General features: G+C 49.3%; 2 protein-coding genes across 2 annotated transcripts; both read left to right on the plus strand.

Annotated features, from left to right (window-relative positions):
* Positions 1-6,197: 6,197 nt before the first annotated feature.
* NPM1 (nucleophosmin 1) lies at positions 6,198-17,763 on the plus strand. The gene is made up of 11 exons (XM_058815186.1): positions 6,198-6,319; positions 6,994-7,073; positions 9,829-9,948; positions 10,685-10,778; positions 11,294-11,394; positions 11,859-11,920; positions 12,368-12,422; positions 13,406-13,495; positions 14,376-14,477; positions 16,367-16,441; positions 17,414-17,763. The coding sequence occupies exons 1-11, from the start codon at positions 6,256-6,258 to the stop codon at positions 17,450-17,452; spliced, it is 882 nt and encodes a 293-aa protein (XP_058671169.1). The 5' UTR covers positions 6,198-6,255; the 3' UTR covers positions 17,453-17,763.
* A 10,128-nt stretch (positions 17,764-27,891) lies between these two features.
* Positions 27,892-92,011, plus strand: FGF18 (fibroblast growth factor 18). Its single transcript, XM_058815368.1, has 5 exons — positions 27,892-28,084; positions 28,357-28,393; positions 50,038-50,218; positions 75,934-76,040; positions 91,117-92,011. The coding sequence occupies exons 1-5, from the start codon at positions 28,053-28,055 to the stop codon at positions 91,381-91,383; spliced, it is 624 nt and encodes a 207-aa protein (XP_058671351.1). The 5' UTR covers positions 27,892-28,052; the 3' UTR covers positions 91,384-92,011.
* Positions 92,012-141,483: the final 49,472 nt, after the last annotated feature.

Consider the following 141,483-nt stretch of genomic DNA (forward strand, 5'->3'; position numbering starts at 1 on the left):
GTTTCATTTTATGTCCTCTATTCTTGTATTAGGGGAGACATCAGGCACTTGTTTCTTGCTCTCCATGCTTCTTGTTATTGAATAGCCCTTTATTTTGTCTCTTTTTTTCCCAACATGCCTATTGCTACCTACAGTTGTCAAGATGTGGTTGTACCCCACACTCATACACTGACCTAATGATATTTGTTGTTTATCTCCCAGAGATTCCTACTATTCATTTTGATTTTTGATATTTGCAGTGCTTCACACAGATCATACAGCTACATATTACATATCTAAACTCACTTGTGATCAGAGATCCAACCAGAGCTCATTATTTCATCTGTAAGATTTTCAAAACTGTAGCTTGAAAATGTGGTAAATGTTCATTTGTTCAGTAAATATCTTTGCCCAAAAGCCTGCTGAAGCTTATAAGCACATATATATACATATTGATATACATACAATCATATCAAATGATCTGCAGGTGTTTTCTGTGCAGGAGCCAGTAACCCACCCTGGAATGCTGCTGTGATGATAAAACCCCATCCTGCTGCCCCAGCTGGACACACTCAACCTAGCCTGCAGAGCAGTTTCATACTGTTGCTCACATTAGATAAACTCAGGGAAGTCCAGGAAATAAATTGATTCACATGTATGGCTTTAAACATACATCATGTTCCGCATGGCTTTGGAATGGTTTTGAAAGAACTTTGCCAGGTTTGTCTTTGCAAATGTGAGAGCTGTGATCCACATCTGTGTGTATAACCACATGGCTTCAGATTCCTGGTTTCCAAGAGTGTCCTCTAGTACAAACTGGGAACGTGGAACCGTTGTAGCCTAACAATCAAGTAGAAACACAAGAGCTTGCCACATGAATCCCACATAGTATGGTTTTCCTGGCACAGCTTCACTGATGGAGGAGGTGCTTGATGGATCAAAATTCCCTAGCAAGAGCAGTCAGAAATTTGGTGTCCTTCTGTTTCCTTCTGTCCTTCTTCTTCTCAGGGCACCTTGAGCCTCCAAGATGCCCTGATGAAGTGCCAAGGAATTGAGAGAAGGCAATTTGCACATTGTCCCAGCTAGGAAGAGTAGAGGCACAATATGATACTGCCATCAACATGATACCCTTCTACCTTTTTATCCACCACAGGGGCCCCAGAGACTCTTGTGGAGAGGGTGAAATGCAGCAGTGCAGGAGCAGGATGATAACAACACAGAAACCTCTCCAGGTTTGTCTATGGATCCAGCAGATTTTTTTTTTTTGTAGGGTATTTTGCAGGGGGTGTAATGGGAAAAGAACAGAAGGGCCCACTGCACTTTGGAGGTGTGGAGCTGCCTGTCTGCCTGTGCTCTAAGCTGAGAGATCAGAAATAATGTTGGCCAAGCTTTTGACTGTCCTGACATCTGTGCTATGAACTGTCCATGCCAGTGGGAACCTGGAGGCAAAATGCCACCTTTGACTGGTGTGCTTGAGGTCCTTACACATCATGGTGACTGAGGTGAAATGTAGCAGAGACCCAAGGGAAGAATGAGAGGGATTATTTTCTTTCCCTGGGCAGATTTATTTTAAATGTGGAATCTGCCCAGGAGGGCAGGAAAGATTCTCACTGAGCCAGATGGGGTCTGGAACACAGCTCTGCCATGTTTTCTGGCCTGGGATTTAGTTTGGATCCTGCCATCCCATCTCTGAGGTCTGTGACTTTGGCCAAGGGCAATCAGCCTCCCCATGCAAGACCTTCCAGCAAACAACCCTCTGGCAGGAAGGATGCAGTAGTCAGGCATAGACAGGCAAAGCCCACCTGGGACACCTGGGGCATGGATGAAACCTGAGAGAAGGCAGGCAGCCATGTAGGAAGCTGATCAGGGATCACTAGATGGTGCTGTCGACCTTGAAATGGGAACTGACAGTGCTGAGATGAGGGAACACCTTTCCTGAACTTAGAGCCAGAGCATCCTCACGCAGTTATAGTTGACTAACAGCATCCTGCGTTTTACTCAAACACCAAATGGACCTGCCCCTCGGGCCCTGGCAGTGAAGCTGTGGAAATGGAGCATAACAAACACAGGAAAATCAGGAACTGGACACGACTCTGCTGTGCCCCACTCAGTGGCGTTATATCTGCCCTTCTAGACCCTGCAGGAACCATGGGGCACAGGGACAATATTTCAAAGCTTGTGCTGCTGTAGGAGTAGATGTGAAAAGGGACCACCAGAACAGGCTGCTTTGATGTGGAGTACCAGGTGTTGTCTCCCAACTCCACGGTCCTGGCTGCCTGTGGGTGGTCAGCAGAACTCATGTACCCTGGCAGTGATGCAGAACATATTTTTGGGATTGAGCTCATGGGGTGTAACAAGCAGAGCAGTGCCATGGGCTGGCAGCAGGTATGTATCAGTACACAGCAGCAAATGAAATTGCAGGGGCAGCTCATGGGACAAGGGCATCTGGCAGGGCTGGGGAGAGGACGTTAGGTGCACTCTGCCTCACCAGCCTTACACACACAGGGCTGATGGAGCTCTTTGCTGCCACTCCCGTCCTGACCTGTGTCAGCCCCACCCACTCCAAACTCTTACTGCTTCTACTGGGAGGTGGCCTCACCTTTGCAACCTGCAGGACACAGAAAGTTTTAAAGTATCCTGACTTTTCACCCAGTTTCAGTCAGGACAGGGTTAAGTTTTGCAGTAGCCAGGAAGGGTCATGGCCAGATGGCCAAGACCCAGAGGCTATTTTGTACTGAATATTTAAAGAAAAGGGATAAAAACAAACAAACAAACAAACAACAGAGAGAGAGAAATTTCAGGCTATCTCAATTTTACTGCTGTGGACACTGGGACACTGACACCTGTAATCTATCTGTGTAACCTTACCTCTTTTCATCACTGCAATACCTGAGTGCCTCCCCTGTGGACATCCTGGCTCACCTGTCATTCCTCCCTTTTACAGTTGTATGTCTGAAATTGGGCCCTAATAGGAGAAGGATCCCCTGAAAGGTCTATGCAAAACTATAGAAGAGATGGAGCAGCACCAGCTTGTGCTGCTATAAGCAGAAGCCGGGTCACCAGTCTCCCTCAGCTCCCCTTAAGCAGCATTCTTTGGTGCTGAAGGACTTTCTGGTGCAGCTCTTTATGCTGCTCTGCATGAAATATGCTACAGGCAAAGCTGGGGATGGAACAGGCACCACAGAAAGAGGGAAGATGAAGAAAACTTCCAGTGCCACTTACAGCAGGGTCAGCAGCAAAAAGCAGACTGTGGGTAAGAAAGAAGACAACCAGGTAAGGATGGTCCCTCCATCACAGCTCCCTGTCCTGAGCTGGCTGCAAACCAGCCTGGAGGGGAAGGGTAATTACAAACACAAGGCCAAATCCTCTCAAAGCAGCCCCAGGAGATGCAGCTCTCACCTGTGCTCAGGGTGTTCCCCTGGCACCCAGCAGGGTGCTCTGTCTGTGCTGCCAGCGCAGTGCCCAGCCAGCACTTTGCTCCTGCAGGTACCCCCAGCTCATGGGGGTGAGCACAGCTAACACCTGCCTCTTGCTGCCCTATCTGGGGATGGCAATGTGCAGTTATTTCAAGCTAAAGTGAAATATTCGGATTTGCTGGCGTGCAAGTGATCTTTTTTTGAGATCGAGAAGAGTGTTTTGATGCCAGTTAAGATTTTGGCCCTTCGTTCACTGGGACAGAACCTGTTGGCTGGTGAAGGGAGGAGGAGCCCGGTGGAGAGGTTATGTGACAGCCATGGGACAGCGCAGCTGAAGATTATTTCGTTATGTCAGCATGTAAATTAAGATTGCATAGGAAATCTCTACTGTCTCTATAGCTTCTGATTGTTTGACTACAACTGTGCTGTGGTTTTAACCATGCTTAAAATACAATTTCCCAAGTTTTGTAAAAGCTCACTAAAAAGAGAATTCCATTAAGGGAAGCTCTGATTTTCCCCTAGTTGTCCCTGTACAGCTGTTTCTAAATCACTTGTAAGCCTTTTCTGCCATGCTGAGTATTACACAGCACAGAGCCGAGCAAAGTAAAATGATCGATATTGTAATGGACTTCTCATCCTAGTACCATGGCAGAAATAATAAATGTCATGATATATGACAGCCCTTCTAAAGCCCTATGGAGCCAAATGAGACACAGTAAGCATATATCTCCTGCTTCCTACCCCTGTTTTGCTTCTCTGTGTCTGTCCTTTGTTTCCTCCCACATTTATTTCCTCCATAATGGAAGACTGTAATTGTATTAAAAGTGACTCTGCACACAGGACATGCTGTGGTTGCACTGTTCCCTTCAGCAGGATCCAATCCAGCAGGGTGTGTTCTGGAGCTGCAGTTTGTGAGCTGCTCAGTGCCCTGGGGGCAGGGCTTTGGGTGGGTTTGACCAGCAGCCATGTCCTCCTGTTGGCATTACAGGTAAACGTCATTCACTCCCTTCCACTATTGCTGTGTAGGATTCGCCTTCCAGCTCCTGGCTGACATCTGGGTCACACCATAACTTCATTTGAAATTTTGAAACTAGTTCCCATTTTCAATCCAACCCAAACAAATGCCTCATTTGCATTTTTGCAGCTCTTAAGGCTGAGGTGTCTGATCAGTTAATGATGCCTCTCTCTGCCAGGGACACCAGCAGCTGCACTTGGTGGGATTTCTGCCTCTGCTGCTCCACAGATCCCTGGGTGTATCTTCCCATAGTTGCCACTCTTCCTACCCTAAGGGCCACCCTCAGCAGAAATTACTTTGTAAAGATAATAAGAAATTAACCAAACCAAATGTTAGAAAATGAAATAAACACTGATTGTTCTCTGGTTCCTTGTGAGACTTTAAGGGGAGTAAATCACAGAATCACAGAATATCTGTCTTCACTCACATGCTAAGCTGTGCTTCAATTTATTTCTGTACCTTGTTTTCACACAGAATTTAACTATTATTGAATTTTAGTCAGCCTGTGGCATCCCACCTGAAACACCTCAGTGGACAACCTGCTCTAAAGTTAAGAGGACAGTAGGGGATCATATCCTGATGAAACCATGTGTATCCTGTGGAACTGCATTTGCTGTTTGCAAATGGGCCAGCCTCATGGAAGAGTGAGGAAGGGGAATCTTTCACAGGGTAAGTTTCATTTTCCCATTGTGACAATTATTCTTCACTTCAGTTTGTCTCATTTTCAGCAACACCATTTAATGTTGTTCCTCTGTGAATGTAAATGAAGGTAACACGACTACAAGTTACACATTACAAATCAGTGGAGAGATAAGAGTACCCAGAGCCTATACGCTTTTATTTTTGCAGAGTAAGTGTTCAGGTAAGTGCGAGATTAGCACACAAGGGACCTGACTGTTGCAGATCAGCCCCGGGACACGATGGCCTGGAATGTGTGGATGGTGAGCCCAGCCCAGGGCCACTGATGGGCTCCCACCGCTGAGGCAAACAAGTCTTTCCAGGACTGGTATCCTGGAAAGATAGAACATATGGAATAACCCCGTGACTTTAAGGTTTGTTGTGCCAGATTTCCCCGTGCGCCAATTCACATTAAAAAGTGGTTTGCTCCCATCACATCAGCTGAAAAGGAGGTTCCCACAGTGTTGTTGTCTGTGGCCTTCAGAGCCAGCAGCACAGGGAGCACTAGCTCGGGGTGGGTGCTCATCCTAACGGGTAATGCACAGAAAGGGACCTGCTTTCGTTCATTTATTATTTTAGTCAAAGATGACATCAACAACCAGCTCCCGTCACAGAGCGAGGAGGGCACGTTCCACTGCAGCACGGCTCTCCGGCTGCCAGCCCTGAGCCAGGCCCGGGGCTGTGGCCGCGCCCCCCATGCTGTCCCCGCGTGCAGCGCGGCCGCGGGGCGGAACGCTGCGATCCCCACCCATGGCTCTGCCCCGCGTGTGATGCGGCCCTGGAGCGGAACGCTGCGATCCCCGCGGCGCCGGGGCAGCCACGGCTCCATCGCGGCAGTCCCAGGCCGGGCGGGCCCCGGCCCCCTCACACGGCCCCGGCCCCCTCACACGGCCCCGGCCCCCTCACACGGCCCCGGCCCCCTCACACGGCCCCGGCCCCCTCACACGGCCCCGGCCCCCCATCGCCCCCTGGCGGCCCGCCCGGCCCCGCGCGCGACCACCGTCAGCGCGCGCGCGTGCGCAGGAGCGGCGCGGGGGACCGAGGGACGGGCGCGCGGCTCTCGCGAGAGCACGAGGCTATATCAGCGAGTGGGCGGGCACGGGGCTTTCTTTAGTGCGCGTCCGCCCGCAGCGCAGCAGCCTCGCTCAGTCGTGCCTCAGCCCCGCGATGGAGGACAGCGCCATGGACATGGAGAGCATGGGCCCACTGCGTCCGCAGACTTTCCTCTTCGGTAACGCTCGCCGCGCCGCGCTCTCCCGGGGCCCGCTGGCCCCGTCGCCCCCGCAGGCCCCGGGGCCGAGCGCCGTGCGGGTGCCGTGCAGGGCCGCGGCCTGGGCCGGCCGAGCGCCGCCCCTCCGCGCGCGGGGAAGGGCCGGGGGGGGCTCAGTCGGGCCGGGGGCGCGCAGCGGCCGTTCCCGCGCGCTCGCACGTGGCGGGGCCCGTCCCGCTTGGTCCCGCGCTTTGTTCCCGGTGCCTCCCGCCGTTCCTAAGGACGCGGCGCCCGGCAGCGCCCGCCGAGCACATGGCAGCGCGGCCGGGGGCGGAGCACGTGGAGCGCCGCGGCCGCGCGCCTCGCTGCCCGTAGCCCCGGGCAGGCCCGGCCGCCCACGGCGGGCGGAGCGCAGCTGCCGTGGCCCCGGGCACCGCGGCGGGCACCGGGCGGGGATGGTTTGATTGAAAGTGCTGGGCTCGAGCGGGCCGCGCGGGGAGCTGCGTGCTCCGCTGCAGGCCGCGCTCGCTGGGGTTTTCCTCTCCCCACGTGTTCCGCTCCGTGCGTGCCTGGAGTGTGCCGCTAGTTCCCTGCAAGAACGAGGCCTGCAAGCAGCGAGCTGCCAAGTTACTGGTTAGCAAATACTTATGTCTTAAGTGAAACAGAAGGCTTATAATTAAATTGTTTTCTTACAGGCTGCGAGCTTAAAGCGGATAAAGAGTTTCAGTTTAAAGTAGATGATGAAGAAAATGAACATCAGTTATCTCTGAGAACGGCAAGTAGTGTTTAGCTTTTCCGTTTTAAAAGTAGTGGTGTGCTGTGATGTTGGTTTTTTTACGTGTTATTTACTTCTCCAGTTATAATACCGGTGATCATTGTTACATAAATATTTAAAATAACTATCTAATACTGGCAGTGGAGCACATTCTGTAATTTCAGATATTTTCTGTATTGAAAACGTTTCTCCACTGATGTTTCATTGTAGACAGCAAGTAAATGCAAGGCTGGAAAAGGTTAAAAATCAACTTACAGTGGGTTAATAAGTATAGGCTAAATGGAATTAAATGCTAAACTATACACTGAGGCATCCCTAAGGCAAACAGTGCTGATGCTACAGGAGCAGAGGGGGAAGGATCGACTTGTGAGAGTCATACATAGGCACACTCTTGTGGATTACTAGGAACTTGAATCTTAAAAATCATTTCAGTGTGTTCACAAACATAGCTGGGATTCTTTTTCTTTCCTAGAATCAGATAATAAGTAAATATGTAGAAGAGAGCAGAAACTTTATGTTTTGATTTATTGTCCTTGGTTTGCCCTCTTCAAGGATGTAACTGGGAAACCTCATCTTTCATTCAGATAATCCATCTGACAGACTCCCAGGGAATTCCTGGATGGGTCCTTAGGTCTTTCTGGAGCCACACAAGTCAGATGCAATATTTCAAGGCTTTGGTTCTTGACTGAGTATGGGTTTTTTGAATAGCAAAACAATAATGTTCCCCATCCTAACAGGCAAGAAATTGAAGACTTGTAGCATCTTTGTGGCGTGTTGCTGTATTTAAATGCAAGGAAATGCTTTTATACCTGGAAACAAGAGAGTCTTTAAATTGTGGACTAATTCCTACAGAAGAATTGCTACCTGGAGGTCACTTGCATAACAAGTATCTCCAAACATTTCATGCTGTTACTTAAAACACTTCTGTCTTGGCTATGTGAATCATGTGCTTTTCATCCTTGTATATTATGAAAACTACAGCCTGGACTTGACAATTAGTAATTTGTTTTTAATTAAAATTCCTTTTGATAGAAGAGTATAGCAATGTTTAGGGCAAGTCCACATGCAGATTTCTTCTGTCTGAATGTTCGTTATGCAGTTAAAATTAGTGATACTTAAATTGTATTGTTTTAAGTTCTTTTTCTAATTATATTTTCAAAATTACCTGTAGCATGTCTTCTGATGTTGTACTCTAAGGGATGAAGTAAAAATCCACACCACTGCTTTGTTGTTAGGCTTGTGGGGGGAATGAAGTCCTATGTCAGTAACCACTTCTAGAATTAAAAGGGGTGATGCACAGGAGAAATAGGATTAACATACCAAAGCACAAACTAGAAAATATTTAAGAGACTTTTAGATCTCAAAGGTGTGGGACATGGTTAAACCAAAAAAGACCTTATTGAGTAGAGGAAGGATTTAAAGAAAAGGTGTAAATGCAGCAAATACCTGAGGGCTGCAAGTGTGGTGGGGGACTTGGGCTTGAGCAAGATGGGGAGAAAAGGGAGTAAAGAGGAAAGGAGGAGGATAGATGCAGGAGGTAAAAGTGCCATGAATTTCTGTAAATGTCTTACTATGGCAGCTAAGAACGGGGATGGTCACTCCTTCATGACCTGTTCGGTGTGCATTCCTTCAGTGTAGAAATTAAAGCACGTGCATGGATGCTTGACAAACACAGGAGAAATAAATAAAAAGTGCTATAGTATTGAACTGGGGCAAATGACAAGACATGGTCTAAAATTTGTGTCCCACTAGCTGAGCAATTGAGTGTTGTTGACAACACATTTGAGAGGTGAGATCAGAGATGCAGTTTCACCTCTGAATTGCTAATAACAAAATTTGCCAGAAGTAGTGAATCCGATGTTCTATTTTCCAGCCTTCAGTCTGATACATCTAAAGTGTGGACCATTGCAGCCTCATTAAAGCTCTTCAGCTCTTGAAGAGTAGAAACTTCTGTGTCTCTGCCTGAAGTGTTCACACCCACATCTCCCGTGGGGGTTGGAAAGCTTTCTTTGTTTGGGGTTTAGGGAAGGAAGCACAAAGCCTTGTGCACTGCTGTTGGGAAGAGTTGCAGTGCAAAGTATTTGTGGATTCCACATCTCCCATGTACCCCTGTTAGAGGGGCCCAAGGTTCAGTGAACTGGAGTCTCAGGCCTGACCACTGTCTGTCACTCATTGTTTCCTTGCAGAGTTTTGACTCTTCAGAAAGTGCCAGACTCAGAGTAAGGGATCCAGGTACTTCAGTTTAGAAATGCCTTGGGGCAGCAGTTCCTAGTCTGTGGTGAATTACAGCAAAAGGCATGTGCATAAATCACACTATTCAGCTAAGCTGCTGTTAAAATCCTCAGTGAATGTCAAGTAAGCAGAAGTGCACAGTGTGGTAAAGGGAAGCAATTGGCAGATAAAATGTGGCAGGAGGGGGAAAGCTTTAGGTGTGATTCTGTAGAGGAGATAATGTGTTTATACTTCTCTCCTTGGACCAGCTGTAGAGCTGACTGAACTTGCCACTGCCTCTTTTTGGTGCAGTGATCCAGCAGCAAGTGACCTGATTTCACTGTCATCAGAACACGCCTGGAGGTGCCCCTTGAAAGTTTCAGTGTGTGGAGAAAGGGTGTCAGCTTAGGATGGAGTCTGATGGAATAATTTGTAGTCAGAAATGCAAATTTCAGTATTTCATGATGCAGAACAGTGAATGGAGTTTAGAAGATTGAAAATATTTGGGGTGCTCAGACTGTGTCCTGTTCTTGACTTTTCACAGGTTACTTTAGGTGCTGGAGCCAAAGATGAATTACACATTGTAGAAGCAGAAGCACTGGACTATGAAGGCAACCCTACAAAAGTAGTACTGGCATCTCTGAAAATGTCAGTGCAGCCTACAGTAAGTGCAGAAACTTAGAAACCTACTGTAAATTTGGTCTCTAGTGAGAAAAAAGTTCAAAATGGCTTGGGTCAGCTGAATTTTAGTGAAACTGAACAGTGTGTTCAGAGAAGTGGCTGCATGTAGTAAATACATCTTTTTTGTGCCTGGTATTGTACTCGAGTCATGTGGAGATAACAGATGTGTTCAAATTACACATTTTTTAAGCAACAGGAATTATTCATGCCATCTATAGACAGACAAGTCCAGACATATGCAAGCAGATGCATCTTTAGGTTGTGTTGCTTTCTTTAAACCTGGGATGGGAACAATTAATTTTTTCTGCAGGTCCCAAACTCTAATGCCACTCTGAAGATGATTGCTCCTCTCTGATTGAAGGGCACCTTGTTGTCATTTCTGCTATCTGGAATGTAGTTTGACTCAGCTGCTGATAGTGTACAACTACACAGTGCTGGGGCAGGTGGGATGGATGATGTTCAAATTGACATTGCTGCTGAGTAAAAACAAATGAATGTGCTTTAACTGGGATAAGCAAGGAGTGTAGTAAACCCCCTCTGTGTGTTTATTGACACTGAGCTGACCTTTTAACACTGGCAGAGTACTCCTTTGAAAGGGAACTTGGAGTAACTTAGCCATGGAGTCTCCAGCTGTTGATGCTGTTTCCACTGGGGTGGAATGTCTGTTAAATACACTTTGCCTGGAATCTGTGACTGAATAGCAATGCTTTGTCCCCCAGGTTTCATTGGGTGGCTTCGAGATCACACCCCCAGTGGTGCTGAGGTTGAAATGTGGCTCAGGGCCTGTGTACGTCAGTGGCCAGCACCTCGTAGGTACGTATGGCTGCTCACTGCTGTGTCCTGGGCAGCACCTGCAGAACTTACAGGGTTTGCAGCTGGTGCTGCAAGCAGTGCCTGGGCTGGTACTGAGAAGACTGTCCATGAATTAGTTCTGGTTTTTACCTAAACTAACCCAGGGCTAGTCCTCTCCTTTCAGAAATTGTCTTTGACGTTGCTCTACTAGTTTTCAAAAATGTCTCCTTAGGATTGGAGAAAACATTATTTTTGACTTTGTGTTGTCTGTTGTACGTGGAAAAGGGTTCTGACCAGTGTGAGGGGTGGTAGTTCACCTGGTTGGGATTTCCCTGTAGTAGTACCTGCTTCAGTCAGGTGGAAAACCTCCTAGTCAGAGGTTAGGTCACTAGTGGGAAGCTTCCTGATACCAATTCAGCACCTCAGCCAGGCCAAACCTACTCAGTTATGGGTAATGCTCTTGGTTTCTTACTAGCAGTCTTGCTTTATGTTGTTAAGTGAGGTGAGGTTTTTACACTTTGCCTTTGCTTTATCAGCATTAGAAGAAGAACCAGAATCAGATGAGGAGGAAGATGATGCAAAAATTGTTAATGCTTCAACAAAGAGACCAGCAAGTGGAGGAGCTAAACCACCACAGGTATATGGACTTGCAGTCACTTTGTTCACAGCATTTTCTTCTAGTTTGGTATTAGTGCTGCCTCTAGGATGAAGTAGTTAAATGTCTTGCTGTTATGAGTGGGACAGGGTTATTTTGTACTAAATTACAGAAGGTCCCAAAATTTTGTTAAAGGGGTAGATAGAATGGCTGCTTTTGTGGAAATTCTGTCTCCTGTAGTAACTGCACGTTCTGGTAAAAACATCAGTGTACTGCAAGAGTTGATGCTGATTAAAGCACTGGACTTTCCTAACAAGGAAGGGTTCCTAGGCTCAGAGCAATGCAGTGAACTAGTCAGTAGCTTTGGACTTGGCAGCTGTAAGTTCCTGGGTTTAGCTAAATTGATGAAAAGTAGCCTTGTACTTGTGCCATAGTTATTTTGTATGCCAGTTGCTCTTTATTACCGGAAAATGGTATCGACACTTAACAGACTTTCTTTCTTAAAGAAAAAAATAAAATTAGCAGAAGATGATGAGGATGATGATGAAGATGAGGATGACGATGATGAGTATGTATTCCTGTTTTGATAATGTGTTTTAAAATACTGGGCTAACTTTCAGAACATGAATTGTGTGACACAACTGAATGCTAAGTGAAAAAGCTCCTGTATCTTGACTGGGGAAAAGGCATCCTTGTCTTACTTATCTCTACAATGCTATGTAAATTGATGTTCTCCAGATATGTTATACTGGGCTTCCTGTTACTCATTAACTTCTAAAAGTAGTAGTGGATGTCCCTAGGATGTATCCCTTCAGTATTAAAGGGAGGGGAGGGCATTTAACTGCTTCAAAGGTAGTGCTTGCCCTAGCACTTAGCCATGTGTTAAGGTATAAAGTAAACTTCAAAAGATTGCTTGCTTCCTTCATGAATAAAACATTTTATTGGGAGGGAGGGGGAAGATCAATTCTTAACATGGATCTTGAGTTATGGTGAGTGACTTCCTTTTTAATTGTAGTGATGAGGATGACTTAGAGGATGATGAGGAAGAAATTAAAGCACCAGTAAAGAAAGTAAGTGGCTAATCCTGTGATACGATAGTAATCCAGCAGGTAGTCCCTTAAATCAATGAGCTTTATCACAGCTCTTTGGAATCTGTGAATGGGGGATGCACTAGGTTTAGCTCAGCCTGTGTGAAGAAATTGTAATAGGGTGTGAAAACACTTCAGTGTGAATGTGCACCCATCCAGTCCATGTTCTATTTCCTTGGCTGCAAAGGGGTGACTGGGTCTTACCAGCACAGGGATGCAGCGGTCAGACTGGTGTGGGCCTGGATGGCTGTTAAACAGCAAATGAAATCCTGCTCGAAGGGGGTTGAGCTTGGCAGTTCAGTCCTGCCTGCTGTGGAAAGGAGCTTTCAGCGACTTCAGCCGCAAGGGCTGTGAATGTGTGAGCCTCTGGCCGGGCCCGCTGCGGCACGGACGGGCCGGGAGTGCTGTACCCTCAGCCCTCGAGGGCCATCTGGCGGCGCTGTGAGCGCACTGCAGGGCAGCTGTGCCGCGAGGAGGGGCAGGCATTTGCTTGTTCTCACACTTGTGTACTTCAGCTTGAACTTTTATGTTCATACCTACTGTTAAAAACCAGATATTTATAGTTTTACTTCCCCATGTGCTGTTCGCTCCCTACTGAATTGCCATAAGTGACAGTGCACAGTGGCCTGGTAGTGAGTCTGAAATGCAGATTCCAGCCATGTGAGGTGATCTGGGGTGACTGAACAAAACTGTCCTGATTGATACAGGAATTGTAGACTCTGTGTCTTAGATATGCATGTGGTGTCATGTCCCATGCACATCCCAGACAGTATTTCTGGATGAAATGCCAAATGAGATAATGGTTGTGTTACAGAAAAAAGACAGCCCTGAATGATGTAACAGAACTTGTTCCTGGGTGTGTTACTGTTCTGCAGGAGGAGGTTTTTCTTTGGGTTCCTGTAACATGCTATCTTGAGTTTACTTTGCAGTCATTTGACACATGAACTTGTGTGCTTGCCTTTCAGCCTGCTCGTGAGGTTGCAGGGAAAAACATGCAGAAAGCAAAGCAGAATGGAAAAGACTCTAAGCCATCCACACCAGCATCTAAATCAAAAGTGAGTGAAAACAACTGAGTAAAACAAAGCTTTATTCTACTGAGGAAGCTAGGTTTTTGCCTAATGGTAACTTCAAACAACATACTAACATTCAAATTAGATTTTTAGATCTTGATATGAAGCATGGGGAAGGTACTGTTCACTGCTTCATGTTTTCTGTGAAATTCTTCAGTGATGAGTATGTGCCTACAACAGTCTGAATCTGAAATCAGACATGCTGTCCCTTGGGAATACTGGTAATTCTTTGGTTTGAAACACTAAATCTATTGGTTTTGTGCAGCACCTAGTACAAGAGGGTGACTGCCAAGTGTGTTTCCACTGGAGAACACTGGAGGCTGTTTTCCAGTGGAAACACAGGAAAAGGGGGCTCCCATGACAATCACCCACTGCAGGACTGGCAGTTTCCTTCCTTGCTAATGCTGTGTGATTGTGTCCTGATGCCTTGTGCAGCTTCTCCTTGCTGCAGGTACTCTGACATGATGCCAGGAGGGTTCACACAGACATGAGCATGGGATGCATGGCAGGACAACATGTGAGAAGCACTGCAGGTGTGCCTTTTAAAGCATGACCTAATCTGGCTGCAGATGTGGAGTAAAATGTGAATCACTAAAAATTTTGGCTATTTATGGTTTCATTTCTCTTCAAAGAGCTGTGGAGGCACCTGCCCAGAAGCATGAGACACCAGCTGTGCTAACTCTAATAATTCCAGATTTGAAAACCATGATTTTTCATGCTTCTAAGGAATGTGAGGGAAGCATAAATTTAGGTTTTGTGACTGTCTAAAACCTGTATGGACTATCAGTGTGATAGCTAGTTTTATAAAATTTATCTTATATTCTCTGTAACTTTATGTGCAAGTTACTAATGAAATAATTTTCAGACTCCAGATTCCAAGAAGGATAAAACTCTAACTCCAAAAACACCAAAAGTCCCTCTGTCATTAGAGGAGATCAAAGCAAAAATGCAAGCATCTATAGATAAGGTGAGTGTTTGGGAATGAAGTTTCTCAGCCTTTCTTTTACACTTCCACAGATGAGAAGAATTGGATGTTTCAGTAAATGGTTATGATGTTGCTGATTCCTGTGCTGTTGCTATGAGTGGGTGTTGATGTTGAAGCTCAGAGAAATGAAAACACATTTGCGGGGAAAAGCTTCTACTCAAGAGAAACAAAACCACTTTGTTTGTATTTTTCCAGTAGTGCTGATTAGTTTGGTATTTCTTGGTGAACTGTCTCTGTTCAAATTGTAAAAAACCCTTAGGCTATACTTACTGTTAAGATGACTTAAATAGTGCATATGCAGTTTGGGTTGCTAAAGTAAAGTGGAGTGAGTTCTTCACGTGGTTGGAATGCTTTGGTCTTGAAGCAGTATCCTGATGCTTGTAAGGCTCAGTAACTTCCAGAAGAGGGAGATAGGTGCTTGTGGTGTGAGTTAAAGCACTGCTGCAGACCTGAAAGCTTTTGCTTTCTGGAGGGATCCGGGCCTGAGTCTCCCTTCAGTGGATGCTTCACCCCTCTAAGGTGTCAGGCCAGTCACTTGCTCTGGTTGTTACCAGGTGTCAGTAGTGTTATTAGCAGCTATTTAAGTACAAAATAGACAATCCAGTTGCAGGCTGGTTGGGTGTAGCAGGTGATTCTTTACCTCCTGAGCCAGGGTTGAAGTGTGTGTGCCAGCAAGGGCTGTGTTCTGAGTATCCCTGAGCTTGGAGCAGATGGGAGTGAGGGCCTGCCTCTTGGCTAGCTCACAAGTGCTGATGTGAGTGCTAGGAAGCATTGCTGGTTTGCTGATGGGGTTTTTTAATTCAAGATTTCTTGAACCCATAATATGGATAACAAAGGTCACCTAAAGAATTAGGATCATCTTCTGCTTAGATCCATTAGTGTTTTGGGGCTGCTTTTTTCCAGGAATGCAAAATAAGACCAGAAGTGTTTAAATACAGGGTGGATGCAGAATGAGCAGTGGCTGTGATGAGGTGTGGTGTCAGGAATGACTCAGGAGCCATGATGAGTGGTGCTTGTGCAGGGTGAGCACAAGTGCCTGAGCTGCTCACAGTAGACACATGCAGAGCAGATAACTGGCAAAAAGAGCTTTAAAATTAATTACCTGGTGCTGGAGAGTGCTTCTACAGAGAATGCTGTCTAGCAGGGAGCAGCTAAGTGTGCTGTCCTAATTGACATGCAATATTTCAATTGATTCACCTGAGAAATTGGGAAGTATTTATTTTGGGACATGGAAAAGAAATCAGTGTCTCCTAAAGTAGCATGCTGTGTTATTTTCCCTGGAGATACTAGGAGACAAGATGATAAACTTGTATGTATGATTTAGTTACTGAATCTGCATGGTACAGTTGAGCATGTGCAAACACAGTTCCAGGGATTACAAGGAAGTGTTTCCAGAACAGTTATTTAATTTAATACAAGTCACATATCAATGAGTAGTGTATTAGTGAGTTTTAAAAGATAGGTGGAAGGTCAGTTCGTGTTTTGCTGAAGAGAGCTGAAGTTAAGAATCTGCCTGTGAAGGGTGGTCTGAGGTTGTGTGTTGCAGTAAGAGTCTGTAAATTAAGAATTTATTGTAATTTATCTGAGTAGAATGCGACTGTTTACTACAAACAGTGATTTTAAGTGGTGAACACTGTTATGCTCTTCAGCATCAACAAAGAATCTTGGACAGCAATTCAGTTTGTAGCCACTTCTGTCAGAAATAGCTGGGCATGGTAGAAGAACAAACTTCCTAAAATGGTTTAAAGCAGACTAGTGTGGGAAGTTGCCAGGTGAGTTCCAACTCCATGTATTGCAAAGGGTTTTCAGCATCAAATGTTGATAGCATTAAGTGACCTGCAGACCCTAAAGCTTGTTTTTCTTTCAAATAGGGTACTACCCTTCCTAAGCTGGAGCCCAAATTTGCCAACTACGTTAAGAATTGCTTCAGGACGGAGGACCAGAAGGTAACAGGATTCATCACAGCTTGATAAAGTCCAAAAACTTTTATAACCTTGGGGATTCTTTTCCACTTTTTAATCTTTACAAGCATTGGACTGTTTTAAAGGGTTGCAAACCACAAACAATACTTCAGGTTAAATATATGGGAATGGTTTTAAGGGTTTTAGTTGGCCAAGATGGGAAAGCTAATATTTTATTACATTTTTCCAGCTTTTATATGGTTGGTAAATTATCTCTTGCTTACTAAACCCACAGAATTTTCCTTTTGGCACTATATTGGCTAAGGAAATGAGCTGTGGTTTCCCTTGCTGCTGAATTTGGCCACCTCAGCCAGTCTGGTGTTCAGCCCTTTGTTGGGAGGGTGTCTGGGACAGCAGAGCTGTTTTGTGATGGAGATTATGGCATTCTTGCCACATTCTCTCCCAGAATCAACAGAGTTCTTGAAGAGAGCACAAGCCAAATTGTGATATCAGGAAGCAAGTTTCTGAATTTAGTTATTACTTAACACAGACTAAGCTGAAAATGTGTCTTAGATTTCCCTTACAAAATTCCACCAAGTCAGTTTTGCAGTGACAGAATTGCTTATGCTTTCCTGCTTCCCTCAGTGGTTTGGTGTAAACTTGTCTGATGGACAAATTGATATGTTCCTGAAGGAATGTTGAAAAGCATCAGCCTCAGCTACTGGACCTGCTGTGGCATTAGCCAGGGTGGGCAGAGTTCAGCCAGGATTTGCTTCACTGATCCTCACCCATCCTCCCAGTCAACCTGCACTGAATTCTTACTATTGTGACCTAGTGTGAATAATAATCTTCTAGCAGAAAGATCCAATGTCATGCTTTCAACTTGATTTTTTCTGAAAGGAATGTACTTTTCTTGCAATTTCTTGTCAATATTTTATGAAATAAGTGGTGATAGTAAGCTAAGAATAATTTTTTTTAAATGGATTTCAATTTCTAACTTTCTGTGTACACTTCCAGGTCATTCAAGCTCTCTGGCAGTGGAGACAGACTCTGTAAGAAAAGAAAACAGTTTAAACAGTTCGTTAAAATCTGCAGTCTTACTTCTGTAACCATTATTCGGCTGTTCTTTTTACAAATACTGAAAGAGCTTTCCCTCCTGTGTCTGATAAATGTCATCCAGATTACCTTGCCAAGAATGTGTTGTCCAAAATGCCTGTTTAGTTTTTAAAGACAGGACTCCACCCTCAGCTTCATTTTTAAGTATGTATGGAATGTTTTGATAAGGCATGGTGGTGGTCAGACAAATGGAAATGGTGGGGAGACTAAATGTATGTGAAAAAAATAAAATTTAGTATTTTGATACAGTACTATTGTTTCTTTTTTTATGGGTGAGGGCGATCTGCATACTGAACCCAGAGATAATTTGGCTTGAAAGTTCTCTGAGGAACTACCTTTGAGTATTTTAGCTGCTTCCCTTTAGCAAGCACACATAAACTGTCCTGTGTTGTCAGCTTCAAAAGCAACTCCAGTTCCATGAGCTTTGGAGCTATGGAGCAATGATTGGGAAGAAGACTGAAGTGGCAAGGGGGGCTTTATTCTTGTCTGAAAGTGACCACTAATTATATAATTGCCTAAAACAGCCCTTCCTGCATCTCAGTTTCTGACCTGCTTCACTGCACTTTGGTTTATGGTTTCTCTCTAACTACTGGGTTTATAGGGCCTGGAACTCCACTTGTAAAATGCAATACTTTTGATCTGGGATTTGCTGGCTGTGCTGTTCCTCTGAGGAGCTGCAGAGTCTGAGGCTGCCTCCCATAATGACTCCTGTGAGGATTTTGTGGAGAGAAGAATTAGCTTGAATGCTGTAGGGGTGTGCCTAGAGAGCTCACTGAGTGAGTTCAGAGCCTGTGGATAAATTCCTGGGAATGCTGAGACTGATCTCCAACAAATCCAAAAGCTTAGATGGGCAGGAAGTCCTCTCTGGTCCTCTGGCCTTCACATGATGCTCAGAGCCAGAGTTCAAATTTTGGGCCATTGTTAAATGAAGTAAAACCATCAATGTTTGTAAGGGCTTTCAGGTGAAGGGAAGCGGGGATGTCTGTGCCTTGAGGATGAGACTCATAACTCCTGTCTGCTGTCACTTCAGTGCATGACTGTTCCACCTTGTGTCCAGTAACTGCAGTCATGGAGACTGGAGGAATACTCATAAAACATTCAAACACTTAAATGGTAACTATCAAACTGCTTTAATCCTTGCTGTGTTTGGGAATTAACACAACTGACTTGTGTTCTCATGGCAGAAAACCCATTAACTTGAGTAAAACAGGTTGAGTTTTCCCCACTTGAAGGACTTGGGACACTTGGGTCCTGCAGCAAGTGGCTTTGCAAGACATGTGAACACACTAGGTTGTGCTGATTAGGCATGGGGTCTGTCCTACTGAGCATTCTTTCCAAGTTGTTTAGGTAGCATAGACAATTTGGTTTGCCACTGAATTTATTTTTTGATGTTTGCTGTTATAAAACCCTTAGTTCCTATAGTTGAGATGCTGGGTGCAATGGAAAGCAGTGCAAGTCTCCAGAAGCAAAATAGTTCTTTTGGGGAAAATAAAGCCAAGGGAAGTGCATGGTAGACAAGCAAAACTGCAAGTCTTGTGTCAAAGATTCGTTTAAGCTTGAGTATAATTGCAGCATGTGAAATGGCAGAGTATAAGGGTTTGAAATGCCTGTTTTGGTGGGGTTATGTCAATAGATGATGTCATATTCACAAGTGAGAGCAGATTTCCCTGGTGAAACAGCTAATGGCACAGACAGGCTTATTTAAGCAAAATTGCCCTCAATTTTGGCTGAAAGGAGTGAAAATTGTACAGTAATTTCAGCAAGAAATTGCTAGCCAGTAAAATACTCTGATTGCTAAAGTTTTAAGAGAAGCCAGGGTGTTGTCTGTCTGTAGGTGACTGACCAAAGCAGGTCTGGGGTGCAGCCTTGCTCTGCAGAAGCATTGTGGGGGAAAGGCAGAGCCTGTATGGGCAGCTCTGAGGGGAATCACTGCTGTGCTGGTGCTGAGGTATAATGTAGCTGAAGTCCTTGTCAGCTGCTGTTGAACCTCATGAGGCATCTTTGAGGCACCCTGGTGGCAGAACAATAATTTCACTTGGCCCTGGTTAGGTCCCACACTCTTCTCTGCCAGTTCATGGAGTAGTGAGGGGTGGTCACTGCCCCACTTCTGGCTGTGGGGCCTTTTCCCTACCTCTGTTGTGCTGCTCACATCTCCCAACCCTGGCTCCTTTTGGGACTGGCTATGGTGACTCTGGATGCAGCTGTATCCTCTTGGATGTTCATGTGCAGCTGCCAGTTCTTTCACTTTGAACAGAGCCTCAAAATTTGATTTTAAAATAAGCTCAGATATGAAAATACCTATTGAAGAGAAAAGACAAATAACAGATGTGGGTTTTTCAAGTACTGCTTTTGACTTTCTGCAGAGTTGAAACATGTTCTTGCCATGGTAATGATGGCAACAAAGCTGTAGTGTTTTGATAGCTGTGTTGGGGTTCTGAGCCTGGTCCTGTGTGATCCTGGTCCTTGAGGATGGCTTATTTGAGAGCATGGAGCTCTGCAGCCAGATGCATTGCTATTTCCTAACCCTGTGATGGGAAAACAACTTCACAGGATGATGAAATGCCTCTCCAGGTAGTGGTGCCTTCACCTTTCCTTTGTACATGAATTGCCATTCCTGTTGCAGATCCTGTCTGTTCCAGCTTTTTTCATATTTCATTTCCTTCTGCAAGTGTTTAATTCCCTACAGTGAACAGGTAGCTGGTGTCCCCCTGTGTGGGACAAAGGGGAGGCCACCCAGCTGAGTGGGGGTGTGTGCTGCAGATAGAGCTGCTCCATTCAGATCTCTCTTGGCATCTCTCTCCAGAAGGGGTGATAACAGAAGGGCACCATCCTGTTAGGAGCTCCCAGTCTGTGCCTAATTCCTAAGGGTGTTCAAGCGAAATGTTTGTGGCAGCCTTGGGTCTCTCCTGGGGTTCTCTTTGCTCCTGTGATCCAGCAGACCTGCCAGAATGGCTTTTCAGAGTCCAGGGGCTGTGATGAGTGCAAGGCTCTTTGCCTGTGCTCAGCAATGGTTGCAGCCTTTGGAAAGAAGCAATTCAGGCATGGCTGGCAGCAGGGTGGGCGTGTGTGTGGGCTGAGGTAATGGCAAACAGGGCAGGATGGGTGGCGGTTTTGGGCTCCTTGCCACCCAGACGGTCCCTCAGGGGCTGAGTTCGTGCTCCTACCCAGGTACCCCAAGCCATGTCCTGTCTCTTTTGCATGTGCATTACTGACTAGCAGCCAAACTCTCAACTTTTCCTTCCTTCTCTGTGCAACCAGCACGTAGATCCTTATTCTCCTCACTGTTTTCCCAAAAGGGCGTTAAAGACTGGATCCTACTTAGAAATGTCAGATAAAGCTACAAAAGAATGGGGTGGTTTGGAGCTCAGTGTTGGATGGAGCACAGTGCCTTTATTCCTGCCCTTGGCTAGTGGGCAGTAGTTTCTGGCAAGCAACAGCAAATGCAATTGATTGTGCTGAGTGAGGTTTGGAGGTTTTGTGATCTGGTATTTATTAAGGATTGCCCTGTCTGAGCCTGGTTCTCAATGTGAACACAGAGAGCTGAGTGTGTGTGATGAGGTGCAGGAAAAGTGATGCTGGATTTGCAGGTGTGCCTCAAGGGCCTGCCTTGTCCTCAGTTTGCAGGTAGCACAGGGAACACCCTCCTGGCTGCTCACTGGGTTACCTGCATGGACACTGTTGGGAACAATTCTGTGTTGTGGATCAGCTCTTCAGTGACTGGCCTTTGGATTGTCTTACATAAATGAATTTTAAGCGGTGCCTAATTGGGACCAAGTAAATCAATCAAATATATCAAATGTTAATTAAGATGTGTGCTGTGGGAACCACATGTATGGCCTGCATCCAGTTGTATGAAGATGACTTTTGCTCTTCTCCTTTCTTCAAAAACTTCTTTCTTCCACCACTTCTGTCACCTCTCCCTGACCAAGCCATAAGAGCCTCTATGGGAAAAGGATCCTGGGAGAAAACAAGCAAGAAAGGGCAATGAATAAAACAAGGGGGGAAAAGGTGGCCAAGCGTCAAAAGTGAGAATGGGAAAAGTGAAGGCCCTGTGAGGGATGCTCAGCAGGGCACCTCTGACAGTGCCCACCCTCACTGAGCTGGCCATGCCAATCCCCTGTGCTGCTGCCTGGAGCCTTGTCCAGGACAAGGGCATGGCCACCACCACCCTGCTTTACTGCAAATGGCAAAGAGAAGGAGCAGAGCTGGGCTCTCAGAGCTGATGTGCCTGATTCACCTCAAGTGATTACACTGGTGCTAGAAACAGCCTTTGAGGGCAATTGAAGGCAATTTAGTTAGAAGGGTCCTGGAGTCTTACTCAACCAATTTCTGGGGGCCTGAAGCCTGCTGAGCCCCATCCAATTCTGTTGACTTACTGTTTCTCTTTCTACAATTTTAGAGAAAACAGTTTTTCTTTCCTGTTTTCAAATTAGGCCTCAGGTTTTACATTGGTTATGGTTTTTCTTAATGAGTGATAATGGCAGGGAGAGTTAAAGATGTATTGTAGCTGTTGAGGTATTTGGCATTTCACCACTGCAGCCAACTTTATCTGTGCCTGTTCATGAAACTTTTCCCACCGTTCCTTACATTTGTCCCAAAGCTTGTAATTGTGCTATTTTCCCAGGAATGTCCTTGATGAAAGGCTCCTAGCAGCCCTTATCGTGCTATTTTGAGGCAGTGAATGTTATCTGGGCACTGCTTCGAGTGGTGGAAAGCTGTTCCCTGGGTGTAAATGTGTGTGAGGACACCAACAACAGTGCACAGCTACAGCTAATAAGTAAAGCTTCCAATTTAATAATAAGGCCACCTCTGGTGTTCAGGCCATTCTTCCCCATTTCCTAAATATTTTTCCCATACTTTCAAGCCTTTCCTTCCAATTTTCTACATGGAAAATAGATTTTAATTCAATAATTGTAGCTCAGGGCAGTGCAGGGCCCTCAGCCAGTCCTTGTGATCTCCAGAGAGCACAGGACAGGGAGATTGGGGGATCTTGGCTTCATTTCTAGGGTCTTGAATTAGGAGAGATGCTTCTACTTGTTCCCTCTGGCTTCATGGTTCTAAATAGTCTTTTCCAACTCCTTCCTTGTTCTACATCTTGCCGGAACCTTCTTGCTTAGTCCTTCACTGCTCTTCAGACTTTTCAGTCTTCTGATCGTTTTCAGTTCCTCCTCCAGTCTGTTGGAGCAGCATGGCCTTTCCCTGATCTCTGGGAAAAGCTTGGGAACCATGGCAAACATGGTGCTCCTGCATGAATCTGTGCCCTGTCTGGGTTGCTTGTCAGTGTCCCTGAGAGCCCAGCTGTGGCTGGTGCCCTCATTGAGGCCATGGTGGAGAATGCTGATAAGAGCCCTGCTGTTGTACCTCCTCTGCTTGCAGGAGATGTTTGTGCATGCCCCAGGAGAATGGGGCTTCCAGAGATGTCTCTTTACTGATCTGTGACATTGCAGAAAAATGGCATTTTCCAATATTTTTTTGTGTAAATCCACCCATATGACATTTTCTAAATCCATGCTCTGATGCAAAGTGTGGCTGCAATTCCTCTTCAGAAAGGTCAGTAGTAACACAGGTTTTCCAGCGATGTTTGCAGAACCTGAGCTGTCCCACAGCCCACCCTGAGTTCCTCCAGGGTCACTCATTCACTCGTGTCACCAGTGGGGCCAGTGACACAGGGCATTGAGAGGTCTGTGGTGTCACCAGGCAGTGCCTGCATCAGCCCTGAGCTGTCCCTGCAGTGTCCCTGCCAGCTGTGGGGACAGGGGTGCTCATGCACGCTGTGTGAGGTCCTGCCCTGGGGCAGAGGGCAGGAGCCCAGGGTGGTGCTGTGGGGAGGGATGGGTCATCCCACAGACAGGGCTTGAGCTGGGCACTTGCTGGAGACAGCCTGATTCAGAAGACTTCAGTCAAAGAGGTTTATGTTTAAGAGCTGTTGAGCTGAAAAGCTCTAAGTTAAGGAAATATTAAGTTTTGAAGCTTAACAGCTTGTGATTTTTTTAATTTTTTTTTTTTTTTTAGGGAAAAGTGAAACCATAGAGGAATATAAATACAAGGAGCCAAGCCCTCAGATTTAGTGCAGTGCAAAGGCTGAAAAGTGGAATTTCCCACTGGTTTGTGTAGGGTTGTCTGCAGGGGTTGGCCTGTTCTTGCCTCCCTTCAAAAGCAGCTGTCTGATGCTTTCAGAGGGGAGCTGCCATGCTCCTGGGCACTGGGGCCGAGGCAGGCCCGTGTCTGTGTGCACCCTGGGCCAGACACTGGCTCCAGCTGAGGGGCCCTGGGCACTGGAGAGGGGCTGATACCCAGCAGAGCAGGGTGTTGAAGCAACCCACTGGTCTGCCCCTTAGCTTGAGATGTCCATCATTGTCAGGGATTACCCTCATTGCTCTGCTGATAAAACACTGGGATTTGTTTATGAGTACGCTGGAGCTTTTAGAGGAATCTGAGGTTTAAGTCCCCAAATCCCATTGAAAATCCAAGGGGTGTAAAACCTTTATAAGCTCTGAAACCCTGCCTGCTGGATAATGCCTGCCTCTCTAGGGTTTCTTTTCTCTTAGAAAGTAATGATACACATCAGAACAAGGGCTGTAGCATGCTGGGTTCTCCCTCTGCAAGGGGCCACGAGACATCCCTGTGGCTGAGAGCTGGAAGGGATGCTGCAGTTGCCTCTGTTCCCAAGAAGTCCAAGCTGTGATGGCTGAATCCATCTCCTGACTGTTCTTCACCATGTTCCTTCTGCAAGACTGTCCCTGAATGTGGTGAGGCTGAAGTCCTGTCCTCCTGGACAGCTCAGGGTCATTTTGAGGTGGCTCTTCTGTCAAATGGCAGTAACTGCACAGCATCCCCTCCTTCCCTGAGTGTCCACACTGTGTGGCAGAAGCATTCCTTACCTTGGGATGAAGTTGTCTTTCTGTGTGTAAACTGGATATAGGCAGAACATGCACCCTAGTCAGTCTGCAAGTTGTCTTTCCTTTTACCAAGGCTTTCAGATTCAGAAAACCTCTTCAGCTGGATTCTCTGTAAGGAAAAGTTGGCTTATAGAACAACACAAGGCTGGAGATGCAGATAACAGGAGCAAACCACACACGGATTTGCTCACTGGCAGCAGGGCTGGGATGTAGAGCTGAACTTGGTATTTGCACAACATCAGCCCAGGTTTTTGAGTTTAATTTAAATCTTGGTGTGCCAGATGCAGCAGGGCCAGTTCCTGGCCATTCCTGCTGGCTTCTCTTTCACATTCCAAAGGGGTATCTGGGGTAGGAAGGCTTCCCATTCAAGCATGCTCTTAAGTCCTTGGCCCCATTGAATGGGCTCCATGCTCTGTGAAACGCCTGCTCCTCGTGGGATATGGACCAGTGGAGCAATGAGGGAAGCTCATTTCACTGGGGGCACCTTCACTGCCCTGCAAGGGAAAGGTCAGGCTGCTCAGACTTTGATTTGAGCTGCTGAAGGGCGCCCACTAATCCAATAAGCCACCGAGGGACTGCAGGACACAGCCTCAATTCAGGCATTTGCAAGGGTGAGTGGAAGGCAGTAACCCCAGGAGCTCCCAGGGCGTCCTGCAGTGCACGCTCCTACCTGGTCCTGTCTTGTTTTATAAAGTGCTGTGAACGTCAGGCTCTCAGGAGCTGCTGTGCCAGCCTTCACACCCTGAGCGTGCTGTAAGAAAAATAAACACCCTTAAAGGTTTTCCAGTGGGCAGCAGCTTCTCTGGCTAGATTTGTGCTGGGAATCTGATCACACAGGAGCCTTCAGCAGTGGAGCAACAGGTTTGGGTGTGGAGCTTTTAATATTATATATATATATACACACACACACACACACACACACACACATGCTCGTATATATTCATAACAGCATGCCGCTAAATGATATTTCTATTTTTTCAGAGACATGTATGAGCTGCCTCTTCTCTATTCTGTGCCCCCTCTGTGTTGTTCAAGACTGGTAATTGGCTGAAATTCACCCAATATTGGTATTATTCTCCAGGTAACTATTTGGATATTGAAAATTTAGGGGTTTTGTCAGACTACTGAGCACAAAAGATTTTTGTGATTACAAAAAAGAATTTTTGTGATTACAAATACAGTAATTGAAAGAAGAAAACCCTCATGTGCCATCTTTAAAACAACCCCTTGTGTTGCCCTGGCAGTTTTTGCTGTTTGACATGTCCAGGTCCTTCTGGCTTGTGTGAATCCAAGTCCTTGGGGTCATGGCTGTGGGGACAGCTGTGCTACCAGCACATGGCTCTTCAGCATGCTCTGGGCCAGCATCACCTGGGATGAGTTTTTCCATGCATAGCTCACAGCTCTGTTGTAGCTGCTGTAATTTTACGTGCTGTTGGGGCAATTAAAATGATAAATGTTAGCAGCAGCTTTACAAATTCCTTTTTGAGCTGTTCTTCCAGCCAGGTGCAGCAGCCCTGGGCCACCTTGGGTATTGGGCAGAGCCATCAGTGGCCATCTGTGGAGCTTTTTCTTGGAGGCAAGTGATGGAAAAGCCTGAGGAGCAGTCAAAGCTCATGCTGACAGGTAACTGTGAGGCTTTTGGAGGAGTCACTGCCCCTGGCTTTGCAGAACTCCTGTGTGTGTTGGGCAGCACATACTGGAGTTAGCAAGGTGAGGGGCTGTGGTGGCCATGACCCTGTACCTTTCCTGGGGGCTGAGCAGCACCTACTAGCATAAGATGGCACAGGCTGGGCTTCTGCCACCCAAACTGCTTCCAAGAAATGAGGTACTGGTGATGATTAGGGATACATGGAATATTTTCACATCTAAGTTAAATACTGTGATCTTGTGAGTCCCCAAATTCTGAATTGTTTCAGTGTAGGCATCTCGGTGAGCTCAACTTGTAGGGCTCAGGATGGTGGCTCTGATATTCTTGGCCACGTGTGAAAACAGCTTTCAGCTGTGGCAAGGTGCCATGGGACTGCCAGGACAGGGATGCATGGGGCCTCTGATGTTGGTGACATCAGCAATTGACAGCAGTTTGGGTTTTTGGTTTTTTTTTTAACTTGCAGATCCATAAGACCAGAAGTGTGAAGTCTGTTAGATACATCACAGACATGTGTTAGTGCTGGAAATTTTATAAGGACTTGCTTTGATCACTGTTTTAAAACTTAATGTTTTCTGTGCCTCTTGAGCCTGAAACTATGGGCCGAAAAACCCTGTGACTTGATACCTGAAGGCTCCCCAGTGATGAACTCCAGGGATTAAAGATGTTGCTTATTCGTGGCTGAGAGTGCCGGGGGAGCGAGCACCTCAGTCCCTGCAGGGGTGGGAGCAGCTGGGCCCGACACGCTGCGCTGATGCACGCTGTTATTTGAGTGGAGAATTTGGAAAGCTCGGAGTTCTGAGCTAGGGTTATGTTCTCACTTAATAAGGTGTTAACTGACGCTGGGTGCTCTTTGGAGAGTTCGGCTATGTGCGGAGGTTAACGGTTCCTGGCATCTTGTCTGCTATGAACGAGCTTCCAGACAAGAGGAAAGAGTTACCACACGCTATCAGCGTGTGATTTTTTTTTTTTTTCCCTAAAAAAGCAAACCCCCAAACAAACAAAAACCCCTCCCCGAAGCTGAGGCGGAGGAAGCCTCTGGGCTTTCCCCGGGGCCGCGGGCGGTGCGGGGCGGCGGCGCGGCCGCTGGAGGGCAGGCGAGCCGTGCGGAGCGGCGGCGGCAGCGCCGCGCTGACCCCGCCGTCCGCGTCCCGCCGGGGAGCGGAGCCGGGCCCACGGAGCGGGCGGCCGCGGCTGTCCCGGCCCGCGAGGCGCCGCTCCGGGGCTGCCGGGCCCCGCTGCCGCCCGCCCGGGGCTCGAGGGCACGGGGCGCGCTCCTGCCCCGTCGGAGGTGAGGGCGCGGCGGCCCCCGGTGAGCCGCGGCCCCCGCGCCGGTGAGCGGGGCAGCGGCCGCTGTGCCGGGCGTTCCGAGCCCCTCGCGTCCCGGGCGAGCGGCGGCGCCGCCCGCTCTGTCGGGCCGGGCAGGGCTCGGGGCAGCCCGACCCCCTCCCTCGCTTTCTCTGTGGAAAACGCTTCCCCGGCCGGCGCTGCCCGCGGCCGGGCGGTGCCCCCTCCGCGCAGGCGGTGCCAGCCCCGCTCCGCCCGGGCGGGTCCCGCCTCCCGCTCCGCGCCCCGCGCATCGCTATGCCGCCCGCCCGGAGCGCGCAGCGCGGGGCGCCCAGCGGAGCCCGGAGCGGGGCGCGGCGGCGGCCGAGAGGCTCCATCCGCCCGGCGGGGCTGGCCCGGCCCGGGGGGACGCGGGGGGGCACTTGCTGATGATCGGAAGTTACTGACAATAAGCACCTTCATCCCCCCAAAGGCGGAGAGAGGGAGAGGAGGAGGAGGAGAGACAGGGGGAGAGGAGAGCTGATGCCTGACGAGTCACTCGGCGGAGGCAGAGCGGGCGGTACCACAACTTCCCGGCGGCGCGGAGCGGCGCGGAGCAGCGCGGCGGGGATCGGAGCTCGCCGGCCGGATCGCTCCCATGTCAGCGCGGCGGCGGGGGACTGCGCTCCGCTAGCGACCAGCCGCCGGCCAGCCCCCTCCGCGCCCAGCGATGTATTCACTGCTCTCAGCCTGCACTTGCCTGTAAGGATTACGGCATATTTCTTTTTTTTTTTTTTTATGTTTAAAAATATTTTAATTGTTTTTTTAAACTTTCATTCTGGAGGCTCCGGTTGCATTTTCCTTGCAGCCAGGTGGTAATGGGGACCTGAGCCTTTTTATAAGCAGAGCATCGCTCTGAACCCTTTAAAAATTGCAAACAAAAACAAAGAAAAAACCAAACCAAACAAAAATCAACTTTAATCATTCTACCGCATCATTTGATCTTTTGTTGTTTTTTTTTTTCTCCTCTCCAGATGTTTACATTTCCTGCTGCTGTGCTTTCAGGTACAGGTACGTGTCCTTTCTGTCCTCTCTCGCTTTTGGTTGTAAAATAGAAACAAAGGCGGCGTGCTGACCTCGAGTGCCAGGCAGGTTTGGCTGGGGCTTTCACTTGTTTCCCTCTAGTTTTTATAGCTGTATGAAACCGAGCCCCGCACCAGATGCTGGAGTGTCACTTGCCCTGGACCGGGGCTTCCCCTGTGCTCAGCTCCCGTGCCGTGCCCCGCTGTGCTCTGCCGCCGGTGCGGGCAGGGGTGCAGCCGGTGCGCCGGTAGCCTGCCGTAGCAGCATCCTCTGGAGTGCATTAGCCTGGCTAATGATGTGAGAGGGAGTGCTGGACTCTCCTTGCACAATGTTGATTGATGCACTTGCCTTGGAAGAGCAGGCGCTCTCCTGCTCGCCCTTTTTTCCCATTTCTTTTTTTTTTTTTTTTTCGCCCCTCTCTTTTTTAAAATTTTCTTTTTCCTTTCTTTTTCTTTCTTTTTTTTTTTTTTCCTCTCCCCCTCTTCGGTAACTCACTCCCAAAAACCGATGCTTTGAAAAACACAAGTTTTCCTAGCCAAGAGAAGGAGGCTGCGTGCTCCCTCCCCATTATTCAGTAGAACGCCGTCCAAGTCAGCTCCAGCCTTTGATCCTGTCTCGGCAGGAACGAGGCCGTTGCAGGAACACCCTGAGCGCGGCTCCGCGGCCCAGGTGCCCCGGCTGGGGATGGATGGCGGCTGCCCCGCTGCCCCGGGGGTTTGAGCAGAGCAGGTGCCACTTGGGTGGCTCTGGCCCCTTCCCGCCGGAGCTGGGGGACACTTGTGACACCCTCGGCCCTGAGCTGTGCCTTGGCCGGGATTGCACCTGCTCAGCCTCTCCGGATCCCCAGCGGCAGCAGGGCACGGTCCTGGATGAGCACAGCCTTGGAGGGGGCTCCATCCCTCTGGCAGAGCTAAAACCCGAACCGGCTCCATCCCCGGCTCTCCCACCCATCCAAAAAATGCCCGATCACATTTTTTTCCTCATCCCCTCCAAAAAGTGCAGCTCGAACCCGACACCGGCAGAGCCTCCGCTGGTGGAGCAGCCTCCCCGGCAGGCGAGGATCCGCAGCTGGAATGACCCTGCCGCTGGAAGGTGTTTGCTCTCTCTCTCCGCTGCGGGATTTTTCAGCCCGAAGAATCACAGGCTGCGCAGGGCTCGCAGCGCCGGAACCCTTTGCAGCGGGGAGAGGTTTTTTTGCGCTTGTGCGGTAACTGAAGTTAATCAGCCCTCCAGCCCCCTTCCTCTCCCCCTCCCTTCGGTGCTTTTAGTGAATCAGAAAAAGTTTGGCCGGCTGCCTGGAAAGCACTTGCTAAAATCTGATCTCTTACTTCAGCAGCCTTAAAACAAAGTTATTGGCATTTATACAGTTGGAGCTTGCAGGCTTCCAAAGCAATAAAATAATAAAAAAAAAAAAAGGAAAAAAGAAGAAAGCTCTGTGCTCTGGTGCTATTAGAACCATACTTGCTACCTTTTGTGCTGATTTTGCAGCGTTTGGGGGCTGTGGGGTGGGATGGGCCCTGCGGAGGTGTCCTGGCCGGGCTGGAGAGGCGGCGGAGCCGGAGCTCGCTGGTGACACACGCACACCGAGCTCCTCCGGCGATTGGTGTGGGGAGCCAAAACATTAGATTAGTCATACTCGAGGGCCTTCGAGTGAGTGTTTACAGTATTAATGGTAGATGAAAAGATGTGAATGCTGTAAGTTTTTATTGCCCGTTTTGTTACACTTTCTTTCTGGATTTATTCATGGGATTACATGTTTTGAGCCTGAATGGGACCAAGGGATTATAGGATTTCTTTAATAATGATCAGTTTGGGTAGGAGTTAGCCTTTGGTGAACTGGAGTAAATTAATGCATCACTTAGGTTTAATATTTATTTAGTCTAAAGGAAGTTGTTTAGTTTTGCTTAAAGGGCTCTGTGTTGTATTGGGGAGATTTAAGAGTTCCTGAAGGGGATTATATTCTAAGGCTGCCTCTTGCCCTGCGCTCAAGCCATGATCTGTGGCTCGTCCTGTGTGCTGGTCTTAGAATTACTGTGCTATGCTGCTGCCTGGTACCTGTGGCTCTGTGTGCAGAGGCAGCAATCACCCCAGTGTGTGTGGGGCTGGAGGGATTCTGAGACAAAACACCATGGTTTGGGTATGCTCTGTGTGTTCTGTGGATCCTTGTGTACAGGGCTGTGCTGCATTGACGAGTGAGCTGCTGCAGTTCTGTGCTGGGGGCTCAGCTCTGGCCAGAAGCTTTCTCAGAGACCCCAAGGCCGCACTGCAGCCGCCAGGGGTGATGGGGCAGGTGTAGGATCTCCTGATGGGGCGGGTGTAGGATCTCCTGTGGGCAGGTTATGGCAGCCCTGGGAAGTGCTGCCCAGCCCTGGCCACAGGGAGGTCGGAGGGTCGGCAGTTTCCAGGAGCAGGATTTAGAGCCCTGGGTGAGTCGGGCCCCTCCAGGGCTTTGCCATCGTGTGACATTTGCACCAAGAAGCACAGGGATGGACACATGGTGGGACAGAGGGGAGCACTGCTGGAGCGTGGGTGCAGCACAGCCCTGGGAGCAGCCCTGGACTCACAGGGCTGCCTGGAGGAGAGGTCACGCACCTTCCCCTGTGACAGCAATGCCCCTGTCTTGTTTTCTTCTCTTGCCTCTTAGGAAGTCACTCTGATGCTTGGAGTTGCTACAGTTCCAAAGCAGGGACACTGGATACCCCTGCAGACCCTGGAGACAATAATTTATTTATGCAGGTTGTTCTTAGGAATGCTCTTTCGCTGATGGTTACTGAACTCTCCCTCTATCACATCTTTAGCATTTTTCAGTTTATTCTCCTACCTTTTCACACTTCCAGGAGCAATTTCTCTTCCATGTGCTTTTTTGTTCTTTATGCCCGGAGTGGTTTTGGGTTTCACTTTGGCTTTGGAGTCAATCTCTGCTCTACAAGCAGGTGAGAAAGCCCAGAAGCACCTTGCAGGGTTGAGGGGATTGCCCCACGCTGTGCTGGCTCTAGCAGCACCAGTGACCGTGAGGATAACAAATGTGAGAAAATGAGATCTCAGAGGGCCCCTTTGCCAGGGCAGGTGGGGGCTGGAGGCAGCTTCAGTGTAAGTTGAGCAGTAGGATCCGAGGTTCTGAGTGCTGTCCTCGTTTGCAAGAGCTTCCAGCTCTTCTGTCCCTCAAGTGCCACGTCAGGTGCATGGGCAGGCAGAGCACGGGGCAGTGCCAGCGTGGGCTGCCCTGGCTGTGCTGCAGAGCAGAGGGTGGTCCTGCCCCAGCCCCTTCCCTGCCTGATCAACCTCGCTGTGTTCTCCTACACGGAGTGCATCTGTCTTAGATTATGAAGAGGTCCCTGATAGGGCCAAATCCTTCGCTTTTATGGCTCTTGTAGGTTAAGATCCAGCTTTGGAATCTGATCCAGAAGCAAACAGGAGGTCAGAGGAATGCACAAGGCAGCACTAGGCTATTTTCACATCTGCTGGTGTTGTGTAAGAGGAAGGCTGCTGTGTGCCATGCCAATAGCAACTTGTGTTTCTCCTAAGCTCCTGTGCAGCGACAGACAGTTATTGTTTGGGACATTGTAAAGTGAGACACGGAGAAGTGTTGCTTCCACACGTTCAGTGAGCCAGATCCTGCGGTCTGGCCAAGCCACACGCAGCACATGTCAGAGGCGTGAGCAGCTCCCTCCCCTCTCCCTGCCTGCTGATCCAGGGCTGTCCTCCCCGGGACAGGCAGGATGGGTGGTGAGTGCCACCAGGTAGCTCTGGGGACTGAAGCCAAAGCAGTTCCTGGTCACAACCCGGCCAGCTTGCCTTGGCTGGCCACTCTTTCTGCAGGTGTGCAGCAGTGCCAGGGCCACAGCTCCCTGCCTGCCCTGTCCTTGCCCTGCTGGTGACAGCACCAAAGGCGGGGAGCTGCACTGCACATCACCAACGAGGTTATTCTCATGTCTCCCATCCCTGCAGATGGGCACCTACCTGCCCTTGTCCTCTCTGGGTGGCACAGTGCCTGTCCTGAGGTGGTGCCAAGGCTGCATGTGCTGCCAGGGATGGTGCTTGGGCATCCCTACATTGCTCCTGAAGCACTGTGGGATGGGGCAGGTGGTGCCTCCGTGAGCTGCTCCTTCCTTGTGGTCAGGCCCTGCATGCCAAGAGTCCTTGGGGCCCAGAGCCCCCCAGGCTGGGTGATCCCGTGCCTGCCCTTTCTGCTCAGCCTGGATTGGCAACACCACGTCCTCGGCACAGCATCCCTGTGCCAGTACCTGCCTCCTGCTCCATGAGGGTGGAGAAGTCATCATGAAAAGGACAGAATATGGCAAATGTGGTCTGTGCAAGCCTGGGCAGCTCTCTGTTGATTTTTCGGATTGCACCTGCCTTGATTACTAGGCACTGAGAAGACCAGAGAAACTGTGTAAGCAAAGCCTGAGTCAATGAGCAGAGGAGCTCAGCCATGTGGAAGCGCTTGGCCCCATCATGGGCTGGAGCTGATGGCATGGGCCCTGGCTTTGGCTCTGTGCTGTGCTGGACTCCCAGTGGTGGATGCACTTCCTGATGGTGATGGTATGGCTCTGCTGGCCTGCAGAGGCTGGGTCCTGTTGTACATGAGAGCGTTTGTTCCAGTTGCAGATGCCCTTGCTCTCCAGGAAATAACCATGTGGTTTTCCACAAGGGATTTTTATTCCCTGCTGCTGACTCATTGCACCAGAATACGAAGTGTTGTGTCCTGAAGCTGCCCCGTGTATCCTGCTTCTGCCTCCTGAACTTTGGAGAGCTTGGGCTTGTGGAGGAAGAGGAGACACATTGGAGCAGGGAAGGTGAGTGGCAGTGGGCTGGTGCTTGGGCTGCTGTGTGCTGGGCTTCCCCGTGGGCTCAGCCTAGCTCAGGTGAGCGTAGCTGTGGGTCTTGCTCCTCACAGATGGGGATGTGCGGCCTGTGCCCCACCAGCTGCCTGCCCTGGGCACACCACGCCTTTGCCTCTCACTGAAGGTCCCCAGCCCTATAGGTTCTCTGCCACAAAGACCCCTCAAAGACATTTAGCAGGAAGATGTGCAAAGCTGTTTCCAGATTCTCACCCCAGCGAGGCTGACGCAAACGTGAGCTGCTTCAGCATTTGGGGGCTTGGCTTTGCTGTGGCAATGGGCAGCAGAGCAGAGCTCCTCGGGGACTCTGCTCTGCACCCCTGCATGAATGCAGTTTGCTTTGCCAAAGCTCCAGAGATGTGTGAGGTGCTTCAGAGGAACAGAGATGGCCATGGGCGTTGTTGAGGAGAGTGTCTAGAAGGACACTATGAAGTTCAGCTTTTAATTGGATGCGGTGTGATGGTTGTGTTATATTTTGCTTTTGCTTTCCTTGTTGCACCTGACAAGTACAAGACTGGATGGGGGCGAGGGGCGTGGGGTTTGGAGCAGTGCAGGGTTTGGAGTGGTGTGAGGTTCAGTGCAGTGTGGGACTCTGAGAGCTGCTGGGTTTGGAGCAGTGCTGGGTTTGGAGCGGAGTGGGATTCACGGGAGGAATTCCTGCTCAAACTCAGAATTAGTTTTTCTTATAGAGTAGCTTGGCTGTAGCACACCAAGGTGGAAGAGAAAAGAGCAGAATGGGCAAAGGGTGACACTGCCCGAGCCCTGTTGCTGTGGCTGGCATGTGGGATGCAGCTGGTGCTGTGAGTGACTGCTGAGGGTTGCAGGAGGCTCAGGGAGGATGAGCAGCACTGGGGGCTTGGGCAGCCACACTGAATACTTGATTTTGCTGTAAGCTGATAGCACCGAGCTGGTCAGCCAGCCCTCTCTGCTGTGTGAGACTGAGCTCACGAGAGAGACTCATCTGGGACTGAAAATCATTATTGTAGATATATAAGCTGCTCCCCAGTTCCTTGAGAGTATTTTTATGTATCTCTTCCTTTCCTTAGGACTCTGTTTTGCTCTTTCCTCTTCTCCCTTGCTGAGCTTCTTTTGCTTTGTTTTTCCACAGATTTAGATACTTTATTACGATAAGTGCAGGTGAAAAAATGTGTTCATGGGACATGATTTAAAAAGGCAAAAGAGGAATGGCTGCTGTTGGTGCCTGGACAGGGATGGGGATACCTCGTGCCAGGGTCCCTGCCTGGGGTGGGCTGTGCTGGGGGTGCTGGGAGCCCTGGGCCCAGGGAGGCACCCAATGCCCTCCTGCCTGTGAGATGCTCTGCTGCAGGGCACGGCCTTCCTACGCTCTGATGCTGAAACCAGGAGGCTTCCACCTGGGTACTTGTGGCCTGGAAGGTCCAGACATGATTGTTTTTCTTTCCTTCCCTGGGTTTTTGTGTTTTGGTCACCTGCTGTGCCATAACAGCAGGTACAAGCAGAAATTATGCAGAGCTGTGCAATGTGCTGCCTACCTAGCATGTCGCCTCTGTGTCCTGATGCCTCTCCAGATGTCCATGGAGGATTAGGCATCCTGCAAAGCAGCTGGAAGGAAAGTAAGAAAAAAAACCCCCAAAATATAAAAGACCGTCTGGCTCCGCAAAAGTATTTTGCTGTTGCCATTCAGCAGCCTCGCCATAGCATGAAGAGAAAGAAAGGGGAACAGAGAGGAAGGAGGAGGCTTAGCCTGTCATGGTCTGTGTGTTTCCCTTTGTGCTACCTCCTCACAGCCCCAGGGGCTGCGGCGGGTGGGAGCTGGCTGCCAATCTTCCCCTCCAGGGCCGGGCACTGCTCGGCCCCGCTGCTTCCATGTGGGGCTGGTTCCGGGCAGCGCTGCCCCAGCCTTGCTGCTTCCATGTGGGGCTGGTTCTGGGCACTGCTCAGCCCTGGTGCTTCCATGTGGGGCTGGTTCTGGGCACTGCTCAGCCCTGGTGCTTCCATGTGGGGCTGGTTCCGTGGGCTCTGCTCGGCCCTGGTGCTTCCATGTGGGGCTGGTTCCGGGCAGCGCTGCCCCAGCCCCTGCCGGCTCTGCCCGCACAAACAGCTGCAGCTCAGGCTGAACCACACGGCAGGGACAGCTCATCCTCCCCTGGGCCAGGCTCTCACACCCTGCTCCCTGTGCCTGTTCATGGAGTTACTGCCTTGGTTCTGCTGCAGCCAGGAGAGCCAGAGCACATTTAACCTCTGGAGCCCAGGGTGCAGAACAGCTCTGATGATGTCCTGCACATGGCTCCTTGCCTGGGCTGCTGCTCTGGCTGCGGGGCTGGAGCTGGGCTGGTGCTGCTGAGTTTGCTGCTGCTGCTGCTGCTGGAGGTCAACATTGCTTTGGAGGCTGCAGGAGAAGACGGGAAGATTTGAGGCTATGGCATTGGGGTAAAAGGCCTCAAGTTGTGCCAGGGAAGGTTTAGATGGGATATTAGGAAAAAATTTCTTCAACAAAAGTGTTGTCAAGCACTGGAAGAGTGGAGCCACCATCCCTGGAAGTGTTCAGAGGATGTGTGGGCGTGGCACTCAAGCACTTGGTTTAGCCATGGGCCTGGCAGTGCCGGGTTAACAGGTGGATTGGTGATCTTAGAGCATTTTCCAACCAAAATGATTCTGTGATAAGAAGTGGGCAGTGGGGAATGGCCCAGCACATCCTGCTCACTGTTGTTGGTGATGGACAGGAGATGGGGCAGAGCCCAGCCCTTGGGCTCACCCATGTGGGGATGGCAGCGGGGGCAGGCTGGGGATGCTGGCACCTGGCCCAGACAGACCCAGAACCCCATGGTGCCAGGCTAAGGGGCTGGATCTGGAAACAAGGAGGAGCTGGCATTGAGGGAAAGCAGGGTGTAGAGGGGCTGAGTGTGCCCTGTGATTCCTCTGCTCGTCTTTTAAAATCCAAATGGATGGGTGCTAAATCTTGGTGAAGGTCCCAGAGAAGTGCATACTGTGTGGATAGAAATGTTAGGATGCAGCAATTAATAACTGATTGCTTTTCCTACAAGATATTCCTAGCACTCTTTAGTCCTCACGGTTCCTTTTTCCCTTTTTCTCCTGCATTTCAAATCCCTTTTTTCCTGCTAGAGTACTATCTTTGGCATAATTTTTAAGGACAGCTTGTTAAAAAGCTTTTGTATTTTTTGGAATACCCCGAGCTGCTCTTGCACAGAAATCCAGAATTAACAGAAAAAGGCAGGGAGCAGCGGTGAGCCTGGTCAATGACTGTGAGCAGTGTGTGTGCTGGGTGTCTGCAGGCAGGGCTGCTGGCATGGGAAGGCCTGGGAAGATAAATTAGAAAGTGGGTGAAGGACATTTTTGATAGAAGGGCATTTTGCTGCTTCTCTGATGGTTTTTTATCCATTTGAGGAGAGGGGTGGTCTGAAAGCTGGCAGTGATGTGACCACCAGGACAGGGGTCACTTCCCTCCTGTCAAACCCGGGGCGATCTCACAGCGCGGCTCCATCGCTTCTCCCACTGGAGTATGGGGTACAATCCTGGTCAGATAACTGGATTTGCCTTCCCACAGGTGGAATTGGACTGCATTGTAGGAACGAGCAGGGAATGGAGTCTGTGCTGTTTCCAGCCGTGTTGTCCAGCTCTAACACGAAGCTGCTTCTGGCCCCCTTACTCTCCCAGGCTGGAGGGTTACGACCCTGCATGAGCAGCCTCAGTGCCTGGTGTGAGGCTGCACTGTAGGACTGCACAGGGCAGGGCAGTATTGATTAGCTGTACAATAAATTGTGATGTATGTAGGTGCAGGTTTCTGACCCCGTGGTCACGACCTTGCGGTGATTGGGAGCGTCCGGCCAGCTGAGATCAGAGCAGGGCCACCAATCGATGGGGACAGCACTGCTGCTGCTGCAGGACAGGGACAGCACTGCTGCTGCTGCAGGACTGCTGCTGCTGCAGGGACAGCACTGCTGCTGCTGCAGGACAGCAGCTCTGCTGCAGGCACTGGCACCTTTGTCTCAGGGAGCAGGCAGTGCTTCAAGCTTCCCCTGCAATTCCACCTGGAGCTCCGTGCTGAGAGCTGGGCTGTGCCAGCCTCACCCAGGCTGTGGGCATGGGAGGGACTCTGTGTGTGTTTCCATTGGGATTCTCAAAGCTGGAACATTTCAGGCTGGAAGGGAGGAGTGAGGGCAGCTCTGGCCAGCATGGAGAGCGTGCCCTGCTCATCAGAGAACCAAATTGGTTTGAGCTGGGAGGGACCTTAAAGCCCACCCAGTGCCACCCCTGCCATGGCAGGGACACCTCCCACTGCCCCAGGCTGCTCCAGCCCCAGTGTCAGCCTGGCCTTGGGCACTGCCAGGGATGAACCCCCCCGAGGCTCCAGAGCTCCAGGGGTGTTTGGACAGCACAGGGTGGGACTGTTGGGGTGTCTGTGCAGGGCCAGAGGTTGGACTGGATGATCCTAATGAGTTTCTTCCAATTCAGAATATTCTGTGATTCTCTGGGCAATCTGTGCCAGTGTGTGACCGCCTTCCTAACATCTTACCTATACATCTCTTCTTTTACTTTAAACCCATTCCCCCTTGTCCTGTAATAAATGGGAGCAGTCTGCCAGCAAGGCAGACGCTTGCTTTGTGCTGTTTATGTCGAAGGAGTAGGTAATAGGAATTAAATTGCTATTTAAATGTAGCAAACAAGAAAATGGAATTGATTTGCTCAGCTTTCATTTCTGGGAGCCTGATTTCCCCAGTGTGCACCATCACCGTGTGAGCCCAGACACCGAGCCCCATCAGGGTCAGTTGTGGGGTTTCACTTCCCAAGGAGATTGTGCAAAGTCTGATGTGAGGTCAGCAAGGCTGAGCTGGCAGAGCTGCCCTGTGCTGGGTGGTGGCACACCCTGGGGGTGGCACCTGAGCGTGTCCCCAGAGCAGGCAGGGACCGGGGGGTGTCTGGACGAGGCACAGGGCCTTACACCCCCCAGTGCTCAAGGAAAGGCTCCTGGGGATCCCCAGCTTCAGGCCCAGGGTCTCATGGCTCTGTCTGCCCTTGTCTGGCCTGAATTTTCCCCCAGCAGCATTTTCCCACTGCTGGTGACTGGTGATGGACGGATCAAAACGTGTGGGGCTCTCCCTGGTACCCCCAAGGTGGGCAGGGATGCAGCACCCAAACCTCAGTGATTTTAACACCACTTTATTTTTTCCCTTATTTAAAATATTTAAAAAACAGATTTATTTTCCAAAACTGTTGAGAATTGTTCCCTGAAAATGGGAAACTTGCAATCTAAATTAATTAAAACCAAATGAGACTTTTCCCTAACTCAACAAAGCTGAAAGATAAGAAATCCTATTTGCCTGGTGTTTGCAGTGTAAATATTTCCAGGCAGAAGTGTGGCTAATAGAGATCAGAACAAATCTTCTATTAGAAAACAAACTCTGCTTTTCTTTTCTGGCTCTAGGCTCATATTTGTTATATGGGATCCTGAAGGCAGATTGACAATTTGGTTTGGATTAAAGTCAATACATGGTTTATGCCATATTTTTGATAAGGCTCAGCAGTAATCTGATTTTTTTTCCAGGCTGTCTTTAGTACATAAGTAGTAGACTTGTCCATTCCTGGGAATATTTTTGCAGTGAAGATATTGAAGAATTTATTTCTGGAGGGAAGATGAAATTTCTTGTTTCAAAAACTCTTAAAATCCCAAGTCAAGTTGAAATCCATTAACTGCAAGCTGTAAGCTTGATGTGAGCTGGGCAAACTTCAGGCTATTTTATTAACTGATGTAGACAGTGTTTTCTTTAAATGCCTTTGGAAGGGCAGAGAGGAGGAGACTGGTTTATGCAGGGGGAGCAGAGCAGGTCCCTGTGCTTTACCACCAGCACCCAGTTCCCACCAGCAGGTAGAAAACTGCCACCATTTGCCCCTGTATGTGCTTGTGAGCTCAGGGTTCTTCCTGGGAATGACAGGCATTGCCACATGCTGCTGGTTCCCTGCTTGGTGATCCCCAGAATGGCCTTTGGTTACCCTTGGGTACAAACAGCATTTTGTGTATTTGTATGGCTTGGATTTATCCTGTTTATAAATAAGCTTCACACTCCAAAGTGAGTGTCTCTTTGTCATCACTGTGTTTCCTAGAAAGAAGGTGGGGGAAAAAAAGTAGAAAAATTGGGACTGGGGAGGACCCAAGGAGGAACTGGGAATTGCTCACTGCCTTTGAACTCTGTGCCTGGAAACCCATCTGCAAAGCTGGGCCTGTCCTCACTGGAGGATCCACAGAGCTGTTGTGGCTCAATCTGTGGCCACCTCCATCTCTGATGCCAGTGTGGAAACTTCCAAATGGGATTGTTTGATCAGGATTAAATGGGCCCCAGAGTTGTCTTTGGCGCTTGAGGGTAACTGGTGCTGGCAGGACCCACTGGGTGATTGTTCAGTGCTAGAACTGGACACTGGGAAAGCTCTGACTCGATGGTGATGCTGAAAGCAAGTGAGATACCTGTGCCAGCTGTACATGAACTCCCTTGAAAGTGGAATTAGTGGAGCTGAATGTTGCCTGCATCTGCACATTCACTTTGGCTGCCTGCAGCAGCAGGGTGTGCCCAGCCAGGGGCTCAGTGAGCTGTGCCCTGAGTGGCCCTGCTGGGACATGGCAGGGCTCAGTCCCTGTCCCTCAGCCCATGGAGGGGTTCCTGCATCCCAAGGGCTCCAGCCTGCCATGGAAATGTGTTTGCACAATTAGCGTGGCCCCCTCCTTCCCTGGGAGCAGAATGGTTTATTGATTTCTGTGGCCCACTCACCCCCACCTATTCAGCAATAATGACCCTTCCACCCCAACTCTAAATCATCCCAGCATGCCTCGCCCCTAAGCCCTCTAATCTTTTTGGGTTGTTGTTGGTATTTATGCTCGTGGAGGTTTATGATCTGTCGGTGCTGGCTGCTGAAATGCTTTATTTATCCATAGGCTGGGCCACACAGGGAGCGTCCTTATTCTGGTATCATGTTCAGGATGCTGTAGTTAAGGGTTGTGTCAGCACTTCCATGCACAAATCTTGTTATTCAGGGGTTTTGCAATTCCGTGGAAAAGCAAACCAGCGACCTGGCATGGCAAGGGGAGGCTCGAAGGCAAACATGAAAGCCCAAAAACCCACTGCTCATTTAGGGATTATTAGATGGGCAACCTTTTTCCTTGAGGAAAGGAGCCAGAAACATCCTCCTCCCTCGGCTTGATTTTGTGCAAAGAAAACCCTCTTTTGTGTGCTTGTGTTGGGGTCAGATGGGGAGAGCACAGTGAGGCAGGACACGGGCTGGGATCCTCTTGGATGCTTGGGAACAAACCTGTGGCTGGTGCAGAGCAGAGCTGCCTTGTCCTCAGAACGTGTGACTGTGGAGCCACAGCCCTGGAACAGCAGGTGATGGGTTTTATAAATGTGATTTATGGCCCTGTTAGTGCAGGAGCTTGTGGGCTTATAAATTATTTGGAGATTTCTCAATGATAGAGGGAGTGTGGTATAAACAGGAGAGATAACAGGGCTTGAGAATGTATTTCAAAGGGCTTTTGGGGAGGGAGAAGTTCCATGACTGCTGGCAGGGATGGGGTGGTCCTGGCTGTGCTGGAGGAAGAGCCTTTACAGACCAACCCAGCCAGTATATTTTTTATTTCTCCCTGTTAATGCTGATGGGTTTTGTGGGCACTGCATGGACAGCCTGGAGCAGAGTTCATAACTTGGAGCAAAAATGCTCCAAGCATGGCCTGGGACAACAGACGGGGGCTGGCATTGAGGGTTCTGTGCAAGCAGAATTGATCAGTGCTCAGGCAGGAGCAGGCAGTGGTGAGGCAGTGAGGGAGCTGGCAGAAAAGATGGAGAGACAATTTACAAGGTGATACAGTGCCAGGACACAGGGAATGGCTTCCCACTGCCAGAGGGCAGGGATGGATGGGATATTGGGAAAAGTGCTTCCCTGTGAGGGTGGGCAGGCCCTGGCACAGGGTGCCCAGAGCAGCTGTGGCTGCCCCTGGATCCCTGGCAGTGCCCAAGGCCAGGCTGGACACTGGGGCTGGGAGCAGCCTGGTATGGTGGAAGGTGTCCCTGCCATGGCAGCATTGGAACCAGGTGATCTTTAAGGTCCCTTCCAACCCAGGTCATTCTATGACCCATCCTGTGGTTCCTCAGGAAGGGGACTCTGTCACAGAGGGAAATTAGGATGCCAGGCTGCTGCTGGATCCCTTTGTTAGCAGCTCCGGGGCTGGTGTGAATGGCAGGGACTCCTGAGGAGGTCCCTTCCCCTTGGCACCATTCCCACAGAGGGTCACTGGGTGTTACCTTGTCAGAACGAGCAGCAGTGGAACTGACTGGAGCTTAGTAAAAGATTTCCAGAGAGGACACTTGACAGAGGAAGGTGATGCTGGGATAATTCAGTCAGGTCCCCTGGTGTCTCTGCTGAATCAGCTTTTAGAGAAGCCATCTCTCACCTGAGGTCAGGACTTGGGAGCTGCTGTGGGGACAGTTGGTGGCCAGGTCTCTGTTTTCTTTGCAAATGCAATACAAAAAGGTATTTTGTGAGTTCTGCCCTGTGTGCACTGCTCGGTAGTTGCTGTGTTTTACCCTAGAGGGAGTTGCTTTTCTGCAGTGGGAGCAGGGATCTGTGTTCCTTGGAGGATGTCAGGGGACCAGATGAGAGGAGCTCCCAGGAAGAGCACGGCATCACCGCTGAGGTGCTGCCCCTGTAAATGTTTATTCTCTTATGGGGAGGCTGGTCTTGGATGATCTTCCATCTCCTTCTGATGGCAGGGTTTTCCTGAGTAACCCTCAGGTTTCCTGAGTAACCCTCAGGTTTTCTGTAGCTTGTGCCTTTGCTCCTGTTTTTGTGGCGGTCTCAGCTGGGCCGGCATCAAGCAGAAGAGCAGAGATGTCACCTTGAACCTGGCAGGCCCATGCTTCAAACTGACATTTTAAGTCCTTGTGGTGAATAACTCTGCCTTTTTCCAGGGTTTAGGAAATGCCTGACCAGTTTCAGGGTAGTGGGCTTGGGGTTTGTGCTCTGCCCTGCTGCTGTGGCCAAAGGGGTTTGCAGCAGGAGCATCTCCCCTGGGGAAAGGGGAGAAGAGGTCAGGGGTGCTTTGAACCTGGCAGCTTTCTCAGTAGTTGGACTCTGGTCCAATTGAAGAGGTGAACAAATTGCTGGTAAGTATTTTTAGTGGGGTGCTGCAGCTTTTGTGCCAGGAACACCCCACTGGGAGCTCTGCAGCCCCACTGCTGTGGCCAGCCAGGCTCCTGCAGCCCTGGGGACAGCAGCACCCTCGGGTGGGGCAGGCAGCCCCTCAGCCCTGTGCTCACCTGTGCAGAGCCACCTCTGCTAGGCAAGGGCTTAATTCCTGCTTACCAGGACAGGTTATGGATGTGCTTTCTCCATCAAGAAAATTTGGTTTTTTGTTAAGGTAGGGGAGGCAGTTGTAGCATGCTGAGCTCCCCGGTCCATGGTTTCACAGGGGTTGGTCGGGGCTGTTTTGCAAAGCCTGTTGCAGATTTCTTTGCAGCAAAACCAATGCTGTGAGGAGGGACAGGGACATGAAATGACTTCTGAGAAACAAACCTGTGTGTCCTGGAGTGAGCAGTGAGGACAGCAGCACGGAGCCTCTCAGGGATGTGGGGCCCAGCGTGGCCCACGTGAAGGGTGGAGGACGTTGCCACTGGTCAGCAGAGAGCAGGGGACATGGATGAGCACAGACACTTCCTCTGGAGCCCCATGCAGAGATGAGGGGCCAAGGCTGGAGTGGTCACACCTGTGTGGTGTCAGCCCAGACCTCCCTGGCAAGCCCTGGGCAGCGGCTCGGGGCGGCAGCGCTTGGCCAGGCGCCGGGGAAGGCAGAGGGACCACCCAGTTCTGATAAGGGCAATTTAGAAAGGAAGGGGAAGATTGTGAAAAGAGGGGCAAAGGGGCACAAAGGGAAGAAAAAACCCACCCCACTGCCGAACAAAACTGAAGATCAAGACTGCTGTTAAACACACTGCCTGTGAGGGAGGTCTCACCGTGCCTTTTCTAATCTAGAGCCAGCCAGGATTGTATTAACAGCTTCAACGCAATGGAACAAATTAATCCCTGATGTAATTGAAATCGGTGAGGTCTCACAATAGGTGAGTTTGACCCAGTGGGATAGAAATAGAACAAGTATTGGAATGAAGGAGTGAAACGAAGTCACACTGTTCAGCCATTGGTATTTCATTCCTAGAAACAAAGGCCAGACAAATGCAGAGAATACATGGCTCTGCTGGGCATGGTTGAAAGCTGCTCAATAATATCAAGCTTTGAAGGGATATTTCTGTGTGGAGAGGAAGTATATAGCAGAGATATAACAAGCATTAAAAAAGACAAAGAAAGAAAGGAAGAAAGAAAAAGCCCTGCTTGCTCCTTGCCTGATGGACAGCATGGTAAAATAATACCAGCTGTTAACTAATAATCATCACCATCATTATCATCAAGATATATCAGAATTGGAGAAAAATAAGAAAAAGAGTTAAGGTCTAAACTGTATTTCTGGAGACTGGAACTGTCAAGAGCCCATGGCAAGCTCAGCTGAGGTGCATGAGGTTGGTTTGGCCCCTTTGGTGCTGCAGCCCCAGGGCACAGCTCAGGGGCATGGGGGGCACCAGGGCTGCCCAGTGCAGGCAGCTGAGCTGCTGCTGCTCATGGTGACACTGTCAGTAAGGTGACCTGGGAGCTGCTGGCAGTGACCTGTTCTAAGCCAGTGAGGGCAGACAGGTGCAGGGGGAGATGAGAGGCAATGAGCCCCAGCTGGGCTCCTAAAAGCCATTCATCAAGGCTGAAACCCTGCTCTTCCCCAGGATTAACCATTTCCCAGGGTGCAACAAGTTTAGAATCTCAGCATATCACACGTGGTGCATTTTCACAGTTCTGGCTACGGCTCATTCCACCATCAAAAGGAGAAACTTCGTTTTCTTGAAGGTGGCATCATCTTTCTCTTCTCAAATACTGATTGATGGGCCATAAAACATTCATTTCCTCAAACTCTCAGGTTCCAGTTGTTTGGCACTCCCTCCAGCCTCCCTCCTGGTTTCCTACCAGGCTCAGTAACACTGTGCCTGCCATTCCAAGGCCGACAGATGCGTTGCTTTTGCAGTGGTGCATGGCTTGGACAGCCAGCGGCGTCTTGGAGCTGCTGGAAGTGTGGCTGGCTGAGTGATGGCTGAATTTCTCAGAGGCTGTGTGTTTCAGAGGGAACAGAGGTCTGGCACTGCCCAAGGAGATTCAATCTGCCTTTCTGAGTGTACAAGGCAGCTCTCTGGAGGAAAGGAGGCTTCGCTTGCAGAGCAGCTTTTGGATCCAAGTATGTGTCACTTCATGGAGCTGTGTCCCCTTTACAAGCCCTGGAAATGTGTTCTCCTTGGGTCTTATTTAACATTTCTGAAATCCAAAGGGATGGGCAGGCTTGACCCCCGCATCACCCCATTTCCTTCTCCTTTTCCAGCTTTCTCACCAAAAAGAAATACCAAAAAGCATTTCAATGTAAATGCCATTGGTAAAGTTTTTTGTGGAATCTCATATCTGATCACTTTGAACAGCCACTTCCACAGTGCTCCATGCTCTTTGTCACAGACTATCCCAAAAGGTGCACAGTCACCATCCATGGTGACATCTCCCACAGTTTAAGAGTGCAGCTTAAATTTTTGGAAATTTATTTTTCAAGACAAAAATATTTTTCCATGGGTATTGGGAAGAAACAAACACCAAAGCAAAGCTCTAAGTTCTGTTATTTGGAAAGGCTTAGCTCCATTTGTGGAATCCTGGCACTGTTGCACCATGGCCTGTCTCCCATTGGATGTACAGAGCTTCACTGTGAAGTACCTTCTCTGCATATCTGAGCATGGAGCTGCTTTTCCAAAGCCAATGCTCCTAAAGCCACAGAAGGGACCACACCAAGCACTGCTCATCCTCTCCTGTCTAGCTGTGGGAGGCTCTGTGACACGATGGTAACAACATCCTGGTGGTGGGTTGACTTTGCAGTGAAATGGAGGGAAAAGGAGTGCATTGTGTTTCAGTGTGTGCTGAGGGTGGCTGTTGTGGGGAGCTAGCAAATCCTGCTGTGATTTTTGTACAGGAATTTTGCCAAAGTCATGGAAGCAAAGTGGTTTGTTACTTGCCTTTGAGGGCTTGAGAGAGATCTGTCTTGGATTTCCTCTTGTTGACCTTATTGAGTTAACTTTCATGTGTTTAGAAGGTCATGGAGAAAATCATTAATATTAGGTTGATTTGATGGCTGAAAGGTAATAAGTATTTCCTGCTTATCAGATGGGGTTTGAGAGGACTTTGAATTGCCTGATTTGTTTATCTTTTGCAATCGGTATGGCCCTTAGCTAGAGGGATTTTGTATTCCTGGTTCAGCTGGGGGAATGACATATGGTTGAGTGACATAGGGAGCTCTCTATTGAGTGCTCTGTAGCATAAATAGCAAAACACCAGGAAATTCTCAAGTCCAGCTCCCAGCTAACTTGGGTATGCTGTGGGCCTTGGACATCTCATGCTGTAACGCTTTATGACACGAACAACAACAGATTAACATCCCCCATTACTGGAAAGCTTGAAATAGAAAAATCCAAAGTGCTGGAGGTTGGTTGGGTGGAAAGCCAAATCCTGCAGACGTGGCTTGGCACGGCCAGGCTTCCATGGACCTTGGCGGGGCTGGGATTGCTCCGTGCACAGGAGGCATCTGAGAGTGCAGAGATGGGGCACGAGCCGTGCAGGGCTGACATCACAGAGCTGCTCTTGGAGCTTTTCTTGGATTAATGCACACTGAAACCTTAGGCTGCATCAGCAAAATGGTCCTTCCCTCACCCTCCTTCTGGGATTTAACAAAGAGGGCAGTCGTTCTTTAAGCTGAAGGATCATTGTAAAGCCATTTAAAATGAAATCCACTCTTATTTGAGACTCATTTAGCAAAAAAGCACATGAAAATCTCCCATTGTGGACTTGCTGGAAGACAGATGTAATTTCTGGTTCCTTTGGCTGTTGGGAAAGGAGGTTGAACTGAATGCTCCACCTTGAATGATTGGGCAAGGACAACAGACAAGGGAGAGCAGCTTCCTTTCATGAGTGAGGCATTTCTGTTGCTTCTGGGGCTGGAGGTGATGGTTATTTTTAAAGTAAATGCTGTTTATTCCCTTGTATAAACTTTGGATAGCCACTTGTATTTGTAGCTGGGTATTATCACTGAAAGGTGATAAATAGTGACAAATAAATTAAAAATGGATAAGAAAGTGGTGGAAAAGGAAAAGAGAGGCAGAGTGAAAATGAAATGAAATTCAATGCTCTGATTTAACAGCTGGAATTTTGCAGGTTATAAATTGTTGCCAAGGAATGAGATGGAGTTACACAAAACCACTATCTTGAGATGCTGAAATCCACATGCACAGACAGCAGCCCATAGCAGCTGGACAGACGCCAGACAGGACAGAGCCCTGTCTCCTGTGTCCCACAGTGCTGCTCAGGGGCTGGAAGGTGCACGCAGCCCTTCTCTTCAGGGACCTGTTGTGTGAGCTCTGGACCCAGGGTCTGTTTTGCTGCCTGTATGGAGGTGCGGGTGATCAGACTGAAAGGAAAAAAAGGGCCTCATTTTGTGTATGGTGTGTTATGTGCAATAATATCATTTCAATAGTCAAGACAAAAAAGGAAAACTTGCTTTGGTGAACAGGAGTGAAAGCCCTTCAGTTTAAGGGACTTAAAGACATTTCTGCATTCAAGTGTATTTGAGGGTGAGTGTACTTGGTTTCAGGTGACCTCCCTGACTGAGTGTTGGCCATCAGTTGCCAAAGGAGACATATGTTACTAATTTTTATGAGATTTATAGAAGAGTCTCTCTTTTGGTATATATACATGGACTTCCTTATCTCAGAGAAGTTTGCTGCTTGAGGGAGTGTACCCTGTAGGGAAGGGGTCCTGTGAGAGTGGATTTTAGCAATGATCAAACAAGTTTTATCTCATAAAATCAACACTGCATGAAACTTTTTTTTGGGTATTGATATTCTGTGCTGCAGGCCAGATGCAGCCCAGGCTGGCATGGGTAATTCCCTTTGGCCACCCTCCAGCTGAGCATCCTGTTTCCACAGGGTGGTTAAGTGTGAGCTTATCTTTAAGCAGGTGGCTAAATCCGGGTGGTTTCACTGCTGCTCTTGCCACAGCTTCTGGCCAGGAGACAGCTCAGCTGCAAGGGGAGCCTGCAGCCTGTTCCAGGATTTCTGCCCTGGCTCAGAGCTGGGCACTTCTAGGGAAGTGCTGGAGTGATACAGGCTGGGCTGGCTGTGTTTCAGGGTCAGCATCACCTGCTGATTCCTGCATCAGCTAGCTCAGCTCTTGGCTGAGGGTGGGGCCAGACGGCTCCTTGGACAGGGGAAGAGGAGATGGCACCCCTGTGCTGCTGGTGCCCTTCTTGCAAAGGGAAGGGCTGCTTAATTAGCTGATCTCAGGCAGGACAGTGGTGACAAAGGGGTGTTGGTGACGTGTTGGAGCTGAGCACTGTGCAGGATGCTCATGGGTGCTCCTGGGCCCACCGAGGCACTGCAGCTACAGCCTCTGCACTGTGAGTGCTCCAGAGACAATTAGAGGATAATTAAAACATGTTTTGGAAAACAGATTGCATTTTCTGTTGGGAGTTTCCAAAAAAGCAAAGCAACCTGCCCTTCCCCCCACTTCAAATCCCACCTGTTTTGGTTTTTTCCTAGAAAAATGTGACATTCATTAACATGTGGTGAAAGCAATGTAACGACGTCATCTTGATTTAAAATCTGTTTTAAATCTTAAAATAATGGAGCCAGAATTTTAGCTGCAAGTAGCCTTGCTTTGTGGGCACAAGGCAGACTGTCAGCATGACTGGAACCTTTCTGGGTTTGGTAGTTCAGCATCTTTTGCAACAATGGGATTTGAAAAGAAAGGAAGAAAAGACATAGCAAGGAGAAAAATAAATTAATATGATTTGTGTCAAAAGTCAAGTGCTGTGTGCTTCGCTCAGGTGTAGCTGTGGTGCCTGAGGAGGGCAGGCAAGCAGAGCCCTGCTCTCTGCTGGCCAGAGCCCTGTCAGCATCCTAATGTGGCACCCTGCCATGCCCTCTGGCTAGGGCTGCTCCTCCTCCCACTGCCCAGCTCTGGGCCACAGCTCCTGGCCCCCCTGTTTTCTGAGTGGGAAATATTGTGAGCCCTGTCTGTCACCTCTGACATCGCTGTGAATGTCCCAGCATTGCCCTGAGCCTCCTTTGCCCAGCCTCTGCCTGTGCCTTCAGCTCCCTATGGGCTTCTGACAGCCAAATCAGAGATAAATCACTTTCTCCTCAAAACATCAATACCAGAATCCCAGATTTTACTAAGAGCACTGAAGGCAATCCCACAGCATCACTGGGGATTGCTGCTGCTGTGCTGAGCTTGGGCTTTGGCCCACGGTGCTTTCTGAAGGTCTGGTGCTCAGCAGCACTGCCTGCCTGAGTGAGCTTTTCTTCCTGCTGCAGGCCTGGGTGTTCCCAGGATAACTGGAAATGCTGCAAAGCTCTATTGAGGTTTTGACTTTCAGGCTTCGCTGTATTTGCTGGTATGAGATGATGTGCAGGAGGCTGAAGTGGGGCTCTTTGGTGTTGTGGCCACTTTCTTTGTGTTTTAGTCTGGAGTGGATCTGAACAAGGATTTATTGACCTTTTCCATTTTCATTGCCAGTTCCCTCCCCACACTGATACATCAGAACACTTTTGCTTGCAGGCCATGTTCCATGTCATTTGTTGTCCTGTAAAGTCTGCCACCAAAATGTTGCCCATCTGTGAGTTTGGATGTTGTGGTGCAAATGCTCCACAGATCATAGATGGACAGTTCATGGAGCAATTTTGGGGCCTTCCTGTTGTTTGGGTGTGAAGAGCTTTTTGGGTGCATGCTGCCCAGTCTCCCCTTTGGGAAGGCATCTTGAGAGCAGTGGTGTTATTGGGTCCTCTGACCTTGGGCCAGTCAGGATGACTCTTTGGAAGGAAAAGTGGGACTCCTGTTTTGATATTTCTTGGGGATACTTAAAATAGGAAACAAAATGAAAAGTTTATGGTAATAATTAAGGCTGTAGTGAACTAAGGTTAATTTATTCCCTTGGCAGACAAACAGATGAGGTGGCTGAGGTTGTCAGACCCCTGCTGATCACAGCCACTGGTGGAAAAGCTGGTTTGATTCTCACCACTTCTCCTGTGGCCCTTTTGAGGTGGACAGAAACACATCCATGGCTGATGATCATGGATGTGTTCACCATGTGTTCTTCACTGCAGAGCAGAGTTGTCAAACAATTAAGCTGTAGAGTGTACAAGTGTCACTTCTGTTGTAGTGGACTTTATGCCAGTCTGGAATTCAAGTCCAGACTGCTAAGGGCAACACAAAGAGTTTTTTCCCTTGATGTTTTCCTGCAGTTATCTCAGAGAATCAGTGCAGCTGCTGAAGGTGATGCACCAAATCTCTGAGAAGGGTTCAGCTGTCTCCACTCTCCAGTTTGGGCCTGTGTAACCTGGTAGAGGCTGTGCATATGCAGTGGGGAGCCTAATTTATGGTCAGCATGGTCGACGAGGATTTAATCAAAGCAAGGATGAGCAGAAGTTTTTATTTGAAAACTCTCAGTTTGATTGCAATGGCCCAGGTTTGGTTTGCTGTGGAGAATCAGCTCTGGGTGGCTGCTGACACTGCTGCCAAATGAAAGGCAGCCAAACCTGAGCCCCCCTTGGCAGGCCAGTGTGCAGTCCCTCTGCCCCAGAGCCTGTTGTGCTCATGCTCTGTTCTGCTCTCTCTCCCCACTCCCCACCATCCCAGATGTTTGCTGCTGAGGAGAATGTGGATTTTCGGATACACGTGGAGAACCAGACGCGAGCGAGGGACGATGTGAGCAGGAAGCAGCTCCGGCTCTATCAGCTCTACAGCAGGACAAGTGGGAAGCACATCCAAGTGCTCGGCAGGAGGATCAGTGCCAAAGGAGAAGATGGAGATAAATATGGTAAGAATATTTACTGGGATCCCCCAGACTTCAGGTCAAAGGCTTTAATCCAGGGTGTTGTGCTAAGAACCTCTTGGGAGAAAAGTAATAGGAGCAATAAAAAACAAAATAAAAGGAAAAATAACATTTCCAGGTTAAGAACATTAGATTTATTTTGCTGGTGCTGCCTCCCAGCTGCAGGCAGTTCCCACAATACTGCCATGCCCCAATTTATTAGTATATGGTTGAAGAAAAGAATGTCTTTCTCCCCGGGCCATGAGCTCACAGTGTGCTTACTGCAATTCATAAATGATACCTAAATTGGTGGTTGGGGAAGTCCTTTCCCCATGAACTCTTGGGCTCGTGTTTGGGTGAATCCAGTGTTTGAAAGAAGCACTTTCTTCTTTTCGGGTGGTGGGATATTTGGTTTAAACTGAACGTAGACCTTGAGAGCTTTGAGAGTACCCCAGAGCTCAAGCTGAATCTCTTGAGTGTGTGGATCTTGCAGGAAAAACAGCACTCACCCTGTGCTGATAGCACATTCAGCTATTCTTGTTGTGATTTGCACACAAGCAACATGCTGGAAACGCCGCTAGAGCCTGGGCTATGAAAAATGCTGTAATTCTGGTTCATTCTGAGATGGTTTCTGCTGAGATGCTTTTACTCTAGTTGGCTGTTGGGAGGAGTTTAGGGCTGTTGAGAGCACTGGTCCTGTCTGTGTTTGGGATGTGCAGTTGAGAGCCTGGTCCTGTCCGTGTTTGGGATGTGCAGCCTGTGCGTTCCCGTGCTGTTGCAGAGGTTTGTGTGAGAGTTTGCTGGCTCAGCCACTCGCATGGGATTGTCTGGTGCAGCACTGGTGAGGTGGAGCCGAGCTTCGAGGAGGGCAGGTCAAAATCTGGGAGCGGTTGTTCCCTCGGGAGGCCTCAGGAGGGATGAGGCACACGCTGGGCACTGAGGGCAGCCGCTGCCACTGCAGGTGCGGGAGCTGTGCCGCGGGAAGCGACAGCCAGAGAGCGCCGGGCAGGGAGGGAGTGACCCCCAAAGCACTTGTGCGGGGTCAACCCCTCTCTCAGAGAAAGCCCCGCCCTCACGTCTCGTCAGCCTTGCCCTTTGTCATTCCCAAATTTTTTTCCCAGATATTACAGGAGTGAAAAGTGCCACTTGGCTGCTAATTATTGTGTCATTTTGTGGCATTCATCCTCCTGAGCTCTGATGTGTAAACGAGGCGCTGGGCGCTGCCGCGGCCGCCCGGTGCGGCTGCTGCCCGCGGTGCCTGTCAGGTGCCGTGATGGAGTTTTCCTCTCGCTGAAAGAAGGCGGCATTTACAGTGGGTGCAGCAGGGAAGTGTTCCCGGGAGCAGCTGACAAGTGCTAATTTATGTGTCAAAGCCCATCTTGTCCCCTTCATACATATGCAATCGTGTCTGAACAACAAACCCCGCGTGCGGGAGCGCGCTCGTGGCCGAGGGCGCTGCTGCCATGACAGAGCCCGAGATTCCCGGCCGGGAGCTCCAGCATCCCTGCCTGTCACCAAACCGTGTTCCCCATCCCTGCCTGCCTCCTAACCCCGCTCCCCATCCCTGCCTGCATCCAAACCCCGCTCCTGCATCCCTGCCTGCCTCCTGACCCTGTTCCCCATCCCTGCCTGCCTCCTAACCCCGCTCCCCATCCCTGCCTGCATCCAAACCCTGTTCCCCATCCCTGCCTGCTCCAAACCCCGCTCCTGCATCCCTGCCTGCTCCAAACCCCGCTCCTGCATCCCTGCCTGCCTCCTGACCCTGTTCTCCATCCCTGCCTGCCTCCAAACCCTGTTCCCCATCCCTGCCTGCCTCCAAACCCCCTCCCCATCCCTGCCTGCATCCAAACCCCCTCCCCATCCCTGCCTGCCCCCCCAGACCCCGTCCAGCTCCCTCCCCAGAGCCTCTCAGCAAACGCGCCGAGGCTGCAGAGCCTCCTCGCCCCCAGAGCTGTGAAAGGTTATGGAAATCTGCTCTTGGTGCTGCTTGGCACGGAGCACTCAGAGCATGACAATCGGGGAGACAGTGAGGTGGGACACGGCGGGCCGGGATGGAACCACGCAAAGCTCCTGTCTGGGATAATGGAGGGGGGAGAGATGTCGGAGTTACTGGAGTGAGAACCATCTGTGTTACAGCCCAACCTGGACACAAAAGCAATGACACAGGGTTCATTATGTGCCAGGAACCCCGCCCCCTGAGGCATTATTATGGAGTAACCTTTGATCAAGACCAGAGAGAGGCTTAAACCGGGTCTGGGGATCTCAACAGTTGTAAACTTTTGATCCACATCTCCGTCCTGCCGGTCAGGTCTGCGTCTGGAGGAGGACACCTCTCCTCCCACGCAGCAGATGGCTGAGGGTCCCCCTGCCCTTTCCCTGCCCGTGACAGAGCCGGGCTGTGCCACCCTCGCAGATGGCACCGGCTCCTGCCCCGGCCCTGCTGAGGAGCGCACGGTGAGGGCTGTGAGGGCTGGTGGACTAAGGACTGCAGCTTGGGGAAGGTTTTGGGAGGAGAAACACGTCTGAGAAATGTCTGAGAAAAGGCAAGAGACGTGGGCAAAGTGCCCGTGAGCTGCTCCAGCCGTGCATCCTCTCAACAGCCGGGTCCAGTCAGGAGAAGGTGACATCGGGCAGGGCCACGCGGGCTCAGGGTTCACCTGGGAAGCTCTGTCAGGGCGAAGGTCCCTGGTGCTCATCACCAGCCCTTTAGCACCAGCCCGTTTTAAGGATAGCGGAATAAATAATGTTTTAACACCTCTTTCCCGTCTTCCCTTATATTCACAACAGTGTCCAAATGTTTCTTTTTTCCTTTTTTTTTTTTTTTTTCCCCACATATCCAGCTTCCAAATGGGAGGGTTGTCCTGCCTTTGAAAGGAGGTTACTTTTATTGCAAGGCTTATTGACTTCTGTAAAACTTCTCACCTCTTGGTTGCAGAGAATGCCCAGAACAGAGGGGAGGTGGCCGATCTCAGGCAGGGAACTTCTGCTTTCCAAGCAGCCACCCCAAGTAGAGTAAAATGAGCAGCCAGCCCTGGTCAGGGAGGAATGCTGCTGCAGGGCGGGGGGACCCAGCCAGAGGAATCCCCTTGAATGTTTTATCCAGGTGTGTAAATGCCATGTGCAAGGCAAAATGCATGCTCTGCAATGCATAATTCTGCTGCCATAATAATTCCAGTGTGTAATTTTTGGTTTATGCATTCTTTGGGGCCAAGATCTGGTCCTGTGTGTCAGATTATTAAATGTCAAATTAAGTCAGTTAATAGAATTAATTGAGTCGATGTAATCCATTTAATCAGATGGATTTGATCCCTTCTCAGATGAATTACAATCCATTAACAGATAAGTCAATTATTGGACTAAATTAAATCTAATAATAATGCCTGCTGCTCACAGCAACACTAATTAATCTAAATACACTTACCTATCTCCCAAGGTTGTTTTTTTTAAAGGCTTAATTGATGTTCCTAAGGTGCTCTGAGATCTTTAGATAATAGATGATCTGTGTGAGCAAAATATTATCTCTTAACAGACTATAAACTAATTAAAGGACTGATGTATATACAAATTGCATTTTTACTTTAATCCCTTGAACCTATTCAGAAAGAATTTGCACTGGCCCAGAAAAACAGTATTTCTATTATAAGCTTATTATTGCTTTACATGTTCCTAAGTGGTCCTTTCATTCAGAAAATGAAAGGATGAAAAACAACCATTAAATTGCTGACAAAAAAAAAAAGGACCTGGAACCTTTATAATCTACCTCCGATAAATGGTACAGATAGGAAAGAGAGGGATCAGTGACCTGAAACCTTAGATCCTTTCATTTATTTTCATTTCACAAAAGGCAGAAGACATTCTATCCTGTTTGTTCACGATCTGTGTATCCGGCGCAGTTGGGCAGGCAGAGCTCTCTTGGTTGGGTGAAGGCATTTTTTGCCTCATTTGTATTTCAGAGGTTTTTGGTTTAATTTGTTCGCAGTGCTGCTGTCCTGCGGGGCACGGAGCAGCGATAGCCATCAGTGCGGAGGTGTGAGAGCCCTGTGCTCCCCTCGGTGGAGGCAACTTTAATGTGCGGAGTGTGGGGGTGTCCCGGGGCTGGGCTCGGCACAGGGGCACATCCCTGATCGGCACCTCCAGGCGCTGTGTGCTCCGTGCATCCATCCAGGTGCTGTGTGCTCCGTGCATCCATCCAGGTGCTGTGTGCTCCGTGCATCCATCCAGGCGCTGTGTGCTCCGTGCATCCATCCAGGTGCTGTGTGCTCAGTGCATCCATCCAGGTGCTGTGTGCTCAGTGCATCCATCCCAGGTGCTGTGTGCTCCGTGCATCCATCCAGGTGCTGTGTGCTCAGTGCATCCATCCCAGGTGCTGTGTGCTCCGTGCATCCATCCAGGCGCTGTGTGCTCCGTGCGTCCATTCCATCACAGCTTCAAAACACTCCCAGGTCCCTCAGGAGGTTACAAACTCTGTGCTTTATAAACCTGCCTACCGATAAGCTCTCTCGTCTACAGCGGGGAGGCTTTTTTGGGGCAGGGCACAGGTGGGACATCAGCCCTGGGCACTGAGGCCGTGCCAGCCCCTGGAGGCTCCCCCGGCTCAGCGGGTTCGGCTCAGAAACCCGAGGGACGGGTTTGGGTCTTTGGGTTTGTCAGGGGGGTCAGGAGGGGACGGGGAAGGGAAGGGGAAGGGCGTTCTGGGCACAGACATCACGCCCTACACAGATGTGCTGCTTTGGGTGGTACAGGGACAGCAAGGCGCTGAGGCAAACGGGTGTCACTGCCCGGGGCCGCCCCAGTCCTGCAGCCTCCACCTCCTGTTCGGGCTGGAGCTGCCCTGAGATGCCAGCGGACCTGCCCACGGAGAGCACATTACTGCTGTCTAGACATCAGCCACACTCCATCCTGCCAGAGATTTCATTTGTGGTAGAAGTGGGCTCTGTTCCATGAGGAGGTGTAATATGTGTGGAAAATATTATAGCAAAATAGCCTCCTTTAATTGACTCTAAATTTTGCAGGATTCCTTCCTAGGTTTGGGTAATCTGGTGCTCTCCAGAATTAATGGCTGACATAGCACTTCTTCGGGCTTGGCAGCCTGACAGCTAATTTAGAACTCCCTAAACTCATTTCACTAATGACTCCCATTTGTTCTATCTGAAAGCCTGGAAACAAATGCAAAATACCAGTGCCATTGTCCCATCTTTAGCAAGTCATTCTTTCCCTCAGTATTTCTGGCACCTTAACAGCAAGCTGCCTTGGGAAATCTGATTAACCCTTTCCCTTCCTGGAATAGTTTGAATCAATTTTGATCCATCTCCTGGAAAGAGCAGGAGTAAAAAAACTAAACTCATTGTGGCTGGAAGGCTCAGAATTTCTGTGCAAGAAAGATAAGAGATGAGTCCGAACATCAATTTGGATTTGTGAAATATCGCTGTATTTCCGCAGTTTTTCCACATGTATTTCCAAGCTGCTTTTCTTGCCAGGAACAGGTGCGTGCAAGGTTTTGTCTGTCAGTGCAGCTCAGCCCCAAATCCCACATGAGCTGGGATCTGCCTTGTAATTTATTGTGCTGACCCATCAGAATGGCTGTTTCCCATTTTACCGACGTATCGCTGCCTCCAGTCTCTTCCCATTACAGTTTTGACATCACAACAAGACAAATAATTTTTTTAAAAGACCTTTTATCTTCTAAACCATTTATTTTCACTTACTTAGCCCGGGGGCAGAGCTGACCTCAGCGCAGGGGATGATCATTCACCATGGCAGCTGTACAGTCAGATGGGTCCTGGGGACAGGCCTGAGCAGCCTTTGCCCTCCAGCTGCTGTGCTGTGGCTCTGGGCTTCTCCCTGCTTGCCCAGCAATCCCTGAGAGCTGTATTATATTTTGTCCCTTAAAACGTCTCCCCTTTTCATCTGCAGTGGGGCAGTGGTGAAACTGTTCCTTTAAAGCAGATAAGCTGAAGCTTGAGGCAGCTCAGGGTTTTGCTGAGCCAGGAGGAGCTTCTGTGTGAGGCAGAAACCTGAGCTGGGGCTTCCAGCTTGCTCTGGGCAGCGAGGGCTCCTGGTTGCCCTCACCTTCCTGGTGGCTCTGAAAAGTTCTATTTGAAACACACTGTTAGCATCTTATACAAACCATCTGTATATTGAAGACATTTTCTGTTTTTATTCTGCCATATTCTGTGCTCGTACCAGGGTGGGGAAAAGCCTTGCTTAGGCAGGATGAGAAGTTTGAGAAAAATCCTAGCCTTTTTGATTAATGGCAAACCTGTTTTGAAAAATTAATTTGTTGCCAATTTCCTTTACTTTTGATTTTGATAGCTGCTCTCCTGAGCTCCTGCTGCAACCAGCATCACACCTGAAGCCCAGTCTCTCTGCACCAGTCCTTGTTTTGTACCTGCATAACAGCAAAGCCTTACATTTATTTTCCCTCTGACACTGCACTGATTTTAGATTTCCCTACTCCTGGACCTTGAGATAGCTTAAAGAACCTTGACTTTCCTTTTAACTGTGTGTCTGTACTTCACAAGTCTCCACAAGCACTGGTCAGGGTTTGGAAAGCATAGGCCTGTCTGTCAGCAAATATTAGAGACTCAGAAATAACGAGGAGAGGTAATTTAGGGATCTGCTGATAATTTGTCATTTTTAATTCTTGTGTGGAGTGGAAAGTGAGCTACAAAGTGAAAAAATTTTATTTGCATGTGAGTCATAAAAGGGTTTTTGTTAACAGTTTGTGTGTGTGTGTATAATTCCGCACTGTGATTTAAGTGTTCCCATTAGAAATGCAGAATAGGAAATAGGATCCCATCTGTGAGCAATTTAAGAGGAAGTGAGACAATGGAGTCGATTGCTGCTTCAGTTTAGATAATCAATACAAATATTATTAGTATAGTGATTTATCTTCTTAGACACTTTATGAAAATGTGAATGCCAGCCCCTGAAGACAGGTCAATATGATGTTATCTGCTCCTGCCTTGCTGTGTTTATGGTGCTTTCCCATGAAGGTCAAGCATCTGCTTTGTTAAATGTTCTTCCCTGGCTCTGATGAAATAACACAGAAACAAACTTAGGGCTTCCCTTTCTCCTCCATGGCTCCGGAAATGCTCTGTGCTTCTCAGTATAGTGATTACTTCTGTCTGAAATCTGTACTGGGGACTGCTGGGGGGACACTGGGAGGTGATCTTCAGGGTCTTTCCAACCCAAATTCATTCTGCGATGAAGTTCTGGAAGAAGTTTGCATAATTTTAAGTATATTTCTAGGCCAGGAGTGATTCTGTGCACAAATGCTGAGAGCTCCATTGGGTTCACTGCAGTTGTTTTGTGTTGGTGCCTATTACCAAACCTTGTTTTGTGCTCTCTGAGGTTTTCCCATGTCTAAGCATTTGGCCAGTCATTGATTAATTCAAGTCAGTTCTTGGGGCACAAGTAAAAGTACCCTACAAATAGTCTGCATTTCCAAAAGGGTTTTTAATTGCTTTTACTTTGAAGAAGAAGGAAGGAAAACATCATCAACAAATGCTCTTGTACATTTTGCTTTGTGTACATTCCCATACATGATGTCAAGGGGCCAAAGAATTTTTTTTCCTTCACAAGAAACATTTGGAAAGAAAGAGAAATGTCAATAACCCTGTTAAAAACTGCCTAACTAAAGACAGGATGGGGAATACAAAACTTGATGCGAAGATTACACTTCTCCTTGAAGTTATCATGGAACCTCACTCGCCTGTTGCTTGAGATTCCTGAAGTCAGACTCCTGGAGACTCATGGTGGTGTTGGCATTGGCCACACACTCACCTGGAGCATCTCCTACTCCAGGAAGGGTGATCTGGGGTGCTGGGACGCTGGGGCTGGACCCTCCAGACACTGGACACAGAAGGAACTTTGTTCCTCATGTATAGTGAAGTAGCATGAATTTCATCATCTCAGTGTCCTCATGTGTCCCTCCCCAGCCCAGAACTCCCTGAGCCCACGGTGTGCCAGCAGGATGAAAGCTTTGCAGAAGGAGAGATGCTGAGGAGACAGTGCTAACGGAAACCACACTGGTAGCCTGGGTGGAAGTAATTATTTCGTGCTTTGAGATGCTGTGAGACTGTTCCTGTTTTCAGGCTGGGGTTTCCTCAAGAAAGGTGTTAAATTTATAAAAAACAAGGCACTTTAGTCACTCGGATTTCACCTCAGCTCTTTGAAAAAACAGATAGTCAGGAATTTCCGCAGCTGCAAGGTGGAGCACAGAAAACATTAACAAGGCCAGTAGCAATGCCTGGCTGTCTGCAGGAACAGGGAAGAGCCCAGGCCCTGCAGAACTGCACCGGTGTTCGGCAGAAAGGTGAAAAATAACAAAGCTGTGAAGAGGAGAAACTGCTGATGCATGATGCTTGGAAAGCTGGAAGAGTCCAGAAAGGGAGCTGAAAATACCCCCCAAAAATGACTATCTGTGGCTTGAATGAAATAGTTTCCGATCAGCATTCAGAAACCGCTGAATGCAGGCCGTTCCAATACTGGCATTTTCCAGACTGCTTGCCAGTCGGATGCAGAGGAGAACACGTGTGGAGCGTCTGCGGTCGCAGTGCTCTCAAGAAGTGGAAGGTGAGCTGGATGTAAAGGCAGTGAGAAGTCCCAGTAAAAAATAAGAAACACCTACTTTTCTTCCAGTGAGGAAATGTGGAGCTATTGGGGTTCAAGGGAGCTGCACTCAGCAAGCATCCCTTTTAATGAGCTGTGTCAGCAATAAATAGTGCCCATTTTGGTCCCTGAAGAGCTTTCAGTACTTTTGAATGCCCATAATAGACAGTTCATGCTTTCATGGTGAACACAGGGGCTGAGACCTTCTCAATATATCCTGAGCTTTGTGTCCCTGAGTTGTGCTGTAGCTGCCTTGGGGATGTGTCTGTCCTTTGCTGATGCTGCCTGGAGTGGTGGAGCTTGGAACGTGACTGGGTAGTGCTCAGATATTTTTGCCCTTGTCTCTGTGAGCTGAAACGTGTGTCTGGAGGCCTTCTCCTCTTCTACCTTTGCAGCTGCCAAAAAAGGTGCCTTTCTTCCCAGAGCAATACGAACAAAACCCCACCATCCACTGTGGCCCTGCCTCTTTCAGCTGTGATGAGCTTTGGGTGTTCTCCAGCAGCGACAGCAGCTGTGCTGGCTGGAGGGGTCTGGCCGCAGGTATTACTGTGGAGAGGAGTCCTTGTTCTCCTGAGCTGCTCAGCTGCTCTGGGCTTCTCTGGTGGGGCAGAGAAGGAGCAGACATTGCTCCTGAGCAGCTCGATGGTGATGTGAGCCTTTGGTGTTTGACCCACATGGTGGGTGACATGCTTGGGATCCTGGCTTCGATTTGGTGTGCTTTGGTTTATATCTGATGTACTCAAGGTTTTGGAAGGACAAGCAGGAGAGGAAATGGCTGTTGGAATGTGAGAGGGGAGCTCTGAGGTACTTTGTGAGAGGGATGTCACCCCCAGCCTCTGGAGGCTGTGAGGACCTTAGAGTAGAGAAGCAGCAGGGAAGGGCTAGGAATAGGATGGCATGTAAGCACCAGATAAATCTAAAAAATATTGTCCAGGTGTCCCCAGTGCTTGGCCAGGGACAGCTGCAGGGGTGAGTGCTGAAGCAGACTGGGGGAAGCTTCAGGCTCCTGATTTCAAATCACATACTTGGTTAGTGAGAGGGCGAACACTGCAGCTCCCAAAAGCTGGTCTTGTCCTCTTGGCATCAGTGATGTAGGCCCAGGTTCCAGTGCCAAAGGAACTCGCCTAAAGGTAACTTCAGCACAAATCCCTAATAAGGTTTCTGCTGGTTGCATGGAGGGATCACAGGGCTGGATCTCTGTTACAGCCAAGGCTTGATTATCCTTTTTCCTACACTCCCGAAACTCCACCGACTTCAACAGAGCCATTCCTGGAGCTCCTGTGTGAGACTGAAAGGAGATTAAGTGCCCAGCAGTGCCTCCCATTCCTCCTGTGTCTTGCACCTTTGTTCAGACCTTGCATTTCAAACCATTTTAGCCGGTGGGAGGCAAATCAAAGCTGTTAGGTTTGAGCCGGTGACAATGGCCTGGTGCTGTGTGGTGTGCCCAGCCCCTTGCCTTTGTGCAACGTTTGTGATTCTTGCCTTTATTTCATTTGCTTCGGCATCTGCATTTGTAACCGTTTTTTTCAAGTGAAGTTTCTGACTGGTGACTCATTAGGAGTAAATAGGCAAAAGGATATTGACTTTACACCTACTAATTTGGGGGTGCTAACAAGCACATGTAAGAGCTTTATAGTCACCGGGTAAATTGTCCCACCTGGGGGGGCTGGAGGAGGGGAGATAAAAAAGCATTACAAAGCAGCAGCGCTTTTGTTTCTAGCTCCTAGCCTTGGCTGTTCCTGCTGCTATTGGAGCTGGGCTGGACGTTTGATGGTCACCATTGCTGGAGCCTGTTCTGAGCTTCCCCGGGATTTCCCAGCACCATTAGACCCGTGTGGGCACGGGACTAAGATCCTAACGATAGGATGCTAAATGTGTCCGCTCGGAAATGAGGCGGCCCTCACATCGCCCGAGGGAACAAACCCTCGTTCCCGTGGTGTGAATGCAGGCCGGCCGTGAGGCAGGTGTCCTGGGCCTGAAGGGCGGCTGCAGACACAGCGTGGCCTGAGCACAGCCCGGCAGTGAGGGATGGGTGTCTGTGCCTGAGCACAGCCCAGCAGTGAGGGATGGGTGTCTGTGCCTGAGCACAGCCCAGCAGTGAGGGATGGGTGTCTGTGCCTGAGCACAGCCCAGCAGTGAGGGATGGGTGTCTGTGCCTGAGCACGGCCCAGCAGTGAGGGATGGGTGCCTGTGGCCTGAGCACGGCCCAGCAGTGAGGGATGGGTGTCTGTGCCTGAGCACGGCCCAGCAGTGAGGGATGGGTGTCTGTGCCTGAGCACGGCCCAGCAGTGAGGGATGGGTGTCTGTGCCTGAGCACGGCCCAGCAGTGAGGGATGGGTGTCTGTGCCTGAGCACGGCCCAGCAGTGAGGGATGGGTGTCTGTGCCTGAGCACGGCCCAGCAGTGAGGGATGGGTGTCTGTGCCTGAGCACGGCCCAGCAGTGAGGGATGGGTGTCTGTGCCTGAGCACGGCCCAGCAGTGTGGGATGGGTGTCTGTGTCTGAGCATGGCCCAGCAGTGAGGGATGGGTGCCTGTGGCCTGAGCACGGCCTGTGGAGGCTCTGCCAGCACAGCCCAGCCGTGTGGGATGGGTGTCTCCTGACAAACGTGACTCCCTGTGCCTGTGAGGGCACCAGGGTCTCATGGTCATGGCCAGGGGCAGCTCACTCTGCTGGGTTAGTGCTCTGCCCTGCTGGTGGTGCTGGGACCCCTGCCAGCTGCAGATGTGTCTGTCCCTCTCCAGCCATGCCTGTGACATACTAATGCCACCCTTAGGTGTGCTTAGGTCAGGATGTCACTTGCTCAGAGTGACCTGTTGCGGGGTAGCTGGAGCACAGCTGAGAAGTGAAGGTCCCCAGCCCTGGTGGTCCTGCTCGAAGCAGAGGGTTGAGCTGGGTCACCTCTTGAGAGCCTTCTCAGCCTGAATGAGTGTCTTGCAACACTGATTGTCAGAATAGAACTGGCAGGTAAAGCCATTGGTGATCCCTTTCTCTGATTTTCCTTTGGATGCATTCAGAGGGACCCTTAGGAAGTGACTTTTGTTGTTTGTCCCTATTTGTGATTTTTGTGTTGAGATTTTTAAGAATTACATTAAAAATTGGAGATAGGCAAAGTTTTTCATCCTCCCGCTTTGGTCCTTCTGCCCTTTTGCTCAGCTTGGGGTGACCCCCTTGTGTGGAATGGACGATGCCATCTGCACAAGGGTGCATAAGCTGTAGTTTATCTCAGAAGATGTGTGCTGGGGAGGGGAGAGGCGTGCTGTGTACCAGGGTGAGACCCAGCTCTCATCTCTGCTCCTCTCTGGACACAAGCCTGGTGTGCTGTGTGCTCAGAACAGAAGGAAGCCATCCCCACTGGCTGTATCTGATGTCAGGCTCCCACTCTGTGGCTGTGACTTCAGCCTCACCCCTTCTCCTCCTCTGTGCCTGACCTGGCTGCATCCAATATCTGTCTCTCAGCAGGAGGAATCTGAGGAAATGCAGCAAACTTCAGCTCCTGGGGCTAAACTGTTGTGCTCTCTAACAGCAAACTGTGTTGAACTAATTGACAACCAGCTTTAAACGTACCCCAATCAAGCAAATGCATTGATTTATTTTTTCCTCTCTTGCCAAGCACTAAGCAGCTTCCAGCTTGGTTTCCTCCCCAAGAAGTGGATAACTCATCTATTGTGTAGTAAAACTGATGGGCAGTGTTGACTTCTATACAATCCTTTCAGTATGCTTAGGGAGGAAGGAGTTCTTATGCTTCTATGAATGTTTGACCACTTAAAAAAAAGCAAAACAAAAAAAAGCCCAACCCAAAACCACACACAACAACAAAAGATGATCCATTTTCTCTGGATGTCTTTGAAAGAAGCTTAGTTTAGAGACAGACTGGAGAGAAAGGCTATTGATTTTGTTTGACCTCCAAAGAGACTGCGGTCAGTATATTTTCCCTGTTGGAGGTGGTTCAGGGCTCTGAATTTCCGTGTCAGCATTTGTATCCTGAAGCACGCTGAAGCTTTTGCTGCTTCTTCAATAAATAGCAAGCTGTAGGGAAAGGTAATGCTGGAGTAAATTTATTTCCCTTTGGATCTGCCCTTCCTTTCTTTTTCTTTCCTATGTAGCTTGGTCATGTTGCTGATGAAGCATTTACAACCTTTTTCATTGAATGCTGTGCAGGTTCGTGGGTTAAGCTGAGACTACAAGCATAGTTTTGTAATCCCTCTCTTGCTTTTTCCAGGGCTGAGACAGGTCCTTTCCCAAAACCTCTTCCCTGCACCAACAAGGAGCAAAATACCTTCCTGTGTAGAGTAATAAGTGTTCTAAAAATTACCATCCTCTCCTCTACCCTCATTATTCTCAACCTTTGCTGAGGAAAGCCTTCCTGATTTTTGCTTAGTCTCCTGAAGAGAAACAGATTATTCTTTCTGGGGACTTGGTTGTACTGAAAATGCTCTGCTTGGTACAGGTCTGTGTAGTTTTGTAGATGTTCTTGTAAAATGGCTTATGACAACTGATGTGCCCTTTCTCTGGTAGCCACCTACCAAAGGATGGCAATACCTGTGGGATAAGTGTTGTCAGGCATAAAGGAGCTTCTTGGAGCTCCCTGTGAGATGAGCAGTGCCAGTAGGCATCTCTCCATGCCGAGGTGTCAGCTGTGTTATCTGTGTTATCGCCTCGTCGTTTAACAAAACGCCTCACGTGCTGAGGGTTTGGGGTGTGTGCTTCAGCCTGCGTGGCCACAAGTACAACACAGGCGGTTTGCTGCTGTCAGCACATCAAAGGGCAGCCTGATAAAGCTGCCACAGCGTAATCAAGTCATGGTAGAGAGTTGCTGATGTTGGGTACCAGCTGCTGAGCTCCCCTGTCGCCTTTGCCAGTAGGAGCTTCATTTCTAACCCACACAGACAGAGCTTCTTCTTGGAATCCCCTCTTCAGAGGAAGGGTTGGTCTTCCTGCCACTGCCAGCCTCACCTCTGCTTCTGGCTGTGCTCTGGGTCAGGGTGGAGGCTGCTGCTGCTGTGGGTGTGTGAGCCCTGCCGTGTGTGTGGGCTGCTGACAACTGCATGGCACCAGTTTCTAACTTAAGCACTCCATTTCACTGAGAGCAATGGCCCAGTGCATCCCTAAAAAACAATGAATGGCTGAGGATTTATTTCTGCACTCTGGGCCAGGCTGAGGCTGCAGCCTGTGTTGCATGTGTAACGCTGCTGAGACCCCAGAGCAGGACTTTGAGAGTTCCCCAGAACCTTTCACTGCTGTCTTCAGCCAAAAGCCCCACTCTCCACATCTGAATATTCAATTACATTAGCCCCTTGCAAATGGCTCAGCAGTCATCTCCGGGAGTGGTGAGAAGAGAGAGCTGGAACTGTTAAGCCTCTGCACAAACACGAAGGCCAGGAGCTGATGGGAAGAGCTTGTGGAGGGGGTGGATTTGCAAATGGTGTCCTCCTGTTTGCACTGGACCACTGGGTAGGACAGGGCAATGCAGAGCGGCTGCCATGGGACAGTTTAGTAATATTTATTACTAAATTAATACAATACCTATTATAATTATTGTACAAATTTATAATTATTACTTATAATAATATTTACAAATAAACACAAACATTTTAATTAAATTAATACAACATTCGTCAGTGCACTGCTTGCTTTGGGAGTAAGTAGTCCTGAGCTTGTGGTCTGAGCACAGACTGGGCTGTTAGGTATTGCCCACCTCAAGGTCATCATGAAGCTTTGTTAATTAATAAGCAAGAAGTTTTGCTCGGAGTCCTGAGCAGCAGGTGACAGGCCAGCTGAGCATGTTGCTGGAAGGACAGGTAATCACAGGGAAAGCAGCAATGCTCTGTGTTACCCTGTTGCAGTGGTTTTCAGCATGTGGTCAGCAGGACATGGTGATGATAGATCAGAAATATGACAAATTCTTGTTAATGATCAACACAGAAAACTAAGAACATGTAGAAAAGCAAAGATGTCCTTGTGTCCTAAGTGCCTGTAATCTGCTTCTCAGAGCTGGGTACCAGAATATCCCTTTGATTCTCAAAGGTAATTGCACCTCTTAATTAGCTGGAGAAAAAAATTCCCGCAGCCTGAGCTCTTGCTATATAAATTATAATTAACCCCTTGGCACTGGAAGTTGAGATTTCCTGCCCCCGAGCACAAATGCGAAATGCATTAGCAGCACTTGACATCAGGCCCTGAGCAGCCAGGGGTCAGGCTGCTACCCCAAAATCCAGCTGCACATCCCAGTGCAGCGGGGAAATGGCAAGGAAGCCACAGGAACCCAAGGGGAAGCTCTAAATACACCGTTTGAGGGGGTTTGACCTGCTTTCTTTTCAGGGCTGCAAATGTCCCAACAGGAAGGACAGCACAGAAAAAAACAAATCCAACCCCGGGGAAGACCCGGGAGCGAGAGAGGAGTGGATTTGTGAGGCGACATGGCCGGGTGCCCCGCCGTGAGAACGGCGCTGGCGCTGCCGCCCCACACACCTCCAGCCCAGGCATTGTCTGGTGCCAGACACACTTGGCTGTGCCTGTTGTGTGCAGGGCTGGGCCACCCACTGCTGTCATTCACCAGCATCCTGCTTTTTTGTCTCCTTTTCATCGCGCCTGCTGGGGGATGAGCGTTAACTCCTCACACCAGAGGTGACCTGTGCTGAAGTGCCAGGTTGGGCAGCTGGCGGCAGGGAGGTGACAGCACGCCTGGGGGAGGGGGGCTGCCCCCGCCTGTCTGCACCTGTGACACTTCCCTGCCTGCTCCCTTCATCCACACCGTGACCTCGGAGGAGGGCCAGGCCTGCTGAGCACCTGGAAAACCACTCCACAGAGTCACAGAACAGTGAAGGAAGGGAAGAAAGGTTTGGAAGGGATCGTAAAGGTCAGGTAGTTCCCCACCAGGAGCTTGCACTGAAGCTCCTTAGTCCGTGTTAGCTGGTTCCTTTGCTCCTTTGGGGTCCTGGATGGAGAAGTGGCTCCCTTCTGGCACAGGTCAGGCTGCAGCTTTGTGCTGGGCTATAAAGCCCTTGGAGAAGGTGGTGCTGGCCAGGGGCTGTCTCTTGTCCCACCACTGTGGTGTGTCCTTGGCTTCCTCTGTTCTGGTGGTGCTGGCTATGAGTGTCCCAGCAGGGGTTGCTGAATTCAGGTGGTGGCAAACATGGGGAGACTTGGTCACCTTGGTGGCATTTGAAGGTGGCTTTGTCCTCCCATGCCAAAGGTGGGGGCAGCCTGGTGCTCGGGCTTGGCACACAGATGTGGCCAAGGGCTGCCTAAAATATTCAGGTCTGTGTAGGCATAGGAGTGGGCAATTCTCTGTGCACTCCAAAGACTGGATGGGGTGACAGAAGGGGAGTCAGAAGGTGTCCTGGTGGGGAGGAGGGATGTGCTCTCTGGTGGAGGGTAGTGAGTGTTGGGAGGAGGTTTCGGTTTGTCCTCTGTCTATATGTCTGCAGGTCCTTGGAGTGAATTCTGTGCCCATTGCAGAGCTGATCACAGAGCCCTCCAAGCTAAGTGAGCTTTGTCAATCCCAGTTTGGATGGATGTGGGCTGCACACCTACAGCAGAAATGTCCCCTGCCAATGTGGCACCCACACCTCCAGGGATCTTTTGCCATACAGGTCCTTGTGGCCACCCCTTCAGGGTGGGGAGAGGAGGGCAGGATGGTCTGTCCCAGGGAGAATAAGAAAGAGTTGAGAGAATTTTGGATGGAAACAGGGGGCTGAGTCTGAGCTTTAAAGGTAGCCTGGGTCTCTAGATAAACTGAAATAAATAGCAAATAATATAATATAATATAATATAATATAATATAATATAATATAAATATGATATTTTCTGCTGTCAATGCTGCTTCTCTAAACTTAGAATGCCCCCCCAAAAAAGCTATTGGAGATATTACCTCTTTGCTGCTCTTTATAATGCCACAGATGAGGACTGGCTTAGTTCTGTACTTGACTTATTTTTTATATTAAGATTTAACATGGGATCTGCTTTTCTTAATCCAAACACTTATGGTTTGAATGCAGAATTATATTTGAGATTTTTAAAGTACCTTTATTAAAACATAAAACTAATTTTACAGTTCTGACAGGTCTTATTTAAATACCCAGTGCCAGATGCCTTTTGTCCCAAATGACTTCAGGAAAGAAAAAAAAAAGACTTTTAAAACTTCTCATGCAATTAAAATGCAGTAAAAGGGAAGTATATAGTCTTACATATGCTGAGGACTAGGGGTAACAGTTTAAGAGAAGTCCCGTGATAAATGTTTCCAAAAATAAATATGTGAAACCAAAGGTGTTAAAGGGAGAGTTAATGTGATACCTGATTTTTGGTGGTCGGTGCGCTATTTCTGTTGCTCATGCCCTGAGAGCAGTTGTAAGAATTGTGCCGTGTCTGTAGGGAGAAACCTCTCCAAAGGGGGTGGTGCAGAGGACTTTTCTCCATGCTCCTTCCCCTGAGGCAGTCTTCAGGGTGCAGCTGGTTCCAGGTGTCCCCAGGTGCTGTAAGAAGATCAGTCCTTGCCCACGTGTTTTAACCCTTACTCCAAAATAGTCACACTTGTATATCCTCTGACCCAAGAGTGACGATTTTCTGTACTTCATTTAATAAGTTATCTTTTATCTGGCAAAAGGGAGCTTCAGCAACACAAGCTTTATAAAGGCAGGTATCTTTGAAACTGTGTTTGTGACTATGTCTAAGAGCAAATCTTGCTTAAAATCTTAAAACAGAAAGGAATTTTCCGTGTGTGCCAGAACATTTTCTTCTGGTAGGTTGCGCTGCTGCCTTTGCTCCTTTGGGTTTTCAGAGCCACAAGAATCCCACTTAAAACACCAGGGCATCCTGCAACCTTATTTTCAGCATATTTTTCACTTGCTGAAAGAAGTGAATGTTACAATGAGTCCCTTTGAGAGAATGCATAGACACACTTTTACTCTGATTCATAAAATTAATTTTCTTAATTTCAGCTTTTATTGGTGCAGAATAAGAACCCTGCTTGGTAGAACTTAACATTTTTGTGTATTCAGCACATCTGATAATTCAAGCTGTACTGCAGATGCTTGACACATTTGTCCTGATCAGCCCCTTTTGGAGCACTCACAAACTCAGCAGTGGAGCCTGGACAGGCTGGCTGCTGCAGTGGGTGAAACCAGCTGGGTGTTGGGATGTGGGAGAGATTTATGTGTTTGGGACTCCTTGGAAAGAGGAGGTGGCGGTGCTGACATCACTCCTACTTCATCCCTGGGGATGAGCAGCCCACCAGCAGCTGCCTGAGGGAGGTGGGCAGTGCTGCAGGGTCCCTGTGCTCTGCCCTGAGCTCCTGGGCACACACGGAGCAGCTCTGCAGAGACACGAGAGCACGTGGGTTCCTGGGCTGGTCATTCTCTCCTTATTGTTATTTTTGCGTACACTAGTGTTTTTATTGGGTCCAGCTGAGACTGGGAACAAGAGAGTCAAAATACCTTCCTTGGGGTTTGTTCTTGCAGTAATTCTAACCCTCTGTGGGGACGGGAAAGGTTCACACTCTTTCCAGACCTGAGAGACTCCAGCGCTTTGGATGCGTTTCAGCGAGGAGCTCAGGGCCAGGTTCTGAGGTCGTTGTCTGTTGGGCTTGACTGTGTCAGTAGGAGTTTATTCAAATGAGAATGATCAAAGACATCAGGGTTTGGCCCTTTATTTTTCATTTTAGGTGCTTTTTCAAGCATAACAGATCTTCTGAACTTTTTTGAGGCTCATCCTTCAGTAATTCCAGACTCAGAGCCTGGCAGCTTGTCAGGCAGTTTTCCTGCCTCTGTAGAAATACTGTCCACTTGAGCTGTGCTTGGAGGCAGCGGGAAACCCTGGTGAGATAGAGGAATTTCTGTGCTAACATTCTGAACGTTTCTCTTTCCAGGCTTATTTCTTAGTCATGGCAAGTTTGCAGGTGGCAAAGTTTGGGGCAGAATTTGTTCACAGCTGTCCCCGCCCAGGCGTTTTTAAAGCACACAACCTACACGCCTCCCTTTTACTGAATCTTGTTTAGAGAAACTTATTCACCATCGTTGAAGCAACTGCCAAAATATTTTTAGTGTCTCTTATGGTAAATTATGTATAAAACATCTGCAAGAGGTCAAGTCTGATTCCCACTGCTTAGTCCTGTTTTCTTAGATATACAAAAGGGTGCAGATGGCTCCCTGTTAGAATGACAGTATTTTGCATTCATTTCTCACATGGCAGGGATGACCAGCCTCTGGGTAGTACCAGCCTGGGCCAGTAATATGGTACTTACAGCTCCGATGGGGGGGTGTTTCTGTGTGTGTTTATTTGTTTTTCATAGAATTACAGATTCAGGGATTTACTAAAGTTTTATTTAAGTTGGACAAAAATCTCTTAGACCTACCTTGGCATTTATTCTGGTCTGATTCTGGTCTTATATCTGTTGAACTCTCAAACAATTTTCATATGTGTAGGCTAATAAAAGACCTCAAATTAGCACATTTTCATTTAAGCTTCTCGCAAGATGTTGTGACTAGAGTGAGTTTGTAGGGACTATGTTTGGAAGCTTTGTCATCCTATAGGAGCCTGGCAGTCTGGGGAAGAGGACTTGTATGTTTTAGAACCTCCTTTTTACCTTGATAGTGCCATTCTGGCATAAACAACACATCTCTACAGGGTGGGGAGGCAGAATCTGCCTGAGATGGTCCCTGAGATGCTTGGGGAACACCAGCTCAGCATCGTCTCCTGGCTGTGTTTTGTTAGCTACTGCTGAAGTGGTGGGGAAATTTTTTGGGTGGGCATCCCTACAGGTAAGAGCTCTGTAATGGTCCAGGCCGGGTTGGACAGGGCTCAGAGCAACCTGGTCCAGTGGAAGGTGCCCCTGCCCAGGGGGGTGGGACTGGCTGAGCTTGAAAATCTCTTCCAACTCAACCACTATGTGATTTCATATTTCTAGGAATGGTGTGTCAGTGATATTAAATAGTGGAGAATGACACCAAAGAGTCTTGAGAGCGCTACTTTCTGTGCTGACCATCCCAGGCCGTGCAGGCTGGGCTGACTGCAGCACAGCGTGTCCTGTCTGCACAGCTGGGCACTCGGGCTGGTGTGCTTGGCACCAGCACGGAGATTCCTGCCTGTCTTGGCCCCGAGTGCCGCGGCCGAGCCCAGGGAGCGCCGAGGAACAGCTCAGAGCGCTGGATGTGGGACAGGAGCCGCCCGGGCGTGAGGCCGGGCCGTGGCAGCGGCAGCGCCCAGAGCAGGGCCCGGAGGCCGAGGCTGCCGCGGCTGCTGCGGATGGGAGGCCCGAGGGAGCTGCCAGGAGGGGAAGGGGGCTTCGTGCCGGGATCCTGCAGCTTCCCCTCGGGGTGGGCAGTGGGCAGCACCCAGCCCCGGGGGAAGCTGTCCCCAAAGCCCGTCCCAGGCTGTGCTCCCTCCCTGCCGCCGCTGGCAGAGGAGGGACCCTGCGGCCTGTAGGGTCTTTATCAGCACTCGAAGCACTTCCGATGTGTGTGAAGTCCTTTGTGTGGAAGTATTTACAAGATCAGGTTGCTGTAGTGGAAATGTCTTTGAGGTCTTTGCTGCATTATAGATTTTCTTCAGATGTCTCCCATGCAAATATTTAACCTGTCTGGTCCCTGAGAGCTACTGAGGCAGTTGTGCGGGTGGCAGGTTGTGTCTGCAGCCTGTCCTTTGTGCACACAGAGCCCTCGCTCCCGCTTCCCTTCCCGCCTGGGATGGGGCAGGAAAACCTGCCGGGACCTGGCATTCGGCGGATGTGTTGGTGCTCTGAGGACCTTACACCCCAAAAAGTCTTTATCCCCAGGTGCAACAGTTAGGGTGCTGACCGAGTGAAAGCTACAGCGTTTGAAAGAAATCCTCATTTAGTGTAACAGCATCTTTCAAACCCTGGGCAGGACTGGAGCTGCTCCCTGGGCAGCCTCTGTGCTGACACCGAGCACCTTCCTGGCTCCTGAAACACGGTGGCTTAAAACAGACAATATCTGGAGCCTGGGTCTCAGAGCTGCTCTTAGTCTTCCTCCCACGAACATACCTTTTAATAATTTGATGTGCATATGCTGTGCTCAGGAGAGACAGGATGAGCTCAGGGCAGTGGTATGTGGGTAGAGCACCAGCCTCACTGATTGGGGTGGTTACTCCTAATTTGCACCTGAATATTTGAGAAGGGAGCTGGGTTCTGTGGATTATAACTACTAAATACCATTCAGTTTGCAGGACTATGCAAGCGTGCAGACAAAACTTAGGGATGCAGCCTTGATTCCCTCACTGGGCCACAGCCTGCAGGCTTCATTAGACCTGCCAGACTTTACCTAATTTTGGTGTTATTCCCTCATCATTACATCATGACTGTGGAGACAGGGTCATTCTCTCCTATGTTGTGGTCGTGGAAGGGATTCATGTGGTTTTGGTAGGGGTAGGCAGTGTTTGAACAGATTTCAACTATTTAAAGCACTGTTGCCCATGCTGGGAGTCTCAGGAGAAGATTCAGTCTCAGCACAGTGGATTTTGCTCTCCCATCAGATGTGATCTGTGCACTGTGAAAAATGGGAATGTCCTGGTTCACAGCTCCAGGGTAACAAACTGGGAAAGCTGCCCTCCATCCCAGGTGCTGTGCTCCCAGCCTCACTGTGTCATTGCATCCTCTTCATTAGCTGGAAGTGGTTTCAAGTCTGAGAATGGTTCCCGTGACTTTTCAGAAAAAGAAGTGCAACCAAAGCAACAAAATCTTTGTCCCCTCTGAGATCCTTTTCCCCAGTGTCTTGCCAGCTGCAGGGTGCCTGTGGACAGTGTAAGCAGCTTTGTTCCTTCTCCCTGTGGCTCCCTTTGCAGGGGTTTCACCTGAAAAAACCACAAACCCGTGGATAGACTTGAAGTATCTAATCCTTCTGCACCCTTCTTGTGTTTTCCCCTTTATCTCTTTATTTTTCTGGACCTGAGGATTTTGTGATTGGTACTTGTAAACCTTACACTTCTCAGGTGCCCTCTTTCTCCTCTCTTTCCCTGTGCTTTTCTGGCTCCTGTCCTCCCACTCCCAGGAAATACCTGAAAGATAATTTGGCATATTTTCTGCCACCTTCACATATCTCCCTGACTTCATGTTTTCTTAGCTGGTAGATAGCTTTTCAACATACATATATATATATATATATGTATATATATATATGTAATCCTTTTCACCTAGACTTGTGAGGAATTCCAGTCTCTTCCAGTGGGAGTTTTCAGGAAGGTTTAGGTTAAATGGGCCAATAAGGCAAAACATGTAGCAGGAGATCTCACCCTCTAAAGACATCTTTTCTCTTTTGCTCTTTATTTTATTCCCCTGGAAAATATATCAGAATATCTAGCTGTCAGAGAATTTAAACAATAACACCTGATCTGAAGATTGGAGCACAGGACCTTTGAAAATAAAGATTGTAATCTCTGTGTGGTGTGTCCAGGGACAGATGGGGCTGGAAGTCAGGGGGCTGAGCAGCAGAGTGCTGTGGGGCTGCTGCTCTGGCATGGTGGCTCTCATATCACCTGAACTCTCCTGTACATTCTCTTGGATTTTCTCTGGCACTTCCATTGTGCTATGGCATGCCTATCACAGGACAGGACAGCATTCAAGTCCAGTTTGAATGAATGTAAAATGTGTTGGCTGAGCTTTTCTCCTGCTGTGTGTGAGTGGAGGGGGAGACATGAGCAGCCCCTGGGTGCTGGGTCAGCCTCCACCCCCTAGGAACTCTGGTTGCATCCTTCAGGGCTAGGATTCATCCCAGAGGATTTCAGATGTGCTGTTTAAGGTGCCTGTCCCTGCTCCTGAGAGAACTTAGGGAGATGCCTGTTGCACAAAGAGGCATCAGGTGTCAGGGGTGCTGCAGACCCCTGGGTTATAGGTTATAACCCACCCTAGAGCTGCACTGATCTCTCTTGTAGAAAAGGGGATCAGGGATCCCTAGAAATAAGATGTTTCCTCCATCTTAAGCCTCAGATTTTGCAGAAGTGGGGAACCTCTGTGAGGCCTTGGCCTGTCCTGGGGCAGCTCAGGTCACAGCAGGGATCAGACATCCTCTGCTGCACCTCCTGGCCTCTGTTCCCACTCCTCAGCACGGGGTGCAGGTTGGTCCCTGGGGGTTTGGGCTGGCTCTCAGGGCCCTGGGATGGATGCTGCTGTGTTTGCCAGCACAAATGTCTCCCTGGATGCCTGCTTGTCCTCTGGTGCTCAGGCTGTGCTGTGGCACTTGCCTGGGAGGAATAACCTCCGTAATTGCCATAACCTCTGCAGCCTGCAGGAAAGGTGACTTCCATCTACTTCTAAATTATGACATTATTTTATTAGATCTTTAAACTTTAGTTAAATTTTTTATTTAAAAAAGGGGAGGAAGGTATCATATTTTAATTAGTAGCGGTGCCAAAGGAGTCCTAGATTAATTATTTGAAATCGCTCCATCCAGATGGTTTTAATTTTCACAGCAGGGAACCGGCATCTTTTTAAGGTGATATTTTTCAAATTAAAATCAGCTTGGATATTAGTCATACTGGCTGCAGAGCGAGGGGGTGGGGAGCATGAGCCAGTGTGCCCCGTGTTGTCCCTCTGAGCAGGGGCTGCCACGGGGACCTGCGTCAGAGGGTGGGAGCTGCTGCCAGTCCCGTGGGACCACAGCTCTCATGTGGAGGGTTTTGTCAGTGTTAGCTCCTCCTTTGGCTGGCCACAGCCTGTATCTGATGTTCGGAGTCACTCTCAGCAGCTTTTTACTCTCAGGCTGGAGTGGACAGCGAATGCCCCGCATGCTCAGAGGGAGCTGTGCTCTCCTGTTCTGGCCTGTGTGGAGCCCTGTCTGAGCCCTGTGCTGGCTGGCCCCACACCAGTGTTCATGCCCGGGTGGTTTGGCCACTGCACATCTGTGGGCAGCTCCTTGGTGCTCTGGGTGTTGGCCATGGCTCCTGGACCAGCCTTTGCTGGCTCCACAACCTTTGCTCATGTGCTGGCTGCTGGACTCCCGCTCTGAGGCTGAGCTCCATCCTCTGCTCATGTGAGGAGAAGCCCTTTCAGAATCACCTCTTTAAAGGCAGACAGTCCCACCTTTGCTGTTCCCTTGTCTGTCAATGCTGCATTGCACCTGAGCAGCCTCCCTGAGCTTCCTGGAGCAGTGGGCACTCACCGGGTTCCAGCCTGCCCTGGAGGAGCTGGCCTGGCCCTGTGCCATCACCCCCTCCTGGCTGGCTCACCTTGATAGCCTCCCTTTGAGGGGTTATTTATGGCTCAGGGCCCTTCCTCACAGAAGTGGTCACAGGTTGGGTACTGCCCTGGCAGGTGAAGGGACAAAGTGGGCAGCACCCAGCTGTTACTTCAAGCTGCTCTCCATTACAGGTACCTAAACCCATGAGGTGTTTCTGAAAAACTTCCATAAATATCCATATCTGTGCATGATTGCAAGTGATATCCTGCTGTAATACAGACATAATCCCACTTGCTGTCAGAAAGCAGTTATAATTTAAATATCCCCTGTGATAACAGGTTTAACAAATAGATCTAAATAAATGTAAGCAGCTAGTAACTGGAAACCCCTGAACTTACAGATGTGACTGAGCTGTGAGGGGAAAATTGTTTAGGGCCCTTGTGAGTTAAAGGTCTGTGATATTTGCACTGCTGCAGAAGCCAAAAGCTGACTTTACAAGTGGGAAAAATATTAATGTGTTTAAATGAAACAAACTCCTATTTCTATCCCCATGGTAAATCCTTACAATGAACATATTTGCTCTTAGAGGGCTTTAAAGTTTGAAATATGAATGCCAAAAAGAATGTGACTTTTTGCAGCACAGATCAAACATTCTCCAGAGTTTGGCAAAAGCTGTATTTCTACGGTGGGGCTCAGCACTCACAGGCGTGAGTATTTCCAGAGCAGGAGCGTGGAGCTGCACTTGCTGACACTCACACATTCTTGCATTGTGTTTCAACCATGTCTCCTTTCTCCTCCTCCATGGTGGGGATGGATCTGAACCAAAATGTCCAGTCTGCCTGTTCCTGCCTCTCTGGGGAAATTCCTGGAATCTGAATCTTGAGCATGACTGGAATTTGTGTTTAGATTAGAGATGGAGTAAAAGGCTGGATTTGGATCTGTCTGGGGTTTTGAGATGATGATGATCATGATGATGGCACACTGCTTGTCTGGGTGCAGCCTGGCCCCTTCTGCAGGTACAGCTGTGGCAAAGCAGGGCATTTATGGAGATGCAGCAGAAATCTGTCCTCTACCCTGGCTCCTGCTGCAAACCTCTACCCTGGCATCAATACCCTGCAAGACACTGAGATTGGCCACATTTCTCCCAGCTAGAGCTGGACACCTCGGTCTGGACTGCCAGAAAGAAATTTCTGACCTCCTGGATGCACAACAAGGCATGGAGGACCTGTGCAGGGTGGGTGTGCATCAGACAGAACAAGCAGTGCCCAATTTCTCCCTGCTGGCTGTTGTGGTGACCTTCAGGAGGTCACTGTAATGTTTTGCACTGGAGTGTGTGGCTGAACCACTTCTGTGCAGTGTTTGAAGGCTGCTGGCTGTGGGGAAAGGATTTTCTTTCTTGTCATGCTAATCTTTCATCTTCATGAGAATAAAATCCACGTTTTACCCTCCAAGAACCCTCCTGCAGTGTGAAGGAGAGCATTGTCATTGGAACAGCCTGCCCGGGGCAGTGGTGGCATCACCATCGCCAGAGGTGTTTAAAAGCCATGGAGATGTGACACCTGGGGACAGGGTGTAGTGGTGGCCTCAACAGTGCTGGAGGAACAGTTTTGGACTTGATGATCTGAGATGTTTTTTCCAACATAAGCAATTCTCTGGTTCTATTAACACTGAGCTAATATTGCTGGTGGTGGTGGGGTTGGTGTGACAGATGGAGCCCACACGTGTGGTTGTATTGTGTTTATTGTTGGTTATTCTGTGGTAAAGCAGCTTTAAATCTGGGGTATCAGTGTGGGAGTGAGTGGAGAGGTGTCAGTCCTGCACCAAGCCACGAGCTTGGCCCCTGGTGCTCCCTGGGGCTGTGCCCTGCAGGGCACCTGGGCATGGTGTGGTCCAGCTGGGCACTGGGACAGTGCCCAGGGAGCTCTGCACCCTGTGCATTCATGGACCACACAGCTAAATGCTTTCTTTTCTTCTTCCTTTCCAAGCCCAGCTTCTAGTGGAAACAGACACCTTCGGAAGTCAAGTCCGGATCAAAGGGAAGGAGACAGATTTCTACCTTTGCATGAACAGGAAAGGCAAGCTAGTGGGGAAGGTAAGTGTTTCCTGTTAATTCATCTGTAACCTGAGTGTTACCTTGAGCAACCTCCTCAAGGCCGTAATGCTGTGTTTGAGCCTCGTCTGTCAGCCTCAGATGAGGAGCAGGATGGGGGATGTGGGGTTTGCTGGGAAGCTCTTGCTCTCCCAGGGGTCCCCCCACGCTGCCAGAGGAGCCCTGCAGCCTCACAGGGCTCTCCAGTGCTGCTGCAGGTGTGCACTCACGTGAGATGTCACCTTAGCATCCCAGTGCCATGGCCACCTCCACAGCACCTTCCTCACCTGGCCTTTCTTTGGGGGTACATTCAAATATGAATTTCCCCCAGAACTCCTTTTGGGAAGAATTCAGAGTAGAAGGACAGGCAGAGCACTGTGCTGTGGTTTGTGCTGGGCAGCAGAAAGCTCCTTCCTGCCCTCCAGGAGCCAGGGACTGGCATGGCACAGCCAGGGCTGGAATCTGAACATTGGGGGATGGCTCCCCAATGGAAGCATGTAACAAATTACATGTTATTAACAGGGTATTCACCCCTTCAGCCCAACTTGTGTGCTGAAGTAGTATTTTTGTAATTCACACAGTCCTTCTTTATTGCTGGAAAGGCTGGAGGCTTGCTAACCAGGAAGAGGCTGGTGCAAAGCTGAAGTGCCACCAAAAAATAAATGTCAAATAGAATATTCCAGCCTTCAAACCTCGGCTGCGCTCACTTTGCACCACCAGGAGTTCCAATCGAGCATCTTTGTGGCTGTGAAAAATGGAAGCAGAGTTTTGTTTTTAGTCAAGGCTGTGAAAGCCATGCTCCCAAACAGAAACCAGAGACCAAATGGCTCTGATGAAAAAATGTTTACTGTTGTGGTCCCAGGAGTGACACCTGTGGGACACTGCCTTTCCTGGAGGACCCCTCCCTCTTCCACTTGTGCTTCCTTGGGGATCAGATGCTCTGTGGAGCCTAAGACCAGGTTATTTGCTGCTAGCCAGGGCCCTGTGCCTGACCTGCTTTGGAGCTACCTGTCGAGGCAGGAGGCATCCAGGGCACTGCTTAAAATCAGGCATAAATGGAAATTAGCACTCTGAGAGGGCTGGGGCAAAGCAGCCAATTGTCTCTGCTTCCTGCACTTATGTTACCACCCTGCATGGGACCCCATTGTTTGGTCTGGACAGGGAAATTATTTTAACTGGTTTTAAACCATATTGGATGCTTTTGAAGGTTGCATTGGACACAAACCTACCTTAGATTTTTCTGTGCCCTAATTTTCCATCCTTTAAATGTGATCATGGCATTTTCCCCAGATCTGAGCATTTTCCCCAGAAGTGTAGTAAGGATAATGTTGTTAATGTTTATGAGGTGCTGATACCAGTCATGGAGACCTTAGAAGCACTCAGGTGGGGCGCAAATTCTTAGAAAAATTGAGCACAAAATCTTAGAAAAATCCTTTTCCTTCAGCAGACCTTGCCCCAGGTGAGTCAGCAGTGGCACAGGGCAGCCCACAGCCTTTCCTGTTCTGAATGGAGTGCCCAGGAGCATCTTGGCAAAGTCAGGATGCTCCTGGGCACTCAGTTTTTCCAAACATTCCATATATTTATATGGAGTGTGTATTTAAGGCTCATCCCTTGATATGGCACATTGGGCACTGAGGCAGGGCACTTGTTTCACTTGTCACCTTTCAGGCAGTGTGAACCTCTGCCCGCCCCCCTGTGTGCTTTTCATGCTTTTCATGGTGTTAAGCTGGCAAATGTTTTGTTACAAAGAATAAATAAGTCTGTTCTTGTAAATACTGCTGCCCTCCCAGGCCAGGCTGTGACAATTTCCCAAAGCAGCCGAGCTGGGCTGGAGGGAACGCGGTGCTGGGCAGGAAAATGTTCCAGACGTGTTGCCCATATTAACAGCTCCTCATGAGCAACAAACGAAAACAATAGCATGTCTTCTTGATACCAAAGAGTGTGGTTTTAATTAGTGTCATGGTTTCAGCTCTCTTTGTGGCAAGAGTTTGAGGGAATGCTTTTTAGCCCGAATGCTCTAAACAGCCAGTAAACCCCAAGGAAAACATGAGATAAAAGTTATGCCTGGGCTTATACAAATATTTAAGTTCAGTCTGGGGGTGGAGGGGAATGAAGCCCACGGAGTGATTGTTCCATGGTTGTCCTGCTATGTTCATTTGGCAGGAGAGGAGCCATGGGACCAACCCGGGCCTTTCCTCTGCTCGTTTCCTATTGCCTTGCACTGCAGAATCCCCAAACAGACCAGCACATGCCATCTGGCTTTGTTCTCCTCCTCAGCAGTTTTGGATCCCCCTCAGTTGAAAACCTGCTTTGAATTCAGCCCCTTTTGTGTCCCATAATCACCTACAAAGAGTCCCACGGTCAGGAGCAGGTTGTTGTTCTCAGCTGGAACTGGTGATGAACCCAAGAGCTCCAGAGGTGGACAGGGCTTTTCCCCACCTTGGAGCTGGCTGTGCTGCAGGGAAGCAGATTGACCCCCCGGGGGTGAGAAGAGCAGCCTTTGTGTCCTTATTTCTGATGATTTCCCAGCACAGCCCTCTGATGGAGCCTGCTCAGGAGCCCCAAACCTTGTGGGTTTTCCTGTCTCAGGTGCTGCTGTGTGTGTCCACAGGCAGCAGTGACCAAAGGGCTCGGAGCTGGTTTGGGCAGGCTCCTGACTCTGTTATAACTGAGCTGCTGCGGTCACTGGCACTCTGGGATGCTTTGGAAAACGAGACAGGGGATGTGTTGTACAGCAGTCACTTCTCTGTCACAGGTGAGCAGCACCTGGGGAAAACAAACTAGAGTGTGTTTTTTGTGGATTCTTGGTGTTGTTTTGAAGAAGGCCCAAGAAACATTTAAATTTCTTTCTTTTTACTTCTGCCTATCTGTTTCTTAGACCATGGTGTTTCGGACCTACATAAAAATTGTAGGTCCTGAGTTTTCTGGTCTTCTTGAGGTTTTCTGTGGACCATTGAACTTTATTATAAAATCACAGAATTTTTGGGGTTGGAAGGGACCTTAAATCTCATCCCATTGCACCCCCTGCCATGGCAGGGACACCTCCCACTGTCCCAGGCTGCTCCAAGGCCCAGTGTCCAACCTGGCTTTAGACACTGCCAGGGATCCAGGGGCAGCCACAGCTGCTCTGGGCACCCTGTGCCACTACCCTCAAAGCAAAGAGTTTCTTCTTTATATCTGGTACAAATTTATCTTCTTTTAGTAAAAGCCATTACTCCCTGTTCTACTGCAACAGGTCCTGCTAAAAGGTTTGTCCCTGTTTTTTTTTTCACCTTTTTTTTAAATACTGAAAGGCTGCAATAAGTTCTTCCTAGAGCCCTCTCTTCTCCAGGCTTTATGGTGGAATCACACTATTGTGGAATCAGGAGAGAGATGAAAATATGAAAATTCAGAACAAGAATGCCAGCTGCTTTTCTGAGAAACTTTTTTGTCTTTAAAAAAAATTATTAAACCTGTTTATTTATATCAGTCTTTTTACAAACACAAGGGGAAGAGGACTCAAAGGTGCAACTCTTCTTGAAAGGAGAGGCACAATGTGACTTGTCCACTTGTGACAAGTCATCTAGAACACAGCAACTCTGAATATTGGCAGTAATTCACTGTTAGAGGCAAAGAGGAGCTGATGGTCTCTTTGGAGGTGCTCTTGAGCTTCTAACTGGTTCTCCTGGGGAGTCCTTCTGTGTTTTCTCTCTCCGCCTCAGCTTCTCTTATCTCATGCATTAGCACTGAGATGAAGCCATGTGTGTTTGCTGAAGGCTGGCAAGGGTAAGTCACTGAAGTCTCCCAGAGTGAGGAGCAGCCTGGGCTGAGCAGGTGGCTCCTACCTGAGCTGGGCTCCAGCTGCTCTTGGTGAGCCTGTCCTTACACACATCCAGCTCCCTGGAACTGCAGGATGCTGCAGAGATTGCCTTTCCCTGCCCTGTCCCATCCTCTGCCAGGAGAACATTTGCAGTCAGGGGTCTGTGTGAAGCCTGAAGCACCAAAGGATGGCCAGAGCCTGCCTTTCTTTTGGGCACAGCCAGGGTGGGTGGCTGCTGCATGGGGAACAGAGCAGAGCATCTCCTGAGCCCAGCACTGCCTCCAGGGAAGTTCCCTGACAGCCCCTGTGGGGTGAGGCAGTGTGGTCAATGCTGGTGCTCAGGCTGCAGCAGGTGTCCCTGGGGAGGGTTCTTCACACTCCCACCTTCTTTCAAAGATCCTCAGTGATCTGGTGTCCACACACTCCCAAAATCATGGTAGTATTGGGGGCATATAGGGGCACTATTTTTGTAAAAGCATTTAAATGAGTTTGATTTTATTCCTCCATTCTCTGAGCTGAATGTGAGCAGAGGGGAAAAGCTGTTTGGTGAAGGGCAGGAGGCTGTAGGCAGCTGAGCCTGAGACAGAGCTCCAGACAGGTGACAGATCCTTTGGGTGCCTCCTGGGGATGTGTCCCCTGGCACCACGTCTGCAGCACTGGCACCCTCCCAGCACTGCCGTGTCGAGCTTTGGCCCCAGGCACAGCCCAGCTCCTGAACAAAAGCTGTGCCAGCCAAAGCCTGGCTGTGCCAGGGCCACGTCATTGGCACAGGGGACAGGAGGTGGCACGGCCGGGCTGGCCACCAGTGCCTCTCCCAGCCTGACCAGCACCACTGTGCTGGTGCCACTCACAGCAGAGACCTGCCTCTCAGACACAGCGTTTTTGCTGGTGTGATAACTGCTTTCCAAGCCAATATATTTCTTAATGTTACCAGAAAGTTGCTAATACCATATGGCAAGGCTCTCTGTATTTTTGCAGGACAACAAACAAATTGTTGCTAGATGCCAGACTGCTCTGGCAGAGCTTTATCACTGATGCCTGCCAGCAGTAGCCTTTAGGGGATAGTAATAATTTGGAGTTGTTTACATTACAGCTTTAAAATAGGGGTTTTCTTGAGGCATGTGTGTCTTTAGTCAGGAAAGTTGGCTAAAAAAACTCTTGACAGCATCAAAGCCTGAAGGTGCCCACTGTGGCCTGTAAATGTGCTCTTGGCCCCTGAAACCCTCTGGCCCCATGGGAGAAGGAGCTGTGGAGGCTTCAGCAGGAGGGAAGGAGACTCACCTGGGTGGGAGACACCAGGGGATCCTCCAAAGCTTTTCTGCTGTACCCTGAGCAGGTTTTCATCAGTTGGCTTTGGCTGGGAGTGAGGTTAAGCTTTCTTGGAAAGCTGTCTTTGAAAAGCTGCTGGTGGAGAAGCAGTTCCTTACTGCAGGGCTGGGGGCTGAGGTGAGGACACTCCAGGATGAGCCCCGAGCCCAGTGCCCTCCACATGCCCCAGTCCTGTGTGACATCTGGGTGCCAGTGCTCCTGTGCCTCTGTGCCAGGGCCATCCTGGCAGCCAGGGGTGCTGTAAAGGTGCCAGGAGGTGTGTGGAGAGGGCAGGGGCACCCCGGGGTTGCAGTTTGGAACTCTGGTGCTGTGCATGAGGTGTTTGCCCTCCTCAGCTTGTATATTTAAAACCACACCTAACTGCATCTTGGAATTGGGGCAGAACTCTAAGTTTCACTGGAGTTTGATGCTTATCCAGGATTTTTCCAGGAGTTGCTCAGTATTTGGGTTGCTTGAAAGGGGCTTGTAAAACCTTACATTTTTGAATGCTGAATTTGCAACATAAACATGAGCAGGATTGGTGGGGTGTCAGGTTTAATAGCACGTGTTTTGTGGATCTCTCTGTGACATGCTCAGCCATAAACCATTCCAACTTGGCATCTCATGCAAAAGCAGAACTTGCCATGGCTTTTGCTGGGGATCAGATCTCGTTTGGAACTGCAGTCTGGGTCTTCACTCTCCTGTGAGTTATTTTTTTAGTTTAAGTCATCTAAATAAACACATGCACTGGACCCTGAAGCCAACCAGCTTTGGGCATTGCCATACTTAGGACAGAGAGACCTGATCTGGAATTGTCTCAAGTGTCCAAAAATCTGGAATCAGAGCCTGCAAGATTGCAAAGGTCTTAAAAACAATGAGATGACAAAACCACTTTTATTTCGGTTGGCCCATCAGAATCTTCTGCATTTATCTGATCAGGCTTTTTCCCCCGCAACCTGTGGGGTTGAAATTAAATTAAAATTCATTAAATTAAAAATGGAAGTGGAAGCTAAACCACCCTCCTCCATTCTCAGACCCCAAACTTCATTGAGAAGCTGGAGATGAGCTGCAAGAAGGGACCTGGGGGTCCTGGTCCGTGGCCAGTTGGATCTGAGTCAGCAGTGCCCTGGAGCCAGGAGGGACATCCCTGTCCTGGGGACACCAGGGGCAAGGGAGGGATTGTCCTGCTCTGCTCTGGCCTGGGGCAGCCTCACCTCCAGGGCTGGGGGGGCAGTTTTGGTGCCCAAAACTGCTTTTATCTATATGTGAACATCTCCAGTTAACTTAAGCTTCTCAGCACAGCCATAATTCTTCAAGTGTTTGCTCTGAAATAAAGCAAATGGTCCTTTTATTAAAAAAAAATAAACATTCTTCATAGTATTATTTTTATGATAAGGACTCGCAGGTACTCTGCTGGGGACATGAGCACTGTGTGTCCTGGCTGTGTCAGGGCACCAGAGAGCTGTGTAACACATTTACAGGTTTATTGTGTTTCCTCTTTAGGAAATGTCATGTTTCCTTTGGATATTTCTAAGAAGCCCCAGCTCTCTCTCAGACTAAGCTTTGCAAAGTCAAGGTTCACTTGCAGCCCAAGCTTGTAAGCTTGATGTCTGAATGGTTTCCTTATCCCATGGCTGGAAGGTGTCCATGCCCTTCCAGGGAAGAAAACCATCTTCTTGAAAGCTGTGTGATAATTTAATTTAATCCTTGCTGTCCTCAGGAAGCAAGTGTCACCATAAAGCTGCTGACCTCCTGTCCCCTGTTTTGTGGTGGCTGCAGCTGTGTGTCCTGTTGGACTATTTCAGTTCCCTAAGGTTTAATGTTAATTAAAATTACTGATGGGGATCCCTGAGCCCTGGTCATGTCTTGTCTTGTCTGGGTGCTGCTGAATGCATCTTGTGCTGACGGTTATCAAGTTGGATTTAACTGCTTTCCTCACAGCATTTCATCTCCTAAGTGCAATTTTGTGTTGGTCTTGAGCATCTCTTAAGCTGAGGGTGATGTTTCTTCTAAGCACTGCTTAGCAAATACATGGATGTATTTAACTGCAGGAAGGAAGGAAGCAGTGCAGCCTTGTCTCTCTCAAATGGGTGCAGCTGAGATCACCTTCAGGGGACTCCTGCTCCTCAAGGACTGTTTCTTCTTGGCTTGCAGTTTGATTTTGGAGGGGAGGTGAGAAGACAGGCTGTTTTTGCAGTGGAGAATAAAACCTCTGCTCTAACAGTAGCAAAATAGAGTCTATTTGATATGTCAGTTACAGAACTATATTTAAGGTCCGAGAAAAGTAGATTCTGCTTAAATACATTTTTGTTCTTGAGATTCTCTTGCCTTATCTTTTGGGTACCCAAAGATACGAAGTTTTCCCTAGGGAGGACAAGTCTCAAGCCTTGCATTTGTTGCATAGGGATGGAAGTTGGTCACACAGGCTGGAACAAATCTGGATAATAATTTTTTATGGATGGCCCTTGATTTGATGATGGATTTCTCTCTTTTCTTAGTAATATAACTTGACATGAAGAGAGCTAATGCCATCCTGCATACAAACAATGACCTTTCTGGTTCTAAATTCCCCCCATTTAAGCTTGCTCCATGGAAAATGGTGTCACTACTAGAATCTTGGCTGGATTAAATTGCATTTGTTTGCAATGATAACTTACAGTAAGCGTGCATGTTTGTTTAATGTGAATAAATCTGGGACAAACACAACTTGCTATGAGGTCAGCAAGCAACTCTTCCAGTCTTGTTATCCTGCTCCACTCATCATCTACACCTGGGTTTTAAACAAATTTGTAAGAAAACATTTCCTGTAGTGGCACAACTCTCTGTATCACAGAATCACTGAGGTTGGAAAAGCCCTCCCAGACCACTGAGTGCCCACTTTGTCCCCAGCCCAGAGCACCTCCAGGCCTTCCTTTGGTACCTCCAGGTTGGGGACTCTACCTCCATGGGCAGCCCCTGCCCGTGTTGAACAAATCCCGCCTGATGCCCAGCCTGGATCTCCCCCAGGCCTGAGTCTCTGTCCTCTCATCCTGTCGCTTGTTCCCAGGGAGAAGAGTGACCCCCACCTAGCTACAATTATATATTTAATTGAAGCCTACATGAAATATGCTGCTGCTCTTAGATGGCTTTATAGAAAGTTCAGGACTGGCCTGTGGAGGCTGGAAATGACTGCTGGAAAAGAGCTCCCAGCAAAGCCCAGCAGAGCCCTTCAGCAGCAGGTTGTGCTTTGTACAGAGGGGTAAAAACACCTTCCCATCCCTTACCACGTGCAGCCCCTCCCAGCTGCCATGGAACTGGACCTGGTGGGTGCAGATAACAGGAGATGCCATAGATCTGCTCAGATATCACATCTGAAACCTGCCTGGGGATTCACACCTCCTGAAGAGCAACAGCTTCCTGCTCCAGGGAACCTGCAGTTTTGAGTTTCCTACATCTTCTCTTGATTTAATAAAGTTCATTTTAAAAGCAGTTGATATTTCTCTTCATTAAGTACATGCAGCTCTCTGAGATGCAGTTAGGAATGTCTGTCAAGTAAATGTGCATCTTTCCAGGTGAAGCCACCTGGTTTGCCCTAATTCAGGCTGTGGCCACCCTGCTGCAGCGTTGGCAGGAGCTGTGGCAGTGACGGAAGGAGCAGGTGAGGAGGCCTGTCCTGGTGTAACCCCAGCCTTGCCTGGTCCAGCCTACAGAGCCTCCTTTCATCTGTGTCCTCCAGTTCATCCTGTGACAGAGAGCTCTCCCAGGGCAATGTGGGGATTACTGAACTTAGTTAGAAAAAGGGAATTTTGGAAGGGAAGGTGGAAGGAAATAAAAATTTTAAACTGTTCTCTTCCTTCCTCGGTTCCTGCAGCTTGTGTCTGGCACAGACAGGCACAGGGCTCTGCCAAGCCTGCGTGTCCTGACCCACACATGCAGGACTGTGCCCTTTTTTGCCTGTTTTGGGGAGGGATGGGGTGTTCCCAGCACATGGGGGCAGCTGGGGGCAAACGTGGGCAGGGCTGCTTTGGAACGGGGCCTCTGGAGGGAGATGTGCCCTCCATGGAGCATCTCCTCCGCGAGGTTTTGTGTTACTTCCCTGCCTCGTGAATGCACTTAGATGTCCTGTATACATAATTAACTTCTCTGCTGTGCTGGCAGACACTTTTATTGAACTGCCCATCATGACTCCTAAGTATTTTCCTCGGAGGATTGTGCAGGTTCAGAGGGCAGAAAGCTGGAGGAAACGCGCATGAGGCTGAGTGACTCTTGGCAGTTATGGATGCAGCTTCTCTGATTTACAGCCTGCTCTAGGAGCAGGAATGTGCATTTGGGTCAAGAGGTGTCTCTGTGGTCAGGATGCTTTGTCATAAATCCAAGATGCTGAGCATCAGGATGCTGCTGATGGATCTGTCCTGATAATGCCATAAAGTGCAGGGGATGGCTGAGCACTCAGGCTCACTGCTGTGAGTGAGCAGGTTCTGCCACCCCAGAACTGTGGAGCTGTGGGCTCTGGCAGGGCTGTGCTCATCTCCCCATCGTGTTTTCTGACCTGCCTTTAGAAGGAGTGTGTGTCTGTGTGTGTGTGTGTCAAGCGGGAGAGCGGCAGTGCTAAAAGCTGTGACATTAACCCTGCTCCTGTATTGCCTGCTTCCACTTGGGATTTTCCAAGCCATGTGGAGCAAGTCTAGAGGAGGCTCCGAGCATTGGCCCTCTGGCTTTGAGCTGAGCTTGTGCAAAACTGCAGAGATGGAACTTCCTGAAAGCCTCCTGTGTCTGGGCACTGCTGGGGGATCAGCTCTGGGGCTGCCAGGGGTTATCAGTGGTGTTTGGGTCCTCAGCTGGGCATCCTTCAGGAGCAGCTCACGGGGAGTGCTGAGCCGTGCTGCTCCTAGAAACCCGAGCCTTCCCTGCTGTCACTGCTGTGGAATTTAGGAGACACAAGGTGGGATTTCCTCCGTGTAATGCAGTGGGTGAATCTAACAGTGTCAATGTCCGAGGGGATTTCAGCAGCCCTTTGAAATGATTGCTGAGCTCAGTGGGTGTGCCTCACACCTGGGGGTGGCATGAAAACCAGCACGGCGGGGTACCAGGGCTTGGGAGCCCCCTCTGTGTGCCTGTGTGTGGAGGGAGAGAGAAGGATGGGTGCAGGAAGGGTCCCTTTTCGGCGGTTTTCCTTGTAAAAACCTGGATGCCTGCACCTCTTGGAAACCTTTTGCTTGGATGGTAGCTTTCCCTACTCCAGGATTTTTGGGAGGCGGGGTCTTGCTTCCCTCGCAGAGGGAGATGCTCTCCATTGTACGGAGGGCTGGTGTCACCACAGTTTGACTTCGAGCCTGGGGGCTGAGCTGCCGAAAAGGTGATAATTAAACCAGAGCCTCAGCCCCCTCTCACTTGGAGTGCTGAGACTCGCTGTGCCCTGTGCCAAGCCGGCATTTCTGGGATGTCGCGGACGCGTTTGGTGGTGGTTGGGTTTTTTTGTTATTTGCAGCACACTACCAGTCGCTCACCCAGACAGCTCCTAAATACAGCAGCACCTGAGGAGAGGAAGTGTTTTAACCTAAACTTAGCTAACAACTCGAAGTGTTTTAACCTAAGCTTAGCTAACCCCGATTGCAAACAGAGAAACTTCTCCGTCTGGAGGCTTCTCTCCCCGCTCCTCGCTGTTACCCGAGCTGCTGCCGGAGCTCATTGTTGCTGTGAGAGCCGAGGGAAGTTTGGATTTCCCGGTGCCAGATTTGTGAAGCGTAAATGAGAAGACCTTTCCCGGCCCCGTGTGCCATGCAGAGCTGCTCAGGTGGCTGGGCTGGCTGCGGGGAGCGCGGGGGCTGCACCTGCTGATGCCTTGGCTCGGGCTGGTGGCACAGAGCGGCCGCGAATCCCCCCTGAGCCGCAAGCTGTTCGTGGCAGGAATGCCTCGCTCCGAGGAGCGCTCCTGCCACGACAACAAAGAGCTCTTTGATCCTTTCCATTTGGAGAACTTAAAACGAGAAAGCCAAACTACAATAAGACCAAAGTTGGGTCATAAAAGGAGAGCAGGAGCACCAAAGCGCTCCGGAGTGTAATTGTAGAAGCAGCAAATGCTTTGGCACTTAATTCTGCTTTAGTGTCAGTTGAACATGTTTCACGTTTAAGACTGGAGAGCCCCTCACCAAATGCTCTGCACAAACAATCCGGGGCTGCTCCTCGGTGTGCTCGGAGAGCCCGGCCCGGCGCGGCCCCTGGGCTCGGCTGGGCTGGAGCGGGCTCACGGTGACAAACCCTCCTCGAACCCCTCAGCGCAGGGTGAGCCCGGGCTGCCGCTGCTCCAACCCTGCCCTGTACAAACCCGGGCACCGCCCAGGTCCCTGCCTGTGCTGGGCACTGCCCCAGTGCCAGCCGAGCTGCTCCCCAGGCCTGTTCAGGAGATGCTCTGCTGGAGCCAGCCCTGGGCGCTGCTCAGGCTGCGCTTTCCCCTCACTCTGCACACACCTGGGCCACTCCCCAGAGCCTTCCCTGGGAGGTGGCATTTAGATCAGACGTTTTATAAGGCATTTATCAGAAATTTGGCTAACAGATACCACATCTTCCCAAAGTTCTTGGGCTGTGTTTAAACAAAAACATGCTCTGAATGATTCCTTTGCAAAGAACTGACCTGCCAGGTGGCACGGCCTTGTTGCATGGCCAGGCAGCAGCCCCTTGGCCAACCCCAACAATTTGGTGTCTGACTTGCAGAGAGCCTTTGCAGGAGCAGGGCTGTGCCTCTGCTGTGTCCTGCTCTGAGCTGGAGGTGCTGCCAGTGGGATGATGAGGCCAAAAGGCAGGAGCAGCCAGTGGGGCACATGAGGGGCACAGGAAGCCCTCATTCCTGCTGTGGAGGGGACAGGGATGTGGGGCTGGCTGTGGGACTTCCTCTGTCCTGTGGCCAGGCCATTACACTGGGCCAGGCAGCCCCTGTGCAGCTCTGAGGCTTTCAAGAATTTCTTTATTGTCAAGAATCAGTTGAAAACGCAAAGCTCCGTGTTTTGGAGAGTGAGTGCTCTGCAGGGCCCATCCCTGTGTGTATGAAATGTGGCTTGGCAGCAGCTCCCAGCTGCATTGGTGGCAGAGGGTGCAGCCCTGGGTCGGTTGCACCAGGAGCTCCTGGGGAAGGGTGAGCCCATGGCTGGAGCAGGGAGTGATGCTTGGCTAAAGCTGTCTCCCTTTTCTCTTTCACCCCCCTCTCTTTGGAGGAGTGAGGGGATGGCTGACCGACCCAAGAAGTGTTTTGCTATGGCTCAAGTAGGGAACTTATTAAATTTTAAATGTTGGGCACCTGATGCTTAAAAATTACTGAAAACCCTCACAAATTGATTTTTCCCCTAATAGATTGCTGAGAGTACAGTTCTTCATGGTGTAGGTAACTTGTGTGAATGATTTATCCTGTTGGGGATTATAAAAGAAACTGTAAAATTATCTTGTCAGTATTTGAAAATCATTTGTGTGTCTGTGACGTGTCTTAGCACATACAGGAATGCTCTGTTTGGGGAAGTGAGGTCCTTATCCTGATTTATCTCTAGGTACTTGTAAATGCTGCTGTAATTTCATGTTATCAAACCATTTAGCTCTTCCTCTTCCAGAACGAAGTTATTTTATCTCATGCACCTTGTTTACTTCAAATTAGCCCTGAGGTTGGCCTGAAGTTGCACCTTGTTATTCCTCCACCTCCTGTCTCCGTCTTAGGCTCTGTCGGCAAATTTGAAGGTATAAGTAAATACTTTTTTGTTATTAATAGAATAAGTTCCCCCCTCCTACACACATGTTTTCTTTTCATTCCAGTCTTCATTTTCCGTGAAAAACTGACATTGCAGTAGAAGCGGAACCCTCCCAAATTGCATGAAAAACCCTTAATTCTCCTAGCAACAAGGTCAGGGCTCAAATCCAGTCCCTTCCCACGAGCATGGGGGGAACAACCCTTCCAATTACCTGCGGTATGGATCCGGTCGGTTCACAGGCACCTGGCTTTGGGTGGATTTGAATCCCAGCCATGGTATTGTTTAAAAATTCTCCACTCACTGGGGAAGGGTTTGTAGTGGGCTGGGCCCTGAGAAACCTGGAGCTGGTTTTATGGCTTCCCATTGAATTCTGGTGGAACCCTGTGGTGTTGATTGATTTCCCCCTTTGCCACTCATGTGGCTTTGATCAAACCCAGGACTTGTAGAATGACACCCCCAGGAACTGGAATCACTGAGCTTTGCCCAGTTCTGCTGTTCATTAAAGCGTTTGTGAGCTTCCAGTTGGGGATGGTAAAATGAGGACCTTTGTGCCTGTCCTGGATGGAGACTGCTGGTCCTAAGGCAGAGCCCCTGTGCAGGCCCTGGATTGGCAGATCTGTTGGAAGAGTTGCCAGAATTTGCCCTCTTAATGAGACCTTCCCTGGTGCCAAAAGCCTCAAGGTGCTGACTTCAGAGCAAACATCACCTTCCCTTCTGTCACACAGATGGACCCAAAGCTTTGCTGAAGGCATGGAGTCCTGGAGGAATGGCTGGCTCTGGGGACTGGTGATGACCAGCCATCCTGGCTTTCCTCTGTTGCTGCCTCCAGCCTGGGTCACTGTGCCTGATGGTTCCCCTGTCGTGTGTGTTTGGGGCTCAGGGGTGCAGGGAAGCCTGTGCAGCATGGCCTGGAGGGGTTCCCTCCTGTTCCATGATTCCCTGCCCTTCCACAAACTGCAGCAAACTCCACAGGGATTGTGCAGCACATTTCAGGATGGCTGACTGGAAGGGCAGGCTGAGCTGTCCTTGGGGGAAGGATGGTGACCATGCAGGGTTTGGCTGCTCACCCCAGCCTTGTGCCCAGAGGGGCCCCTAAGCTCATGCTGCTGCAGCTTCCCTGCCCCCCAGGATATGATGGGTAAAGTGTTTCGTTTGGTGGGCAGGGTTTCATAGTAGTATATGTAGGCCTGCAGTTCCAAAAAACTCATCTGATATCAGCGGGAAGCTGAATTGGACTATGATGGAAATCCTTCCTTTGAGTTTGCTGAGCTTTAAATGAAGTCCTGTGTGATGGTTTATGTCTACTTATCCTGTATCTACTCCTGAATATCTTCTGATGCATAAATCAAATCATGTGACATTCTAAGTACAGTACCAGTGACTCAGCAGTTAAAGGGCAAAATGTTTTCTGGCAGAAGGTTATGGTTGAGAAGAATTTCCTTTATGCTCAAGGACTTGAAGATGCAGTTGTGTGATGCTGTCACTCCCTCCAGTGCTACCTGTGCTGGGTGAGAATCCTGAATGCAGAGATCCTTGTTCTGCCATGTTCAAAGCCCAGTTCTGGCTCTGGTAGGATCTACAGGCTGAGCTGAGCCCAGTTTGGCTTCAGGGCTCTCCAGGGTCCCAGGCACTGGAGTGGTGCTGGGGACCCCAGTGGCTCCAGCAGCCCTGGAGCACCATGTGTGGTCCATGTGCCAGGGGGTGCTCTGGGATCACATGGAGGAAAGTTTTAAAATTGCTGTGGAGGCTTAGACTGAAGCTTGTCATAATTTTAGTGGGATTTGAGTAGTTGGGGGTGAAAGCCCATGAGGTATTTCAGGAGTGAGGGGTAGAAGGGGAAACACTGTTGTTTGGGCCATGTGAGATTCTGGGGCTTGGTTTTTTTCTGACTAAGTATGATGTTTCCCTGGCACGAATTCAATTCATCCTCTCTCCCTAAGGGAAGAAAGCAAAGCTGGATGTCTTGCTTTGCTTGCAGTTGAAGGCACTGGACTGGATAAACTTAACTGTTGTCTTTGAAAAAGTTTTCTCCCCTTGGATAAGAGCATTTAAAAAAAAGAAATTATGACCTCACGCTTTCATGCTAAAAAAAAAAAATCTATTTTAGCTGATGCTTGTTATGGCTCTTATTAAGAATGTTTGAACCAAAAAAGAGGTCCAGATGTGATGATTTTATTTATGCCAAATTGGGTTTTGGTCACTGAGCTTGCATTTGGATTATTTATTTTTTCTTTCTTTTTTTTTTTTTTTTTTCCTTTTTCAGCCTGATGGCACCAGTAAGGAGTGTGTCTTCATTGAAAAAGTCCTAGAAAACAACTACACGGCACTGATGTCTGCAAAATATTCAGGCTGGTATGTTGGATTCACCAAAAAAGGGAGGCCACGGAAAGGGCCCAAGACCCGGGAAAATCAGCAAGATGTACACTTTATGAAGAGATACCCAAAGGGGCAAATGGAGATACAGAAACCTTTCAAGTACACAACAGTCACCAAGAGGACTAAGAGAATACGACCCACCAACCCCAGCTAAACAGACAAAAATAGTGTCACAATAAGAAACCACAAAAAGAAAAAAAAAAAAAAACTGCACCAGAGGAATATTTTTACATTAAAAATAAGGAAGAAGCTCTATTTTTGTACATTGTGTTTAAAAAAAATAAAAATAAAAAAAATTAATAAAAGACTAGATGGCAAATGCTGGGGAAAGCTGTTCGGGATTTATTGTGACTTGAAACATGAAATTAACTGCTCTATTTAAATTGACTTCTTGTTGTTGATGACACACAGGTGCTTCTTTTGCTTTTTTTTGGAAAGGACAACTTCTCAAGCATATCCCCAGAGGGAAAAAAAATTATTAAAAATAAAGAAATAAAACCAAAGAAAACCCAAGTTCTTTCCCAAAGTTACTGAGACCCTGCCCCGCCAAGTGCCGGTTGCAGTAATGTATTTATTGCCTGCGCCCGCCCGCCAGGCCAGGCGGCGGCTGCGGGGCCGGGCCCGCGGAGCTCTCGGCGCGCCGACCCTCTGTACCCTCCTGACGACACTGGGAGTCACGGCTCCGTGATCCTGCATCCCGCTCACTTCTGGAGAATGCTGCTAACTACATTCAAGTGACTACAAGATGACCTAGTACACCAATGATAAGGGAATATTTTAAAACCAGCTATATTATATATATTATATATATATAAGCTATTTATTTCATCTCTCTGTATATTGCAGTTCCATGAACCAAGTATTACTGCCTCAACAATTAAAAAAATTATTTAAAACATATGTACATATTTTTGCTGTTCACACTTCTTTCCCCTCCCTGAGTAGTGTTTTTTAAATGCATATTTATCCTTTATGCGAGGCTGGCAGGAAATGTTCGGGGCAGTTTCCCCACTATAAACTTCATTGCTGATTCTGTAGTTCCTCCTGTTCCTTAATACCATCTTCCTCTTCCTCCCTGGTTGTTGCCACGAGGAACAGTCTCAGTGGGGTGATGGTGGTGGGCTGAGTGTGAGGGAATCCACGCCAGCGTTTTTCAAGAGTGGCACATTTGATACCTTGCAGTCCAAGGAATATTTCCTAAAGCTGTGGCCAAGCAGAAAGTAAACTGGAAAATGAGTATCTGACTGCATTAACACATACTTACATGTGGCTTGTGGTTCCTTCATTAGAGCTTTTAGAGGGGCTCTTGCTTTCAGCTGTTTAATTCAAAATTGTGCCTTTTAAAACTTGCCCTCAGCCAGATAAATCCTTCTTCCTTGTCCTGCATGGTTCACCTAGCTCATCCAGGAACTTGTTTCCTTGGTCAGTCCAGCCAGCTTTCCTTCCAGGAATTTTGCACAGGATATGGTGATGTAAAGTGCCCCACAAACAGAAAATGGCGAAAAGAAGCAAGATGTAATATCTGACCTCAGATTTTAGCTGGAATGCTGAGGGAGTCCCCGTGGAGTTTTAAGGAGAAGCTTGCTTGGCTTTTCCTTCTCTGTCTGCAGACATGGCTACATTCCCTGGGTACAGCCAGGGCTGGAAATGCTCAAAGCCACTAAGAAAGATTTTCTTGTTAATCAGGAGAATGACTCTCCCCAGAACAAGCTTTCCCAAGATAACTTTGAGAGCTGCAGCCAAATCCTGCAGATCAAAGCTGTTTGGGAGATGGGGCAGATAAGCATGCAAGCTTGAGGATGCTTATCTGAACCAATCTCCAAACCTTGCAAGCCTGGAGAAAAATGAGCAGTGGTAAGCAGGGTCACTCCACGCTGCTCCAGGAGGAGCTGGGCAGCTGTGCAGGTGATGCCTCACGCCAGCTGAGCATGGGAGGTCACTCAACAGGCCCTGTCCCAGGGCATTACTGGGAGCTGCTCTCCTGGGGCACCTGGAGACAAGCACAGGAGCGGGACCCAAGGGTGGAATTGGTTGGTGGGGGCTGGAAGGCTTTGCCAGCTTTGTCTCCAGATTGATTCATGTGGGAAGGATCTGGGGAAAGTTCAGAGGAGTGCTGGGGTGGAGGATTGGGAGCAACTGGAGATTTGCTGTGTTAGTACCTCCAAGAAAAGACACCCAGTAATTTCCAGAGTGAGAAAGGTTTTATGGGTGCCTTTCTTCTCCTTGAAATGCTGCCATGGCCCCAATGGTTTCACTGTTAGAACAACAGGGTTTGTTTGCTACTGGAGAAATTCAAAGGGGTGGGGGCAGTAACGGCTGGAGCAGTGTGGGCAGAAGGGATCTCCTCTTCCAGACTGAGGCTGGGAGCAAACAGGGAGGATCTGCTCCCCGTCCCACAATGGGAAATTGGCACACGGGAGTGAGGGGTCATACAACTGGCATACAGCTGGGGCCTCTGCCTCTCATGTCATCGCTTTACAGGAGTATTTCCTGGACAGCAGTGGGACAGGTTCCTCAGGCTGTGGAAAGGCAGTGTGGTGAGGAGATTGATGCTCACCTGGATTAGGTGATGCTGGAGGGATTTGTTGGCTGATGGTGCTCATTAAGTGTTTGTATTTGAACATCTGCTTTCAGGCTTTATTAACAACAAAAGCAGGGGCAAAGATGAGAATTCCCCTTCAGAGGACCTTCATGTTGGACAGAAGGGTTCTCTGGGTAGGAGACATTCAAAGACTGAACAGGAATAGGAGGAATCCATCCTGTGCCCAGTGAGGGACAGCCCTGTGTGTGGGGCACATGGTTCTCCTGCCTGGGCTGTGCTCAGGGATCAGGCCAGGAGCTGGTTAGAGGTGGTTGTCAGCAGCCCTGCTGGACAGGTCCCTTTTTGACATCCAGAGCAGAGAAGTAGCTTGTCTGTGGTGTTTAACCTAATTTTGTCCTTTCATAAAATCTTCAGTCACCCTGAATATGAGCTGAGATTTCCCATGGAGGCTTTGCATTTGATTTACTTTATAATTGAGGGTTGTTAATGAGGATTTAATTGCTATTCTGGGATCCGCCTCAAGAGCGAGGGATGTAACACTCTGTGATGGCATTAATGTGCATGGAGCTCTGAGCAGGCACACTGTAACCAGTACTCTGCTTAATTGGCATTAATACAAATGTATTGGAGATACTGCCTCAGAAACACTGCTGGATTAGTCACACTGCTTTGATAGCTGAGATCAGAGAGAGGCATGGGCTGCTAATGCCAGGCTGGCTTTGTTGGGCGCAGGAGCCACTGAGCCCAGGAGGGAAACTTTGTGGGTACAAGCTTTTTGAGCATGTTGCACAAACCAGAGCTGTTTGATGAGACCTTCTGGGTGCTGGATCTCTTGTGCTATCCCTGTGAGGGTGAAGGGTCAGTGATCACAACTCAGCTAGGCCCAGTGTCTGGTCCAGGCAGGGCAAACCCTCCACCCCACAACCGACCATGGTGGTGCTGTGCCCTGCCCGTGGCTTACCACTGGCCAAGAGGACAAAGAGTGTCCTGGTCCCTGTGTAAGGTGCCTTCCAACCCCCTGCCAAGCTGCTCTGGTCTTCCTGTCCCCTGCCACAGAGCTGTCAGTGGGTGACTGAGTTCACATCCCTGCAGCTGGAGCCCCAAAGCTGGTGTGGTCTTTCCTGCTTAGCAGTAGAGTTGTGTTGTGTGTCTGCAAGTGCCATGGCAGGCTCTGACCTGAAGTGCCCAGCAGAGCCTGATCTGTCCCTCTGGGCCAGCAGCTGGCTTTTGGCAACAATCCCTTGGGAGTGCAGGCGTGGGAAACCTGTGCTTGTTTCCCTGTGCTGTCCTTGCAGTCTTTAGCTCAGGATCACCCCCCTGGTGCTGGGTCACACAGACGGTTCGGATGAACTTTTCACAGATGTGAAGCAGTGGGGCAGCCTCTTCCAGGAGCATGTTTGCAGATTTAGCCCTGCCCTACTGCACCTGCCCAGGTGTAGCTTACCTGTGATAGAAACTGATCTCTTCAGCTGCATGTCTTACACATCAACATGTGTGATATCTGTGCAGCTGTAATTATAACAGCTTCTGGGAGCATGGCTGATCCATCCTCCAATAAATGTCGTGAGGTGGGACAAGGGGAGAAGGAAGCAGTCAGGTCAAAATAATGCAGTTTTGGGAAGGGGTGCTGCCCTAGCAGTTAAATGACAAGAAGACCAAATTTCTGTCCCTGGCTTGTGGAGTTAAAGCCATAATCTGAACAGGCTGGATGCCCTCATGCCTGTCAGCCCTGTATGTCTGTGGGTGGGTGTTGGAGTGGGGCAGAGCTTGGGGGCGACCCTAAAAGCGCTGTGAGGCCTGAGCTCAGCCCAGCCTTGCCTGCTGCACCACCTCAGTCCTTGCAGCAGTTTATTTACCTGCTTATGGAAACATGGCAAGGTGCAAGTTAGCTCTGGCTTAGGCAAACTACCAGCCTAGACCAGATCTTGAAGCCAGGCTTGACAGGCACACATGTAGCCATAGGGGTGGTGTTCTGCACCATGTGCCTGGTGATGTCCATCAGCTTTCCCTGATTCTCTGCTCAATTTGGTGTCTCTGTATTTTCACAAAAGCAGTGGAACGGGAGTTCAGCCATGATTTTAGACTCCAGCTGTAGAAGTTGGTCTTTGTGTTGTTTAGAAGAGTTTGTCCACCAAGGAAGATCTGACTGAGCAATTGGAGTCAGCTCTAGTGGGACAGGTTGGGTAACAGAAAACATGGGTTACTTTGGCTCCCAGAGCAGACTGTGTTACAATGCCTGCCTTTGAGAAATAAGGTTGGGATAGGTGAAATGTGTATGTGAAATAGGGGGTGTGTGTGTGTAGTGGTGGTTGGGCTTTTTTAGGCCATTGTATTACTCTGTAACACAACACAAGTATCTGCTGGTGCAGCAGGAAGAGGAGCTCCGTGTGTGTGGGGGTCTGTACATTCCCTCAAGCACTGCTCAGTCAGGCTCATCCAATAGAGGGAAAAGGGTCACACAAAGCAGAGGTGTCCCCTGGGAAAACAGCTTTTCTCTGCTGTCCACTCTCAAGGTATTAAACACCGTGGGTTGTGTCTGCTGTGAGGCAGAGCAGGTATATTCCTATGCAGAATTTCCTGGTGCTGTGCCAAAGGGTGGAAGTTTATACTTAAGATTCACAACAGCTGTTTAAAGTGCCTATGTCTTGTGCCAGCCATACCACCTGAATGGCCAAGGGATATATATAAAACTTCAATTATTTTTTGAATGTTTGTTGTTATTCATTTGGAGACAGATGAGAGGAGATTCCTCACAAATGATGTAACCTATGTAGACTGTTATTTCCAACAGTGTGAGCTGAAAAATTAGGGAGGAAAAACCAGGTCAAACTGAAACTTTTCCTTTTTTTCTTTTTAAGTGAGACAAAGTTCTGAGTGGAGTGATTTGGGTTTACCAGAGACATTTAATTCACTGCTATTAAGGATTTATTTACTTTCTTTAAATACATGTGATTTCATAGGGGGAAAAAAGAGAAATAGAAGTTTAGAAGGTAAAAAACAATTATGTGATGAGTAAAATAGTCTCCCCTGCCTATTTGTCAGTTGAAACTGATGTGAGCCCCCCACTGAACCTTCAGTCCTTTGGCAGTTTTCTGTTGCTTTAGCAAATGCTGCCTCTCTCCACTCACTGAGGCCCTGGATGGAACCTTTTCTGGAGCCCACGGATGGGTGCAGAGCCCAGACCTTCTCCCTGTCCCACCCATTCCTGCTGCCCTCCTTCTGCCTCCCCCCCTTTTATAAGAGGCTGAATCCTGGCTGATGGGAGCAAAGCTCAGAACACGGTTTTCTTTCTCCTGTGGCATTTTAAGTGCCTGTGTTAAGGTGCCAACTCAAGGAGATCTACACTGTCAGCATCCTCCAGAGTCCCCGTCCCTCAGCAAGGTCTGGCACATGCTGGGGGCTCCGTGGCCATCAAGACCTGTGAATTTAGTGGTTACTGACACAGACAAGCCGAGCTGTGAGTTCTGGGCTCGTAGTCACCAGTCCCTGACTGTTTGTTGTGGGTGGGACTCGTTTCTACTCAGAAAATTGTGGAAAGTTTAGTCCAACCAGTGCAGCATGAAGGTGGCTGACACCTGCCTGGGCAAGGGCTGATTCCCAGCCTTGGAACAGACTAAAGGGTAGCTGTCTGTGCATCCCAGTGGCTGCCAGGCTGGAGGACCCGTGGCTGAGCCACAGGAAGCATAACTGAGTTATGCTGGGCTTGGAAAACAAGCGGTTGAGTTTCCCAAGCCACATCAAACCCATCTAAAGAGAGATGAATTGGTCTGCTCAGGCCTAAAGGATAGAAAACACTGTCTTTGTTTTGAAAAAAACAACCGCAGCGGCCAGGAATAACAGAAGACGTAACCGCAGCAAAGCCTCTGATGGGAGTTTCCTCCCGGGTGAAGCAGCGCAGGCATCCTGAGGTTCACGGTGTGTTCTGAGGGATGTCCTGCATGCAGGACAGTGTGGCCCAGCTGGGGGAAGCACTGCAGGTGATGATGATGTTCCCCTTCCCAGCTGAGGGCTTCTTCCTCCCTTGGAATGTGTTTGCAGTGGCTTGTGCAATCCCAGTCTTGGAAGGGCCAGTTTTTTCTGCTGAAGAGGAAATTCTGAACCTGCTTTTGTCCCCAAATGAATGCAATGAGCAATGGCAATCATGGGAGAAATTTGTAATTGAAAAATTTCACTTCAAAACTTTGCAGCTTGAGGATTCAGAGACGTGCCCATTTTGGGGTACACCCCTATGACTCCCCAGGAGAGAGGTGCCACCAGAAACTCTGGCATGGGTGGGTGCAGGGAAAGGATGTCCCAGTGTCTTGTGAGTCTGTGCAGAGTCAGCAGCCCCTGTGGTGGCCAGTTTGGAGCTGGACAGGAGCAGAGCCCACCATGGCCAGCTGGAAGGTGACCATGGCTAGCTGGAAGGTGACCACGGCACACACCTGGAGCTCCTGCTGGCCAGAGGGATTTGTGTGTGAGGCCGGAGGGAGCGGCCAGGAAGCAGAGGGGAGGCATTGGTGTGTGAGGGATGGGCCATGGCCCAGCCAGCAGGGCCTGAGTTCCTGGGAGGTAGCACGTTACTTTGATCAGATGATCGGATTTGCATGAATCAGAATGTAAAAATCTTGGCTGGCGTTTACAAAGGAGTCTAGAGAAATGAGCTGCTCTTTATGTGTGTATCTGACACGAGCACAAAGTGAAAACCTTTCCACTCCTTGGTGGGACCATTTTCCAAGGAGAGACAGCTATGTGGAACTTAGATGTTGTTCACAGCCATGGCAGGCTTTCGGGCTGTGATCATCTCTGCTCGAGAGCTTTCAAAAGGATAAAATGAGCCTCCTATTATGAGGACTGAAAATAATCCTAAATGAATAACACACATGCAGCTTTCACAGGCACACATTTCTGAGCCATTGGAAATGTTGGCACATGCAAACAAATAAAAACACATGTCCCAGGCCTCTGGTTTTCATAGATGCCTGCATGCCATGACATTTGGGGGGTGGCATTGCCAAGAGCTAACGAACCAGATTCCCGGGCTTGACTTGCAGAGCTGGCTTGGGGATGCAGGGACAGAGAGGGAAGGCCTTTGGGCTGGGGACAGGCTCTGGGGACCACAGCACCACAGGAGAGCCTGCATGGGGTGCCTGCCCACAGGGGGAGAGGACAGTGGGGAGGGCTGAACCCCATGGGGCATGGTGGGCAGTGAGGAGGCTCTGAAGCAAGGTGTGCAATGGGGAGGCTCTCTAGAAGCAACCTGAAACCAGGGATCTGAGACCCAACTCGTCTGGAAGGCAAAGAGGTGATGGAGAGCAATTGCTTGGAAACCCACCTCTGATGGCAGTGCCTGAAGCACTCCCTAGAGTGAAAGTCTGGGTGAGTTGCGTGTGTATGATTCCATCTGATCTTAAAGCTGCCATGACAGTGACAGTGGCAATCACCATCAGAGCCAGCACCAGCCTCTGGGGACCCTGAGGGCGAAGGATAAGAACCCTGCATCTGCCCAGAGCTGGCAGAGAGCTGGGCTTGTGCAGGCTGTGCCCTGCAGAGCAGCTGGGTGATCACACAGCTCCATGTGCACCATCCGTCTGCCTGCCTGCCTGTCTGGATTCCTTGGGAAAGGTAAAACACCGTTTCCTGCAGGGTCAGATATTTTGGAGGGGGAAGAAAGCAATTTGTGGCTGTGTTGTCTGCCTGATCAAAAGTGTTACCGGACTGAGCTACACAATGTGCACTCTTTAAACCGGTCCCAATTAGCCCTTCTTGCTAATGCTGCGTTTCATTCCTGGGAGACTGCACTGGGAGAGCTGTTATGACTTTGTGATTGTGCACATACCTTTATGTGCTTTCATTCTTAATCCCCTTTTTGCAGAAGCCAAAAGGTCTTCCAGCCAAAAAGGAAATCAAAACCTTTTGTTGGCTGCTTCATAAGAATTAAGGGTGGGATGAAGGTTGTAGCAGGATCTTAATTAGCCATTGTAAATAACGAGAGCGGCAGTGCCTGCAACCATATACCACCTTGGGTTGAGATATTGTCAGACCACACAAAGCTAGGTGAATGGGCAGCACAATGGCAGATAAAATTCACCCCTGATAACTGCAAGGCAAGGCATGGCAAAGAATAATTCGAGCTGTGCCTGCACTCTGTCGGGTTCCACGTTAATTGTAATCATTTATACTCACAAAATGAGTGCAATAACAGCCACTCTGGGTTTTTTTTTTTTTTCCCCTCTTTGCTGTTGTGAGAGTAAAACAAAATATGAGGATGGTTAAAGAGAGGGATGTAAAATATTCCCTAATTCCTGTCTGCTCACAGCGTAGATCCGCAGGAGACCCTGGCTAACACACCGAGCTTCTCTCTGGATACCTGATCTCAAAAGGGGATATAGTGGAAATAATAAGTGTTCAGAGGCTGACAATGAAAATACTTAGAGGCCTGGTGAGGGAATGCTTTATGTAGGTATTGAAAGGACTGTGCCTGCTTCATTTAGAGACAGAAAAGTAATGAATAGTCTAGACTGCAGAGAAAGTAAATTGGGATCTCCCACTCACCTGCCCTCCCAACGCAGAGAAATTCAAAGAAAGGCAGCAAATGTCAAAACTGCTGAAAGAGAGGGGTTCTTGACTTGGGGAAAATTAACATGTAGCATGGAAATTAGCTTTGGGCTCAGACAGTGGGAGCCTGGAGAGCAGCCTCAGAGGAGCAGGGTGTTGGGCAGCACGCCCCCCTACAGACTAATGCTTCACCCATCCCACCCAGTGAAAACCACTGGGGTTCAACCTTGTTTCACCTACATTAAATAGCTCTGGAGAAAGAATAACTCCACATGTATGGACTCTGAGTCCCCGCCCTGTCCTGTGTCACAGAGGCCTGCTCTTCTCACACTCCTGTGCTGCCTGAAGGAGCAGCAAAGACGCTCCATGATGACCTTGCAGGACACTTGTGTGGTCCATCCTCACTCTTTTACCTTTCCATCCCCACAAGAAGCTCCACAGGCACCTATTTCCAATGAGACCTTTGAGACCTTTGCCCATGTGGCAATCCTGGTTGCAAACCCTACCTTGCCTTTTTTCTCGGTGCTTTTTAGATTCCAAGGCCCTTCCTGTGTCAAAGAGGGACCATCCCACTTGCTCACCATCGAGATAGCTCCAGTGTGGGATGTGACAGGGATGTATGGCCGTGTTTTGCATGGAGTTGGAGAGGAGAATTGTCCTACCCCTCCACAGGGTGACCCAGACCTTGCCCAGCCTTCACTGCCTTTCACATCAGCCAGCCAGACAACTGAGCACAAGTGGTCCCATTCTGGAGGTGGAGAAGTTGGGATTACTGGTTTTTCTTGAACATGGCAACTTTTGCTCTCCATGTTTCACAGCCTGATCCTACAAGTTCCTTACACACCTTTGGGCTGAGATCTTTTGTGGCCTGGAGGATTTAGATGCTCAAGTCCCATCTGTTTGGCACCTTACAGCCAGATTTCTCTCGTGATTTCAGGAGGAGATCCTTGCACATGACAGGCCCTTTGCTCTGGGAATCTAAATGGCTGCATGGCATGGTTTGCTGGGAAGCACCACAAACAGCTGCTGGGCGGGAGTGAATCTGCTCCAGAGCTCTGGGCCCTACCATGGCTGGTGTCTTCTCCAGGAGCAGCAGGGGCTGGGCTGGGCAGTGCAGCTGTGGGCCTGGCCCAGCTCTGAGCATGGCTGTGGACATCGCCCGGCTGTGGGTCTGGCTGTGGGCCTGGCTGTGGGCTCAGCTTGGCTGTGGGCCTGGCTGTGGGCCTGGCTGTTGGCCTGGATGTAGGCTCAGCCCACCTATGGACCCGGCTGTGGGCCCAGCTGTGGGCTCAGCCCGGCAGTGGGCCCGGCTGTGAGCCCAGCTGTGGGCCTGGCTGCGGGCTCAGCCCGGCTGTGGGCCCAGCTATGAGCCGGCTGTGGGCCCAGCTGTGGGCCTGGCTGTGGGCTCAGCCCAGCTGTGGGCTCAGCCCAGCTGTGGGCCTGGCTGTGGGCTCAGCCCAGCCATACATGCTGCTGGCAGACGCTGCTGTGGGTGGTCTGAACGCGGCCCAAGGTGCCCTAATCTCTGATCTGCTGCAGCAGCCAAATGATTCAGGGCTGGAGGTTTGCTTCGTACCTGTGCAAGGTGTGAACCCAGACCGTGGCCTGTGAGACAACACAGCAAGGGCAGACCCTCACTCTTTCCAGGTGGCTCCTCCAAACATGGGGTGGCTTCACTCAGGTGCTGGGACCACCTGCCAGCAGCTGAGCCACAAGCTAGCAAAGCCCTTCTTCCTCTCAGGGCATCACTCTCCAAGGGCAGGGAGCAAGCTAGATCCCACAGGCAGCTCCCAGCCACCTCAGGAGGCAGCGATCGCTCTCAGGAAGTGACTGACTTGGCAAATAAACCAAAACCCTGCCCTTGGGTGGAATTCATGACATGTAAATTTATAGGTGACTTCTGTGTAGGGAGGGAGCAGTGATGGAGTGAATGCCTTATGGTTGTGCTTCATTAAACACCTTTCCACCCGAGCCAAGAGGTTCCTACACCAGAGCAGCAATCAAAGCCTCTCCTGGCAGCCTCATAGGGGAAAGGGCCACACTGCACCTGGGACACAGACAGCAAGCTCCAGGGTGGGTTTGGCTGTGAGCAGAGGGGAGCAATGACACCTGAAGCAGCCCTGCTGGTGGGGCCTATCCTGCTCAAAGAGGTCATAAAATCATTGCTCCAGGAGGAATTACCCCAAGTCCTTAAAAATGGAAGAAAAAATGGATCAAAGGAGTGCACAGGATGAAAGATTAAAAGTCATTTGGTATCCAGAGAAGTGGTGGTGGGTGCAGGTGAAAATGTGACTGTGGCTGGAGGTTAGAGAATCAGGGGAGGGCTCTGCCTCTGTCTGCTGGCAAATATCTGGAGCATTTTGTTCTGTTATCTTCTTTTGGGGGTGCATTATCAGCTTCACATCTGCCGAGCAACATCTCTGCTGTTTGAAAGGTGCAGCTGGTTCCTGGGCAGGCAGTGCATCTTCCTGGAGGGCGCAGGGACACCCACTGGAGTGCTGGGTGTGCTGGGACAATGGGGGGGACAATGTGAACACCCACCTGCACGGGAGAGTGCAGGCCTCCCTCCGCTGGGGTCCCTTGCTCTGCTGGATCTCAGACATGCATTCAGTGTCCTGCATGGATATCTGGGATAAATTGAGTCAATTATCTCCCACCATCTCTGTTGAAAGTGGTACTTAATCCTTTCCATTAAACCTTTTATCTGACATTAAATGGTCATTAGTTTAAAAGAAGAAAGTTAAGCTGGCTCACTTTCCAGATGGAAAAACCTTTATAATTGCAGTAAAAATGCACCAGGGCAGGTACCAATAACATTGTTTTAGGGAACAAACAAAAACCATCATCAATTTTGTATTCGTTATTTTTCTGGGCAAATTAATTTAAAAAACAGAATATCTGGCTTGTAACTTGTGGGCACGTTATTGTGTTTATTGCTAGACCTTCCTGGAAATTTCCCGAGTTAGAAGAAACATTTAAATTATAACCAGCTACACATTTCTGGTGGGAATCTTTCCCAGTCATAAATAATAAGGAAGTCTTTAGGCTGATGAGAAGGAATTTAGTTTCATCTCTGCAGTGTTTTCAGTCAAACCCAGGAACCCAAGACCCTGCTGCTCTGGGAGTGAAGAGGGATGCTGCTGGGGATCCAGACATCATTGCTCAGGCTCTGGGTGCAATGGAGAAAGCAGGAGACCTGGCTCACCTGCCTGTCCTTCTCCATGGACTCATCAGCTGTTTGTGTCATTAAGGAACTAGTCTTTGCACACCTACACCCAACACCTACACCTACACTGTTCCACCCTGGAGGAGCTCGGGTTTTCTCCCAGGGCTTCTCTGGACAGGATGTGTCACTGAATCACAGACTGGTTCAGTTATTAAAGCTCATCCACTCCCACCCCCTGCCATGGCAGGGCCAGCTTCCACTGTCCCAGGCTGTTCCAAGCCCCATCCAACCTGGCCTTGGACACTGCCAGGGATCCAGGGGCAGCCCCAGCTGCTCTGGGCACCCTGTGCCAGGGCCTGCCCACCCTCCCAGGGAACAATTTCCTCCTGCTATCTAATTTAACCCTGCCCTCTGGCAGTGGGAAGCTGTTTAAAGGAGCAGGAAGGGAGCCATACTTGGTGGGAGCTGCTGGGAGAGTCAGTGCCCCTTTGTGCTCTGACCATGGTGTGACCCAGGCAAGGATGGAAGGTGCAGCTGGGGCCTTGGAGAAGCTCCCTCCCCACTGTACACCGGTGACCACCTGCCCTGGGCACACAGGGACACCCTCCCTTGTGCCTGGTCCTGGCACCACCTCAGGGAACACCTTCACCAAGGCCATGCTGAACCTGGGGCTGGGCTGGGATGATTGAACAAGGACTAAACATTAAATCAGGAATCAGCCCGGGGTCTGGTGAAATATGACTGGGAATTTTGTCCTTTGTGCCTTGGAAAGTACAGCTAAAGAAATGGATTAAGTTTTGCATTTTTTAAACCTTTTTTTTCTTGAAAAATTCTTTGTCTTTTTCCAGCCTAGAAACAAAATCTAAAAATATTGAAAAGTAAAAAGAATGCATTTCAGGTCCCAGGTTTTCTGCTTTTGACAAAAAAAGAGGCTTCCTTCAATGCAAAATTTTTGCTTACCTGTAAGCGTGTGGAGATTTCCAGCCAGCTGAAACTGATTATTCATTTCATAAGATCTGAAATGGCAGTGCTCAATTTTCCAATGGTTAACAGTGCACTGCCAGGCCCTCTCCTGCTGGCTCCAGCCCTGTGTCACCCATGGCAGGGCAGCACCGAGCCAGAGCAGGGCACCAGGGAGGATCAGGGCTGTGTTGACATGGCCAGTCCAGCTCTTGCCATCCAAATGTTTGTGACCAGAGCAAGGTGTGGGGTGACCTCCTTCCCAGGATCCATGTGCTTGGTGCTGGAGGCATCATTTCCAGGAAGCAATCCTGCTCCTTGTTTAATTTACTTCTAAATTATAGATTATGTGGTCCATGAGCCACTGCATTGGTGCTGTTGAATTTACAAGGGATGGATGAAGTTCCTGCAGTGAAACTCTCCTGTGGCTGTGGGAGCTCTGCTGTTCCCATGAGGTCCTGCTGATTTCGGGGAAAGTTTTGTCACCATGTAAGTGAGTGGGAACTGACTCCATTCTTTAGGCTGGGTCTGTTTTTGCATGTGGGTGCTTTACTAACAAGCCACACGCCCCGGCTGTGGCTGCCATCGTGCGAGCGGGTTATTTACACTTGTTTGAGCATTTTGCTTATGCTGGCAGGGAGCCCTCCCTTCCTCGCTACCTGCTCTGCTGCGTTTGCCATAGCCAGGGAGCTGGCAGGACCAAAGGCTCGTGGAGCTCCGTGTATGTCCCAGGAGCTCAGTCCTGCCAGGGTTTTGTGGCACTAACAGCCATGAAGCAGAACAGCCATGAGGGCAGGAGCGAGAGCAGCCCCCGTCCCTGCTGCTGCTGCTGCTGCCCGTGGCTGCCAAGCTCTGTGTCGGACTGGGGTTTATTGAGGCTGTGCTTTCTGGGGCTAGAGGTTTGTCCAGCATTTAGGACATCAGGGGCTTTGCAGGAGAAAAGTCATGGTAACTGAAGAGCAGGACAAAGCACGACAGAAATGACGAGGAGCATGAGCCCCTTCCCTGTGCACAAGAGCTGCTGAGAGAGGCTCCTGTTTGCATAACGAAGAGCTCGGCTTTTGCTGTCTGCCTGACTCATTTATGCTTTTCTGCAGCTCTGAGCCCCAATCCAGCTAGACTTGACATTAGCAGATGCCAAATGAATATTTGCACAAATGTTCACCAGAGAGTTTTTATGCCGCTCCCTCCCTCAAGGTGGCAAGTGTGGGTGTGGAGAGCTGCCCTGCCCCTGTTTGCGAACATGTCCCTTTGAACTCCCTGGCGAGGAGGGTGAAAGAGAGGGGAAAAGGTTTTCCAAGCAAGAAAATAAAAATAATTAATAAAAAAAGTCACCTGAACAGGTTCCAGCCTGTGTTATTTTGTTGTTAACCCAGAAACCTGTGGATACTGAAATCTGGGAAAGGAGTGGAGGAATGGAAACGGCCTCAGTAAGGGCGGGAATGTGGTGAGAAAGAAAGCAAAGCCGAAAAAGCCTCAAATCATGACTTTGCTTTTTTGATATGAAAATTAGACACATACAAATTAGCTAAGAAATAATCCTGTTTCTTTCAGGGTGTTGGGGGAGGAGGAGGCATTAACCTTAGAAAGGGCTCTCTGGCCACCCCAGGGAAGGTGGGAAGTAAGTGTCGGGTGATGTGTTGACTTTAATGCAGGAAAGGAGCCTGCTGCCGGGAGCAGCACTAATCCTGCATCTGCCTTTTGGGCTGTGGTTGTTAACATCCTCCTTTGTCTCCTGGACCTGAGGGCCCCGTTCCAAGGGGTACCCACACACTGTCCCGGGCACATGGGCCCCTGCCGTGGCTGGGAAGGGCAGAAAGGGCCAGCAGGGCAGGGGTTTGCAGCTGAGGAACCCAAACCTGCTCCCCTGGAGGCCGCCCGTGCTGGGCACAGCAGCGGGTGCTTTGCCACACACAGGGAATGGCAGGGATTCGGTGGTGGCTCCCGTGGGAGCAGGACAGACCCTTCCCCTTCCCACAGCCCTTCAGAGGCTCAGGTGGGAGGCAGGATCCAGCCACCTTTCCCAGCCCTCATGAGGCTCCAGCTGGGTTTGCCACGAGCCTGGGAGTGGGAGCGGCAGCGAAACGCCTGAGGATGGAAGAGTTAAGCACACCCTGGCAGCGCTCCCCTGCCTCCCTTCCCCAGGCTCATCTAGCAGATGGGGGAAATACTAATTATCCCCGAGCGAGTGGTAGCTGTGTGCTGAGGGTGATGCTGTCCTGGAGCTGTGCCACGCTGCTGAGCACGAGGCAGCACTGCCGAGGAAGCGGGGTGAGCCCGTCCCGGGTGACCCAGATGCCACCAGCCTGGCAAGAGGATGCTGCAGCAAATCCCGTGTTCAGGAATCAAAGCAAGGGCTGGAAATAGGCCTGGCTTTTCCCATCCTGCCGTACCCTTGCTTTGGGCACACTGATATCCCCAATTCCTCCCAGGAATTCCCAAAAGAACAAGTAGTTTTTAACCACTGCAGTTGGTCTTTGCAGGTAACTGGAAAGCTGCTCTGGCAGAGACTGCTTTGTTAAAAAACAAGCAAACAAACAAAAATCCACGGATTTAGCGTGTCTGAGATGCCAAAGGTGCCTTGTCAGCAGGCAGCTTGTCCCTGGCGTTTGCAGGGTGGAGAGACAGGTGCCAGTTGTGTCTTTTGAGTGAGGGTCTGTTTGCGTGCCCCTCCCTTCTCCCCCAGCTCCCTCCCACCGCTCCGGGCTCTGCAGATGAAAGCTGCGTTCCAAACAAAGCATTATTGATTATTATCCCCTCGAATTTCAGAGCGGGCTTGCATTTCATGTACACGCCACAGTCCATGGGCTTGCTGGAATAAATAACACATGGGAGCTTGTTCGTATGCCGAGTCAATAGGGAGCTGTCGGCTTTCATGCGATTTCACACATTTTTTCAGCTAGCTCAGCAATCCAAATGCAAAAATCCAGCAAACAGGGACATGGTGTTTATTTCTGACAATCCCTGGAGAGGACTGTATCCGTAAACCAATGAATGGATTACACTCATCCATAGATGATGGGGTTTTTTCCATCTGTGACAGATATAATATGGAAAATCTCCATTTAATATCTGATCCAAGAATAATTCAATACAAGTGAGTAATATAAGTTAAAAATGCTGTAAGTTCTGCTTAACTCCTTCAGGGTGGGAGGCAGAAGCTGGTGGAATGGAGATTGTGCATGGTATCTCCTCTAAGCAACCTGACATCTATACAACCCTGAGGAGCACAGCCTGTGTCCAAGTGATCAGGTTTGGACCCTTCTGAAGAACACCCTAAAAGCCTGGCTGAGAAATGAACAAGGGGTCTGAAAGGCAGAGGTTGTAGGCAGATCTCAGTCAGTGTTGTCATGATGGTGTTCTGGAATAGCCCAGAGTCCTGGAATCAGAGAATCACAAAATGATTTGAGTTGGAAAGGACCTTAAAAATCACCTTATTCCAATCCCTTGCCATGGCAGGGACACCTCCCACTGTCCCAGGCTGCTCCCAGCCCCAGTGTCCAACCTGGCTTTAGACACTGCCAGGGATCCAGGGGCAGCCACGGCTGTGCCAGGGCCTGCCCACCCTCACAGGGAACAATTCCTCATTCCCAATATCACATCCATCCCTGCCGCTGGCAGTGGGAGCCATTCCCTGTGCCCTGTCCCTCCATCCCTTGTCAATTGTCTCTCTCCAGGTTTCCTGGGGCTCCTTCAGGCCCTGCAAGGCCACCCTGAGCTCCCCCCAAAGCTTCTCCTGTGCAGGTGAACAATGGCAGCTGTGCCAGCCTTTCCTCCCAGCAGAGCTGCTCCATCCCTGGGATCATCCTGGAGCCTCCTCTGGCCTGGCCCCAGCAGCTCCAGCTCCTGCCTGTGCTGGGGCAGCTCTGCAGGTGGGAAATCACCTGAGCACAGGGACACAGGGAATCCCCCCTGCCCTGCTGCCCACACTGCTTTTGATGCATGATATTGATATATATAGAAATATATACATACACATACGTGTGCATCCATAAGCACATACATACAGGCACACACAGCCACAGACCCATTGCACATACACATACACATATGTGTGTGCCTCTCTGTATTCACTGGTAGCCTTCCAGCATCCCAAAGCTTTTGTCCTTGACCCAGTGACGAGCAGGAGAGGAAAGGCAGCAGATGGGTGCAGACAGAGAGCGAGCGCAGGGAGAGCCGAGCCAATATTGCTCACTATGATAGACAGTGGTCTTAGCACACCAGCAGCCTAATGCAATGTTTCTTGCTGTCAATTTTTTGGTGGATATGCTGGCAACAGATGGATTTAAGGAGGAATGTGAAGTGTCAGAGCTTGCTGCTGTTTGCAGGGATCTTCCTGGTGCAGAGGAGGGCACTGGGGCCCATCAGTGTCAGTGGAAAGGAGCAGGCAAAATGACTTATTGCTGAAAGTCCAGCTGAATTTAACGTATGTTTTACTTGCCTGGAGACTGGTTCTCCTTCAGATAAACTGGGAATGAGACCTGGGTCTGGCTGTGGGAAAAGACAAGGAGAGCAGAAAAATAAGGTTTTGCTATTATGATTGAATTTTGTATGGGATAGACGTTTCCCCTTTTCATCCTGCCTATCTGCATTCTGATATCCCTGAGTACCCTACCTTGTCCTGTCAGCCATGGTCTCCAAATGACTGTGCAGAATTCAGAAATATTTTGGAACATATGTTCCCCCACCTCTCTGGGCCCAAATATTTCCTTCCTCCCCCCACAAATACAAGGGAGGAAGTAGCTGATTAACACATTCATTACTCATTTTTGGTACAGCGCAGTCCAAACATCAGGTATAGCCCCTGATTTTTGTGGTGAGCACATTATACACTCCCTGAGCAACAGCTGTGGAACACTTGGTTCTTGAGAAATTAACTCAATTTTGTGTCTTCCCAATAAGCACGAATTATATTGTCATTAGTGTGAAGTAGATTTGGCTAAACCTGCTGCCTTGAAGATGCTTGTTTATGGTTAGAGTCCTTCCAGCTCTGGTGCTGAGGTTTATGGAGTTGTATAATGTCTGTGTGTGTCCCTGTGTCTTTACTGTTCTATCAGTGAGCAAAGAAAGAGGAAATCAGATTTGTTAGCAATAAAGTAGTGTACAATAGCTATTAAAATAGGGTAATTACATAATTAGCACAGTAGTGGTAACTCACCCAGCATGAACAACAGTAAAACAGGCCCTTGTTTCCCTCGGTCCAACTCGAGCCGGGACCCTAACAAAACTTCCAAAATGGTTATTTAGTAGAAACACACACAAAAAACTTAAAAGCTATCGTAAAACTGAGACGGGAGGCACAAAAAACCACAGGGAAGCCAAACACTTTCAAAGAAACAATAGTAAATTAGGTGTTAAAGATATAAAAGCCTGTTCCCTAACAATTTAATTAGGTAGCATGTCTGTTACAGACATTATGCTGCTAGTTTTGGAACCCATGGCAGGGCCTCACAGCTCTCAATTCACACTAGCCCCCAAGAGAGGAGTTTGTTATGAAGGACTGATGTTTTTGCTCTACAGAAAAGTGTGATGGTAATCAAGTGAAAATGGCAGGTAGCACAAGAAATTACTATTTTTCTTTGCAACTTTCCTTTACATATATTTACAGTAATTAAAATCCCAGTTTGAAGAATAGTTCTGGTTTTAATTAGCACCTGCTTCAGTTTCATCTGAGCTCATTCCCTCGAAGAAGGATCAAAACAACAACACTTTCCTGAAATGAGCTTGAGTTTGAGCAGTGTGAGATAAGGCTGCCCCAGCTCCTGTCCTGCCTGTAGGAATGGGGCTCAGCCTTTGCCTGGGTGTGCAGCTTTGCCTGTGGTCTCCTCAACTGCTCCTGCAGCCAAACAGCATCTCTCCTACTTGAGAGTGAACCTCTTCTTGCCCATCTGAAATCTGGCTGGTGGGATTCTGGCTCTACCAAAAAAAAGGGAATCCTGGTGGCTTTCATGGAGTCATAGTTTTGCCTGGGCTGACACCACTGTTAGTGACTTTTAAGATTAAATTTGTGAGGTGGAAGTGGGGACAGGAGCGCCAGGGGAGGAAAGGGTTTTGCTTGTTAAAAGCCTCCTGTTAAATGGAAGGGACAGTCCAACTGCCCCAATGTTGCTCAAAAAGTCACCCCATCACTGGACACTGTGATAAAGTGTCTTTTACCTCTGAGGCCCTAAAGATGTGGTTTTTTTCTCTTGATGGCAAAGAGGGTTGCGATTAATGACTGCTGTAGAAAGAGAGTGATCTAGTGGGAAGATTCTCCCTGACCTCTTCTCAAAGGTAGGACACTGAGCAGTAATTCCTGCTGTGCTCAGGGCAATTTTTAGGGATAAAGTTTCCATCAGAGTGTTGCTTGATGGTTTGTTCTTCCATCACCTCCCAGTAGTGTTTATACACAGGAATGGAGAGGCATCACAAGCTGAGGTGTCATTTATTTTTAGTGGAGTTTCTTTGCTTAAAAGTGATGGCCTGTCCCTGGTGGAGTTAACCAAAACAAGTGAAAAGGTCCTCTCATAAGCTCCCAGTTGGTTTGCAGGCTTTGCCTGAACCACCAGTCTGATTTTGTCACCCAAAGGGGAACGTGCTGCCCTGCCCTTACAGCACCTTCATGCTGCCTGCACCCCTCAGTGCTGCTGCTCATCCAGCAGACCTCAAACAAGTGGTGTTGTCACCAAATGAGACCAAGCCCATTGGAGAACTGTCTCAGCTCCCTGCAGAAATGGGAATCTTTAACCACTGTTCATTATTTGTCCACTCCAGGATGCAAACGTGCCAGTCCACTCCAACACTGCCACTGGAGGAAAAGTCAGATCTTCTCTCTTTCAGAGCCTGCACAGGGAAGTGCAGGAGCTGCTGGGCTCAGTGCACTCTAGAGAGGGGTGACAGCTCTTCTAGCATTTTTTGAGGCTTCTAAGCCTTACTTATCCCTTTGCACTTCCAGATTTCTAATGCTGTGCTCAGCTGGGAAAGGGAGGAGCACTTCAAAGTGGGACAGGTCTGCTTCAAGCATCTCTTTGTTTCTGAGGGCAAGGTATGGAGGCAAAGCAGCTCCCCTGAGGAAGAGCTGCTCCCCTAGCCCAAGCACAGTCCCTGTGTTTTGGGAACATGCACCCCTTGCTTTGTAGTGAGAGAACGAGCCTGGGCTAAAGTGCCAGCTGGAGAGAGGCACTGCAGGGGCTGGGGCTGCTCCCGGAGCCGAGAGCGCTGCTGCAGGCAGAGCTGCCTTCAGTGCTAGTGACCAGCAGGGTGGGATGCACAGGCTCCTCTGACCCCATCAGCTGCCCAGCTGAGCTGCAATGCTCAGAGAGAAAAGATCCACTGACTTCTCTTACTCTGGTATCCGTGTCCAAAATTTCTCTCCAGGCCACTGAGATTTCACTTCTCCTCCCAAAGTAGCTGGCAGCAGCTCCCCTCCCCGGGGAGCAGAGGCTCCTGCATTTCCATGTTGTTGTGTGTGTTGTTTGCAAAGAACTTTGGAGTGAAATCTTTCTCACAAGGCTTTTTTTTTTATTAGCACTTCATTGTTTTTTCAGGGCTGGAAACATAAGCTCAGCCATCCCGATGCTATTTTGGACCTCACACCTCTACTTGACCTAAGAAAACTAAGGACAGCTGCAAAAATACAAACAAATAAATAACTTAGAGCATTGGATATGCTTTAAACCACTAATGAGCTGAGCCTAACAACCCCCCTAGGAGGCATATGTTAATTTATATGTTTTCATTAAGTCTAGTCTTCAGCTTCCCAATTTGTCTATGCAGTGTGGCAGGGTCCTCAGTGAGCAAGGGAGACAGAGCTGGGCCTGGAGTGTTGGAGAGAGCTGGAAACAGAGCATTTTCTGCTATTAAACATCTGCTGGAAAGGACAGTGACAGTGTTGGGGAGGAGTAATGGGATGTTCTGGTCACTGCATGTGCACAGACATCAAGCAAAGAGCTGAAATAGAGCCCATAATGGTGCCTGGTGGGGAGGAGGATGGCACAGATCCGCAGGGAGCTGCCTCACCCTCGGTGGGACTCGGGGCCAGGGGCTCTTTGCTGCCAGAGCTGCAAACCCCTGCCTGTCTCACTTCACTTTCTTCCAGCTGAGCTCACAGTTCCCACAGACAAGTACTGAAATTGGGAGAAAATCAGCCATTGGAGAAGGGGACGGTAATGTTCCCCCTCATTGCTTCTTGGTGTTACTGGATGTCAGCGGTTCTGGCATAAACAGCTTGTTCCCCCTTCCGAGCTCTATTTTCCAGCTCGTTCCTGTGAAGCAGCAGTTATTCGTGACTTCACTCCAGATCTATTGCTCTGGGATTTGGGAAGTGCTGCCACTCCCTCAACCCACATCGCTGCTGTGGGGTGGGGAGAAGGAGAATTGGGGAATAAACAGAGCTGTCACCTTGCACAAAGTGGCAGATGGACGTGCTTGCACTGCCCAACCCAGCTGCAGCCCCGAGTGGGAGCCAGGGCTGTGACCAGGGCCAGGACACGCAGAAGCTGCAGGAAACCATCGCCTCCAAATATAAATAGCAACATGAGATCCTCACATAGCAGCTGAGATAGGAAAGCACTGGACACATCCATGCCCTACAGCTCCTCCTCCGTAATTCCTGGAGGCTAACGCTGAGTGTTGGGTGGTGCAGCAGCAGGGTCAGTGGCTGGTGAGGCTGCTGCAGCCTCTTGTGCTCGCCCTGGGCTCTTTGATCCATGGGAAATCCAACTTGTCCTCTTCCACAGGGCAGATGCAGCCACTGGGCTTCAGGCCTGAGTGGTCTGACCTATGGAGGCAAGGTTTATGACCAGGGGGCAGTTGAGATCTTCAGGGGGATGTTGAGATGATCAGGGGTGTGTTGAGATAGCAGAGGGATACTGATAGAGAGGGGAGCCAGCAGTGCTCATTGCCCAGCCCCACTCCAGACATTGGTGCTGTCCTGACAGGCAGCAGAACAGAGTCCATGGACTCCAAATGTCTCTTTGATTGGAGAACTGAGATGGGTAAAAATAGCAACTTACTGTTGAGGAAAACTGCTTCCTGTCTGGGCCTGATTTCATCGCCCAGGCCAGTGCAGCTGCAAAACCACAGCCAGGCTCTGTCACTTTGCGCTCTGCTTTCACATGAGATCCAGTCACTGCATTTCAGAGGGGCCTCTGGTCCTCAGGGCTCTGCTTCAGGGTACCCAGCCTCAGATATTTGGGGCTCCACATCAGTCACGTTTGAAATATACTGTTTGTTTATCTGCACTGGACTGCCCTGAGAGGCTTCCTTGCTCTGCTAGGAAGTTCCCACCCTGTTTTACTTATGATCTAACCTTGCAGTTTGTAACCCTCTGGCTGGGAATGGGCACCCATGAGAGGGAAAACTCACTGCCCCTGCTTTGTGTTGGGAGTGTGGTCATTTCACAGCTGGACTCATCTCCAGCTGGATGAGCAGGGAAAAGGCTGGAGGGAAGGGGAAAGAAGAGCAAGTCATAGACTGGACACATTTCTTTTGAATGGGATCCAAAGGCTGTAACCTGCTTAGGTGCAACAGAATGCTGGTGAGTGTAGGAGCAAAGGCTGAGGGAACTGGAACCATTTGGTCGAGATCAACGAAGCTGATACTTTAAATTTTCTTACAGGCCAGGTTCCTCATCTCTTGGGACTGTAACCCTCAGTTTGCCTTGCAGAGGTGAAGTCATTTTATGGGTGATCTTAGAAACTGCCCCTGGAACATGATTGAAGCCTTTTTTGAGGCAAACAATCCCATGGGTGCTACTGGATTTCTGGGATGGCTCCTCTAGAGAAGTGTGGAACCAGTGGTTTGGATCACGTCTCATCCTGCCAGCTCATGCTCCTCTGTCTTTCTGCAAATGACTGTCACCCCCAGGTGCCACAGCCTGCATGTCCCCCATCCTCTGCTTCCTGCCCTGCCAGGTTATCACCAAACACACAGCAAGGAGCTGCAGCATCTGAAACAGGGCTAAGGCAGATGGCAGATGAGCTCCAGCAGTCACTGGGCACCTTCAGAAAGAATGGAGCATCTCTGACCCAAGAGTGCTGCTCTGGAAGAGGAGAGTGGCTGAATCTCACCCAGATCTGATACTCTGCATTGAGCAGCCTCGTGTTTCACAAGCACTTGTGTTGTGACTTACACCAGCAAGTGTTTCCTCTGGTTTTAGAGGTATCTTGTGTGGGTTCAAGCTCCTCAGCCTGTGGGATGGCTGCCTGTTCAGTTCATATGACACTTCAGTGGCCAGAGTTTCTTCACAGTTGTGTGTCATCTCCCTCATTTTTGGTAAAACTGCATTCAGATTTTCTTTTCTTCTTTCCATCTTAGGAGTAGAATAACTCTGAGGATTTGTTCCACTACAATCCCTCTTCCCAGAACAGTAGATAAATATTTCAAGCTGCGTCTGATTTGATTTAAGATCTTATTTCTGTTGCTGAGGTACATTTTCCTTGCACGGAGGACAGGCTCCATCAGAGCTGTGATGATTCACAAAGGGCTGATTTGCCAGTTGTGTTCTCTGGTTGTTGCTGGGCTTGGGAAGCAAATCTGCCCTGGACCTTCCCACAGACCCAAGGGTTGCAGCTGGGTCAGGCTGGTGTTAATGGGAGCTGGTCAGAAGGTGGAATTTCCTGTAGCAGAAGCTCTGACACTCCCCAGCTCCTTTTGTTATTGAATCAAGATAAAAAGGTGAAATTTGGAAGTTTTCCCCAAAATGTAAATTTAGGAACTGTTCAGAAAAGAAAGCCTTATTTAAGTGATTTGTTTCTACTTTCCTATTATACAAAATCAGGAAAAACTAAGATATTAGTCAGTGAGAAATGTAAAATCTCCAGAAGGTTTGGGTCAATATTCAGCTCTATGCAGTAGTGGAAGCAAAAAGACTAGAATGAAATGAAGCATGTCAATGCCATTGAGAGGAACCAGCGCCGTGGTGATGAAACACCGTGTTTTGACATTCTCCTGGTGTAAAATTTCATTGAAATTGACAAACTGCCGAGAAATATTTTGATTTTTAAATAGACTTTACTGGATGAGAAATCGCTCTGTTGAAAAATTTTCAGCTGGCTCTATTGCAAACTGAGTCAACAGCTGATGAGCAGACGATGTCACTGCTGGGGAGGGCTGGAGACACATGAGGGTCAAACCCCAGTGCTTGGGCAGCCACTCATCAAACACCTTTGGCCTGGAGCAGGAGGCTGGGCTGGACAAGGACGGCAGCGTTTGGCACCTCGGGATGGCCCCGCACCGGGCGCTGCCTCTGCGGAGTGGACACAGCCCAAGCTGATATCAAGGCTTCTCACAGCAGCCATCACAGACACTGACAAGTCAGGGTGCCTTCGCCAGGAGCCAGAGTCAGGTCCCAAATCAGCCTCTAAATTCCGAGCAGATGTACGATGTGGAAGCAGAAGGAAGATAGTGAGAGGAGCCGTTCTCTGGAACAGACCTCCTGGAACATGTGCTCGTGTCTTCTGCTAGACACGCGTCTACCAAAGGAGAGCATCAGAGATGAGGAATTGCTGGTTCAAACTGACACTTGATCTCCTCTTAGGTGATTCCATGTGCATCCATGGCATGTGAATCTTAACTACCTGCTAAGTCTGAAAGCCTACTTTGTTCTGTGGTCAGCTTCAGAGTGAGAGGAAACAAACATGTTGAATTCCACAACTGCCTCACTTCCAGTAATTCCTTGTAAACTAGTCAAATTATATACCTGAAGTGCTAAAAAATAATAATAATGTAACAATTCAGAAGAGCTGTCAGTCACAAAAATGTGTGCCCTGTTTTTGGGTACATAACCATGTGGTGCTTTGTCTCTAGGTGGAAAACTCAGCCAGACTCAGCCCAAGCTGAGGAGCTGCAGCTGCCACAGGTACCCACGTGCATGGCCCAGTTTGGCCATGGCTACACTGGGAAAATGGAGGAACACAACAGACATAGCACATCCCCCCACTCTGTGGTTTCTTCAAGTGTTGTGCATTCAGACTATCACACAACAGGAGGATTTGTCTGAAGAGTTTCACAGCTGGAAGATATGTGTGACAGATTCATGGTAGGAGGTGAGACCTTGTTTGAATGCCTGAGGAAGGTAGAATACAACTCTGCAATGGCACGAGCTGTGCTCATTTGTGAGCCCTAAGGCTCTGGAGCGCTGTGAGCCCAGGGAGATCAGGGTGGGTTTGTGCTGGAGCTTGGCCACGCCGTGGGCTGGGATATGGTGTCAGTACGTGGAGAGGAGGAGATGGAAGCTGTGACCTGCCAGTCACAGCCCTTGGGCATGGACAGTGAACAGCAGCATCCAGCACACGTGGGGACACCACTCACACAGAGCTTACACTGCAAGAGGGAAACCTACAAGGCTCTGCTTTGCAGTGAAGTTCTATTGTTTACTTCTGCTGACCCTTAGGAGATAAACAGGTGCTCTTTTTATTTTTTTTTTTCCTTTTTTAAAATTTTTATGCTGATTTGCTGGGAACATCTTGGATAACTTCTCCTGATTGCCTTTTTATGTGGATTGAAGGTTAGAGTTGGGCAGAAAAACAACTGATGGGCTAAAAAGGAGATTTTTGGTGCCAAGGAGGTGCAAAAGGAGATTTCATGTGACAAATGCCAGGTCAGGAGGTCCCACCATCATCCTCATCTGGCTTGATACCCCAGGGCTGCATTTAGTGACCCTTCTCTGAGGTGACCCTAGCTTTTCCACAGCTCCAGGTATACAAGAAGAATCACTGGTAGCAAGAAATAGGTGGGTAATTTGTAATGAATAATCTAAATAGCAATGATGCCTTTTTTTCCACTATGTGAGTTGTCTATATGAAAAGGTTGGATTTTTCTTTGAAAAACTTCTTATTTGGAAGGTTTAAAAAAAAAATAATCTCTGAAAAGAAAGGAAATCTTGGTCTGGAGCTTATTAGTGAGTAGTTTGTTGTTAGTGTTTGATAGTCCAAGTCCAGGCTGTCTTGCATGCGTGCACACAACTCACATGGGCCTGATTAAATCCCTCTAAAAGCCAGGGAGCTTTCCTGCTGGCACTGGCAGGCCCTGGAAGGTCCATGGAGAGGACCTTCCTCATTGGAAAGGACAGGAACACTCTGGGATAGGTTTGCTCCTGGCTATAGGTATTCATCATGCTTGCTGAGACTCTTCAATACTGGCTCAACATTTGTCCATTCAGGGAACAAACCTGTCCAGTAACTCCTCTGGCAACAAGCCTGACTGAGCTTTCGGCTGCATCCTTGTAAGCTCAGAATTTAGCAAGGGATTTTTTACAGGTTTTATGAAAACAGCTTCTTGGGCAGAGGAGAGAAGCCAGCCTGGTATTTAAAGGGCTAGAATTATATAGGATGAATTTTCTGAAAGTGCCTTTCCAGTTTCCAAGCCCAATTCCCACTTTCTTTTCATTCTCTTATGTTGGTTTGTCCACTGCAGCTCTCATTGCTGGCTCTGTTCCTGCCTGCTAAGCCCTGGCAATACCCAGCTGCCCATCTCTCCCCCAGAGCCACCACACGTCTGCGTGGGCCACAGGTGCCACCTGTCACAGGGAGGTGCTGAGAGTGGAGCTCCTGGCACATTCAGTCCTGTGGTGCTGCCATCAGTTCCCATTTATGAACCCATTTAGAAACCCATTTAGGAACTCCCAGCTGAAGCCTCCTTGTATCTTCAGTGACCTACAAAATCTGGTTCTGCAACGTGAATTCCTTCGGCTGTCCCCAGGAGCACTTCAACTCTTTGAAAATCTCCCTCATTCCCTGTTCTTCACCTGCTGGGGCTTTGGCTGATGGAGCATGTGAGGCTCTTGGAGCCCTCAACCCAACTGCAGCAACATTTGATGTCTTCTCAGAGTGTGGAAATGCTGTAAAAGAGCAAGAGTGCTCAAGGTTGCTTCTTGAAACAGAGTAAGCACTGAAAGCACAAACTGCTCTCTGAGGGAGAAAAGGGGGTCTCTTGCAACCAAAGAAGGTTCAGTGGCTGGCTCAATGGGTTGCACAGATCTCTTCTGGCTCCCAGTCTTTGTGTCACCTCTGAGGCTTGGCTGTGAGTCCAGTCCCCACCACAGTCACACTTCCTGACTCTTTCAGGAGCCTCCCAGTTTGCCATTTGATGCAAACTCTGCCACAGCTGCTGCACCCACTCAGCTTTCTCCAGCAAAGCCTGTCCCTGCTCCCCAGGAAGCTCCACACTGTGGAGCACAGAAAGCAGGACAAGGTCTGCTGCCCCAGAACAGCCCTGTCCACACTGGAGCACATCTGTGAAGGAGATGTGAATGAGAGAGATGTGTTCCAGTCTTTGCCCAACAGCAGGCTGAGGGTTTGCCCTGCTTCCCCCAGCACCTCCTGGGATCCAGACCCAAACCCATCCCTACTGTCAAACTCTTCACAGCCCAGCTTTGCCTCTTTCCAGGCTTGTCTGCAAGTAGAGCAGAGGGAAGGGGTGAAGAGAAGGCAGAATGGGTGATGTCTTTTAAACCAGAAAGAGGTTATATTTCCTTGGTGGAGTCAGTGCACATGTATCCAAGGAAGGACTGAAAATTGGAAAGGAACAGAGCCCAGCTCACATAGCTGCGCAGATAGCCATGGGTTGGCCAGCACGGAGCAGGAGCACTGTGCCATGACAGGAGGCTGGCGTGGGATCATCTCAGATTATTAGAGCCTCTTGTTTTATAAGCAAGGTTCTGGGGGAGGAAATATGTAGTGAAGTGAAACTGGTGATTGTACAGGCACGCCGGCGATTAGGGCTGCAGTGGGTGGGCAGTCTGTGGGGGCTGCTGTGTTAACTCCAGCCAAGGAGAGGCACATGCTTTCCAATCTATGCTATCTCAGTTTCAGTGCTGCAGACAACCCATCAGGGTGTCATTAACAAGCAGTTATTCTGCTCTTATTGCTGCGCTTTAAGGAAATATGTCAAAGGCATTTCTTGCGAGCGAGGTCTTGGTGCGATCAGATTGCTCCAGCCTTCTCACAGCATTCCATTCAGATTATAATACACAATAGTTCAGACCCTGCTGTGTCCCATTACTCAATTATGAAATTGCTTTAGAAGTTGGAGCTTACTGATTGGCTCCCAATGATTTCATACCCATCATATTTCTGTGTTTGTGCTCTTGGGCTGACTGCTCTGTCTGGTTGGTTCGAGCCATTTTACTCCTCTGTTTTAGGCACTTGCATATATTTTATACCTGTCTGTATCGTTAACTAACTCCCTCAATATGCTTTTCAACTTCAAACCAGGCTGTGAAAGTGCAAATTACCTTTGAGGGCTGTTGCTGGGGGTGTGGAGCCTTCATGTTATTGGCTCAGGGCTGAGAGAGGTGGGAAGGTGTAGTGAACCCAAGCACAGCCCCACGGTGCAGAGCTCCTCTGCCTCCCCTGCCTGGCAGATGTGCAGCTGCCCACGAGGGAGCAAAATGGGGAGAGGATGATGGGGTGGCAACAGAATTTTTTTGTGCAGCTTCTGCCAGTCAGACTGAATCCTAAAGAACTTATCCTCCAAACATCACAACCATTTCATCTGCTACCCATCACAACCAGCCTCTATAAAATTTAACTTTGTTCATTAATTACTCACAAGGGGCAAGGAAAAAGTGATACTGATGGTTGGTTAGACCTGCTTTTGTGTGTCAGGTCTTGACACAGCTCTTTGCCCTCATGGAGTAAACCTTTCTCAGTGGTGGAAGATTTGCTGGAGAGAGGCACTGCTGCTTTATGTTAAAACAGGGATTTTACACCTGTTGGAAGTAAACCCCAGGAAACCTGAATAGATGTGGTTTGATTCTACTGAATGACACAATTTATCCTGTCCTGCATGAAAGGAGAGCAAACAAGAATGAAGTCAGGAGGATTCAGCTTGTGCATCTTTGAGATGGTCAGTCCTGTTTGAACTCGCCCATGTAAGAACTGAAGCAAGGTCCTGTTCTAAATTAAAACAGTGTTATGTGATCTAGTTTAGAGAGCCAAAATAAACTTGGGCTTTGAACTTTTCTAAAATGACTGCAAGTATCACTTTGAGCACCTATTATTAATAGCAGTGTTAATTTTCAGTACCATTTTGTACCACCCAAAGCAAAAAAGCTGAGGCTGATAAACTGATAGTACATGCATTGCCAGAGCCTATTAGAATCAAATTGTTGACATCTTCTAGGGAGATGCTGAGATTACAAAAAAATTCTGTGCAAAAATGTCCTTGGTATGCAATTAATATTCTGCCTCCTCTGTCAATAAAAGAATGTGATTCAGAGTCAGAGGGAACTGCTCGGGGGTTGGATGTGTTTGGGAGCTGTGGATGTGGAGCAATTGGAAGCCATTGACCTCATGCTCAAGCCCTCAATCTGCTGCTCAAGGGGGGGAGATTTCTTAATAAAACCCCTGAAGTCTGGTGGTCCTTCAAGAGCTTCCCTTGGGTCAAATCCTGAAATCCTCTGTAGGTTAAGCCCTTGCTGGAGACATTTAAAAACATGCACAAATTAGGATGAATTCAGGACACTGGATCTGTCTGGCTTGTTTTTAAGGAATAGTTTCTTTCCCAGAGTCAGTGTTTAGCATTTTTTTGTTCCTCCAGTTCAGAGTAGACCACCAGCAGGTTTGTTTCACCCTCTAGGTGTTATCAGGGAATTACTGGAAAGCAGCATGACTTTCTATACCTTTGATGCTGGTAAAATGATAGCCCCTTCTGCCTACACAGGGATGTAGCTAGAAGGTCTTTAAAAGGTTTCAGCTTTTAGTTCCAAGATGAGTTAAGGCTTTGGCAATGGCAACAGGATCCTCTCACCTGCCAGCAGATAAGGATCACCATAAGTGTTCACCATTCTGGGTTATGCTGTTCAGTCAATTGAGTACTCAAAAAAATATCCAGCATTGAGCCATACACATTTTTCCCTTTCAGGGTTTCCCTTGGATGTGATCATTCTGATGACCTGCCACACCACTAGGTGCTTATCTTGCACAGTTATTTCATGTATTTATTAACTCATTGTGTTTACTTATTTAAATATTCTCTGCAGATGAGACATATGGCAATTGCTGGCCAGCTTACTCTCAGCTGCTCCTCAGATCCAGCTGCTAATATCATTTCATAACTTGGCTCGTGTAGTTCAGATCTGTACCAAAAGACTCTGTTTTGAATTACCATTATATTTTATATTAATACTAAGCAAACTCACAGCTGTCCTACATTGCTGTTTCCACCCTCCCTGGAATTCAGCTCTCAGACAGAGGACATAACACTCTTGTATGTCTGTCTCTCAAGCTTTCAGATCTGTCCGGGACTTTTCTTGTCTACAGCAGAGATGTGCTAATTGCCACTGCAGCATTCTCAGCTCCAGAGTACCATGGCTTTTTCAAGGACAGGCCTAAGTCAGACCTGACCTAGAAAGTTTTCCAGCAAAGCCACGGTGACTTTCAACTGGGCAGCCCAGGAGCAACTTACGTGCAGACTATCCAAAGTCTCTGAGGGTGTTTGGGATGGGATTTCAGAAGTATTTGGTCACCTAAAGATGAGGAATGGTATCTAGCAGGATTTTCCAAACCACACTGGGCTTGTGTCTGTCTCGGGAAGGCAGTGGAGTTAAGCTCTGAGGCACACTGGGACAGAGGGCTCCATGCCCTGGACACATCTGCACATCTGCAGAAGCACCAGCACCTTTTGGAGCCTGGTGACGGTGAATCCCAGCCTGGAAGCTGAGCACACACCTCACCCCAGCTCTGGGGAATGGTTTCACTCCAGAATAAAACCTCCCAGCTCACCTGCACTCAGCTGCTGTCTGGGGCTCAGGTGTGGGGGCTGCCCAGGACAGGCATTTCCAGCTTCCTCCATCACGGAGACTGCACAAACAGCTCTCATGTGTGGGAATGACATTTCAGTCAGCTGTGTGACCCAAATATTTTCTTTCTCCCGCAGAGGCAGAGTTGTTAGGGAGAGGGAAAATATCAAACAGTTGGATTTTTTGTGCTGAGTCCTGGATGAGCAATGCTCACAGCCACCTTTCAGGGTGCTGATGTGCTCAGGGCCCTACTTCTTTAGCACCAGGGGGGAATGTGGCCTTCTGCTAGTGAACAGCTCAGCTCCTTCCAGAGAGGCAGGGTCTCGTGCCTGTACTCACTGAAAGCTGGATATTTCTGTTGGTGATAAGCTAACGGGTCATCTTTTATGGATGAAAATAGAGAAAATATGTTAATCCACTGTAAACCCCACCCTCAGCAATCCCCTGGGATAAAAGCCTGGCAGGCATCTCAGGTGACTGTGGGGTGTGCAGCAGGCTGGCAGCAGTGGCACCAGCACACCGAGACCCACAGCGCTGCCAACAGGCACAACCCGGCCTGCAGATGTGGCCAGATGTGGGTTTGAGGTGCACCTCACCTGGGACCTTTCCAAGGTACACCGGGACCGTGCTGTGCAGCTGAGAGCCAGCTCCTCGCCCTCCATCTTCTGCTTTTTCCTCAGAGTGGATTCAAGTTTATTTAATCTCAGATTTCTTGCTGAAAAATGCTCAGTGAGCATGAAATGCCTTTGAACTCCGGGAGTTTTGCTACTGCCTGTAACAGGGCCGGGAGCAGGAGACAGCCGCTCCCGCAGCCGTGGCAAACACCTCTGCTCCCCGGGGCAGGAGCAGGGGGTCCCTCCGTGCCCCTGCACACTCTGGGAGCACCTTGGGAAGTGTGAGAGGGGGCACAGGGTGTGCCCTCGTGCCCTGTGCCCTGTGCCCTGTGCCCCTCGTGCCCCGTGCCCCTCATGCCCCGTGCCCCTTGTGCCCCTCGTGCCCTGTGCCCCTCGTGCCCCTCATGCCCTGTGCCCCTCATGCCCTGTGCCCCTCATACCCTGTGCTCCTCATGCTAGGTGCCCCTCATGCCCCGTGCTCCTCATGCTACGTGCCCCTCATGCCCCGTGCCCCTCATGCCCTGTGCTCCTCGTGCCCCTTGTGCCCCTTGTGCCCCTCATGCCCCCTGCCCCTCATGCCCCCTGCCCCTCATGCCCTGTGCCCCTCGTGCCCCTCGTGCCCCTCGTGCCCCTCGTGCCCCGTGCCCCTGCCCACACACAGCACACAGCGGGGACACTCTGAGCTCCATGTGAAAGTGTTCCCAGCCAGACAACAAACAGCTGCGAGAGACTTGGAATCCATCAGAAAGCAAATAGCCAGGAAACCCTTTCCATGAAGAGCAGAGGGGATTTAGTTGCTGAGTGCTGCAAAGATGCATATATTTTCCTAAAAAATCGTTCCTAGTGCCAACGTGAAGATTCCGTGCATTGTCAAAACAAGCCAAGACTCTTATTAAAACCAATCACTTTGGTTTGTTGAGCTACTTTGCTGTGGTACCTCTAAGCCAGCAGATGTACTGGGGTTTAGGCCAAACCTGAGGTGGCTGGAAATGACTGTGAGCTGAGCAGATGCAGGGGATGCTCTGCCACAGGAGGCTGTGCTGGGACACGGTGTGTCAGATGCTGGATGGCTCTGGGAGCAGAAGAGCTCCTGATAAGGCTCCACACTAGTGGAGGCACAGGACATTCTCTGGGAATCCTTGGTGCCCCCCATTGCAGACACAGAAATGAAACAGAAGAAAATAAGACAAAATCCACATGCTATTTATTGTAATCGTCTTTTCATCTGACTGCATGTCATGAGTAACAAAGACCATTTTGAAGAGAGGGGTCATGGCTTTTATTAGGCTAACTGTGGTGATACCAGGAAAGCAGAAGAAGCACTTGTGCACTTGAAAGCCTGTCTGTTTCTCCAGCTGTACTGGGCTAACAAAAGCCTCTCATGCTCCAGCAGTACCACTGTTAGCTTAAGAAATAAATGTGATGCTTCTAAAGTGCTCTTCTGCTCTTCATGGCAGCAGGGTTGTTCCACCCAGACTGATGAAAACAGGGTTTATGAAACAGGAACCAGGCCTGATAGGTCTCTGGTGGATGTACTAATGTAACTATTCATTTACCACCTCAGCAAACAAAGAATCCTCTTCAAAAATCTATTGAATGTGTATTTGAAGCTAGAATTATTAATATAGACTTTATTCAGACTATAGCACTGGAATTAACAGCACAAGCCAAACAAAGGTTAGACCTTCTAGTGGGATGGGTAGAGATGGCAATTCCAATAGTAAATGCATCAAAAGTGAGGAAGCTGGGAAATATGAATTCTTAATTTCCTGCTTCTTTATTGAGCCTTTTAGTTCCTCCCAGCTCACATCTCTCTGGAGTCAGTGCTAATGTGCTCCTTTACGTACTGTTTCCATCTCCCATCTGGTGCTGGGAGAGCTGCTGCTCTCATTATGGCACACAGAAGGAAACCTGAAAGCTCCTGTTTGGGGAAGAGACTGGTGAAAGCAGAATGGTTTCAAACCAGACGTCCCCAGGTGCAGTGGTCTGTGCTGGGTACTGGGTGGAGCCTCTCGCTGCTGTCCCACGGTGAACACTTTGGGAACATTTCATTTTCAGGTGTTCTGACCTGGGATTCCCAAGGGGAAGATGTGTTTCGTGTCAGGGAAGCGTTTGCAGGTGGCTGAGTAGTGACTCTGTGCTTGGTGTCCTGGAAGTGCTGCTGGACATGAGACCTGCCACCATTCCCAGGGTGTTCTCCTTCTCTGGGGAGCCCTGGAGCTCAGTCCCTGCCCCTCCTGTGGGCTGCTGAGGTACACTCAACCTTTTAAAAGCAAGCACCTCCAGGAATGCCAAGATTTCCATGATCTGAGCAAAACCTCAGACTCAGCCTGCCTTCTGTGAGCGGTATTCTCTCATCTGAGCTTTAAGGCAAGCTCCCAGCCTATCAGACTCTTGGCAGTAATTTCCACACCAGTTTGTTGTATTTGGACTTGAGATTCCCCCTTGACCCCAAAAGTCACACTAAAATGCTAAAAGTATTTTCTTTACTTGCTAAAGAAAACACAGAGGGCTTTATTTAGTTATTCAGAACTCCTCAGCCATTCTTCAGTCACTTCATGATTTCCAGAGATGTTATCTGTGCTGTTGTCTCCCAGCTCACACTGCTCAGAGTAGCTCAGAGGGGAAGGAAAGCTGTTACATTTCATTGTCCTCAAAAGAGGGGAGAAAAATCCAACTCGTGCTCCCAACCCAAACAACTCTGCTGCCTCGTGCATTCTTGACAGCCAGGAAGGCTCTCTTGAATCCGTCTGCAGCCTTTAACTCCCTTCTAACAAGCTGGCCATTTCCATAGAGAAGATTTTTTTCTCTACTGATTTATGAGCTTTAATTTATATGCAAGCCTGGAATACTTGCTTTGGGAAGAGTTCTACCTCCAGCCAAGTGAGGGCTGAGATGCAGAGCACTTTGCGTGGTATGTTCGGTATTTCCACGGCACACTCTGCAGCAGCCCAAAACACCCCAATTTCAGAGCCAGCCTGGTTGTAGGTGGTGCCCAGCACTCTCCCTCCGAGCCTGGCTGGGCCAAGAAGTTGCATTATTGAATTGGGTGGATTTGAGAGCTTTGGGAAGCCTCTGTGTGACCCGGGCAGGCACAGTGTGCACTGCGGCAGCCTGGGCTCCCGTGCAGTCCCTGCCTGACCTGGGACATTGTTTGACCAGGTTTCCATGGGTGGTAATGGAATTTTCCAATCTGGAGCTGACTCACCAGAGCCTGGGTGTAGGTGGGATTGTGCTGACTCTGCTGTTTCCTTTGGAAATGATGGAGAACATTTGGTCCTTCTCTGCATCAGGTCAGGAGCTCCTGATTGGCTTATGGTGCCTGGTGATCTGTACCCTGAGGCCTGGTACCATCCCAAATTTAAAATTGCTGCTACTGCATCTCAGCTGAAGGATGGTACCTTCTACCTGAAGGGTGGTGGATTTTATCAACACATTACTAATTTCATCCTATGCAATGTGGAAGCAGCATGCTTTTCATCCACTGGTTTGTAATCACCACTTGCTGTGCTGTGTTACATGTGCATGTGAGGGCATTGGCTCCTGGGTCCTTAAAACCTCAGGAGCCATGCTAAAACCTCTGGAGTTTGGTGGAACCTTTGGAGGCTTCAGACTTGACTGGAGTGGAAGGGGGCACATGAAGCCCCATAGGTTGGATTCACTGATTTAGCTCTGGATGGAGATGCTTGCACATCCTGGAGCTGGTGAGACCTGTTGGCTTGGTGGGTCACCCACAGAGCTGTGAGCTTGCAGCAGCAGTGTTTACACCATTCTCAAGACTTTACCACTACCATCCATTCACATCAACTCCTGCATGAGCCTCAAAGTGCTTCATCTCTCATGTCAGGGTCAGGATGTTGCTACCACCATGTTCCCCACCTCCAGATCTGTATGGGAATAAAGAGACAGAGCTTTAAAGCAGACTCTGCTTGGGGCGAAACCAGAAGGGGTCGGGGAAGGTGGGGAGAGCTGTTGTCTGCTCAGTGGTGAGGACCTCAGCAGTGTTTGGTTCTTGGCAACAGATTTGGTCTGCTCAATACCCAAAAACTGGTCCTTGCCTGGATCACCACCATTGCTAGGCGATGGAATTAATTACCGATCAACAACTGGATCTGAAGTCTGGAAGGATCCTGCTACACACGAGGAACTCCTTTCATCTGTTGGACAGCTTCTTTGACTATTTAGCCCACAGCAGCCGTGGGGCTACCTCTGCCTGCAGCAGGCCCCTCTGAAGAACACTGAGGTCTCCCATGGAAAGTGGTGTAGGGTTGATGGAACAGCCCCTGCTGGGGATATGCTCAGTCCTGAGGATGCATGTAGGTCTGAACGGAATAGCGTGATGGACATCCCGGGAGGCTGGGAGTGTGGATTTGGATCCAGGCACCAAGGCTTACTCACACCCTTGTGATAAGCCAGCCTGGGGGAGAGGCATGGGGTTATTTATCTGTTTGGCTGTAGACAAGGCAGTAAAAGGTGATCTTTTAGCAAGCTCAGAATAAGGAAACCTGAGTCAGAGACAGCCTCAGCCTCCTTCTCTGCTATCTGTGCTGCACTAAACAGGATAATTCATCACTCTCTCTGGCTTATATAAAATTGCACTCTTGGATGTGACCTCCCTCACGGGACCCACTCCACCCACCAGTACCTCCCTGACCTCATCTCCCCTCTCCCTTCTCCACCTGGCATCTCCCCTGCAGTGCCTCTGCTCCCCTCCCATGCTGCTGGCAGCCCCGCGCCGCCGGGGCCGGTACTGAGCTCGCTCTTGCCAAGTCTGGCTCCTGCCTTGTTTTTCACTTCCACCTGGGAGTCCCCTGCCCTACCTGCCCCTCACCTACACCTACCTTCCAGCTTTCCCTCTCCACCACTTCCTGATCCTCCCTCTAAATATAGGCTGGGTGGTTTGGGAGTTGCCAAACAAAGAAACAAACAAAAACCAGTGGAAGGTTGTGGTTTCGGATAATTTTCTCTTGCTTACCTTGAGTGAGAAACCACCTTTCACACAAAGACATGGCCAAGCACAACCCAGCCCTAAGCCAGAGAAGCACCAGAAGGGATCAGCTAGGCTGGTCCTTGCAGGATATGGAGCACAGTCAGTGTAAAGCCTCTGCTTCCCACCCTTCTCAGTTACTGTGCTGCACCAGCTCCACGTTACTGGGGAGGAAAACAAAGCCCAAAGGTGGTCATCCGACTAGCTTCTTCATCTCGTGAGGAACATTATTCTCCACCAACTAAATCAGCATGGGATGGATTGATCTAGGGTCCTGCTGGGAAGTAGTTAAACTGTTCCTTGAAATACCCAGGAACTGAATGTCTTTAGGCATGACACCTCTAGTGTTTGATCAACAGCTGTCTGGGGAAAAGGTCTCCGAAGCAACAGCAGCAACAAAATCTAAACATACTAGCATGTATATAAATATATGCATATTCTGTCTCAGGAATAGAACTTGTCTGAGATTAAAATCACAATGGGCTGGGGGAAGAAAACCCCAAGCCTTTAAGACACAGTGTCTTACATAGCTGTCCTCTAGACCCCACGGCTTGGTAGATTGTTCTCATCTGCATCAGTTTGTCTGATAAAATATACTACTTTTATCTGTGCAAATTTCCTTTCTAGAAAGGAAACTGCACAATCTCTATAAATCCTGTGGTTTAAGAGATTAATGGAGCAATCCCTGGCCTTTGATTTGAGGAAAACCAACAAAGTTTTGCAACACCTTTTGCTATGTCCTTGGTATTGCAGGGATGGACACCGCTCTGTAATCTGTACATCATCCTCCTTGTCTGTATTCCATCTTTGCAGCTCCTCAAATCACAGAGCTGCATGTCCTGGATTTCTTTGCTTTTTCCAATGCGAAGAAAAAATCCCAAAGGCTCCGTTGAAGACCCCTGTGTCAGTGCCTTCCTCCTCCGTGGCATCACAGCTCTGATTTCCCACTCTGCCAAGAGAGCTGAGTTGTGTCAGGCCTGTGAGCTGATGGTGCACTTCACAGTGAAATGCCAAAAGAATAATTAGAGAAAGACTGAAACAATGAAGAGCCAGGTCTTGATATCTAGCAAGATATCTAGATAACCTTGTTATCTAGAATTATTATTATACTATCACTTCCACTGAGATGGGCAAAATATAAGCCAGGCTTGTCCCTGGTTAAATTTTGCCCTTAGGTGCCAAAGTAACAGGGAAAATCTGTGATGAGTTTGCCAGTGTTCAAATTGAGCTCTGAACTGTACTGGCTTTACATCCTAATGGTGACAATGAAATGTATTGAGCTAGAAACTGGTTGGTTTTCCACCAAACAGGGATGTCCTGGAGCATCCTCCTGATAGTTATGTTGTGCTGGAATGTCCTGAATGATTCTTGGCTTTGAGGAGCTTGTTGGCATAGATGGTTAAAGCAAATGTGGGGGTTTTGTGCATTACATTGTCATGTTTTTAGCTCTTGGAGATGATGCTGTGTTTCAGAGCCTGCAGCAGCAGGAGTGTATGACCATAACTGTGTAAGTACAGAACAAGGGAAACATAAAATGAAACTTTCCATGTTTCAGAGAGTGGACACAGAATGAAAAATGCAAGACAAACTGGGAAAGAAAAGGGTTAACCATTTAAAAGATTGAGTCAAACAAAATATATCTGTGCAAGATCCTCCCCAAGGAAGTTACTGAGACCACATCGCTTGGATCATTTAAAATTGGACTGTACAAAGCAATAGAGGAAATTCTGCAGGGAACAATCCTTCACTGGCAGGTGGGATGGATTCAATGACCTAATAAGCCTTTTCCATCTCTAAGTCCACAAGATGAGCCTGTAACTAGTGCAATATGGTTTTGCCCAGAGTTCCCATGTGTTGGCTGTGAGCAGAGCCAAGCTGCACCAAACTGTGTTGTGTTTAAGTTAACTATTTCTGTAGTTCTTTTACCCTACTCTGGTTCCTCTTTTAGCAGAATCCCTCCCCAGACAGATGACTCTTTTATACTCCCTCCATTTTTTGGTATGTGAACATGTTAAACCACATACTGTGTCATATATTGTCCTTAAAATAGAACAAGAGGGCAGGAAAAGAGACACCCAGCACCAGTGACGATGGCCATAGACACAGAAACAAGCCTGCATGAGGAGGAGTAGCCTGCTGGGCTGAAGGGGGCTACAGAACCATGCTGGCACCACAAATGAACTCTTTGGATGTTCCAAATTCACATTTAGGGACAGTGCCACAACCCATGTCACCTGAGTTCCAAGGCTGTGGGACCCTTTCTCCACCAGGGCTATTTTCCTGCCATGAGGCTTTTAAGGAATGCCAGTGCTCTTGCCATCTGTGCCCATCCCTCGGAGAGAGTCATTATCCTTGATCTTTCAGGCTCTAGAAAACACACACACAGTGAAAACCGGGTAAGGATAAAGGTGTAGTTACCAACTGGCCAAACATCTTTGTTTTCTCCCTGATCCAGGCTGTGTTCTGGACAGAGAACAGCAGCCTCCCCACCCGCCCTGTCTGACCCCAGGCTGGGGCAGAGCTGACCCAGCTGCCCCTGGGCTGAGTGCTGCCTCCCTGGTGGCTGCTGCACTGCTCTCAAAGCAAGCAGCAAATCTTCCACCTTCTCCTTATTGCTGCTGCTTTTTTCATGATTTATCAGAGGAACAACTCCCCTCCCAGCTGGAGGCAGAGCTAAGGGAGGGATGGCAGTGACCAGAGCACACAGAGCACTGCCAGCACATCCAGGAACAGGCTGGAAAGAGTTGGCAACAGGATGACGAAATTCTGATTTGTACCAAAATCTCTATGTCCTGTCTCTATACTCCAGCTCATGCCATGATTGCAAAAACCCACAGCTGTGTGAAGCATCTCCAACATGAGTCATTCATGGCAGCTCTGTCCTGCACAGAGCACGCGAGGCGCAGGTCTCTGCTAGGAAAGAAAATTTCCCTTCACAGCTTTTTAGACCTTTTAAATATTTGTTGTGATTGCTGTACTAATTAAATTCAGCTGTTGCAGGTAATATAACTCCTGACAGCTTCTTTTTCTTTTTTTTTCTTTTTTTTAAAATTATTTTCTCCCTTTTAGAGGGCAAGTGAGCAGCACTTAAAGGTATATGGTCTGTCCACTGGGATAGCTGCTGGCAGAAACGCAGAGCTTTGATTGAACTCTGAAGTCATGGCTTTAAACTGTGCCAGTTTGCCTTTGCCCCAGATGGGGAGGGACCCAGGGCTCTGATGGGGGGGCACAGACCACCATCTGCCTGGATTTTCCTTTCAATCTGAGACACTGGACACCCAGTGTATGGGATGGGAAGGGACAGTGACCATCAGGTGAGCCTTTCCCTGACTTGCTTTGAGCCTTTCTGGCCCTCAGCACCATCAGGTCTGCAGTTGCTGAAGCAGGCTGTGCTCCAGAGGGGTTATCCAACATCGAAACCTTCGGCAACATGGTTCAGATTTGCTGGCAAATTGTGCAGATGAAAAGGCAGTGTCTTACAAGAAAACTGCATTTTTGTGGTCTTGTTCTGATGCTGTGCTGCGCTGTGTGTGGGGTTCAGGCCTTCCCAGCGCTCACCTTTCAGGTTGTCAAGGAGAATTTCTGCTTGTCAAAAATGATTCGAAACGCCCTCCCTGTGTGTCCTCCAATGTTTTGAATTTTAAGGAGTAGCCCCGGGGCAGTATATTTAAAACATGATCTCAGGGAAACTGGTTCATCGCATTTGGAAGCCTAAAGAGCGAGAATGACAACGATAAATAGACATGAGGGTTTGCGGAGTCACTCCGAGGTCAGGCGCTCCCCCTCCCGTCCCACCCCCACGGTCTGGGCCAGTTTTGCCTTTCCCCGTTCAATCCCAGCCCGTGCCTGTGGGCCCAGCGATGCCAGCCCGGCTGCTCTCCGGGCAGGGCTGCCCCGCTGCGGGCCCGAGCTGGGCACGGCTGGGCACGGCTCGGCACGGCTAGGCCCGGGCTGGGCACGGCTGGGCACGGCTGAGCACGGCTGGGCACGGCTAGGCCCGGGCTGGGCATGGCTGGGCACAGCGGAGCATGGCTGGGCACGGCTGGGCTAGGCCTGGGCTGGGCACAGCTGGGTACGGCTGGGCCCGGGCTGGGCACGGCTGTGCTTGGCTAGGCCCGGGCTGTGCTCGGCTGGGCATGGCCGGGCACGGCTGGGCACGGGCTGCGCTCGGCTGGGTTCGGCTGGGCATGGCTGGGCACCACTGGGTACGGCTGGGCCCGGGCTGCGCTCGGCTGCGCTCGGTTGGGCCCAGCTGGGCACGGCTGGGCACGGCTGCGCTCGCCCAGCGGCAAAAGGCCCCGATCTCCGGGGCTGGAGCACCTGCACATCCCCCGCTGCCCTGGGGACCTGCGAGGCTCTCCGGCCTTCGGAAAAAACCAACCCACTGCCTTAGAGACTGGAGATGGGGATGGTAGCTGGTGATTGAGTTACTGCACGGTAATGAGCTCTGCTCCCCTGCCAGGCCGCAGCAGCCCTGGTGTGCCCGCAGCTCCTGCCCAGCAGCCCCGGTGTGCCCACCCAGCAGTCCCAGTGTGCCTGCCCAGCAGCCCCGGCTGTGCCCAGCCAGCCCCGGTGTGCCCGCAGCTCCCGCCCCGCAGCCCAGGCTGTGCCCCGCAGCCCCGGTGTGCCCAGCAGCCCAGGCTGTGCCCCGCAGCCCAGGCTGTGCCCAGCAGCCCCAGTGTGCCCAGCAGCCCAGGCTGTGCCCCGTAGCCCAGGCTGTGCCCAGCAGCCCCGGTGTGCCCGCAGCTCCCGCCCAGCAGCCCCGGGCCGGGCTCACCGAGCCCTGCGGCTCCGCGCTGCCCTGGCCGCGATCCCCGGGCCCCTCACCGGGCACTGCCCGTGAGCTCTCAGCGCTGGGGCTCGCACATCTCCCCTCGAAACATGGTCAGGGATTTTGTGCTTCCGGAGCTCACAGAGGGGAATGGCGAGGGGATGAAGCTTCTTTGTTTATTAGGTAGTCTGGCTCCTGGTTTATTCTGAGTTTTTGAGTACAGCATTGAGAGAGGCAGAGTTCCTGGGGAAATGCGAGTGGAACTATATTTGCATTTAGCAAAGTGCAAAACCGTACTAGCAAATGCCACTGAGTATTTGAATGGCCATGAATTGCAACCCCCGGGCTTCCTTCAGGTGCTCCCAAAGCCCAGGTTTGCCATCCGGGTGTTAATTACACTAACAAAGAGCGGAAGGACTATTGTGAGAGTTGGTCCTGGCCCCTTATTCCAATTTTCCTTCAGTATGGCTCTTAGCTTTTGGTTAAAGCCCATCCACTAGTGAAACAGGAAGAAACAAAGCCTTCTGGCCTTTGGGGTCCCTGCAGTGCTTGGCTCTCCATGGAGGTCTGTGACTGAACCATCACCCAAAGAGTCGGGGGCCGCAGAACCTGCCTGGGTAATGAGCCACCAGTTTGTCCTGTGCTTCAGAGAAGCCTTCTGTGAGCTAAAGATGCCAAATAATATTTTTTCCCCCACATTTTTTTTAAACTTTGGGCACCTTTGCAAATGACTGTTCTGGCTGGGATGGAGCCCCCGAGTGCCAGAACACCACGGGAAGAGGCTGCTCTGTGATACTGCCAGCCTGAGGAGGAGGAGGAGGAAGCGCTGGAAATCCCCTAAGCACGCCTGTTTTCTCGAGACTCCCAACTCGATTCTGCAGACTCAGAAGATTTTATATAACTTGGTTTAGTCAGTTTGGAGGTTTAAGGCACTTGGCTATGCATCTGGATTGCATCTTGGGGGTGGGTTATCCAAAAAAGAGCTCAGGCAGAGCAGTTGGAAATTCAGCCATTTCTAGTAAAATCAAAGCAAAGCAAGAGCATGGGAAGGGAGTTTCTTCTTTGGTATTTGGTGTGCTGCACTGTGGATTTAAAGCCCTGATCTGTCTTAGTGCTTGTCAGAGCCATCAGGTGGTGGAGGAAAGGCAGGAAGGACTTCAGGCAGCTGGATGTGCCCCAGGCCACTGTCATCTAACCTGACACCCTGGCTTGTGCCAGTGAAGGGAACTTAAACACCCTCTGCACTGAACCGTCTGTGCCACCCGAGGGACTTTGGAGCAAGAAAACCAAATTGATGTATAATTCCTGAATGTGCAAACGACTCTGCCATCAGCGCTGCAAACAGAACAAGCACAGCTTTCTGCTATGGTGGTTTCTGCACCAGCGCCCAAGGGTGCCACTCAGCCTTCCCAGTCTGCAAATCTTGGCCTTAGAAAGCCCTGAAATGAAATGTTTCAAGTTGAAAAGTCCAAGTCAGCTCAAAATAGAAACAAAGGAAGTTAATTTTAAGAGCTCTTTAATTTTTAGCCCATAAAAGCCAAGAAAGTTGTGTATTGATGAGACACTGCCTCGAGACAATTGAAACCCAGCTCAGCACCCTGCTGGGGTGTTGACTATCCTTAGGTCTCGTTGTCTTCAAGAGCTGATAGAGATCAGCACCTCCAAGGTCTGAACCTTTAACCATTTGCCATGTTTTGCCTCACAGGCAGCTGCACTTCAGCGGTGGGTGAAACGATTCCTCTTTGTCTGAAAGGGCAAATTCTTCTCTTTAGATGTTTGTGCTCACCTCCCATTAACTTTGGTATGAGCTGAGCTCATGCTTCCAAGAGCAAAATTTGGCTTATAATTTCTGCATGCTTGGGGTTCCTCTGGGTACCATATAAATGTAAGATACTGTGATTCAGTGCTAAAGAGCAGAGAAAACACAAGCCCCCAGGAGACACTGTCAGAGAAAACCATATAGAACCTGTGTTTAAAACAAAAAAGAAAAAAAGAGAAGGATTAAGAAAAACGATTGAGATTCATTCCAGAGGTGGTTTCAGTGCAAGCTGAGGACAGGGCGCCCATCTCTGATCACGTCCCCGCTGCGTTCTGGGCCAGCCGGGCAGGCGCAGGTTGGGAGCGTTATTGAAAACGTCTTACCTCCTATATTTTCTGGGTTTTAATCAAACTCACTGCGCTGCCAGAGGTGTTTCATTTACCAGGAGAGGGGTCAGCAAGGCAGCCCTGAGCAGCAGGAAATAGCAAATAAAGAGCTGTTCCTCCATGCTTGGAAGCTCTCCGAGGGCAAGCAGTGCTTGGATGTTCATTATTGCCTTCCCTGCGCCCCACGCGGATCGGGGGCACCCTGCTGTCTCTCCTGGGGGGCCACTGGGGCTTGGGGGGGCAATCAGAGGTTGCTGGGTTTGGGAATTTTGGTTATTGTCTTCTGATTTCACTAACCAGCCCTGTGCCAGTGAAAAGAGCTAACAATGCATGTACTTTATAATTCTGTTTTCTATCTGCTGCCATCTTAGAGTTTCTTGGCTTGTTACAACTGTCATAAAATTACTTTATTATATTTTCCCATCTGTTACATTTTCCCCTCTTTACAGGGGGACATTGCATGGTGCACATGGGCTAATTTAGCTTTAGAATTATTGTATGGCTGTTGTTTATGGAAAACGAATGCTGTGTTTGTGGAACAACATGTGACTTCTCCATAGCACCAAGGAGAATATCTGAAGTCTGTAAACTCAAATGTCAGCAAATGGACAGAGCTGACCCCTTCTCTCCTGCCCCAGCCCTTTGCCTTTATTTGTGACCTCATCTACCTAAGTTAGAGCTGCAATGGCTCAGTACAGCACTGATCCCCTCTGCATTCCCAGTGCCCAGCTGAGGGATGGATTCTGCACTGGAGCAGTGCACTGCCTTTGCTGGTGAAGCCTCTGGGTACAAAATCAGCCGTAGGAGAAGTGATTACACACACATGCACGCACACACAAACATGGATAATCTGGTGGATCTGCTCTTCCTTCCTTGCCTTTCTTTTCTTGTCTTTGATTCTTCTGGTTCTTCTGTTCAGCTTCATCAAAGCCTCTTGATTTGTGTCAGTTGGGAAGTGTGAGGTGCCCCCAGTCTCCCACTCCCATCACAAAACCTGGGCTGTGACACCACGGTCTGGGAGGCAGGCAGGCCTGGGGATGCTCTGGGTACACACTGGGGCTTTAACAAGGCTTTCTGAAACTCCTTTGGTTTTTTTTTTTTTTGCTTTTTCACTCCCACTTTTCATTGCAATTTGCAGAGCCACTGATGGCACCGTCAGCTCATGTATTCCAATATTTATGAGATGTATATTAAAGACTTGATACTGTTAAATTATGCATATTATTAGATGAAATTGAGTGTTTGAACTGGGGGTTTGGTGATCCCAAGGGGTTTCTCAGTACACAAAATCTTGTTTTAAGGAAAAAAATAGATAATTTCATCTCAGAGTCCCACTTATGTAAAATCCACCCCCTTCTTCCCTTCACCTCTCCTTCCTGCCCCTAGGTGTAATACATTCTACTTTTAAAACATAATTTTATCTACAAGAGAGGAAACAGTAACTACTCTAAAGAGTGTGCAGAGGGAGCCCATTCCCATCACAGCAGTGACCACGGAACATTTATGGAAGGGATCAGGATTGCACTGAACGACTCCAGCAGTGATGGAGCATCCTGTCTCTGTCAGGGCTTGTGAAATATCCCCTGTGTGGGCTTCAATACCTGACTGAAATGCAGGGATGGGGCTGGTAGCTGTGCTTTGATCACAGCTGACTGGGAAGTCTGGGTGCATTTTCAACTTCTGTAGTTACCCAAGAGATTGATGGCAGCAGATTCAGGAAAGGAACTCCAGGTTTCCCATTTAGAATAATTTTTATCTGTTGATTGTGGTAAAAAGGTTAAAAAACCAAAAGAGGGGATCTGTCAATCCTGCCCCTGAGCAGGGCAGCTCCAGGTGCCTCTGTGTTGCCTCTCCTCCTCTCTGGCAGTCGGTGCATCTCTAGTGGATGCTGTCCTGCAGCCTGGGCAAAAGGAATGAACAATTACACACAAAACTGTGCCTTGTGCAGGAGCTTAGCTTGATGAAGACCTCAGACTGAACTGGCAAGAGGGTTTTGTTTGAACTCTGCAGCCCCTATGCTCAATTCTTTATTAACTTTTTCAATATGTTCTATTGCAGTCAGGCAACAATATGGGAGCTATCTTGCAGCTAATTTAACACCTGTAAATTCCCATGGCTGGTAATGAAACCTTGTATAGGGTAGTAGGTGAAGCATTTGCTTCATATGTCAAAGGTCATTAGTTCAGTATTTGTTAACACTGTAGCTTTTATTAAATTTTTTTCTGCTTTTTTTGCATCAATGTGCTTACAGCCTGATTAATTCTTCTGCTTCCCAAAGCTAAATAGGAAAAATTAGTATCACCTGACCCAGAACATTGGGGCTAATTTTTTTGTTGAACTCTGAATTAGCCTGCTAGAAATTATACTTCCAAAGCTCCTCACCCATTCAGGGACAAGGAGATTAGGAGGCTGTGTGAGAAAGGGGAAAGAGGAGAGAAGCTCCTTGCAGCAGGGAGCAACAGCTTTGGCTAATTCGTGTGCCTCCCAACATTTAAATTAATCTTTGTGGCATATTCAACAACTTGACAGCTCTCTACTAGCATGAATATATTTTTATTTCCCGGCTTTTCCAGTTTTGCTTGTTTTTTGTTAAGGTAGTTTACAGTTTTGGACTATTTGTAAGCAATCCTTGTGAGACAGAAGGTGGTGAAGAGGAGACACAACCCAACACAACCAAAGTAAATAACCTGCCAGTAAAAGATGCCCTTGCTCAGTGTCCTTGGACACACTGCCTGGTGCTGGATGGGGTCTGAAAGCCCCTGATTTAGGGACAGCCTCCAGCAGTGATCCCTTTGCTCACACAAGGCTCAGTGCCCTGTCCAGTGCTGCTGTTGAAGTGCTCCTTCCCCGTGCTGAGCAGGCTGTGTCATCCCTGCTGCACTGCCTGTGCTAAAAACAGCTGACACAGGGAGCTCCAAGCTCCACAGCTGCTTTTCCTGGATGTTTTGTATCTAAACTGACCCCTTCTCAACCCTGTCATGGGCTGGGTCCACCACAGTAGCCAATTTTTCAAAACACAACCAGCACAAAGCAATGTTATAATGAAACCAAGCAGCTTCTGGAGATGAAATCACAGGGATTCTACATCCAAACGGGATGCTGCAGCTCCTGGGAAGTGCTGAGTGTGTGCTTTTTCACCTGGAAAGGTCCTGGCATGTGTGCTCTTTATCAAAATAACAACTCATTGAAGCACAGCTGGAGGTGCTGTCAGAAGTGGTGAATGAAGCGCCGCTGTCTCCAGGCTGCTGTGTCTCTGTGGCTTTTCCAGAGAAGGGAAATCAGTGGGCTCAGAATGAGCCCTGAGCACAGAACTCACCCAGTGGTGTCTGACTCTGTCAGGAACCTGCAGCCAGCACTGCCCCACGTCCCAGACCTTCCAGAGTGGCACCTTCCCCTCTGCCAGCCTGGAGTGATTCTGGACTCTGCATCCCACACTAGGTGCCACTTGTCACAGCTCCCCTCCCAGAGCCTGCCAGGAATGATCCTGGTTACCAGCAGAGAGAAGAGATCCTCTTTGCATTCCTCAGACTCGCTATTAATTTAACCTAAAATGAGCTGAGCTTTTTATTAATCTCTTTATGCTACAGCATTTTATAGAATATTGGGTTCTTTGTAAGGCACTGCTGGTTTTTTATTCATATCTGTGTCAGCCTCAGAGCTGGCTTTTTGATGCAATTCATTAATTCACAACTCAACTGGCTTTCTCATTCTACAGCATTTAGATGCCAGATATTTTCTACAAAGCTTAATAAAGTGTGTTTTGTACTTCATCACTGCACTACCAAGCAGGCACACGGATATATTCCACCAGACTATACAGCTTGCAGAGTAAGAACCGTGTCTGAGGCACACATCTCTTTTAGACAAAGGAAAGGATAATTGTTATCAAGTCAGAGGTGGTCCAAAGTCATCAGCACCTTCTGTCTGTATTCTGAATAATTTGATTTCCTTAGTTCATACACACAGATAATGTCAGACAATTCATCCAAGCTCAAATGATAATCATTTGAGGAACATAACTACCAAACCCACTTCTATGCTAAACAGCAGCAAAGCCTGAGAAAGGCTCAGCTTTTCAGTGATGGGGCTGCTGCACCCATGGGCTTGAGAAGAGCTCTGCTGGGACACCCTGTGCCAGTGCCACCCCCTGTGCCAGTGCCACCCCTCTGTGCCAGTGCCACCCCTGTGCCAGTGCCACCCCCTGTGCCATTGCCATCCTCTGTGCCAGCGCCACCCCTGTGCCAGTGCCACCCCTCTGTGCCAGTGCCACCCCCTGTGCCAGTGCCACCCCCTGTGCCAGTGCCACCTTGCTGGGGTCAGAGGTGTCGCTGGTTGCATCAGTGGCCTCGGAAGCCTCAATGGTTGCAGCAGCTGTGCAGGGACTGACACCATGACCCAAAGCCCAGCTGCAGAAGGAGTTTGAGTGTCCAGGCATGTCCTGCCCTGCCCTCAGTAGGGCGTGGGAAGGGCAGAACCAAGCGGGGGCTGTGTGTGTGTATTGGTGTATTTGTGTATGGGCATGTGCCAGGGCAGGCCCAGGGTGGGCACAGCAGGAATTTCCCCATGGAAAGGGGGCTCAGGCCTTGGCAGGGGCTGCCCAGGGGGGTTTGGGGTGCCCATCCCTGGAGGTGCCCAGGAAGGGCTGGAGGTGGCACTGAGACTCTGAGAGGCTGGGGACAAGGAGGGGATGGGGCACAGCCTGGACTCGATGCTCTGGGATCGATGATTCCATGATTCCATGATTTCATGTGTACACATGTGTGTACTTGTGTGTGAACACACCTGGCCCGGGTGGCCCAGCAACACCAGGCACAGAAGAGGTGGGTGTTTTCCCTGTGAGCTGTGCACAGAGCAGCCCAAGAGCCCAGGGCTGCCCTGCCCTGGCAGTTCCAGGCCTGGGTGCCAGGCAAGGCCCACGGGCACAGGCTCGGGAGGAGAAGGATCACCTCCACTCCTGCCTGGCCGTGAGCACATCTCATTTGCCAGGCTGCCATTGCCCATTCCCCCAGCCCTTCCCACTGCTGCCACATGAGGAAAGGATGCTGGATCCAGCACTGGTTAGAACTGGAATTATTAACTTGCCCAGCACACACCAACTCACCCCCAGAGCAGCGGGGCCAGGCTCTTCCAACCACAGCCACAGTGAATGGTGGTTGGTGGTTCCTTTTAATTGGGGAATTTAATAGTTTTAATTTAACAAAACCTTGGTTTTGTTGCAATTTCTCCATATGTGTTCTAAAATTTCCTGAAATGATGCAGGCCAGCCCTGCCACTGCTCCATTGGCAAAGCCAGTGCTGTGCCAGGGCTGGCCTGAGCATCCCTGTGGGTTCAGACAGTGCCTCCCCCTGCAATGCTTTGATGTGCACTTTTCAAAGCATTTAAATTGAGATAAAAAACTCATACATGACAGTTTTTCTGTCTGTTTGATTGAACTTCTCAAGTCTCTCCATTTCTCTTCAGACGTGGAGAGCCCGTGAGCAAAAAGCCAAGCTTTTTCCACAGCTTATGTTCTTGTAAAAACAGCTCCAAGTACACACATTCTGCTCCTCACTCCAGTCGGGCTCCACATGCCAAGTCAAGTATTTATTTTCATTACTTTTGAGACCACCAAAATTAATGTATCTTTCAGACAGGAAGAATTTTATTTATTATGGTGGATTTGAATCCAAGAGATGAAAGAAGAGCACCGTGCATCTTGAAAGCAACTGAGCCTGGGAGCGAGAGGAGACGGCCCGACCTGAGTTCCCCTCCCTCCCTGGCAGCAGCCCCCTCCAGCCCTGGTGTGCTTCCACACAGATGGACCACAGCTCCATGGAACCTCCAAACCAGCACTGTGAATCCTGCCACAGTTATGGTAGCGAGGGCAGGTGTCAATGCTTTAATCAATTCCCATTTTCCTGAGTCACTGGTGGAGCTCCTGGTAAATGGCACAGGCTGCGTGGAGTGTGAGGCTTCTGGAGGGAATCTGCTCATCCAGAGAGAAAACAGATTAATTTTTCCCTTTTTCATCCCTGAACTCCTGCTACTCACTGAATGATCTCACCTGTATTTTGCAGGTGTTGTGTGCTATTTGTTGCTGTTTGTCACAGTATTGGAGTGTTTCTCTCCTTCTGAAACCCACCCCAACACGTCAGTGCTGGAACTGCTTGGTGTAAAAGAGCTGGAAGCCGTGTCCTTGAGCCAGCACTGTGCTCTGCAGTGCATCTTCATCAGGAAGTCCAGACCCAGCAGGGTTTTGCCTCTGTTTTCCTATGGATCCCATCATGAACTTCTTTGAAAGTGTAGAAATGGAATCCTATCTAGTTAAAGGAAAAAATGCTGCTTCTGTTCCCTTCCAATGTGGCTAGAGTTCCACCAAAACATTGCCAAAGTAATTTTGCCCATTAGGAAGAAAGAAAATGGATTTCAACTCTGTAACAACTTCAGAAAAAATCATTTCACTTCTAGACCAGAGCCAGTCACAAGATGGATTGGGCTGGTCATTGACACTGGTAATTTTTAGGCAAAAATATCCTACTGAGAAATCTCATTAATGTCACTGCAGTCGAGGCTCTTCCACACAGGGAGGCAGCTGGGTTGTGTCATAGAGATGAGAGGAAACTGTGGTGGGGCTGAGAGGAGGACAAAATCAATGAGAAATTAGGCTGGGAAGTTCAACGTCTCATACAACAACTTGCTGCTTCTTCCATGAAACTCACTGAAGCTTCAGACAAGCCCTAAATGTGTTAACAAGGCACCTGACCTCAGATGTCCTGCTTGAAATAATGCCAGTTTGGAAGTCCTCAAGACAGAGCATCAGATGCCTCCCA

The sequence above is a fragment of the Ammospiza caudacuta genome, chromosome 16 (assembly GCF_027887145.1).
Source record: "Ammospiza caudacuta isolate bAmmCau1 chromosome 16, bAmmCau1.pri, whole genome shotgun sequence".
Classification (NCBI taxonomy): Eukaryota; Metazoa; Chordata; class Aves; order Passeriformes; family Passerellidae; genus Ammospiza; species Ammospiza caudacuta.

Coding starts and splice junctions, on each gene's coding strand:
- NPM1 (XM_058815186.1), top strand. CDS start 6,256: ATGGAGGACAGCGCCATGGACATGGAGAGCATGGGCCCACTGCGTCCG. Junction 9,949..10,684: donor AAATGTCAGTGCAGCCTACA/GTAAGTGCAGAA, acceptor TTTGTCCCCCAG/GTTTCATTGGGTGGCTTCGA. Junction 10,779..11,293: donor CAGTGGCCAGCACCTCGTAG/GTACGTATGGCT, acceptor TTGCTTTATCAG/CATTAGAAGAAGAACCAGAA.
- FGF18 (XM_058815368.1), top strand. CDS start 28,053: ATGTATTCACTGCTCTCAGCCTGCACTTGCCT. Junction 28,085..28,356: donor CTCTCAGCCTGCACTTGCCT/GTAAGGATTACG, acceptor TCTCCTCTCCAG/ATGTTTACATTTCCTGCTGC. Junction 76,041..91,116: donor AAGGCAAGCTAGTGGGGAAG/GTAAGTGTTTCC, acceptor TTCCTTTTTCAG/CCTGATGGCACCAGTAAGGA.